The sequence below is a fragment of the Erpetoichthys calabaricus genome, chromosome 2, assembly GCF_900747795.2.
Source record: "Erpetoichthys calabaricus chromosome 2, fErpCal1.3, whole genome shotgun sequence".
In the NCBI taxonomy this organism is placed as follows: domain Eukaryota; kingdom Metazoa; phylum Chordata; class Cladistia; order Polypteriformes; family Polypteridae; genus Erpetoichthys; species Erpetoichthys calabaricus.
The window spans coordinates 40,762,681-40,906,859 of NC_041395.2; the positions used below are offsets into that span (position 1 = coordinate 40,762,681).

The 144,179-nt window shown below is 39.0% G+C and overlaps 3 protein-coding genes across 9 annotated transcripts in view; 2 read left to right on the top strand and 1 right to left on the bottom strand.

The window, feature by feature from the left end:
• Positions 1 to 17,538: 17,538 nt before the first annotated feature.
• dad1 (defender against cell death 1) lies at positions 17,539 to 29,841 on the bottom strand. Its single transcript, XM_028793661.2, has 2 exons — positions 29,541 to 29,841; positions 17,539 to 17,696 (listed from the first exon to the last, which is right to left on the bottom strand). Exons 1-2 carry the CDS (start codon positions 29,749 to 29,751, stop codon positions 17,566 to 17,568), a joined length of 342 nt encoding a protein of 113 aa, XP_028649494.1. The 5' UTR covers positions 29,752 to 29,841; the 3' UTR covers positions 17,539 to 17,565.
• A 276-nt stretch (positions 29,842 to 30,117) lies between these two features.
• On the top strand, positions 30,118 to 102,810 carry abhd4 (abhydrolase domain containing 4, N-acyl phospholipase B). 3 transcript variants are annotated; one of them, XM_028793659.2, is made up of 7 exons: positions 30,118 to 30,196; positions 76,666 to 76,754; positions 86,079 to 86,481; positions 93,880 to 94,058; positions 94,237 to 94,348; positions 94,597 to 94,783; positions 96,792 to 102,810. In XM_028793659.2, exons 2-7 carry the CDS (start codon positions 76,715 to 76,717, stop codon positions 96,900 to 96,902), a joined length of 1,032 nt encoding a protein of 343 aa, XP_028649492.2. In that variant the 5' UTR covers positions 30,118 to 30,196; positions 76,666 to 76,714; the 3' UTR covers positions 96,903 to 102,810. The 3 variants fall into 3 exon arrangements, with proteins under 3 accessions (XP_028649492.2, XP_028649493.2, XP_051778291.1); XM_028793660.2 differs by lacking the exon at positions 30,118 to 30,196 and adding an exon at positions 45,520 to 45,662; XM_051922331.1 differs by lacking the exon at positions 30,118 to 30,196 and adding an exon at positions 73,885 to 74,038.
• Positions 102,811 to 128,528: 25,718 nt separating this feature from the next.
• The window catches only part of LOC114643144 (butyrophilin subfamily 1 member A1-like), a 186,586-nt gene continuing 170,935 nt past the window's right edge, over positions 128,529 to 144,179 (top strand). For 2 of the 5 annotated variants that reach the window (XM_051922315.1, XM_051922316.1), the window contains exons 1-6: positions 128,719 to 128,992; positions 136,911 to 136,985; positions 138,172 to 138,504; positions 138,891 to 139,166; positions 139,785 to 139,904; positions 143,172 to 143,207. In XM_051922315.1, coding sequence (XP_051778275.1) covers positions 136,913 to 136,985; positions 138,172 to 138,504; positions 138,891 to 139,166; positions 139,785 to 139,904; positions 143,172 to 143,207 — 838 coding nt within the window. In that variant the 5' untranslated portion in view covers positions 128,719 to 128,992; positions 136,911 to 136,912. Of the gene's footprint in view, positions 128,696 to 128,718; positions 128,997 to 136,910; positions 136,986 to 138,171; positions 138,505 to 138,890; positions 139,167 to 139,784; positions 139,905 to 143,171; positions 143,208 to 144,179 lie in introns of those variants that run through there. The other 3 variants (XM_051922314.1, XM_051922311.1, XM_051922309.1) reach the window with 3 other exon arrangements.

Genomic DNA, 144,179 nt, shown 5'->3' on the forward strand with positions numbered 1-144,179 from the left:
TTATTTATATACACTATTTTTGCTTTTTGTTTTCACTATATTGTTATCAGTCTGTGAGAAGGGATTTCATGGCTCTACAGAAAAAAAGTTGTGCTTTTTTTTGTTTCTGGAGATTTCTAGCAAAAACAGGCAAAGCTCTCAGTTGGATGCTGATTCGTATATCGTATATCATTTTAAAAGTTCTAAAATGTTTTACCACACCCTGGTAGTAAGAAAATCCAAAACAGCTGAACCTTACACATGCTGGACAACCATAACCTGCTCAACACCTGGGTCTTGTGAATTGTGGCCTTTCCACCTTCCCAGCATTTCCATACTGCTGCAGCGTCTGGAGATGATAGCACAGCAGGCACCTTGGGTAGAGGAGACACTGAGAGCCCTAACACCGCAGCTGCATTCATTCTGCCAAAGTCCAGTGGGGTGTTCCTGGCAGAGCCTTATGTGGATTGTATGCTGAATGATTCTTTTTCAGAGGCTACAAGAAGTAGAAAAGGTGTATTTGGGCCATGAATGACGTGTCGTGGTGTTGTGGTTATTCGGACACCGCTGTGGCTTTGAGGTGGCGCTGTACACAGAACAACCTCTCCATTGTACATTTCCTATTATTGACACTGTTCTGTTCGTAGAGCTATTGCTGCCTGCTGGACACAATATTTTCGTTTCATTTTGAATTTAATTTCAAATAAACTGGGGGGCTCCGCCACCTGCTCGCTTCGCTCGCCCACCCCCGTGTTTGGTTTACCGGATATACAATTTAAAGAGATTGTTATTTTCATGGGAATTGTTACATATGCATTATTTTCACTTTTACTTTAAAAACGCTTGTAAAAACAATACTTGTCCTTTATTTCCAGCCCCGTGCGCGGTTACATCTCTTTCTCGCCAGACGGATAATGCTGTTCGCGTTGTGGGGGGGGGGGGGGGGGGTGATGGGGGGGGGTGGCTGAACACACGCTAAGGATATGCCGTCGGATCATCTGCTGTCTTTTTGCTGCTTGCAAGCTGCCTGTTCTGCTTGTCGCATGTCGTTGTTTTAAGAGCTGGGAACACATGATGCGTGTCTGGCAAAAGCAATCCAACAACTGCTTGGTTAGATGTTTGTGGACTTGTTTTATATGATGGCTCACTGCCTCGTAGTAATTGCCCGTTATTTCCGGCCCCAAGTGTGGTTAAATCTCTTTCTTACAGGACGTATAACGCTGCTCGCGTTGTGAAGGCGGGGCAGCTGCTGTCGTGCTGCCCTTCAATCATTTTAAAGCCTGTACAGCCGCTGTCCTTTTTGCCACTTTGTGTCTCTGCTGCTCGCGTTGTGATTGCATCTCCATGATCATAAATATACACCTGACTGAATTGTGTTTTCTTTGAAATTAAACTAGTCATTGCTTTAGCTGTTGCGGGACCACAGATTCTCATAGCATATGGTCCATTATTGTGTAAATCTACGTTTTGTGCATTGAATGATGCGAAGGTGAAAAGACTTTGTTTTCTGCTCTTTGCCTTTTATTTCTGACCTCGCTTTGTCCTGCTATTTTTTCCAATTCCACCTGGTCCTGATGATTAATTTCATTTTGTTTGCGCTAATGTGATCTTTTAGTTGTTGACAGTTCATTTATAACGTATTGTCCTTTATATGCACTGAGACCCCTGGATCTGTGTGTGCTGCGTGCCTTTACACTACTGATTTTTTTTTGCTGGCTGTGCTTCTTTTATTTGTCTTCTGTGATCTTAACCACAGGATTTTTTTTATAATAGAGAGATGTATTAATACAACTATAATCGGTTTCCCAATTTCAAGAAAAGGACTGAATCAATTTTCCTGAAACTTTACATGTGCATTTCCATTGGTCCAACTTTAAACACAAGACTATACTGTGTATTGTGAAGAGAGGTTGTAATTTTGGGGTCGCATCTATGGATTTATGATAGTCGCAAACAATCCCTCAAAATGAGGAAGGTGGTCGGTCTGTTTCAACTCACAAGAATAGCAGCCTATCAGTATTGATGGATGTATGAGAAGAGCATCATAGTTCATTAACATTCATAGAGGTGATGAGCTGCTTCAGGTTGACAAGAATCACACTTAATCAGTTTCAACAAAGTTAGTTGTGTGCATCAGATGTTCAAAAATTGTACCCTGATCAATGTCAATAGGGATGGCAAACTGATTTCATCTTGCCTAAAGAAGGGGCCCGAATTGCCTTGAAAACTTGCATATCTTAATCTTTTTAGTTAGCCAACAAAAGGTGTCATTCACAAGAACAACAACAGATCAGTAGAGATAGCTGGTTTACATTTACGACCCGTGATCCATTGGTATCAGTACACCAAATTTTCATCAGTAAAGATAACAATCACACATCAGATTTGCCAGAACTGCAAATGATCAGTAAATTTAGTGTTGTGTTTATTTAGCGTTGTATTGACAGATTGCTAGCTGATTCACATTTACATAAAGTCAGACCAAGGCAGTAGTGACAGAGAGGTAGGATGTCTGCCTCATGCTCGATCGTATCCTTGAATTTAGCTGCTTCAGACTTACCAGACATTCCAAGTTCAATACAAACTGAGGGGATTAGTTGGTTCAGGTTTACAGGAGTTGCTCTTTTTCAGTATCAAATTTATGAGAGAGTCACATTAGCACCAATGGATATTGTCAACTACTTCAGATTTAACAGAGCTGTGACTGATCAGTATTGACGAAGATAGTCCAGACTTATAAAAGTCATATCCAACTCAGTATGAAAAGAGACAACGGTCTGTGTCACATTTATGAGAGCCACACCAAATCAGTACCAATAGAAGTAGCCAGCTGTTTCAGATTGACAAGGATTACATTCAGCCAGAACTAATGTACACATCGATCTGCTTTGGACTTAGCAGACTCGTATCCAGGTGTGTATAATAGTAAACAGCTAGATTCTTCACATGTACAAGACTGTACCAAACACAGCCTGCTCTCCATAAAAGATCTGTGCCTTCATTTGCCCTTTTAAGTTCGACTGACAGAAGAAGCTTTCAGCAACTCTAGTTTTTAGTTTACACCTCCTAATGTTGAAAAGACTAATTTTACATTTTAATAAACTTCTTTCCTACATATGCCCCCAGGATTAAAGACATGCCTGTATGTACCATCTTATTCTGCAGATTCTCAATTTTAACAGCCTTGAACAATATAAAAATAATTGAATTTGTACTTCATTGTTGCCCTATCCTGGTAGCACTGAGTGCAACTCAAGTACCTGAACTGCTTATCAGTAAACTGCTGGGCACATTCGTGAAAACTCCAGACAATCAACCCAAAGGTATGTGTTGTGGAGAGACGCCAAACCACTTAGAGAAACCTACACTGACAAAAGGAGAACAAGCAAACACCAGACACTGGCTGGGACAGCCTTGAATTTTATAAGGATGCTATCCACTGCCGCTCATGCTAACAAATTTGAATACCAATAAAATATTTTAGTTGCTTTTGAAAAAGATTAAAATCCTAAATGTTGCTGTGTTAAATTATACAGCCTCATCTGTCTAAAATAGCTGCCTGTTTTTATTGTACATAAAGTACAAGATAATGTTTTACAATGATGTCTGAAGCAAGTAATATCATATTGCGATTCTGTGTTCTTTGTAAAGCACACTGTATTGGTGATCTTAGCTAAAAGCATTACACAAAAGAAACACCGTGATTCACCTTTGCTGAGATAAGAATCATATGAATAAATAAAACCAAACAGATTCAATATGCAAACAAAAATAATAACACATGAAGTATTTCTGCCAATGCATTAACTAAAAACGCATGATGCAGAACAACTAAGGCTTTCTTTTTAAGCAAAAGCATATAAACAGACATAACACAGAACAACTAATGCTTTGTTCTTAGGCAATTATTTATTATCAAAAAACAAAAAAAAAGAACCAAACATTACAAATTCAGCCGAACAGGAATAGGATGGCAGCTCTCTGTTTCCCTGTTAAAGTGTTGTAAATGTCCAAAGCAGGATTCTAAAAATATTTTTTTCTGAAAGAAAAGAAAGAGAAAAAAGAGATAATAGTTGATACATGTTTTATATAAAATGAAAATCATTTTAAATTCTACTGCTATAAATATACCAATCTTATAAAGGCATGGCTCTCGTCTCTTAAGCTACTGCTTTAGATCCTTCACCCTCACACCTTATGGCAGCTTAAGAAGGTTATTCAAAGTACCAAGCCAATGTTTAGAAGATGGCAATCAGCTCAACATTCTACACAAGGGGCAAAGGAAAACATCTCTAAATAAATTACACACCTTTCATCGTTTCACAAAGGCTGCACATATTTGTGGTCACACAAAACTAATTCCACTTCTTATCAGTTTGCTTGTGTCAATTTTTAAACATTACCAGTTCAATTCTTCAATATTAAATTAATCTGCATATTTGATGACAAAACATTTAAATGCCAAACCATAAGTGGGAACAAATGGAAAAGCAAAAAACACCTGTGAATAAAAAAAGCAAATAAATGGTACGGAATATGAAAGAATGAATGAGCTGCACAGAAAGGTAAAAAGTTTACAAGTATGCAGAATATGGAGTCTGTGGGATGAATTCACAAGAGTTTTATTAAACGAGAAGCATATTTGAGTTTGCTCATTTGATTTTACCCCTTAAAATGTGGGGAGATATAAAATGATTGATGTGTTTGAAATAGATTAGAAAAAAAGGTTTATTATTGTGCTGACAGAAGTAATGCTGGTTGTGCGTCTTAGTTATATTACTAACGGATACTGTGATCAATGTCCATTCTGAATACAGAAAAGAATAATGGCATTTATTTCTATAACACATTGTCATACAAAGTGTTCAGCTAAAAAGTGCTTAAAAACAATTGCAATCACAAAAGTAACAATAAAAACACATTAAAAATTGCCCAGAGTAACAGATATACAGAAAGCCATGGTCAGATGGCCTCTAGGGGTTCTAAGGCCAAATGAGCGCCCAGCTCTACTTGGGGATTCTACAGTCATCAATGTCTTCATCTACTTTTAAAGCTTTTCCCACTTTCATTTCAGGACCAGCCTCCTCCACACTTGTTTGTTTTATACTGCTTTGCCCAACATTCCTTTTTACCTTTTATCCCCCTTTATTCAGTCCACCCACTTTCTCTTTGGTTGTCCTCTTCTCTGTCCTGACACCTCCATATACATGTTTCTTCTCCGCATATTGTTAGCCTCTCTTCATAGACATGCACATTTCACTTTAACTTTCGTTCCTGTATTTTCATACAGAATTAGCTAACTTACCTCTGACACTCTCATTCCTGATCTTCTTAAGCTGTGTTACTCCACATATCCATCTCAACATCCTCATTTCTGTAGCATCCAGTTTCCTTTCATGGACCTTTTTTTAACTGCCCAGGTTTGATCACTGTGTTATACATTTTACCATTCACTCTTGCAGAGATTCTTCAGTCACATAACACTCACAACACCTTTTTCCATCCTGGTTGCATTCTATGGTTTATTTGTAAATCTAGCTTTCCAACCTCTGTTATTATTGATCCAAGATACTGGAACTTTTTCACCCTTTTAAGCCTTCTGCACTCTTTAGGTTAACTTCTACACCTTGTTCTTGCCCCTAACCCAAATCTTAAATGTTCTGTCTTCATCCTACAGTCATTAATGTCTACACATGATTATACAGTTTTGCAGATCTCATCATAGGAAGATCTTGATCCCTTAGGAAAGCTTAGCTATTAGCTAAACAAAAAAACCTGAAGGGCTGAGAGGTCTCTTGTCGTTTGTCAAATTATGGTCTTTCAGAGTCAGAGTATTTAAGCCTTTCTGGATCTGGTATAGAGTGTTAGCATATGGTACTGAAAAGATGAACCAACGACAAAGAAGTTGCTCATTCATTTTAATGTGTGCCGACTAAAGTAATGTCATACAAAAATATTATCAATTACCATGTGAAATCTACATCGACATAGGCTGTGCAATATGGACAAAAAATAAACTAATAAACCGTTTCAGGTTAAAAGCAGGTCTTTTGCCAAACTTCAGGAAGACTTAGAGCAACAAACAGGTGGCCATTGTACTCTAATTCAATTAATCAATCATGCATACTCAGACTTGCAAGACTGTTAAGAACAACTGACAATTCACTACCAGAATTTAGTTAACTCTACAGTGGCCTTGAGATTTTAATCTCTTAATAGTTTACAGGATTTGAAGCAAAAGTAAAACTGGTTCAACAATGTATTTGGTGGTCCACTAATTATGCCTGATGGCTCAGTTCCTGTAACTATACAGCCTGCTTCATGCCAAACCCCACACCAATTAAAATACGTCAGAATTTTGAAAGAAAAATCTGCCAGACTGCAGTTATGAATTAAGTCAGTTTTATAAACCATGAAAACCTTTCATTGTCATTGGACAGATTTGTACTTGCATGGTAATTACAACACCAGAAATCCTTAAGCAGAAGAGATTTCCTGAGATTACTTCTCATGACTTACAGTGTATCTGAACCAAAAATTACATTTTTATTTTCTAACAGTAGCCTCTCAAGTTCAGGATTATTAACTGTAAAGACTGGCTTTTCACTCAGAAACCTGAAAGACGTTTTTTACCTGAAGGTCCCAGATGTACTGGAATTCACTGAACAACTGACAGAAATTTCAACCAGTAAACATCATGCTGCTTAGCAAATAAAATCATATGAATAAGGCAGCGAGAGAGGAAGACAAACAAAGATAGCTCAGAAAGTATAAAACAAGAATTTTCTTTATACTATGCAAGATGAACAAAACCAGAGCAGTTCTTCTTTACATTATAGTCTAAATTAATTCAAACAAATGTAATCCATGTAGACACTGTGGCATAGTGGAGATGGAATTGGATGATAAAAACACATCACTAACCAAGGACGCCACGTAGACCCTAAGCATGAATGTTAGCCTGGATCCAATTACAAAAATAAGTTGTATAACTTTTTGATGTAATCATTTATATAACCTTAAAAAGTAATGCTGGAGGCACTCAAATCACAAGGTAGTTCAGTTTTAAAAAACAATGTATTGGAAAGTCAATTTTTTTAATGATTAACTAGTTTCAGTTTTGGAAAATGAGACTAAACCTCCTATGCCTTCTTTATTACACAAAGTCGACAGAATTACATAAATTGGACAGAACCTTATATTTAAATCAAAAGACCAGCAAGACAAATCAAAGCATAAAACACTGATTTGACTTTTGCTATGAACTTTCTGTATTTATTGATTGAGCAAATGTTTTGAGTTTCACTCATATTTACAAATTTGCCATCCTTTCTCCTTGTCTTTTTGTTGCATGCTGCATCATAGGCGATTTACCAAGGCCATCTGTATGCAAGTCCTTCACTCGCTCTAAAGAACAGCTCTGAGTGAGAGGTACTGCATGTCATAAAAAGAACACATTGACAAGAAGGCTATTAGCTATACAACCAGGATGGGAATGATTAGAAGGACTTACATCATTGTGGGACACAAGCAAACATACCGATGTTTGTAAAACAATAGCCAACAATACATTGGCTATCTGTTTGCTAGGTAACAAGATTTCAGAGATTAATTTGCAGTAAAATATCCAAACATTTAGATCCATGGTTTGAAACTGGTGTCAGTGCTCCAAGTTTCAATCAAGAAAGATGATGGGAATGGTGCAGTGAACTGATGTCTCTCACTGTAGAAATCCAACTGTAGATTGACTCTGTAAAGCACAGTTTTGCTTTATTATGTCTGAGGACTGTGCGGTCACCTGCTATTCAGAATACCCATGCAGTGGTAAAAAGATATATTAGTAGTATAATTAAATATGGCAACATTAAGTCTATTGCAAGGCCACAAAGGTCTGTTTATAAAGATACAAAAAAACATGTGTGGGGTTTTCAGGCTAAAATTGTGACCTTTTAATTAAAAGTTATACACTATACTAGTCCAGAAGCCTCAGTTCATATTAACATTATTTCAGACTACTTCAAACTAGAATGCAGTACTCGACAAGGATGTCCAATATCACCATTAAGCCATTGGTGGTTTACTTTCGAAATGCATCAGTGATAAAGGGGATTTTCAGAGAAGAACTTGAACAGAAAATATCACTGTATGCAGATGATATGGTACTGTATATCAGACCCAAAACATTCAGTGCCAGCATTCCTAAAAGCACTAGCAGAATTTCAAAAGATATCTGAACTCAAAATTCTTCTTCTTCTTTTGGCTGCTCCCGTTAGGGCTTGCCACAACAGATCATCTTTTTCCAACTCTTCCAGTCTTCTGAATCCTGCTCTGTTACACCCATTACCTGCATGTCCTCTCTCATCACATCCATAAACCTTTCTTAGGCCTTCCTCTTTTCCTCTTGCCTGGCAGCTCTCTCTTTAACATCCTTTTCCCAATATACTCAGCATTTCTCCTCTGCACATATCCAAACCAACGCAATCTCGCCTCTCTGATTTTGTCTCTAAATTGTCCAACTTGAGCTGACCCTGTGATGTACTCATTTCTAATCCTGTCCATCCTCGTCACAACCAATGCAAATCTTAACATTTATAACTCTGCCACCTCCAGCTCTGTCTCCTGTTTTCTGGTCAGTGCCATCGTCTCCAACCCATATAACATTGCTGGTCTCACTACCATCCTGTAGACCTTCCCCTTCACTCTTGCCGGTACCAATCTATCATAAATTACTCCTGACACTCTTCTCCACCCAGTCCACCCTGCCTGCACTCTTTTTCACCTCTCTTCCACAATCCCCATTACTCTGTACTGTTGATCCCAAGTATTTAAACTCATCCACCTTCACCAATTCTACTCCTTACATCCTCACCATTCCACTGACCTCCCTCTCATTTACACACATGTATTCTGTCTTGTTCCTACTGACCTTCACTCCTCTCCTCTCTAGAGCAGATCTCCACCTCTCCAGGGTCTCCTCAACCTGCTCCCTACTATCGCTACAGATCACAATATCATCAGCAAACATTATAGTCCATGGGGACTCCTGTCCAATCTGGCCTCAAAATATATTTGAATAAAAGTGCTTTTTTTTCCCCCCAGTGAACTCTCTAGCACACAATAATAGATTCGACACCTTCCCATTTATCTTAGCAGATCAAGTAAATATAAAGCTCTTTTTCAACAAAATTTTGCTGTCAGCAAGGAAAAAATGAAACAAGATGTAAATAGATGATTCTCCTTACTAAAGTGAGATGAACGGTGGACCAACACAGTTAAGATGAACAGCCTTCTCAAGATTCTTTTCTTTCAAAGCATCTCCATATACATTAACAAATCTTTTTTTTTTTTTTTTTTTAAGAAATTTGATTCAAACCAAAGCCTCAATTATTTGGAATTCAAAACATCCACACATCCAAAGGGCGACTCTACAAATACCTAAAGCAGAAGGGGGCATGGCACTACCTAACAGCAAATATACCTGGGCAGCAAATATACCCTGATGAACATACAGAAACCTGGTCTACAGCAGAATTACAATTTTGCAGTACTTCTTTATATTTCCTGCTCTGCACTCCAGTAAATACAAGCAATCATCAATACATTGATAATCCTACTGCGCTTCATTCACTCAGAATATGGAACCAATGTAGAAAGCACTTTAAGACAGAGAGTCTCTTATCTGTTGTACCTCTACATTACAACCACATTTTCAACCCTCTCAAACATACACAGTATTTAATGTTTGGTAAATGTTTGGGATTAAAACATTTAGATACTTGTACATGGATAATTGTTTGCATCCTATGAACAATTAACTTCAAATTTAACTTCTCATCAACACAATGTTTCCACTACTTTCCAGCTAAAATGTTTGCTAAATGGCACCTATCTAATTTTCCTTGCCTTCCACCTATTTCTATTCCAGAAGAAATAACAACCAGTCTTGAAGACTCAGATAGCATCTATATAACTTACAAAAACATTTTAAAGTCCCTTCTTTCCAAAGATCCCAGGGTACAATGGGGAACAGATCTTTCACTTAATATTTCAAAAATGGAGTGGAAGGCTGCCATGCACAGAATACTCTCTAGCTCCATATGTGCAAAGCCCTCAGTTATTCAACTTAAAAACTTTTATGGATTGCATTTACCTCAATTAAAACTATCTAAAATATTTCCAGGGCATAATACAATCTGTAAGTGTTGCACTTTAGCTCCAGCCTCACTAGGCCACATTTTGGGCATGCACCAAATTAACATAATTTGGGACAGAAATCTTTGAATGCCTATCAGATAGCCTTGGAGTCACAATCCCTCCCAATCCATTAATAGCCATGTTTGGTGTACTCCCAGATGTGCTTAAAGTGGAGAAGAACAAACAAATAATTGCCTTTACCTCCCTACCAGCAAGTAGATTTATCTTGCTCAACTGGAAGAATCCCACTGCAACCACTTTTAAGTCAGTGGGTAACTGCTAACATATGCTATTTGAAATTTGAAAAAAAAAATGAAATTCTCACTCAGAGGATATGTTCAAAACTTTTTAAAAATATGACAGGATCTAATCAATAACATTGTAGAATAAGCTTCTATATTGGGGAAAAGGATACTCTTCCTTCCTTTCTGCTTTTAAAGACTGGCTTTGTTGGCTGGGTCTCCTCTCTTTCTTTGGGGTAGGGGTTGAATTTTGGTTTTGTTAAGTTTGATTTGATTCTATGGAATGTTATTTGCTTTTAATTAAAATCAATACCATATGTATTGGTCTATAATGGGTCTGATTAGCAGTCAATTGTGCATAAATATTAAAATTCATTCTTGATTTCTGAAAATATCAACACAGACAAGTACTGCTATACAGCAGAATCTCAACTTACACAAATTCAGTTGTACAGTATATGAAATGGCTAAAGAACATACAAAAAAGCAGCAAAAGAATGCAAAAATTAAAATCACCACAGCTCCCAGTGATGCACATATTTCTTATATGGTGTAAGTAGGACCTCTCAGATTCTCACTGTCAAACTCAAAGCTGTGCACAATGGAATGGGAAAAAGGGAGATGCTCATCTTTAATGCTCTCAATTTCTCACACTCACCACTGTACAGAGTGGCATGGGGAAGTGTAAGATATATACCTCCCAAATCCTGTCCCTGTCTAACCCACAGTGGCATGAGAAGTCATAAGCTTGACCTCCTGTACTCTCGTTATATGCCATTTAATTTGGTGTATGGTGGCCCAAGAAAAAGGAAGAGGCATGCCTCCAAAACTATTACTCATTAGCAGTTACTGTTTTAAAAATTGATGCCAGAAAGAGTGACACATGCTCATCTCAGATGCTCACTTTGTCTCATTCACTACAGAAAGAGAAGGCATGCTCTGTTCTAACTTTGGCTATATTAAACCTACACAAAATGCTAGATATGCCTTTACTGTATCTTCAAGCCTGAAGCTGGCAAAATAATACTATTGTATGTGTGGACAATGCATCTGAAGCAATTGATAGAGTATAAATACTGTACATATTAATGGGTGCAGGCAAAATCAATTCACTGTAGGTTAGGGACAATTTAAGGGGTGGTCTAGGGACATTTGACTGTATGCAATTTTCCACTATATCCTATACCTAGAAATAGAACAGATGAACTTAATTTACACAATTGATCTATTATTAGACAGTACAGTAGCAGAAGTATTTCAACCACAGGTTTGAAAGTTCAATCCTGTCCTCCAGCTCACTTTAAGATTCTTGAAAGTTACAGAGCCTACGCTCTGCAAAGTGTTCCAAGTTACTTAAAAAATATAATACACAAAATAATTACACTAGTATTTAACCCCTTTAACATGACATACCCAAATCATCAACTGCACATCCAAATGGCTTTAGACATTCTTTAAATTGGTTCAAAGGAAATCATTGATCTGGGGTTTCAGTTGACTGCAGCATAAATGCACCTTATCTGGAAGGTTGAAAAAAGTTAATGTCCTGAAGTAGCCAAGTCAGAGTCAAGATTTAAAACCAACAAACAGAGAATTTGGGGTTGGACTTGAAAAAGGTTGTTCACTCACAATCCCCACGCAGTGTGACAGAGCTTAAGCAGAGTGACCTGTGCATACAGACTGAAAGATGGCAAAGGGGCAGCTATGTAATAATGACTTGGAGGGTAAATACTTACATAATCAGTTCTTGTGTTTTGTATTTGTAATTACAGTTTTTTTCCCCCAATTGCTAAGGTGGGTTCTACAATACTGAAGCTTTCAAAATTCTACACACAGCTTTTATAACTTTAGTGTATGTGGGCTAAACTGAATTGTTTAGCATTGCTTTCATACAAAATGCATTCAATGACTAAATGCCTCAAAATTCATGGATACTTTCCTCACACAAAACCCAGCACCATTAAAACTTTTTCATTTTTAGAGGGTATTTTGCCCATGCTTACATACTGTTGTCAAAACTATTAAACATACATTCAAAACTACATGATTATAATTTGTAATGTTGCTATCAAGACCCCTGTAAAATAGATTGTAAAAATTATATTATCTCTTATATATATTTCTCTTCTGGTTCGTCCTGCTTCCACTTCAAAACCGGCCCCGCCCACACGCAGCCGACACGGCATTTCTCGATTCCTATTCATCGTCTTCCATGTCACGCACTATACTGGCCTGCTGAGCGTAATACATCCAACAAGTACTCGAGGTGCTGCCACAACGGTAAAAATAGCTTTACCACCCTTGCGGGAGCCACCTGTATCTTTACAACAGCTTCTTACACAGCAAACATCAGAAGCTAAAAATTATCGTGAACACATATTCAAGAAAACAACTCTTCTCTAGTGTTTGCTTCCAAGGGTGCACAGATAACAACCTCCTGGCCACGGACCATACTGTTTTAAAATACACGGGCAAATTTATCACCAAATCTCTCCACTATACGCTAACACTTCTACCTCTCCAGGATATGGACAGTTGTATGTTTTTGACACAGCGCAAGCTACTAAAGTACGCTTACAAAATAAAGCAAATTCTGCATGCAGCGAAAATGTACTTCTCCAGCTAGATTCCATGCATGAAATCACTCAGTCCAATCCAACAGCATCGGTACGAATGGTTTTCAAGGAAACCCCTAGGCAGGATTTATGACGATACAATGCCCCGACATGTCACACCCATGTTGCAGCGAATTTCGTCGGAGAAGATGGCAAAACGCCTGCCAAAAGGGACATTTGCATCTATCCCATAGGCAACTCCTGTAAACAGATTTCCACGCTCAATATGAATTGCGATCCTATGTTTTACCCACTTTTATTCCTTTATGGAGACATTGGCAGGCACAAAGATATACAATATGTTCCCGATAAAAGAACCGGCAAGCGAATAAGGCTTACTCAATGCCAATTTAGCAATGAGGAATACATTTAGTATTTTACACTCCAGCGGCAAGCTATTCCAACATTACGCCGTAGATGTGTATGTTAAAACAGGGCGCGTGTCTCAACTATCTCAGATTACATCAACAAGACCTGCGTGTTGAACTGCAAGCAAATGCTGAAAATAACGTTCAGGTAGGCAAAATGATCATATTACCGTCCTCATTTCCAAGAAGTCCAAGATACATGCAACAAAACCATAAGGATGCCATGGCCATAGTACGTAAATTCGGAAAGCCTGATTTACTTATCACTTTCACATGTAATCCTGCTTGGCCGGAAATTCTACATGCACACTGCGTCTTTCAAGAAGTATTTATTTCTTCTTGATTTCTAATTTCCTTTCTCACTTATTTCCGTTCCTATTCTTACACCGCTGTATGCTACGGCGGGCGTCAGCCTGTATAAAATAAACACATACCTGAGATCAAAACACCTGGTTAGGTAATCAACTAAAATGGATACCTGATTTGTTTGGTCTTTATAATACAGATGAGACCAAACACATCCGGCATCCACTTCAGATGTTTTGCTGTCAGCAGATCTCATTATCATCCATAGATAACAAGATCATCTTTGGAATAACTTCCTTTGTAAAAGTGGACCAAGCAAAACTGTAAGAACAAAGAGGAAAATATGTCGCAAGAAGAAGGAAGGGAAAATGAAGGAGAAGACGACAAAGGGAAGTGGTCACAGATGAAATAAGGGCTACAGTTGTTGACCATAGGAAGGGAAAATGAAGGAGAAGACGACAAAGGGAAGTGGTCACAGATGAAATAAGGGCTACAGTTGTTGACCATGTTATCAAGCATAGACTCTCTGTGAGAGAAGCAGGGTTACAAGTGCAACCAAATCTGCCGGGCACAATGGTTACATCAATCATAAGAACATTCTGCCAAACCAACAGGTAAGATGCACATTCTTCAGCGGTGTCAGACAGAACTGCATATTACTGTACAGTATTTACTATATATGGAACAGTGACATCCATGGAGTAGTGTTTTTGTTCTTTAGGATCCAAATATTACCTCACACAGAGGGCAGAGTCAGAATTTTTACCACTGAGCAGAAAACTGTCATTGTTGATTTGGACACCACTAACAATGCCATAACGCTCAGGAACTCCGAGACAGAGTTATGGCAGACAGTACAGTATTTGACAATGTGGCAAGTGTTGTGTAGCAGGACAACAGTTGACAGGATCCTGAGAGGAATAAAGTAAACTTGAAGTGCTTATACACTGTCCCATCTGAGAGGAATAGCTTACGTGTGAAATATCTCCGATACCAATACTACAACTACTTGTTCTTTAGTGGTTCATCATACAAAGTTATGCATACAATATGGTACTGTAATGTAATCTTTACAACATGGTACCTTGTATTTTTCCTGTTAGAGAGTCATGGATTTGCAGGTTATTCAAACAGCCCATGTGTTCATCTTTATGGATGAAGCTGGGTTTAACCTGGTGAAACAATGGCTAAGCGGACAGAATATTGTGGGGCAAAGAGTGACAGTGAAAGTTCCAGGACAGAGAGGGGTCAAAATCACAATGTGTGCAGCAATAAACAAAATACATTATTTACTGTTATGTTAATAGTTAATTGAACCCTTTTTTTCTCTCTCCATTTACTCAATGCAATAGACCTGAACTGTAAAAATAGGCATGTACTAAATAACCAATAATATGCATTTTACCTTAGGACTAGCCACAGTATCTGTTGTAGACAAGTAATAGAATAATTAAAAAATATTTGTCATCTCTACATGTACTTTCTGTGCCTTTCCTCTGTATTTATGTCTGTGAACAGCTCTTAACTGGTACCCTCTCTCTCGTGTGTGTGTTCCTGTAAAGCACTCTTCTATTATTTGTGAGGCAACTTTCACCCCTCCTGTCTGGTTTTATACTTGCTGTCTTTGAAGGCGACTCTGGCTGTGTGGCTCATACATCTTTACTCCTCTTCATGCATCTCACATTCGCACTTCATCTTTCATTGTGTCACTAAAGCCAAACTGATCAATCAGATTGCTCAGAGAGACTGGACACATAGGCTTCAGCATTTTATTATAAAAAGGTGAACATCTATTGTTAGTAACTGTAATAGTTAGACTTACTAGGTTATCAGATTGTCAGTAATGCAGCTTGTATGTGCATTTCTATTGTAAAACAATTAAAAGCAACAATCTGAATCATCCAGAGTGCACTAGGACCAATCTTAAAAGAGAACTTCATCTAATAGAGCAACAAATCTCACAAATCAGGGGTTTATGATATTACCAAATGCACAAAGATTAGCCAGTCCATTAGGAGTAAAGCCTCATCCCTATAAATATTCTGCTGTTCTGAAATTAAAAGGAGTTTCTGTGTACTTACAGACTGTTGCACATGGAATCACTGTGTTAGATAAGTGTACTATAAATACAAATTTTAAAAAGTGTACGTCCACTAGGCTAGCTAACACCTTGCATCTCTGAGGTTTGGCTAACTGGCCCTCTATAGACTACATAGTGAAGTGACCTCAGTAGTAAATAAAATGGGGAATAAATATTTGCTTGTTCCCATATATAAGGAAAACAATATGAATATAGATGTTTTAGTATTTCTTAATAAAACTCATCTTTTTGTCATATTTATGGGTATTCTTTATTAGGTTTAAGAAAGACGCATGGTGACATAGCTAGCGGCTTGTCCCAAACGAAAAACTCAAAAGAAAAGTCTGACAAGAAGACTCCAGAATCACTGGGGCACCGCTTTTTTCTGAAAAATTTAAACTGCTTTTCACGAGTTTTTTTATCTTGTAATTTTGTATGCAGAAGATCTGGAGACCAGATGTGCAACCTTACTTCCATAATTCACTAAACTGCAGTAAGTACTGAACATGAAAGCTCTGTAAGGAAGGTCACTGAATTATTGTTTTTTCTGTTAGTTAAGGAAACCACTGGTAGACTGCCAGAAAAGATAAATACTTGTAACCATTTTGAAAGAAATTGCACTATAGTCACCATATCAGGAAAATCTTTGCCTTAGGCAGAGAGAATGTAGATTTTGGAAGTGCAGCGAAAAATGTGTCAATGGTAAATACTTTCATTTAAAAAAATTTTTTATTGATGGAACCACTTGGAAGATCACATAATACAACATAAACAACTGAAATAACCCCCTTGTTGACGAATTTGCGGTTTTAGATAATAAAAGCACACTGTTGTCTTAAATGGTTAAGTGTTTAGGGAGGCATTCTGCCCAAGCTCCTAAAATAAACTTTTAAATGGAAGATTTGTGAACAATTAAGCACTTTAATGGTTTCCTAGCAAGTGTTGCTAAGCAGGATTTTAATGAGTGAAGCTGAACTTGTAGAGTTTCCTTCAGGACATCAAAAAAGATGGCAGTGTAGAAACTAAGCACTTTAACTGGCATCAAAAACTTCCACTGCCATCTTGTGGTCCATCATGATTTTGCTTACTGAATTGGCTCTTTTATGGTAGAAATTATTCAGACAAATAACAGTTTTAATGGTCATTTTATTAGACAGATGAAAGATGTATCTGTTGGAGAAACATGACATTGCACACATTCCATGCTTAAATAACTGTCCACTTGTTAGTTTGCATATATATAAGTAAAAATATGAGGAATTTTATTTCCTTCCACACTGTGTGTTGAATAAAATACATTACCGACTTTGAATGATGGTGGTTATTTATTGTTGTGTATAAGATATCCCATGTATTTCTACAGAAATTATAAGCTGAAGTTCAAAGTTCAAATAAAAGTCCTGTAATTTGAACAAATACAACTATTAAAATACATGAAGTAAAATGCTTCAAATAATGGATCTGATCTGAACAGCATGACCAAAAAGAAATACAGATTTGACAAAACTACATTGTACCAAACAGCAGTATACTAAAATTTAATTTATATTTCTTCAGTTGGAGGACTTGAATGACACTTAAACTGTTCATTGATACAGTGTCTGTGCTAGCAGGGATGAAACACCCAACCTTTGGGTTTATGGTCAACCTTTAACCTCCCGGTGGCCCAAATGGAAAAAAGATAAAACCAACCATTAAACTCTCAAGGACCTGAGGAAGTTTTATAAACATTACTATGAGGCTCATAAACATACCTGGGGTTTGTGTAGGAAATGCACTTTTCAGCCAATGAAGTTGATGACGACAAGGTGCAGTACTGTATGAGCAAACAGAAAGTCTGCAAAAGCTCTTTCCGGGGAGATTCCCAAAAACTCTGACTTATTTTGAGGGTTGATCTGAATACGCAGACACACTGTTAAAAGAAAAAAATAAATAAAAGAGAGCACACAGCTCAAGATACTTTTGCAAGATCACCAGCAGGTTCACACAGAAGAAAATGAGTGAAGATAAATGGTTAAATATCTATCAATAATACAGAGCATGTCAACACGGCTTATCATGAAAAAAATGCACATTTTATTCAACTCAACAGGCTAAATCATGAAATAACTCCTTTTTTATGCTCATTTTTCATTACTAACAATTAATGACTCTGATAAAAGAAGACACAGATACAGTTGTGCTTAAAAGTTTGTGAACCCTTTAGAATTTTCTATATTTCTGCATAAATATGACCTAAAACATCATCAGATTTTCACTCAAGTCCTAAAAGTAGATAAAGAGAAACCAGTTAAATAAATGAGACAAAATATTATACTTGGTCATTTATTTATTGAGGAAAATGATCAAATATTACATATTTGTGAGTGGCAAAAGTATATGAACCTTTGCTTTCAGTATCTGGTGTGACCCCCCTTTGCAGCAATAACTGCAACTAAACGTTTCCGGTAACTGTTTATCAGTCCTGCACATCGGCTTGGAAGAATTTTAGCCCATTCCTTTGTACAGAACAGCTTCAACTCTAGGATGTTGGTGGGTTTCCTCACATTAACTGCTCGCTTCAGGTCCTTCCACAACATTTTGATTGGATTAAGGTCAGGACTTTGACTTGGCCATTTCAAAACATTAACTTTATTCTTCTTTAACCATTCTTTGGTAGAACGACTTGTGTGCTTAGGGTCGTTGTCTTGCTGCATGACCCACCTTCTCTTGAGATTCAGTTCATGGACAGATGTCCTGACATTTTCGTTTAGAATTCTCTGATATAATTCAGAGTTCATTGTTCCATCAATGAAGGCAGGTTGTCCTGGCCCAGATGCAGCAAAACAGGCCCAAACCACGATACTACCACCACGTTTCACAGATGGGATAAGGTTCTTATGCTGGAATGCAGTGTTTTCCTTTCTCCAAACATAACGCTTTTCATTTAAACCAAAAAGTTCTACTTTGGTCTCATCCATCCACAAAACATTCTTCCAATAGCCTTCTGGTTTGTCCACGTGATCTTTAGCAGACGAGCAGCAATGTTTTATTTTTGGAGAGCAGTGGCTTTCTCTTTGCAACACTGCCATGCACACCATTGTTGTTCAGTGTTCTCCTGATGGTGGACTCATGAACATGAACATTAGCCAATGTGAGAGAGGCCTTCAGTTGCTTAGAAGTTACCCTGGGGTCCTTTGTGACCTTGCCGACTATTACCTGCCTTGCTCTTGGAGTGATCTTTGTTGGTTGACCACTCCTGGGGAAGGTAACAATGGTCCTGAATTTCCGCCATTTGTACACAATCTGTCTTACTGTGGATTGGTGGAGTCCAAACTCTTTAGAGATGGTTTTGTAACCTTTTCAAGCCTGATGAGCATCAATTAGGCTTTTTCTGAGGCCCACAGAAATCTCCTTTGATCGTGACATGATACACTTCCACAAACATGTGTTGTGAAGAGCAGACTTTGATAGATCCCTGTTCTTTAAATAACACAGGGTGCCCACTCACACCTGATTGTCATCCCATTGATTGAAAACACCTGACTCGAATTTCACCTTCAAACTAACTGCCTCCTCCTAGAGGTTCAGATACTTTTGCCACTCACAAATATGTAATATTCGATCATTTTCCTCAATAAATAAATGACCAAGTATAATATTTTTGTCTCATTTATTTAACTGATTTCTCTTTATCTACTTTTAGGACTTGAGTGAAAATCTGATGATGTTTTAGGTCATATTTACGCAGAAATACAACTGTAGGTCTTGCTGAAACAAAAAGATGTATTCATGAAAACAAGAACTTCACTTTAATTTAATGTTTTCTTATCATAGCATAATTATCTTTGTAAAATTCTATACATTATTCTATTAGTTTGGAAATAATAAATAAGAAATAGAAGAGTTCATAATTAACATTATTTATAAAACTTTATTCATATGTTTTTCACTGCTGTTCAATTCTAACATATAATACAAGAATATAAATGTGTATGAGACAAGTTTGGATTCTTCAAGTTTCTGCTCACTTTATAAAAAGTTTGGCTTGATGATTTATGCCCATTGCATTGGGGACACTGAAGGATGATCACAGATTTAAAGAAAACGTTTTGTCCATAGGCTTTTGCAGCTATCACAGTCAACCTAATAAAAAAAAAAAAAAAAAAAAAAAAAAAAAAAATAGGGGGTGGTCTCCCCTAGACTTTCTTGTATACTCAGATACGGGGACAGATATTTGAGGAGTAAACTGCAAGACAACGATTTTTATATTATGTACATTAAAGAACCATCAACAACAAATCAAATTAATAATACAGTGAGCAATTATTATAAAATTAAAGTTGAATAAATCGGACTCTGCGGCTGCATGAATACAAAAGTACCACTTCCGGTTAGTGGAAATAGCTCAAAAGTTGACAGAAATCTACGTTTTGTACCTAATACTTGTATGCAAAATTTCATTGACCTAAGTGAAAGCGCACTCAAGATAGTGTTTACATACACAGACAGACACACAGACATAATTCCAAAAATGGTATTTTGGGCCCAAGGAGGTCTAAAATGTTGATTCATCAAAATCTCGAGTTCGAATTTTTGGATGATTACAATAATTTCCCTATACTGTACTTTGTATACGAGAAAGTAAAAAACTATGGAGACTTCTAATGAATTTTGAGATAACGCAAATTTAAATTTCAATCAGACATAACACATGTACTAGCTTTTAACACTAGAATCCCTGAAGCCCATGAAAAAACCCATAATCCCGGCCCACCTTAAATTCTTTCGCATCTCTCCATCAGCATCTTTTGTTCTGCAAATGTGTCAAATCAGCACAAGCAGCCTGCTATCCCATCCCCCTCACCGTCGGAGCACATTTCGGGCAAAAAGTTCCCCCAGCTCAAGTCGTTTATCTGGGAGTGAGGTGCCCTGGAATTGATATATTATTTACCCTATACGTTACTTGGAACACATGTATTTTATGTGTGTTCCATGTCTACAATGATCTGGGTAAGTGTAGGATGACAGGAAATGAGAGAAATGCAAGAAATGTTGAAGAAATACCTAAAATATAAACTTTATCATGTTATATTACTAATGAAAAAATTTTGACATGGAGTGTATAATGTGTGAAGACTGATGTCAAAAACTTATATAGAAACGTCTACGCCTGGAAGTGTATGTGTCTGTCCGGCCCAGAAGTGAGAGGTGAAGTCGGGGTAAGGCTCCACAACTGAGGAAACAGAAAACTTGCTTAGCCACTAATAACACAAGCAGGGCCAGCACGTCAGCAAAATGAAACCTCACAAGAAAGACAAAGTTGCTTAGCCGCTAACTTCGACAAAACAGTATCCCTTTTACTTTTCCTCCTGCCACTAATACACAAGCGAAGCGAGCATGTCTGCAAAATGAATCCTCCTAGGAGAGAGATGCCCAGAGTAGTTCCTTTCAATTATCTGACGTCTCTACATTTCAGTTTTTTTTCCTGAAGATTTCAATAGTTTCTCGGACCCCGGGCTTTTTACAGCACGGGCTTACACAGCTAGTATCAAATAAATACTTTCACAAAACGCACATGGATAACAAAACAAGTGTGCTTTTATTCAAGAAAATAACCGAACAAAAAGAAATCAGGTTGGTGTATGCCATTGACACGACGACTGCTTTGGCGGTACAGCGGTAAGAACTGCTAATTCATAATCAACAGGTTGCGGGTTTCATCTTGCCCGCTTTCCAGAATTAATGTTTTGAGTAGTGAGCTCCTCTTATTGTTATACAATAAAAACATATATTTGATTTGAATCTGTAACAGCCGGTGTAAATGTATGGTATTTGTAAAGGTTAGCTTTTTTTTTTTTTTTTTTTAAATTTAGTTTTATTCTCTTAATCACATTCACACTCCCAAAAGATGGCACTGTTTGGATGCAGCAACAGGTAGGGTGTCATCCTGCCAGTCACTCTGCCCCACACCTCTCCTTCAAAGAAAAAACAGGGCTTACAGAGCTCGCCAAGGTATCGTGCAAAGTCCTGTTTGTGGTTAGGTTTTGTGATGGTCTTTATATAAAAAACATTTACATGTTACTTATATAAAAGCCAGATCGAATCTTATTTACCTTGATTTATTTACTTACTTATGCTCATAAAGCGTAAAGTAAGAAGTAGACTGCAGAGCTTCCTCTCTTTGATCGACATGGGAATGTTCACAAAGTACATCAACTGTAGAACCCTCATCCTCAACTGAGTTCACCTCTTTTATAGCAAGTCTTTATTTGAAAACAGCAGTGTCGGATCGGGGCGAACGTGAAGAAAAAAAAAAAAAAACACTAACCTTTACATGTACATTTATACCGGCTGTTACAGGCTTCAATCTAATGTATATTTTTATTGTATAATAGTAACAATAAGAGCAGCTCACTTCTCAAAACATTAATTTTGATATTTGGACTTCAGTTTTCACACATTATACACTTCATGTCAAAATGTTGTCGTTACTACTAAAACATGAAAAAAGTTTGTGTTTTAGGTATGTGTTCAACATTTTTTGCATTTCCTGTTATCCTACACTTACACAGATCTTTGTACACACAGAACACACATGAAATGCATGTGTTCCAAATAACGATATATTATTTACCCTATATAACTCCAGGTACCTCACTCCCAGATAAACAAGGCTTGAGCTGGGAAAACTTTTTCACTCGAGTTGAGCTCTGTCAAGGCGGGGGATGTGACAGCAGGCTGCTTACAAGTTTTTTCATACGCTTCTGGGATTCTAGTGTTAATTTAAATATATACTGTGGCCACCTTTATAATTCAAAAGCTCAAAACTCTTTAAAAAGAGTGAATGTTCTTTTCATCCTATATAGCTATATCAAAAAACATTTTCTTGACAACCCAAGAATTTTTCCTAGGTAATTTTAGATTGCTACTGAATCTATAATGGTGATTTTCTCCTTCTTTATACAATATATTTAAGTCAAATAAATAAATAAATAACATGCAAGTGATTTTTCAGTAAATAAGATGAGACAATTATGAAAGTACATAAAATAAGACGAAAATATATTCTTAAATGGTGGTGGACTATTTTCTTTAATGATAACAGAAAAACTGCTTTTACATTAAGATTGACAAATGAGCCAGCAAAGTAATTCAAAAGACAAACAAACCAAACCCATAAGGTTTCAAGGACTTATTTTCTTTATTATTTTAGAAATACCAGGCGTTGTCAGATATGCTTAAAAGCTTAATACTTCTTTTTCTCATATAGATGTGTATAAAGGGGACAGTCATCGACTTACTGTTAAGTACATATATTACCATTCCTGCTAACAGCTAAAGATCTATAAAGACCACATCATATTACATGGCTTTTCCAGTAATATGCAGTAACATACTTCATTTATGTAATCTTAAGGAGACAGGAACAGTCACGGCACACTCCTGTAACTTTCAGTCATGTAGTCTGACATCCCCACTGACTCAGTCCAATCAGCCTGCAACTTGCTTCTTAAGTCTTAGGTCATTGGAGTGGACTCTCTATAGGAGAACTAAAGTTGTCACAGAGTCATCTAATTACCAATACCCTACAATTTCTAAGTGTGTAATCAGACAAAATCACCAACTACATTTAACATTTGGCATCCTTTCCGACTAGAAGTTGGCTAATGTGACCCCACTTTAAGTGGACAAAGCCATGACACATTTAAAAAATGTTTCTTTTTTTAAAAAAAGACACTTGTTTTTACAAGCTGGCTTGAAAACCTGTGCATTAAGAAAATAAACTGCCTCAACAACATTGTCAACATTAGTAAAATTATTGTTTAAAGCAGTCCTCTCTCACTTCTTTGTAAAAAACAAACACGTTAGAAAGAAGGCCAACTTGATTCTGTCAGACAGCAGCCATACTGGGTTTCCTAAATTTCCTTTGCTGCTAACAGGCTTGAGACTTTAATCTGTATTAGTTCCGGGGATCATGCCGAATTACTGTGTTCTTTTATGGATGTGTAATCATTTAATCATAAGGACGTGTGTACTGATTCGAATAATGATCATCATATAGGACTGTGTAAACTTCATAAGCTCTTGTAAATGAATGATGTAAAGCGGGGATGTTTTTAAAAATAATGCTATGAACAGTTTTTATTATTCTATAAACTCCTTAAAAAGTGCAGTAAATAGAAAAAACATGCATCAAAAAAATGTTTGCTGTGACCACTCTTTGCCCTAAAAATAGCAGAAACTATCTTACAGAAATTGTGTGAAAGTGTAACTAGGTACTTTTATGGTCAGTTGATCAAAGCTTCTTGGAGAACTTACTACAGTTCCATTGTAGACTTTAGCTGTCTGAACTTCCTTTCATCACTGCAAGGCTTCTGCGGGGGCCTTACCATCTGTTACAGTATTCTCTGTTCCTCTTTTTCACTGCTGCGAGTTTATGATTTTGGCAAGGTGTTTGTTATTGTTAAGTTGCAGAAATTAGCCATGTACTGTTCTCCAGTCCTTTGGTAGTCTTCTCAGTCTACAGCACTTAGATTGCATTTTGCAGGTGTTTTGGGTTAATTAGCTGAGTGTAGTGGGACACCAGGAGTCTACAATATTGATCTTTTTCATAATATTCAAATTTTTAATTTTTTTCTGAGATACTGAATTTCGGGTTTTCATTAGCTGTAGGTCATAATCAGCAAAATGAAAAAATAAATGCTTGAAATATATCACTCTGTGTGTAATGAATCTATATAATATATGAGTTTCACTTTTTGAATTGAACTATTGAAATAAATTAACTTTTCGATGATATTGTAATTTATTGATATGCACCTGTAGATACAATACTGTGTCATCTGTAGAAAGTTTTTGATGACACAGACATCAGCGGTATGCAGGACAGTCATTAATTGACACTAGTGAAGGACTTTGTTGAATGGTGGAAATTGAACCACTTGCACTGCAAAAATCAGTAAATAAAGGAGATAACTGTAGACTTCAGAAGGGTCAAGCCCAGTCTGTCCCCAATTCTCACTGAAGGTGAAAATGCGGAGGTGGTGAGGACACACATTAGTGGTGGTTGAAGTGGCTTCTCACTCAATTTGAAAAGCACTTTTTGTAGTGAGAAAAGCCCTGCATAAATATAATAAATTATTATTATTACACAAAGTAGGGGGCTTTGCCCCCTGCTCGCTTTGCTTGTTAACCCCTCTGGCCTGCGCTATGCGCCAGCCACTTCACGTCTCTGCTGCTCGCGTATGCGGATTTCACTTTCACCAAAGAACAAATCTTTTATTTCTCGCGGATACACCTCTTCATTGGGAAGAAACACTACTTTTCCCTGACAGCAACACGAATTAGATGATCTAAAAGTCTCCAACTTAAACTTTAAATCCGAACAATATATTTGATCTCTTTTTGCTGTTCTGTTATTTCACTGCGTAATAATTTCTGTTTGTTTGCACTAATGCGATCTTTACTATTATTTGTTTGAGACTTTTGAATTTTAGTACTTTCATTATCTCTAACCTGCTCTGCATGTGCATCGCGCCAACATGTTTGAATTCTTTACGACATTCTACTTTGTTATCTACTCTTTCTCTTTTATTTCCGGCCCCAGGCGTGGTTAAATCTCTTGGCACAAAGTCTCGTCTCACGGGATGTGAAAGTATCTTTCTGAAAAAGTCACGTCTCATCCCAGGATTTTTTTATTATAACAGAGACATACTTTGGGTGCACATGAAAGACAAGCTTAAATGGAAAACTGACACAGAGGCTGCCACCTCTTATTTCCAGAGGAGGATAACGTTGTTTGGTGTATGCACACCACTCTTACATATTTTCTGCCAGTCTATAAATAAACTGATCAAAAAGGCTAGTTCAACCCTGGGAGTCAGGCTGGACTAACTGGAGGCACTGGTAGAACAGAGGTCACTCAGGAAGCTACTTACTATCCTGAACAATGTCTCTAATCCCCAATGAGGTTTTGGGTTAACAAAGGAGCATGGTTAGTAACAAACTGCACCAGTCATCATTAGGAAACCGCATGTAATGAAAATGGCAAAGCTGTATAAATTCTGACTCCTCAAACCTTGTCCCAACAATCAGTAGCCATGGATTCCTCTAAGCAGCTGCCTAGCACTCTGAAAACTAAAATAATTGACTCTCACAAAGCAGGAGAAGGCTACAAGAAGATAGCAAAGTGTTTTCAGGTAGCTGTTTCCTCAGTTTCAACTGTTAAGAAATTGCAGTTAACAGGAACAGTGGAGGTCAAGTTGAGGTCTGGAAGACCAAGAAAACTTTCTGAAAGAACTGCTCATTGGATTGATAGAAAGGCAAATAAAATCCCTCATTTTTCAGGAAGATTTAGCAGACTCTGGAGTGGTGGTGCACAGTTCTACTGTGCAGCCACACCTGAACAAATATGACTTTCATGGTAGAGTCAGTATAAGAAAACGTTTCCTTGACCTAGCCACAAAATTTAGAGCCTGAGGTTTGCAAATGAACGCCTAAAAAAGCTTGTTGCTTTTTGAAAACAAGTCCTGTGGACTGATGAATTCAAAATAGAACTTTTTGGCCACAATGTTAAAGGTATGTTTGGAGAAAGAAGGATGCCGAATTCCAGGAACAGAACATCTCTCCAACTATTAAGCATAGGGGTGGATTGATCAAGCTTTGGACTGGTGTTGCAGTCAGTGGCACAGGGAACATGTCATTGGTTGAGAGAAGAATGGATTCAAAAAATACCAGCAAATTCAAGAAATAAACATTACATCATCTGTAAAAAAGTTGAAGCTAAAAAGATGATGGGTCCTACAACAAGATAATGATCTCTAACACACCCCAGAATCTACACTGGAATACTTCAAGTGTTGCAAGCGGATGGTTTTGGCATGGCCCTACGGTCCACTGATCTAAATAAAGATCATTGAAAGTCTGTGGACAGATCTCAAAAGAGCAGTGCATGCAAGAATTCCCAAGAATCTTGCAGAATTAGAAGCCTTTTGCAAAGACGAATAGTAGGCATGTGCGATATACATCGTTTACAATTTTATCTTAATTGCTGTTTTAACGATGTGCGAGATTAAATTATCGAGTATGTAACTCGCTTTGCAAAAAAAAAAAAAAGAAACAGAGTTCATTCACTAATGCAACAGTATACACCACTGCGCGTGAGCACAGTGAGTTGCGTAGGCGTGTACGTCCAGTGCCAGATGATAAAACAGCCTCGCCATCTACGTCGTCAAACTTAATTGCCAGATGTGGTTCATTCTCACTCGCATAGCAGTGGTTTGGTTTTGAAAAGACTGATGTTGCTCAAAAGATGGCAAACTATGTGGTAAATCGGTTGCCGTTAAAGACAGCTCGACAACTAACTTGTTTCACTATTTGAGAACTAACCACCGCACAGAATACGAAAAGCTTAAGGAGTCAGCTGTCCAGCAGAAGTCTAAAGTAACCAAGGTATAAGCACAAAAACACACTCGGCAAACTTTAGCAGATTCATTCTGCAAAAAAGTGCCTTACGACAAGAAAAGCAACAGATGGCATGACATAACAAATGCCGTCACCAATTACACTGCAGAAGATATGGTGCCAATTCAAGTGGTTGAGAGAGATTGTTTTAAACAACTTTTGAATACTTTAGACCCAAGGTACACACTGCTTGGCCGAAAATATTTCAGTCAAACAGCTCTGCCTAGGTTGCATGATTCATGTCGCCAAACTCTGACGCATAAACTGCAAAAGGTTTCACATTTTGCCACCAGAATGGATTTATGGTCAAGCCGAACATCCGAGCCATACCTCTCCCTGACGGTGCATTTCATTGACGAAAACTGGCCGGCCATCTAAACTGAGCGATCGGGGGAGAAGGGCCTTAGTCAGGGAGGTGACCAAGAACCCGATGGTCACTCTGTCAAAGCTCCAGAGGTCCTCTGTGGAGAGAGGAGAAACTTCCAGAAGGACAATCATCTTTGCAGCAATCACCAATGTATGGTAGAGTGGCCAGATGGAAGCCACTCCTTAGTAAAAGGCACATGGCAGCCCGCCTGGAGTTTGCTAAAAGGCACCTGAAGGACTCTCAGACCATAAGAAAATTCTCTGGTCTGATGAGACAAAGATTGAACTCTTTGGTGTGAATGCCAGGAGTCACGTTTGGAGGAAACCAGGCACCGCTCATCACCAGGCCAATACCATCCCTACAGTGAAGCATGGTGGTGGCAGCATCATGCTGTGGGGATGTTTTTCAGTGGCAGGGACTGGGAGACTAGTCAGGATAAAGGGAAAGATGACAGCAGCAATGTACAGAGACATCCTGGATGAAAACCTGCTCCAGAGCGCTCTTGACCTCAGACTGGGGCGACGGTTCATCTTTCAGCAGGACAACGACCCTAAGCACACAGCCAAGATATCAAAGGAGTGGCTTCAGGACAACTCTGTGAATGTCCTTGAGTGGCCCAGCCAGAGCCCAGACTTGAATCCGATTGAACATCTCTGGAGAGATCTTAAAATGGCTGAGCACCGACGCTTCCCATCCAACCTGATGGAGCTTGAGAGGTGCTGCAAAGTGGAATGGGCGAAACTGGCCAAGGATAGGTGCGCCAAGCTTGTGGCATCATATTCAAAAAGAGCTGAGGCTGTAATTGCTGCCAAAGGTGCATTGACAAAGTATTGAGCAAAGGCTGTGAATACTTATGTACATGTGCTTTCTCAATTTTTTTTTTTTTTAATAAATTTGCAAAAACCTCAAGTAAACTTTTTTCACGTTGTCATTATGGGGTGTTGTGAGTAAAATTCTGAGGAAAAAAAGTGAATTTAATCCATTTTGGAATAAGGCTGTAACATAAATTGTGGAAAAAGTGATGCGCTGTGAATACTTTCCGGATGCATTGTAATTTCAAATATTACATTACCTTGGAATTATCGTTATATTCAAAGTCCCAGAAAATAGAGATATTTTTTTTCCCAATATCGCACACCCCTAACGAATAGGTGAAAATACCACAAGTAAGAACTGAAAGTCTCTTATCTGGCTACAGAAAGTGTTTACAAGTAGTGACGCTTGCCAAAGGGAGTGTTACAAAGTACTGACCATACGGGGTGCCCAAACTTGTGCTTCAGGCCCTCTTCTTTTTGGTATTTTGTACCTGTGAATTATGGAAATAAAATGTAATCTTGCTTAAAAAATATTATCTTTAACTTTATGCCTTTTCATGATCAGTTCTTCTTCTGCTCACTTAACTACTCACAATAACATACATTTTACACAATATTGTCCAAACCTTTGCATGCCACTGTATATACTGTTATCGACTGATATCCAGTACTGTGAAGCTTTAAACTTACAAGTATGTCCAATTTTAATCACTTTAAACTTCGTAAATACCTGCACTTTGTTAATTTAATTTATATATTTTACTTTAATTTTATATATTTTGTCTACTGCTGTATGCCTGCGGTTTCCATCTGGATTAAAGGTTTCTATATAAAACTGGAGTTCAAGTAAAGCACGAACAAGCATTAAGCGTTCAGCAGCATTAGGCTTGGGAATTAGCATCCACTGATTTACACGACTTAATGAAGTGCTAAGATGATCGCCAGGATGTCACACTACAAGGACTCTGCGGTGTCATGTCGATGATGACGGCACAAATGTATACGCACGGTTTACCTGCCATTGACTCTACAACAAACGGACAGCCTTTTCCAGGTTGTACATTGAACATACGCATCTCTACCCCAGAACCCATTCATTGTTATAATCACTACATGTCGGTCAGGTTACCTGCTAGGATGAAGGAGCCCACGCAGGAGATAAAGCCGGACAAGAAGGAGTTAAAGGGGAATGTACCGACCAACAAACAGTACAAAAACTGCATGACGCCGGTGAGCAGAATATACAGCAGGTACGCATCGCACATCTTCAGTTTGGTCGGCGTGGAGCTCAGGTACTCCTCCAAAAACCGGGAGATCACCGACAGCACCGAATTGGACATCTCTGTTAGCGAGTTGGTAGAATCGGCTTTAGATGTTAGACGTGTCCCAAATCACAGAGAACAGGAAGCTGTCGTCACTTACAAAACGGTTCTTCCGGTTGCCTCGTCCCCCTTTTTATATAATCTCAGGTGAAACATCGCTCCATGTACTTCTAGTTCCGACTCGGACTATTATAACCTTTAATCAGTATTAAAATATAACCGAATAAGTCACTAGGTTTTTATAATACAAAATAAAAACATCTTTGCTTTATTTATTATATATTTCCGCACACATGCATGTCCGTTTAGGAGACGACACAATTCGTTTTAGACCCAGAGTAGCATAGATGATTCTGCATCTAAATTGACGGCAAATGGCAGCTGTCACAATCCGATCTGTCGTCGTTGTGAGCGGTCCGGGCCCTAAGAGAGTACACGAACGGTCAGGACCCTCCTGTAACAGGTACTCGTGGATCTGTGTGTCTGCCCAATCTGCAATCCATTCATATTGAAAAGCGTACATTCCGTATTGTTCACGCATGCGTAAAACAGATAGGGCTATTTACGTCGCGTGTGTTGTGACAGCACCCCCACATTTTACAACGTCGTGCGTGACTTGAGAGTAAGAAATATATTTGTTAAAATCGTCGAAACCCATATGTTTTACACATCAACGGAGAACCCTAAACTTGTGATGTTATTATTCATAACTTAAACATCTCAACCTACTTTGAACAAATCCAAATTGTATTATGTGATATCATTCTACTGTTGAATTCTGCTCTGTACTTGTAATATTTCTATTACACTATTATATTGTATTGAGTATTACTTGTGTTCTCTTCTGTGTAGGCTATTGTATTGTATTTACTCCCTTTTTTAGACACCCACTGCACACCCAACCTACCTGGAAAGGGGTCTTCTCTTTGAACTGCTTTGCCCAAGGTTTCTTCCATTTTTTCCCTACAACGGTTCTTTTGGGAGTTGTTTCTTGTCTTCTTAGAGAGTCAAGGCTGAGGGGCTGTCAAAAGGCAGGGCCTGTTAAAGCCCATTGCTGCACTTCTTCTGTGATTTTGGGCTATACAAAAATAAATTGTATTGTATTGTACTTACAATGATAGTGTAGTGTATGACCTTCCATTGTCTGGTGGCCTTGAGTCGCTGATTGTTAAAAAGCAGAACCAGAAAATATAAAGATAGAAAAATCTTCTTGTAGCGAAAATTAAAATATGCAATCCCAAATCAGAAAAATGTTTTTAGATTATAGTATTTGCCCTTTGTGTATGTATCTTGTACTCCTGAATGGTTAAGTCAATGTTTTGTTATTATTTTTTTATTCTATGACTTTTAAAAATGTGTATATAGTATCTGCATATTAGCATTGAGATTTCCTGTGAAAACAATGGTTGAGAAAAATTGGGAAAAATTGGTTTGGGAGTGAAGTCACACCGTCGTCATCTTTAGAATGTCTGTAATATTAGGCCATCTGAGGAAGTTAACCATGGATCATTAAGAATGTGAGAACAATTATGATGAGAACTTTATGTTCTGCCCAATATCAGCCCCTGTTTGTCTCACTTTTGCAAATTATTATGAAGTTGAGCTTTGAAGTATCCATCATGCTACTTGGTGTCTTATTTTATGTATTAAATAAGCATCCAGGTTTGTTTACTCATTTGCAATGTACATGGCAGAAACCTATTTAAAGAAATAAAAGTTGATACTTCGTGTCTGATCACGCGTGCTTGGAGATCAAGGCCGTTTTACAATATTTGATATATTATTGCATTGACAAAGAGTGAGATAAATCTCTGTGTCTATAAAGCACAATCTCTGCTCATTTGTTCTTCATGCAGAGCTTTGTTTTTCAGGCCACAGACGTGAAATTTGTTACATCACAAGCAAGGTTTTTTCATATACCTTTTGGCCTTACGTCACCACCTCAATCCCCAGATAGAGCTCAGGGTAAGAGGGAATGGAATTAAACACTACAATGTGATCTGTTAATGGAGAAACTGCATGATGCAGGTTGTGATGGTGGCATAGTGATTAATATGCTTGCATTTCAAACTGTGGACGAAAAAGGCACACTGGAAAGCAGACAGATAATATTTTCTCAATTCACTTTATTTATTCATTCGGAGTCGCAGTAAGTAGAGATTCAAAAGAGTATAACTTATTGCTGCAAAGCTCAATTGAACCCTGATCAAAAGCCAGGAGGGGTTTTTTATACTTCAGCATCTCATGATTAATAAGACAGAAAGAACATCCTTATCAAAACAGTAAAGTTAAACAATATGTCTGTTGAGCTAAGCATTATCTGTGTTTTGGAAGCTAAGCACAGGAGAGACGCCTTTGCATAAACCAAATGTACTTTCTGCAGCCTTGTGACCTTGTCCCTGAAACATTCACTCTGAGAAAGGGAAAAACAAGAAACAGCTTACATTTTATTCATCTGGACACTATTTCTCCTGAACCCTGGAATAACATATTTTTGTTAGTTCATAAGCCAAAGCGTCTCTCACTGGCAAGTTACAAAATAGTTATTATAAAGATTCTAATTTACTAAACACACAAAATACATGGTGCTGAGGAGAACATTCTTCTTCTACATTCCCCCCTTTTTGAACCAACAAAAATATGGGTGACATAGGAGTAACAAGGGAGAGAGTAGGAGAAGGGGAAGGAGTGGAAGGAAAGGAGGAAGAAATGGGAAGCATGCATTCTTCGTGTAACATATAAGCCTTGGCCACGGAGGCAGTGAAATACTGGGACACAAGATATCTAATTAGGGGGACTACACAGCAGGCCACAAGCAACAGAATGATAAAAGCAACGGCTAGTGAAATAAAAACTGACCTGAGCCATCAGCCCCAGGGGCTAGAAATGCCAGAAGTGGTAGCTAATTTATTTGAAAGGGCAGTTAAACCTGGCAAAGCACAGGTGATTGATCCATCGGGAGCTGTATGATTAGGGATGTAAGTGCAGCACGCATCACCAAACAGAGCACATACACCCCCCTTTTCAGCAAGGAGCATATCTAATGCTAATCGATTTTGCCAAGTCATAAGGGATGTTCTATCAAGCTGTTCATGTATCCCTTCAACAGCCTCTTTAGTAAAATTCAGGAAACGCTGTTGGTTGTAATATAAGTAATTAATCCAATCTACATTTTTATTTATTGTAACTTGGGGGAAAATAGACTCAAATCCGGCAGCAACTTGATCTCGCGCTTGAAATTTATCAGGGACTCCACAAGGGACACCAATGGAATCAAAGTAAACGCCAGGGCCGTGAAGAGAGAATGTGGAGGGGTCAGCAGAGCGGGGTCGACGACGTCGGCCAGAGCTGGACGACACGCGAGGAGAATTCAAAGGGAGGAGGTGGAATGGCATAACAAGTTGGGTTAATGTGCATGTGCCAGTCCAAACAGGGGGAAGAATATCAAGTAATTTTAATCTACTGCACATCCACCAAATATCAGCACGCGGAGTGGACTGTGTCAACAGGAAAAGTGATAATGTAGAATTAAATGAGGTGGAGTTAACCTGGAAAGTCTGGGAACAGAAGGAAGAAGGGATATGACCAACATTAGTACCTCGGAAGGGGGAACTATAATTACTAGAGAAGCAGGTATAATTGCCTTCATGAGACTGGAACATCGGGAGAGTCATATGAGAAGTGGGGGGGAAAGAGGAGAGAAAGTGTAATGTAGTTAGAGTCTTTTGGTGTGGACGGAGAGGTAAAAAGGGCAAGGAGACAAGGAAGACCAACAGGGTAAATATTAGAAAGAGGGAAAGGGATGGTAGCCAAATGTGGCCTGGCCATAGCACAGGCGTAGCAATCAGATTGATTTACTTGCTTAGCCGAATATAATACCCACTGTAACCAACGATTCTGATCGCCATAGCCAGTTTCAATTGAAAAAGTGGATGAGAGGGTGGAAATATTCATAATCTTAACAGAAGAAAAGTCTGAACCAGAAGTTGGGGAGACAGGTGTGTGTGCAGGAGAATGAGGTGTTAGTAACAGGATTGTCAATCTTAATCAGAAATCTCCCTAAAGGGTCTGTTCCAGATACATATGCCCCTAATATATAGGTTCCAGAGTCATGTAAAGAGGAGTTCTTCAAAATGATGATCAAGGGGTTACAATGGTTGTCAACACATTTATGAGAAGCATGTCCTTTTATGATAGAAAATCGATTTTTCAAACCGTATTTTTGGGCCTCAAAAGGTTGAGAACCCCAGTTCTCAGTTCCAGTGTTAGCAAAAACCCATTGCCAGTTGTCGCAGTTACTTCCCTAATAATACTTCGTAACAGTCATACACACGTATTTGTCAGACCAGGTCCACTGGGCTTGTCGACCAGTCCCACAGTTGATAATAGAGCAGAAATCAACCTGCACTGATGTGGTGATTCCTAACAGGAAAGTCAAGGTGACCAGGGCAGTAGACAAGGGAAAAGAAAGCATAGTAGCACAGCAATCAAGGGTGCCATCTCTTGCAATGTGAGGCGTGAATCCAGGCGGGCAATCCTTCCATTTTCACTGCATGTGGTGTGGATAGAAGAACTTGGAACGGTCCTCTCCACCTCGGCTGATGCCAATGTTTCGTCCGAGTGTCATGGACGAGGATCCAAGTGCCTAAGGGAATCGGCGTGTCTTTAGATGGAAGATTAGTCCTCCAGGCCTGGTTAACCTGCTCGTGGACTTCTTTCAGAGAAGCTCAGAGACCTGTAAGACAAGAGAGAAGATCATTGTCCACAGTATGCAGGTTAACATTTGTCGTCCGGTCAGAATTTCAAACGGCGACAGTCCTAATAGCCGGTGTGTTCTACCCCTCAATCTCATTAAGGCCAGAGGCAAAGTGTCTGGCCAGGATAAATTTGTCTGCTCACAGATTTTTGCTAATTTAGATTTTAGGGTGCCATTATCAGTTTGTAATTTCTGTGGTATGCCCCACCTAGGAATAATTTCTTTGATTAAAGCTTTGGCTACAGTTTTAGCATCAGCGTGTTTAGCAGGAAAAGCTTCTACCCATCGGGAGAACACATCAACAATTACTAGACAATAACGGTAACCTTTAGACGGAGTTAGTTCAATGAAATCCATTTGGAGGTGTTCAAACGGACCCATTGGATTAGGTGTAACGGCGGGACTTACCTGGACTTACCTGGGTGCCCTTTCCTACATTAGACTTTTGACATAATGCACAGCATCTGCAGAACTGCTCTGCAGAGAAGCCTTTGGGAGGAAAGGTTTGTTAGTTTGCCTATGGGTCCAGACTCCATAAGAGAGGGACCATTCTTTGGACCATTTTCTTTTTCTCTGTCCGTGGCTGCACTCTGTAAAGAAACAAGTTGATTATCAGGGTCCTGGTTATTTCTCTGTTGGAATAAAGAAATTGGTGTGTTATTATATGCAGCCTGTTTAGCAAAGTGATCAGCTAATTCGTTTCCTTTGCTGACAGGATCTTGTTTTCCTATGTGAGCTTGACATTTAACAATCGCTAACTTTGATGGTTTAGTTATAGCTTCTAAGAGGGATTCAATCAGTTTTTGATGTTGGATCGGTTTGCCAGCGCTGGTCTTAAATCCTCTTAATTTCCATAAGGCTCCATGATCATGGCAGACTCCAAAAGCATATCTGGAATCCGTATAGATTGTTATAATTTTCCCTTCGGACAACTGACATGGTTGGGTGATAGCTATCAATTCAGCTGCCTGCGCGCTTAAATTTGATGAAATTCGGTTTGCTTCCAGCAGGTGGCCACCTTTCACTACTGCATAGCTGGTCAAGGGTGTTCCATTTTCCAATCGCAAAGAACATCCGTCCACAAAAATTAATTCTCCAATATCTAACGGTGTTTCGTGTAGGTCTGGTCTAGGCTTTACAACTTTAGCTATTTCATCATGACAGTCATGTGGCTCTCCGTCTTCTTCAGTTGGAAGAAGAGTGGCTGGATTTAAGGTAGAGCATCTTTCAACAGTGACATTGGACAAAGTATAGAGTACATTTTGATAGTGTATTGCTCTTGTAGTTGTGAGATGTGAGGTTTTAGCCTGTACTAAAATAAAATGAACGGCGTGAGGTACCTTTACTGTTAGGGGGCTCATGAGCACTTTGTTTGTCTGTATGTGGTTGCGTTAAAACTGCATTCATTAATCCCCCCTTTTTCGTCCACGAACACAGTGAATGGACGAGAATATGGTCAGTGAGAGTAATGCATTTTTATTATTATTTATTTATTGATTTATTTATTTTTTTTAATCACATAGAGCCTTGTCAGCCTGCTATACCACTGCATGCAGCCAGATGGCAGTGTTAGGTAGATTTTGTAAAGGCTGTGCTCCTCCTGAAAAACTTACAATCAAACAACTTCTCAGGCCGCAAGCTGGTACTACTTTTAAATTAGGAATTCATCTCACCGTGGTGCCATACATGCTAGCCTCCAGATCATGGAAAAGTCCAAGGCGGGACCGGGTCAGCGACAACAAGGAAACACTAATTTCCGTGGCGACCCAAGTGCCAACTGTAAACAAAGATAATCCATCTCGGGAAACACACAGCACAACTCTACAACAAGAAAACATTCCCACCAAAAGCTATGCAGCCACAGAGAAATATACTGACTTAACCTGTTGTTTTGTGACCGGTCTTGGAAGGTTTTGAATGATGGTTAAACGGCCGCTAGAGAGAGCTCTTGTATCGCAAGAAATGTCATGACCTAAATATTTAACGATAGCTTGAAGTAACTGCAGTTTTTTTTTTTTCTTTCTTCGACACTTTTTTATGGCCATTTTCACCTAAAAAGAATAGCAATTTTCTGAGTATCATGTGCACTTGTTGTTTATTTATTTTATTTTTCTTTTCTTTTTTCTTATCTATATACTGTATCAATTTATTATCTTTTTCTGGCCAAAACCATAAACACAAGGGGCTTCAGTATATCCCTGAGGCATGACGGTCCAGGTCCATCGGCGGTTTTGAAAGGTAAAAGCAACCCAGAATTGAGAATCAGGGTGCACGGGAAATGGAAAAGAAAGCGTTAGCAAGGTCAAGAACAGAGAAGTACCGGGCGGATGGGGGCATCGTGGAAAGAATAGTGGAAGGATTAGGAACAATAGGTGTTCTAGGAAAAAAACTGCAGAGTTAACTTGTCATAGGACCCGTCAGCCTTTTTTACAGGAAAAAATGGGGGAGTTGACTGGAGAGTATATAATTGGAATAATTGCTCCTCGCCTCACGACATCAGAATGTACGGCGGCGATGCCAGCCTCTGCCTCTAGAGACAGAGGATCCTGGACACGGTACGGGCGGAAGGAAGATTTTGAGAAAATCACCAGTGGCTCAGTGTGCTATCCTTCCATAATCATTTTTCCCTTGGGACCACAGTGCTAAGGAAACATGGGGAACCAAATCTCCTAAATAGAAAACGCTTTGTGAATATGTGAGGTGCACTGAAGCAACTGCTTTAGTAGACAACAAAAATACATGGAATGTGCAAAGTTTCAGGGCATGTGCTGGAGGAAAGAAAAGATTCTAACCAAGGTGTGTCCACTTCAGTAGGGAAATACTGGGCAGTATAAGGCAGGGTGTCCGGGACTTGTAAGTGAGGAAAATAGGCATGAGGGGAAAGAATGAAGGGCTTTCAAGAGGAAGGTGTGCAGGGAGATGTTCAGGGTCCAGACTGTAAAAGAGGGCTTGGGGTGTGAAGTTTTGGCACAGGAGCTTAGGAATGGAGCAGCAAAAATTCTTTGTCAGGTAAACAAAATTGAGACTGACAATTAAGTCATAAGATCCCATCCCAGCAGTTTCACAGGGCACAAATGATTTAACAGAAAGCAATGAGTCAATAATGAAACTGTTAATGCTGAGCTGTAATTGCACAGGAACCTCCTTCAGCGCGTGGCTCCTGTGTCCATTTCAAAGGCAGTTTCTTTGCCATTAAAGTCAATAAAAGATCAGTTTCAGCATAATGAGTAAGCAAAGGAAACTGGAAAAAGTGGCTGGGGTCCCTGATATTTCTTAGGACCAAGGAATGTCATTAGGCTCAGGGAGAGGGGGTGACGGAGGCGCTTGTGTGGGCAGTTGCGTCTAAAATGTCCAAGTTCACCGCAGCCGTAACAGGCATATGACGCTGGCGTCTGCTCCGAAGGGTTAGGCATCTGAGCAAAACGATTTTTAGGGTTTGATAAATGGAACCCGCGTCCTCTTCCGTGCCCTCGCCCTCGACCTCCAAAGAATTTTCCGCGTCCTCTCCCCCTAGCCAGGTCAGTTCTTCCAGTATAGTAATTTATTTGTGCAGCCAAAAGTTTGGTCTGTGTGTCTGACTCTTTTAATTTAGTCTGACTGTCAGCATGCTCTGCATGACGCTTGTCTTCCTCGAACGTTGCGGTCTTCCAGCCTTTTTGCAGGACATGCAGACTTTGCTTTGAATGTCACTTCTCAGTCTCGAGATGAAAGGAGGCACTGCAGCACGAGTTCTATCGTTTGTATTGTCTAGCCCAGAGTGATTAGCCATCAGATCTTGCAATCGGTGAGCCGGCTGAAATTAGTGACCAGTTTGTGCCTTTTTTTTTTATATTTTTCTGCCAGGGCTCCTTTCAAAGGCTCTCACTGGGCGAGGAAAGGACCTTCATTCCAACACCAAGGGACACCGTTATGATCACCGTGATTTACAGTTGCCCATGTGGTGCTCAGCTGTCGACGGAGCACCTGTGTCCACTCTGCAGCATTTGTTTTATACATGTTATCCAGCTGCTGTAACAGCTCCACAAATTGCAGTCCACCGACTGCTCGTGCGCTGGGAGACAGATGACTCTTTTAATTTCTGCCATTACAATCCAGTAGCATCTTGTGAATGATCTGAATTATCTTCTTTAGGGTCAATATGTGAGGATGGGTCATAATGATATTGTTCATTGTAAAAACCTGCTCCAGACGGTTCGTCTGTTAACAGGGGTGTTGTTGGAGAAGAGGGTGCAGGAGGTGGAAGCAGGGGAGTTTTGGTAAGGAGGGGGTGGACAGATTACGGGGTATAGGGGGTCTTTCTTTTCGGTCTGCTTTCTTTTACTTTCAGGCTTGGGCGCTGTCTCTATCTTCATTTTCTGCAACGCTAGCAATAATTCTTCCTTGTCTTTTTTGTATTTTGACTTCAGCAGCCAGCAGGTTATTACGCCTCTGCTTATTCTACTTCTTACATGCCTTTTTAAATCCAACCCAGTCTGCTTCTCTATTAACTGTTTAGGGGACCCGCTTTCAATCCCGACGGTGTACTAGGAGCCTGGTGATTCTCTGAAAATAATCCTTCTAACATTAGGTTTTGAGGACCCTGGGGGACCTGTTTGACTGGCGTGCCATTACAATTTCCCATAGTAAGCGGCAGGCCTTCAACAGAGAGCAACTCAATCCCCGATTATTTCTCGTCCCACTTGTCGTCCCCGGAAATCAACCAGTCGACAAGTGGAAATCAACCTCCCCTCTTCCAAATTTCACACGTACTCTAACTGCCCCTTTCACCCCTATTCCTCTTAATATAGGAACGTGCCACTCGGTCCTTTCTACTCGAATTCTTAAGGGATGACTTACTAGCATTCACACTGTGCCGTCACTCTCTATGAATCCCTAAAACCCTTCTAGGTCGATACGGTATGATTCTCTATTCTTTCAGCATGCTTTTATTTTTTATTCTCTTTTATTATTATTTTCTTTTTTCTTTTCCCCGTATACTTCTATTTCTTCCAGCACACCAGTCAAACCAACGGGAATCCCCCGAATCTACTCACCGCGACTCCTTCTGCCTGCCTGGAAAAATCCCATCCAGTTGCTTTTCGTTTCGGTCAGGAGGAGGTCAGCGACTCCCCAAGCAGGAAAACGCCCGAGGTTGGCCAGTCCTAACTTTTACCGGAGCTGGTCCTCGATCCGCGGAAATCGGTCCACTTGGACGAACCCGCCCAGGGAGTCGTCTGCCCGTCTCCTGCCCCACGTTCGGGCGCCAAAAACTGTGGACGAAAAAGGCACACTGGAAAGCAGACAGATAATATTTTCTCAATTCACTTTATTTATTCATTCGGAGTCGCAGTAAGTAGAGATTCAAAAGAGTATAACTTATTGCCGCAAAGCTCAATTGAACCCTGATCAAAAGCCAGGAGGGGTTTTTTATACTTCAGCATCTCATGATTAATAAGACAGAAAGAACATCCTTATCAAAACAGTAAAGTTAAACAATATGTCTGTTGAGCTAAGCATTATCTGTGTTTTGGAAGCTAAGCACAGGAGAGACGCCTTTGCATAAACCACATGTACTTTCTGCAGCCTTGTGACCTTGTCCCTGAAACATTCACTCTGAGAAAGGGAAAAACAAGAAACAGCTTACATTTTATTCATCTGGACACTATTTCTCCTGAACCCTGGAATAACATATTTTTGTTAGTTCATAAGCCAAAGCGTCTCTCACTGGCAAGTTACAAAATAGTTATTATAAAGATTCTAATTTACTAAACACACAAAATACATGGTGCTGAGGAGAACATTCTTCTTCTACAAAACCATTAATCTAGGATTGATTCTTACATCTCATTACATTTAACTTTTTCTTTAGTGAAGCATTTACCTCACTAGTTTTGTCATGACCATATACCACCTCAGGTGGAACTACAGTATGTTGTCTACAGATGCAATGCAATGGGGTAGCAATAATAATCTTTACAATCTTCAGTCATTATTACGCTACCAGCACAACCTCCCCAGCACTGTTTTTTTTGTCAGATTTGAAGCTTGTAACCACTAGGGGGCATCTCAATCCGCAAACCTCAGACACAACCTTGTGGGCAACTAGCATTCTTTTTTTATACACAATACCTTTCACGGGTTCTTTTTCTGTAACACAGTCACAATTCTTATTCTTTTTATCCTTCATCACTTTCCTCAAGGCAGGTTTTGCCCTTCTCCTGACTCTGACTCCCATGAATGATGTGAGGTGGTTCCATTTATGCAGGACCCAGATGTACTTCTGATGTCAGGATTCTGCATGGAAGAAACATTTGCGGGTCAGATGGAAGCCCCACAAAGTAGGGACAGCCATTCCTTGCAGCTCCCCCAGACCCAGCAGAGCTTCTCCACAGGAATACAGTTCTCAGCTTGCCCTGCAGGTGTGTGTGTGTATAGGTACACTGGCCCAGGATGCTGTTTATACAATCTTTGATGACTGTCTCACCATGTCCTACCACAATGGCCTCCCGGCTAGGCAAAGGTCCTCTGTCCAAACAGATGCCAATCCATCCATTTGTCCTTCCATGTTGGCATGACATATGTGCCTCCTGGCTGAGACAGGGAACTCCTTGCCTGTGACCACCTATTGTGCTGGAAAGGGAATAAGGTCCAGCATTGTCAGGACGCCATTCCATCCCACCTGTCTGTCACAAGATGTGCCCTGCTAACCACAGCTGAGTCAGGACTGCCAATACTGATGCTCTGTGTAAGAAAGAACAGAGCCAGTTATACTTCCTTAGAAGGCTGGCGTCCTTCAACATCTGCAATAAGATGCTGCAGATGTTCTATCAGACGGTTGTGGTGAGTGCCCTCTTCTACGCGGTGGTGTGCTGGAGAGGCAGCATTAAGAAGAAGGACGCCTCATGCCTGGACAAACTGGTGAGGAAGGCAGGCTCTATTGTTGGCATGGAGCTGGACAGTTTGACATCTGTGGCAGAGCAACGGGTGCTCAGCAGGCTCCTATCAATTATGGAGACTCCACTGCATCCACTAAACAGTGTCATCTCCAGACAGAGGAGCAGCTTCAGCGACAGACTGCTGTCTCTGTCCTGCTCCACTGACAGACTGAGGAGATTGTTCCTCCCCCAAACTATGCGACTCTTCAATTCCACCCGAGGGGGTAAATGTTAACATTATACAAAGTTATTGTCTGTTTTTACCTGCATTGTTATCAATCTTTAATTTAATATTGTTTTTTGTATCAGTATGCTGCTGCTGGAGTATGTGAATTTCCCTTTGGGATTAATAAAGTATCTATCTATCTATCTATCTATCTATCTATCTATCTATCTATCTATCTATCTATCTATCTATCTATCTATCTATCTATCTATCTATCTATCTATCTATCTATCTATCTATCTATCTATCTATCTATCTATCTATCTATCTAATGCATTAGGATCACTGATCATATTTTGTCAAAACTCAGTTATTTTTCCCAGTTAAGTATGCAGCAGACATGAAATAATAGCCAGGCAAAAACCAAGAAACATAATATATCTAAACTAATAGTGATGGGGGCGGCACAGTGGTGCAGTGGGTAGCGCTGCTGCCTCACAGTTAGGAGACCCGGGTTCACTTCCCTGGTCCTCCCTGCGTGGAGTTTGCATGTTCTCCCCGTGTCTGCATGGGTTTCCTGTAGATGTTCCAGTTTCCTCCCACAGTCCAAAGACATGCAGGTTAGGTGCACTGGTGATCCTAAATTGTCCCTAGTGTGTGCTAGGTGGGTGTGTGTGCCCTGTGGTGGGCTGGCGCCCTGCCCAGGGTTTTGTTTCCTGCCTTGCGACCTGTGTTGGCTGGGATTGGCTCCAGCAGACCCCCGTGACCCTGTAGTTATGATATAGTGGGTTGGATAATGGATGGATGGATGGATAATAGTGATGGCTTGATGTCTGTTTACATTTGTGTATGTTTGTTCCTGCATCACTTTACAGGCTGCATGGTGTCCTGATGCAGTGGTGAGGAGGGCTTGGTGACTTTGATATAATTGGGTTTCTGTTCTTGAGCATTTAGTCATTCTATTACGATGTAAAGGACATCTTTAATGCTGACTGGCTAAGGGTGAATGGCCACTACTGAATTCCAAATTAACAAGCTGGATGACATGTTGAGTAATTGAATCACTGATATGACATGTAAGCAGGACAAAACAACGTTTCCCTCTATTGAGCCCCTATTCATAATGAAACTTTTAATACTTCACAAACTCTCTGTGATAAGCTGGGTTAACCATAATATACATTTCAAAATGTCATGAACATCCACTCAACTGGTGTTATACATGGTTTCTGTAGAGTTGTAGAATAATGTAAGTACAAAATAAAATTAGACATTTGATGATATGTGATTTTTATGTTAGTCACCCATCACACCACATCTGCTCCCTGCCGCTGTTTCCATTGAATCAATTCAGTGGACTACAGCCTTCACTGTATTATATAACAAATTCATTACCATCAGATGAATGTTTTTGGGGTGATAATGTGGTTTTGGCTTTGCACCTCTTCCTATTCCAACCCCATTTATCTGTCTTAAAGTCTCAAATTTAAGTTGTATCAACAATCATAAGCATATAAAATATCATGAACTTCTACTTAGCTGTTGTGGAGTGTTTTTTTTTTGCTCTACATATCAATCCCTCCAAATTTTTGAAACACCCTTTGGGTTGGACCAACAGCAACCTACATACAAAATATTGTGTAAATCAGCTGAGCTGTTTTTGTGTTTTTGGTGAACAGACAGACAAAATGGGATCTGAGGGTTAAAATGAGGGCCCAAGTGTGCAAATTAAATAAATAACATCAAAAACGCACAGGAGGGTATTATAATTTATATTTATATAGATGTACATAAATACTGTAAACAGTATTTATACTGTTTACAGTATATGTTATGTATTGTGTATATGTATACATATATAATGTACAGTATATATACACACATGTATATGTACAGTATGTGTATAGTATATAAATATACTGTATCCAGCAAAAATAATTGGGAATTTTGTCTTATTTGGTGTTGTTTACCAAGAAAAGCAACATTTTTTGGCCATAATGTACATTATGTGATGCATAGCACATTCTAAATTCTTAAATATCGGTATCATTTATGCAGATCAGTATTATTTATGCAGAATTTAAGGCTTATTTGTGAGAATTGCAGTAGGTTATTTTAAAAGATTGTATTTTTGTACCTGTACTGCAGCTTAATCCCACCAATCCAAACTTTCTACTAGTTCTTTTTCATTGGAGATCACAGCCAATTCACTCAGTCTCTCTCATGGCATAGTTGTTGTTAAAAATGAATAAATAAAAACAGGTGTTTCCTTTTTGTTGAAGACTCATGAAAATAAAAGTGGTCCAGTGCAAATGAACAATTTAAACATTGCAGTTCCTCCTGTCCAGTATAACAGATGTGAGAGTGTGACAGATAGGCCAATGAATCTGACAAGCGTTTACATATCTGGGCAGGCAAATGTCAAATAGAATAAAAATTTCAAATTGTATCTTTCGAGTTATTGATCACAATAATGACACATATTAGTGTGTACCTTTTAAAATAGTGGATTTTCAGATAACCACAGACATATATGAATAAGCAGCTGTGAATAGATAGATAACTTCATTCTTGTTTATAATCAGGCTAGCAAAACAAAACAAATAACATCCATCCATCCATCCATCCATTTTCCAACCCGTAAATAACAGAACAGCAAAAATATCAGTTAACAGCATCTCTCTTAAGGCGTTCGTTAATTGGAATTTCTGGCAAAATTAACCCACTTCATCTATGTTTTTCAAGATCTCAAACTGCTTGTTCTGCCAGCATGGCACACAAGGCTGGTATGCTGCTTTAAACTCACACAGCTGGAGGCCAAAGACCTGAACAGAGGTCTACCCGCATAAATACAGGAAACAGACATACACAGGGACAGCCATGCTAACAAGAAAACCTACAAGATAAAGCACTGGTGATGGAGGCTTTAAAATACTCTTTTACCCAGGGTTGTAGTAAGGGAACAGCTACAGTGTATTGCTTGGGCAATCGCTAAAGGTTAAATTCAAACTTGAATTTGAATGATGTTCAGAAAAAAGGGGGTAAGGTGCAAGGCCCTCAAGAATCATCTCTAACCCCTAAGCAGGACTCAGGACAACCGAACCAATTGACCACTGAAAGGGACAGCCCTGAACAAGAGGCTGAGTTTGTGAAACCAGCGATCACCTGTGTGAATGCACATGTATTAGAGAAAAAGAAAAAAATCCTTGAGTGACAGAACAACAGGGATGATGCAGACAACTGCTCTGTCCTGCAAATAATATAAGTGAGATTGACATGCTTCTGGATCTGCAGGTTTCAGTCTGTTACACCAAAATTAGAATATGTCAGCACCTGTGAAGAATTATATTGTATTTACATATCTAAAAAATAGCAGCAAAATCAGGATCAGTGATAAAACATCCACTATCAATATTTGGAAGCCTGGCGAACTAGAGTCAAACAGACTTAGAAGGTTCAACTACAAACATGATTCGAATATTGGATCTTTCGAGAAGAAACAAGGGTCAGCGATCGGCAGACAAGATGGAAAAATAGGAAAATTTAGTAAGGAAAACCCGTTCACAGCAACGAGCACAGTAACAATCCATAGTTTATAGCGACCTGTGATTAAAAGAAAAATTGGGGAAGATAAACAGGTACTGTACTTGTTTCCCGTCTCCATTAACCAAAAGTGAGAATTCAGAGAATGGGTTGATTGATAAGTCGAGAAGAATAAAGATCAGACGACTACAAATAAAAATGCGGTTGTCTTTGTAACATAAGGCAATAAAGTGACTACATTCGGCGAGTACACACACACACACTCATGCTCGTACTCTCTCTCTCTCCCTCTCCCATCCTTTATGAATATTCAGTTAGTTCCTTTGAAAATAGCCAATCAAAATCTGTTCACATTTGGGGGACCCGCCTTTATGAATAATAATTGGTCCATCCTCTAGGGGCGGAGACTCATAGCGTCAGGGTGAGTAAGCGGGTTTGGATCGGAGCAGCCGGAAGACCGGCGGCAACTCTGACAGGTGACCGGTCCTCAGAAAATGGTGGGCGATGAGCGGAGTTCTGGATTGGCAATGGCAGACGAGTTGGAGACGAGGTAAGTTTAATCGCTGCGTATAATGACAGCCGTCACACGGGATGTCATAATGTCGAGGAGTCTTGTACATTTGTAGTACAGTAGTGGTGTTTTTTCCAGTTAGCCTCAACTTCCCCAATTGTTCATGAACAGGTGACTCTTAACAGACGCGAGGAGTCGCCTGTGTGTCTACTCTTCTTGACAAATGAGTGCGCCATGAATTTTGTTCCATGCCGTATTGAGTCGTTTTATGTAATACCAGGCAGAGGAGGAAACCCCTTCTGCCTGTATAACGGTGGGTGTCTGCTCGAATAAACTGCAGAAGAGGAGCTCGGAGTGTCAAGGTGGACTGAAGTCTCTGTGACTCTTGCCTGGACATCTTACTGTTGTGCTCTGTGGTTCAGATCCTGGGTGTACGCAGGTATAGTGCCGCCAAGAATGAAGTGACAGACTTTCACAAATCTGCTGCTTTTTTATGTGGTCACAGCTCTGACTTAAACAAACACCAGGTACTTAAAACAGTCCTAGAACTTAAGTACTTCAGTCTGTTTTTAAATCACAGTAAGATTAATAAAAATAAATATCACATATACAGTACTTGTGTGTGTGTGTGTGTGTGTGTATATATATATATATATATATATATATATATATATATACACACACAAATAAAATTTAGAATTGGGTTAATACTGCATATACTGATGACCCGACCAGATATGGATTCTGCCTTGCACCCAGTGTTGCCTACCTTGGGTTTGGGAAAATGAATGTATCTGATATATGACATGCTCTATTTAAAATGACTTACTTGAAAGCTTAAATTCTGTCATTGCTAAATTAAAAACTTAAGCAACAAAATTGTTATTATGTACAGAAGTGCCACTGCACACAGCTTTACATAAAATGAGTTAAAATATTTAGTTTTTATCTAGCTGAACACATAGTTCTCAATTCATGCCAAAGGTCTTATTCACTCAGATTTAAACAGTGACAGACACAAGACAGGTGTATCATTATACTGTATAACCTGTGGCATTCTAAAAATAGTAAGAAATGAGTCCAGCTTTATTTTCAGAACATATTAAAAATTGGTCTGGGAGAATTAAATACATAACTAGTGATAATTATATACATACATAAATAGTGTTCATTTAAGACTTAAACAAATACATAAATAAACAGTGGGCCAGTTACTTCTCTTGGGCAATAGCTGTGTGTTCTTGGCAGCCTGGTGAGCACTATTCCCAATGGTATGGCACAGTCTTTGTTTATTTTCAGGTGAAACTAGGGCAGGGATCTCAGATCAGTATGTGTTTGGTGCTGACCAAATAAAATGCCACACTGTCCTGAGTGCTACAGTGGACATCTGCCTCTGGCAATTTGAGTCCATCAGTGTCAGTCCACCAACTCAGTCAGCACCTTCAGGCCATGCCTGTTAATTTAGTATTTACTGTATGCGTTTCCTCTTTACAGTGCTGAGTCACTCTAATGATCTGATCAGGTTTACCCCTTCGTCCAGACTCACACTGTCATGTTTGAACTTCATGTTTGAACCCTGATGTTGGGTTATAGTGGGGTTGACTGACCATTATCCAGTTCTTCAGTAGTTCAGTTTGTCAAGTTGGTCAGTATGGGAGCTGTACTCAGTGCTTTTCATGGGAGGGACTGTAGGATGTGCAGCTGTAAATGTTCTCTAGTTACCAAAAAAAAAAAAAACAAACCAATTGTGTGTATTGTTTGGATGACAAGTCAAAGGTTAGATACAAATGAGTTTATTCATCCCGTTTCCTGCCTAGACATATCATTTGCTCTGTATTACCCTGGTGGTGCTTTCCTTCATGCTGTATTAGGAATGATGTGGTGGTGTGTTCAAATCGCCATCAGACTGTACCTGTAGTCTAGACATAAACTGTTTTTCATGAAGTAAATTATCTAAGAGTATGATTGAACAGTGGGTGGCTGTGTATAGTCTATATATTTTTTCTTTTTAATGTGAGGTCCCTATCGCAGTGCTTTGACAAGAAGAAGTCAGGCAATCTACAGGATGTGAGGTGCACTATTTCTGACAACTGCTGTCTTATCCAAGACCTTCACGTAGTCAAGTTACTGTTGAAAGAGGGTCTTGGCAGTTATACATGGCCTAAGTTATACTGTATGTTACTCTTTACTTATTATGAGTGTTAGTAGCCTAGATTATATACCAATCAGCCACAAAATTAAAACCATGTGCCTAACATTCTGTAGGCCCCATCTCCTGACACCAAAATAGCTCTGACCCTTGACGGCATGGACTCGAAGACCTCTGAAGTTGTCCTGTGGTATCTGGCACCAATATGTTACACCGCAGATTATTTAAGTTCTCTAAGTTGCAAGGTGAGGCCTCAATGGATCAGACTTATCTTTCCTGCACATCCCACAGATGCTCAGTTGGATTGACATCTGAGGAATTTGCAGGAGAAGTGAACACCTTGAACTCTTTGTTATGTCCCTCAAACCATTTCTAAACAGTTTTTGCAGTGTGGTAAGTGGCATACATGCACCTGGCCCACCCACACAGTCTACAAGAAAATGTGATTCCTTAGAACAGACCACCTTCTTCCAGTGCTCCATTGTCCAGTTCTTACACTCAGATGCCCATTGTAGGTGCTTTAAGTTTTTTCAGGAATTTGTGCTACAGTAGCTCTTCCGTGGGATCGGACCAGACAGGCTAGCCTTTTCTCCCCATGCACATTAGCTAGCCTAAGGAACCCATGATCATGTTGCCGGTTCACCTGTTTGTGCTTCTTTGGAACACATTTGGTAGGTATTAACTACTTCATACAGTAACACCCCACAAGACCTGCCGTTATGGAGATGCTGTGGACCAGTTGTCTAGCTATTACAATTTGTCCCTTGTCAAAGTCATTTGGATCCTTATGATTGTGTAGTTTTCCTGTTTACAGCACGATCACCTTCAAGAACTGAGTGTTCACTTGCTGCCTAATTTACTGTTATTCTGACAGGTGACATTGTAACATGATAATCAATATTTCAGTGGTTTTAATGTTATATATGATCTATATACAGTGGTGTGAAAAACTATTTGCCCCCCTTCCTGATTTCTTATTCTTTTGCATGTTTGTCACACAAAATGTTTCTGATCATCAAACACATTTAACCATTAGTCAAAATATAACACAAGTAAACACAAAATGCAGTTTGTAAATGGTGGTTTTTATTATTTAGGGAGAAAAAAAAATCCAAACCTACATGGCCCTGTGTGAAAAAGTAATTGCCCCCTGAAACCTAATAACTGGTTGGGGCCACCCTTAGCAGCAATAACTGCAATCAAGCGTTTGCGATAACTTGCAATGAGTCTTTTTACAGCGCTCTGGAGGAATTTTGGCTCACCTCATCTTTGCAAAATTGTTGTAATTCAGCTTTATTCTGAGGGTTTTCTAGCATGAACCGCCTTTTTAAGGTCATGCCATAGCATCTCAATTGGATTCAGGTCAGGACTTTGACTAGGCACTCCAAAGTCTTCCATTTTGTTTTTCTTCAGCCATTCAGAGGTGGATTTGCTGGTGTGTTTTGGGTCATTGTCCTGTTGCAGCACCCAAGATCGCTTCAGCTTGAGTTGACGAACAGATGGCGGACAATTCTCCTTCAGGATTTTTTGGTAGAGCAGTATAATTCATGGTTCCATCTATCCCAGCAAGCCTTCCAGGTCATGAAGCAGCAAAAACTCCCCCAGACCATCACACTACCACCACCAATTTTACTGTGGTATGATGTTCTTTTTCTGAAATGCTGTGTTCCCTTTTACGGCAGATGTAACGGGACATTTGCCTTCCAAAAAGTTCAACTTTTGTCTCATCAGTCCACAAGGTATTTTCCAAAAGTCTTGGCAATCATTGAGATGTTCTTAGCAAAATTGAGACGAGCCCTAATGTTCTTTTTGCTTAACAGTGGTTTGTGTCTTGGACATCTGCCATGCAGGCTGTTTTTGCCCAGTCTCTTTCTTATGGTGGAGTCGTGAACACCTGACCTTAATTGAGGCAAGTGAGGCCTGCAATTTCTTTAGACGTTGTCCTGGGGGTCTTTTGTGACCTCTCGGATGAGTCGTCTCTGCGCCTCTTGGGGTAATTTTGGTCGGCGGCCACTCCTGGGAAGGTTCACCACTGTTCCATGTTTTTTGCCATTTGTGGATAATGGCTCTCACTGTGGTTCGCTGGAGTCCCCAAAGCTTTAGAAATGGCTTTATAACCTTTACCAGACTGATAGATCTCAATTACTTCTGTTCTCATTTGTTCCTGAATTTCTTTGGATCTTGGCATGATGTCTAGCTTTTGAGGTGCTTTTGGTCTACTTCTCTGTGTCAGGCAGCTCCTATTTAAGTGATTTCTTGATTGAAACAGGTGTAGCAGTAATCAGGCCTGGGGGTGGCTACGGAAATTGAACTCAGGTGTGATACACCACAGTTAGGTTATTTTTTAACAAGGGGGCAATTACTTTTTCACACAGGGCCATGAAGGTTTGGATTTTTTTTTCTCCCTAAATAATAAAAACCATCAATTAAAAACTGCATTTTGTGTTTACTTGTGTTATATTTGACTAATGGTTAAAATGTGTTTGATGATCAGAAACATTTTGTGTGACAAAACATGCATAAGAATAAGAAATCAGGAAGGGAGGCAAATAGTTTTTCACACCACTGTATATTAATAAATGTGCTCTCCAAAAGGTAAAATACACAGTTGGATTCAGAGGTTAGGGGCTGCTGTCACACAATACTTGGTTCACAATGCTGGTCTGGTCATTTTCTTGGTGAAATTTCTATGTTCTCTTTTTGCATGTGTGGGGTTTTCGTTTTGTAAATCAGTTTTCCTCCCACTTCCCAGAAATGTGTGGATTTGTTTAAATGGTGACTCTAAATTGGCCTGATGTGAGTGTGGGCAGGTTTGTGTTTGAGGATTTTCTGACATGGACTGCTTTGCAACTGAAGTTGCTGGGAAAGGTACCAGCTCTTTATAATTGGATAATAAGCAGGTTGTGCAATGAAAGAATGGATGAAGCATGAATAAACAAATGATTTCCAGAGATGCATCACCTCTTTTTATAAATAGGTCTATGTGTTTTGACTCAAATACTTTACATTCCTCCAGCCAGTTCCCAAACCCATGTATGCATTTCATAGACTCATGGAACCAGATCTTGATTCCCAAAGCAAGCATTTTAATTGGATGTTTTATTCATTAAATAAAAAATAATGTGAACAACACCAATAATAATAGTTTAAATTCTTCTTCTTAGTAATTGCTTAAATATTCTAATTAAAGCTAATGACAATGAGACTCACTACAGTATGTTATGCAGAATGAAGCACAGCTGATTGGTTTATCAGAGAAATATAGACTTCCATTGAAAATGTATATTTTCTGTAGATCAACAAGAGGTTGTGATATGCCCATAAAGTGCCATATTCAGATTTTTCCTTTTTTTGTCCTGAATGAATAGGAACTGTTGGCCAGTGCTTTGTTACACACTGATCATCCCTTACAACGGAGGGCTGGTCATGAGAGAGATAATTGTAGTCAAATGACTTTAGCACTCAAGGAATTTTAATTTGTGCTTGTCATTTACTATTGGACAGTTTTGGCGTTCACAGGGGCATAAAGACATTTTCATGAGAACAGGCCATTCAGCCAGGCATGGCTTGCCAACTTCAATTCACATTGGATTTGTAAAACAATACTGAGAGGAGAAATAAAGGCCATTCAGAAAGCTCTTTTAAGTATAGTGAGAGAGAACAGGTTTCTTACATTCACAATCTTTTATTCTGCATTTCAGCAAAATCTGCACCTGACCAATTTCCAGTTTTCCCCTGGTGTCCTCATTGTACAGTTAGTTAGAAATGAATAGCTGGTGTCAGGTTTTCTTACTTCTTTTTCCTTTTGAATGTATTTATCATGTCTGCTTACCCTGAAAAGATTAAACTCATCATCTCCTTGCAGGCTTATTGCCAGTGCTGTGGGGTCATTGATATGGAGAGCAAAACTTCATACAGTTTTCCAGTTGTGACCTCACAAATGCTTAATACAGCTGAAGTATAATTTCTCGTGTCCTTTGGCATTGCATAGTCCAATATCTTATTAGCTTTCTAAATTGCTCTCTTTGTACAGAGATACTTTAAGTCCATTCAAGTATTAAAGATATTCTAGGTTTAAGGTAGTTTTTACAGTGTTATAGTGCACTAGACATGCTTAGCATGACACCTAAATGTGAGTGTGGATGTCAGGGTCTAGTGATGGACTGGTGCCACCCAGGCATGTTGTCTGCCTTGTGCCCAGTGCTGTCAGGTTAAACTCTGGCCCCTGCCACCCTAAATTTGATAAAGATTGTTTTAGAATGTTATGTTAGGTAATATCACTTAGCTATATTAGACAGTGACCAATTCCAGATGTAACTCCTACGGCAGTCGTTGCCAAGGTCTTCTCAACACATCCACTGTGGTTCAACAGATATCTGGCACAATTAGGACTGGCCATTGTGCTCTCCTAAGTTGCAGTCTGAAAGGAGTGTGTTGTAGCAGGCAGTCTTGTCTTTTTACTTCAGTTTATTTTTGTATAGAGCTCTTCGTTGAGTGCAGGCACTTTGTGCTTTGCAAGTTCTTAGGTAAAATGCAATTACAAGTTTTACAAATTAATAATTACTTAATGATTGCATGAAGACACGGTTTTGTTTAAACAGGCAGGTAAACAAAGTAGTTTGAAATGGTTAAACATAAATGGAGCACAGCAATATTTGTCCATTAGTTTATTGTTGAACTATGGCCAGTTGATATGGAGGAGAGGAAAACAAAAACTCCAATCAGCAGCATCCTTGGAGAAAATAAACCTTTGCAGGGTCCATGGCCAGTTGTAACCGAGAAATTCAGACACAGTCACAGACCTGGAGACCTCTGCCAACTGGCCCCACACCCCCTGCTGGGCATTCTGAAGTAGGGTCTGTGCTGCATTGTCTAATCTGATGACAGAACCTTTCCATGTGATGATTCCAAGGGTCCCAGTATCTAAGTTGACATTTCCATGGGCAAGAGAACAGCTTGGCAGCAAAGCAGTGGCCACCCAAGTGTCACAGCAGTATACTGAGAAGAGAACCGAATAGAGCAGTGTCAGTTACAGTTCATAATGGTGGTCATGCTTATTGTAATACTTCATTATTAATGTTATTATAATATTTATCTGGCACATGTCTTTTAACACTTTACTCTCTGCCAATTACATTTAGTATCATTCCAATTAAAGCTCATTTATGACCTAATCTTATCTTTCAGGCAGGGGGTCGCAACTGGGGTGTCACAGATGGGAGGCAGCTGCGTAGTTCAGTGCCATGGAGATGCTGGTGTGCCACCCCTCAGAATGGTGTCTCTGAGGCTAGAGATCTGTGCCAGCAATCCCATAAACGCCAGAAGTGACTTTACTCCCATTGGGCCCATGAGCAAGGCCCTTAACCTGCATTTGCTTCATCCTGGGTATGATGTTAACCTGCATCCAGCTCTGCAAGCAGGTCCTCCAACTTGCAGGGAAAATTCAGGGGTTGGTGGCAGGATTGGCACTCCAGTCACTGTAAAAAAACCTCACATAGTTCCAGTATGGTGCTGAGGTGTCATCTGCTACACTCGGGTCCCAATCCAGGTGGTTTGTCGTGTGGTGGGTGTGGCAACGCGGCCATTCAGCGCATGCACTGACCTCTCCTCTTTCTCTCTTATCTTTTACTAAAGGTGCACCCTGGGTATCTGCCATGCTTCTAAATAAGTACCCTTGTTGTTTCTTGTGTGGCTAAAATAATTTTGACAAGTACACCAAAGCCTGATGGGAGTAGCTAATTCTAATCATCAGTGGTGTCCAATGTCAGCCAATGTACACATGGTCCAGTGCTTTTACTAGGTCTTTCCTTGCTTATTCTTTTTATGTTCAAAAAACAAGTTGAAACAAATTATATTATTTGGGTGGCATAGTGACTTGGCTGTAAGGTCATGGGTAAAGTTCCTGTCAATCTGGCGTGTTATAGTTTCTTCCTCATGGATTCACTTGGGTTGCTTTGATTAAACATGATTTTTCTCCTTGTGCCAGGTCCTGCAGTGTACACCAGGATAGGCTATAGTTTTCCTACAAATGGATGATGTGGGCCATAGTGGTACTTTTTAAAAAAGCATCACTGCATGATGACTCCATAATTTGGTCTAGATTGCCACAAGAGTTTGTGTAAAGAGTGTTTCCTTCTGAAATTCACTTCCACTTAATTTTCACCAGTGTGCTAAGTATGTGATTCCTTTATTTAAATTGATCCTGTTCACTTGATATTGATATTTTTAATTAGTGTTAGATAGCTGAATGTGTTGTGTGATTCAAAGAGGAAGTTCATCTGCCTTGACATTGGTGTCATTTACAATCAAGATACCCTACTCCCTTTTTATATACTGTGCTTGTGCACACAGATAGACTTTAAAAAGTTTAACCTCACATCTTCTCCTTGAAGACGCAGATTCAACCATTAAATTGCATATTACATATCAATAGATCACACTGCCTCCTTAGTGCAGTTGTTGTGAAGCCTAAAATTGGGGAACGTTTTCTTCACATGAATTCAGTAGTTATTTTTCTTTTTTCTGTTGTTTACATTTTTAAATGTATAAACGTAGGCTATTTCAGTATCGCTTCTTCTGACAGTGACTGACCTATCAGGGCCATTTGTTATTTCCTCTCTGATGACCCAATTCACATTGGCTGCATTATCCTGCCATCTGTAAGTATGCAACAAGACTGTTGAAGAAGTTAGCTGGCAAAAGTAAGTCCTTTGTATTTCTAATATTGAAAGTGAAAATGCTCGGAAATATTAAAGCTAGGTTTAACTGGGCACAGAATATGAGTGGCACAGTCGGTCAGTGCTGTAGACACCCAGCTTGAGGAAACTGAGCTCAAATCAGGTCCTGTATACAGTTCATGTTTTGCTCCAAGACTGCACTGATTTCTCTTCGTTATTTTTTTTTTCTCTTACACCCCAGAGACCACATGTTCAGTTAATTGGTGACAGTAAAATGGACATGTATGGCACTTTGGTCTGCACCTTATGGTCTATGTAGCCAGGAGAAGCTCTGTCCCCTAAGCTGGATAAAATGGATTTTAGATTAGATTGCCTGTACTACCTAGCAGTATTAATAATACAATAACCGCAGTTTAATTTTAACCAATTTTAGGGTGACAGGATAGATCATTTTTAAAGAAAATAAAATTATTAAAAATGTAAGAAACATTCAGTGCAATTTTATTTTTATATAGTGCTCTTTGTTAGTGAACTTCCACATACAAATGTTGCTGAGTGACATGAAAGCTTGTAATTTTTTAAATGAGCCCATATGTCCCAAATGGTAAACTTTTCAGTATCTACATATGGGCTAATGGATCAACCAACATGAACGTTTCTACATGTATGTTGATCATACACAGCTCTATATAAAGATGTTTCTTGGTTGTACAGTATATCAGAAAAACACAAATCTGTGCCTTCCTGCTTCTAAAGTCACTTCAGTACACGTGTACTTTGTCAGCATGCCCGTGTCGATCAAACACAGGCAGCTCTGCAGTTTACTTGTGACTTTACACTGTAGGAAGATACAGCGATACAGAGAAGAGCGACTAGACTGATTCCAGGGCTACAGGGGTTGAAATATGAGGAAAGATTAAAAGAGCTGAGCCTATACAGTTGAACCAAAAGAAGATTAAGAGGAGACATGATTGAAGTGTTTAAAATTATGAAGGGAATTAGTCCAGTGGATCGAGACTGTGATTTTAAAATGAGTTCATCAAGAACATGGGGACACAGTTGGAAACTTGTTTAGGGTAAATTTCGCACAAACATTAGGAAGTTTTTCTTACACAAAGAACGATAGACACTTGGAATAAGCTACCAAGTAGTGTGGTAGACAGTAAGACGTTGGGGGACTTTCAAGACTTGACTTGATGTTTTTTTTTGGAAGAAATAAGTGGATAGTACTGGCGAGCTTTGTTGGGCTGAATGGCCTGTTCTCGTGTAGAGTGTTCTAATGTTCTAATTTGGAATTGGACATTTTAACACATTATATTACAATACGTAAATAAATCAAGGTAAATAACATTCGATCTGACTTTATATAAGTAACATATAAATGTTTTTATATAAAGACCATCACAAAACATAATCACAAACTGGACTTTGCATGATACGTTGACTAGCTCTGTAAGCCGTGCTGCTACGTTTAAAGGACAGGTGTGGGGCAGACTGACTGGCAGGATGATGCTGGACCTCTTGCTGCATCCAGACGGTGCCATCTTTCACCTTTACGCCTGGTTCAGCTGTGTTGTTCTTATATGTGAGTGGATGTTTCTTGCAGGGAGGGCTTCTGACTGAGAGAATAAAACTGAATAAAAAAAAAAATAAAATAAATAAAGCTAACCTTTACAAGTACCATACATTTACACCTGCTGTTACAGACTCAAATCAAATGTATGTTTTTATTGTATAATAATAACAATTAAGAGCAGCTCACTACTTAAAATGTTTATTTTGGGACGTGGGAAGACTCGAACCCACGACCTCTTGAATATCACTCAGCAATTCTTACCGCTGCACTACCAAAGAATCGTGATAACGAAGTACACTAACCCGATTTCTTTTTCTTCTATTATAGTCTTGAATAAAAGAACACTTGTCCTGATATATTTGTACCTTTTGTGAAAGTGGCTTATTTGATTTTTGGGGTTCCCCCAGCTGTAGTCTTGTTTATCTGGAAGTGAGGTGCCCTGGAATTGATATATTATTTACCCTATACGTTACTTGGAACACATGCATTTTATGTGTGTTCCATTTCTACAATGATCTGGGTAAGTGTAGGATGACAGAAAATGAGAGAAATGCAAGAAATGTTGAAGAAATACCTAAAATATAAACTTTATCATGTTATATTACTAATGACAAAATTTTGACATGGAGTGTATAATGTGTGAAGACTGATGTCAAACTATATAGAAACGTCTACGCGTGGAAGTGTATGTGTCTGTCTAGTTCAGAAGTGAGAGGTGAAGTTGGGGTAAGGCTCCACCACTGAGGAAACAGAAAACTCGCTTAGCCACTAATAACACAAGCAGGGCCAGCACGTCAGCAAAATGAAACCTCACAAGAAAGACAAAGTTGCTTAGCCGCTAACTTTGGCAAACAGTATCCCTTTTACTTTTCCTCCTGCCACTAATACACAAGCGAAGCGAGCATGTCTGCAAAATGAATCCTCCTAGGAGAGAGATGCCCAGAGTAGTTCCTTTCAATTACCTGACATCTCTACATTTCAGTTTTTTTTCTGAAGATTTGAATAGTTTCTTGGACCACGGCTAGTATCAAATAAATACTTTCACAAAATGCACACGGATAACAAAACAAGTGTGCTTTTATTCAAGAAAATAACCGAACAAAAAGAAATCAGGTTTGGTGTATGCCATTGACACGATGACTGCTTTGGCGGTACAGCGGTAAGAACCTGCTAATTCATAATCAACAGGTTGCGGGTTTGATCTTGCCCGCTTTCCAGAATTAACGTTTTGAGTAGTGAGCTCCTCTTATTGTTATTGTTATACAATAAAAACATATATTTGATTTGAATCTGTAACAGCCGGTGTAAATGTATGGTATTTGTAAAGGTTAGCTTTTTTTTTTTTTTTTAATTTAGTTTATTCTCTTAATCACATTCACGCTCCCCCCCGATCTGACATTACGGTTTTCAAATAAAGATGTGCTATAACAGAGGTGAACTCAGATGAGGATGAGGGTTGTACATCGGAGAAAGAGAACAGAAGCCCTCCCCATAAGAAACGTCCACTTACATATAAGAACAACGCAGCTCCAGCAGGTGTAAAGGCAAAAGATGGCAACTGTTTGGATGCAGCAACAGGTAGGGTGTCATCCTGCCAGTCACTCTGCCCCACACCCTGTCCTTCAAAGAAAAAACAGGGCTTATAGAGCTCGCCAAGGTATTGTGCAAATTCCTGTTTGTGATTAGGTTTTGTGATGGTCTTTATATAAAAAACATTTACATGTTACTTATATAAAAGCCAGATCGCATGCTATTTACCTTGATTTTTTTTACATACTTATGCTCATAAAGCGTAAAGTAACAAGTAGACTGCAGAGCTTCCTCTCTTTGATCGACACAGGAATGCTCACAAAGTACATCAACTGTAGAACCCTCATCCTCAACTGAGTTCACCTCTGTTATAGCAAGTCTTTATTTGAAAACAGCAGTGTCGGATCGGGGGGAGCGTGAAAAAAAACCACTAACCTTTACAAGTACATTTACACCGGCTGTTACAGGCTTCAATCTAATGTATATTTTTATTGTATAATAGTAACAATAAGAGCAGCTCACTTCTCAAAACATTAATTCTGATATTTGGACTTCAGTTTTCATACATTATACACTTCACTTCAACATTTTGTCGTTAGTGCTATCTTTTACGTATGTGTTCAACATTTCTTGCATTTCCTGTCATCCTACAATTACATAGATCTTTGTAGACACGGAAAACACATGAAATGCATGTGTTCCAAATAAAAATATATTATTTACCCTGTATAGCTCTAGGTGCCTCACTCCCAGAGAAACAAGGCTTGAGCTGAGAAAGCTTTTTGCTCTTCCTACAGCGGTGGGGGGATGTGATAGTAGGCTGCTTATGCTTATTAATATATTTACAAAACAAAAGATGCTGATGGAGAGGTGTGAACAGATTTAAGGTGGGCTAGGATTACAAATGTTTTGGGAATTGGTAATTCTAGTGTTAAATCAGCCAGATGACTGAGATCAGGGCTTCTCACTACACCAGAGATCTGTTTTGTAACTCTTAATGTATGTTTTGCAAATGTGAATTTCTATCAGTGTGCTTTTAGATACATAAACCATTAGAACAGCTTTGACTAGAATAGGCCATTCAACCCGACAAAGCTTACAAATCCTAGCCACCTAATTTCATCAAAATAAGGTTGAGTTTTAAAGGTTCATGAAGACCTATACTCTGCCATGCTGCTTGGCAACTTACTCCATGTTCTGTTGTAGTTGGTCCTAGGGTGACCCTATTCTCCCCTTCATACTCTTATTATGTAGTCCTTAACAAAATGTCTTAAATCCCATACTCTTTCCACACTTATTCCATGTATCTATGTCTGTGTGAAGAAACACTTTCTTAAGGTTTCCCTCCATGCCTTGTGTTCACATTTTAAAGTAACACTGGATCCACTGTATTAATTCTATTCATAATTTAAAACACAGTCATTCTCTATTTGCTTAAACTGAAAAGGTTCAATTCTTTGAATCTCCCCTCATGCATCATAGTCCTGGAATCAGCCTGTTCTCTTGAGTTTCAAAAGACCTGCTATGTCTTTTTTTGTAATATGGAGGAAAAAAAACTGAACACAGTACTATAGCTGAGGATTCACAATGACATTTCTGTACATTTTAAATTTACTATTTAATATATTTTACTGATTTAATTTGAAGCAAATAACACTCCATACAATCAAGTCAAACTTAACAAACCAAAATTCAGAAAGAAAACCCAAGAGAAAGAGAGAAGAGCCAACAACCAGAGAAAAAACATTAAAAGCAGCAAAGAAGGAAGAGTATCCTTTTCCCCGATACATAAGCTTATTCTAAAATATAATTAATTAGATCCTGCCATATTTTAAAATGTTCTGAACAGATTTTATTCCAATTTCAAGTAGTATAGAGCATCAGTTACCCACTGGCTTATAACAGGTTGGCTGTGATTGTTCTAGTTGATGGAGTGAAATCTACATGCTACTAGTGAGGTAAAGGCAATTACAGTTTGTTTCTCCTTCTCTGCTTTATGCCCATCTGGGTGACCACCAAACACAGCTATTAATGGGTTAGGAGTTGATTGTGATACCAAGGCTATCTAATAGGCATTCAAAAATTTGAGTCCAAAATGATATAATTCTGTGCACACCCAAAACATGTGACCCAGTGAGGCTGGAGCTAGATTACAACGTTCACGGGGTTGAATCTTGGCCTGGATAGAATTTTGGACAATTTTAAATAAGATAAATGTGCATGGCTGATTTCCACTTCTTTTCTGAGATATTAATTGAAAGGTATTTTCCCCACCGTACCCTGGGATCTTTGAAAGGAAGGGACTTTAAAATGCTTTTATATATTGCAGAGATACTAACTGAGTGTTCAAGACTGATTTCTTCTGGAATAGAAATAGGTGGGTTGTGAGGAAAATTGGACAGGTTCCATTTAGGAAAGTTTCTAATTTGAAAGTAGTGGAAAAATTGTGTTGATGAGAAGTTAAATTTGAAATTTATTGTAAATAGGATACAAAGACATTGTCTATGTACAAATCTTTAAGCGTTTTAATCCCAGACAATTTACAAGCATTAAATGCTGTGTATGTTTGAGAGGGTAGAAAAAGTTGGTTGTAATGTAGAGGCACAACAGATAAAAGCTTCTCCTGTCCTTAAAGTGCTTCCTACATTGGTTCCATGTTCTGAGTGAATGAAGGGCAATAGGATGATTAGTGTTAATGTATTGACGCTAATTAGTATTTACTGGGGCACAAAGCAAAGAATATAAAGAGTACTGCAAAGATCTTAATTCTATTGCAGACCAAGCTTGTGTATGTTCATCTATTTGGTTGAAGTCCAGGGGCCTCATGTATAACGCCGTGCGTAGAACTCACACTATAACATGGCGTAAGCACAAAAGCGGGGATTGTGCGTACGCACAGAAAAATCCAGATGCAGGAATCTGTGCGCACGCATACTTTCACGTTCTTCCACTACATAAATCCCGATCAGCGTGAAAAGTAACGCACGTGCACGCGCCTTCTGTCCCGCCCCAACTCCTCCCAGAATTACACCTCTTTGAATATGCAAACAAATATAAATAGCCTTCTGTGAAAAGACAATGGGAAAAGCACAGGGGGAAAATATAAGAATTTCAGAGAATACCAAGTGGAGGCAAAGGAAAAACGTACTATTTGTTGATCTAAACATTGATATAAAGCAACAAAAGAAAGTTGATCGAGTGACAGAGTGTCAGAAAAACTCGAAAGATCAAATTCACAAAGTCGCACAGTACCTGAAATAAAAAAGAAATCACATATCAAAGTCACCGTGAAAAGGCAAGTCATAGCCGACCGTCTGAGTGTCATATGAAAGCATATTAGGGTACAAACAAAAAACATAGGCACACAGTGTGAAAAAAGCACGAAATGTCAACTTTAAATCTCGAAATTTCCACTTTAAATCACGTAGTTTATTTTTGCCATTAAAGTAGAACATCATAAACTTCATCTTAAAATCGGTTTATTTACTAGTTTCTCAAGTAGCATGTTAAATGCTTTGTTCTGTGTTTGATCTTCTATGTGCTCTATGTGTGTGAATCACTACGTGCTTCCGTTCTTTCTCTTTCTCCGACAGGACACAGAATGCATTAACATTCGAGATATTACAGCTCTCAGAATAATTAAAATACTGAGATGTATACGTGATATCATTTTCATGATGATAGGAATGAAAGCATGTTATTAAACATGGGAACACGGGTGGCGCAGTGATTGTTCATATCTCACACAAGCAGGCATGCTGCGCCATGTGCGACCTTCGATGAAAAAATTTATTACAGAAGTACTGTCTCTATCAAACTGTACCTAACCTCCAATTCCTGTCCATAATTTTCTTTCTCCAATCGCCACAACAATCAGCTCTGTAATAGACGTTAAGCCATCTGTAAGCTTAGAAACGCCGATTCTTCAAAACTTTTAAGGAACATTGAAATATCTTCGTAGTACATGTTTAATTATTCTATCCGTCTATCCTTCCAGTGTCGCGTCAGCACCAGCAAGAATACAGCGCAAGGCAGGAGCTATCCGTGAACCAGCTATATGCTGCGGCACCTTGTCCTCACATGTTTAATTATTAACAATGCAGATTATTTAAATGAAGTTAAAGTTTTATCTGTATACTATAAGCAACATATTTTGCTGCATTTCATCTTAAAAATGATATTGTCATCATACGCGCTTTATAAAGTAGCGCAGGTTGTGCAATATTATAACTGTAGGGTAAGTTTACAGTGAGGTGAATTGTACTTATAAGTACAAACAGTTCTACAAGGAGCACTTGATGGACTGATTGAGTGTGTTTTATAGTTCTTGGGATGAAACTGTTTCTGAAACGCGAGGTCCGTACAGGAAAGGCTTTGACGGTTTTTTCCGTGGTTGAGGTAGTGTGTACTTGAAACTGTGTACTGATAATTCTCTTTCCGATCATCTGCTGCTGTGATTCACACTCAGATACAGTGATATAAATACTCCGAGTGGTGCAGTGAGAGTAATATGGAAAAAGATGATCCGCAGTGGCAACCCTTAACGGGAGCAGCAAAAAGAAGAACAAGATGCAGTGAGCGTAACAACGCTAGAGCAGTTATGGTATTTGGAATACTATGGCTATTCCCTGGCCCATTATATTGCTACAGGTTAATTACGATCAGATCCATTACACTAATAAACAATATGCAGTTAATTTCAGTGTATTTATAAAGCTGCGTCAGGAATGTGGAGCTAAGAAAGAAAGGATGAGCACACAGGAACAGTAGTTTGACCATTCTGTGGACCATATATTGTTACAGGTTAATTACAATCAGATGCATTAAATTTATGAACGATATGCGGTTAATTTCAGTGTATTTGATAAAGCCGCCGCCGTGGATGTGGATCTAAGAAAGGGTGATCACACAGGAACAGTAGCACTGCTTTGACGCTGGGTGCCGCCAGTCTGCAAAACCGAGCGGAGAAATTGCGTACGCCAAGGTATGAGCTACCGTGGAAATGTGCGTGGCTTTACGCCAAGTTTAGGTTTTATACATCGCGATTTGAGTGTGGAAACATTCGTACGGAACATTTCTGTGCGTACGCACCGTTTATACATGAGGCCCCAGGTCTTTATGGCCTGTATATTTGCCATAGTAATTTACATTTATGCACATAGCAGTCATTTCTATCTAAGCGATTTACAAAAAAAGGTACATATTTTGTGTCCAGTTAAGCAATCTTTATTTATAACATAATTGAGTAAACATCAGCCTGAGGTCTGGTTTGAAACGAGTTACAGAACATGGTATGCACTGTGTACTGTATATAGCTTAATCATAACCTCACTTGATTTATACTGTACATATAAAACAGCCTGATAACCTAACATTCTATAAGCTTTCTTAATCACTTCCTGTTCACTGACTGGATGTAGACTGTGACATGTCCACTTCGAATGCTAGGTCCAGGTTCAAATCTCACCTGAAACACACCTCTTCTCACTTGTATTTTAATCTGTTTTTCCTGGTAATGTACTCTCTAATTTGAGTCTTGTGTTAGAGCCATGCTGATCCATTATATTCTCATTTCATTTACTTCAATGTGTTATTCACTTTATCTTTTCTTGTGTACGCTTGAGCTTATTAAAACATTTTTGTATTTTAACATTGTAAAACACCTAATAAAATGATGTGCTAAATTGAGGGTCCCATATATAATAAAGAAACTCATTGATTCAACTTCCCTTTTAAGGTTAAATTAGCACTTTGAAGGGCGCAGTGAGTGGCATAGTGGCTACCTTGTGGATCCATCACCCTGAGTTTGACTCGTGTGGTAGGTTGCTGTCTGTGTGAATTTTGAATGTTCTCTTGGTGTCTGCATGATTTTTTGTTTGGCTCAAATTAGCAATTAGCAGCTTTTGCTGTGTGGGTTGGGCTTTTTTTAAATAGGACGATCCAAAAGAGTAGTAGGGCCCTATGGATTCTGTTTTAATTTTTTGCATTTTCTGATTTTTGTTGTTTATTTTACTGTGATTTGGATTTTGATGTTAACAGTATAATAGATTCAAGCAAAAAAAACAACTGCTACAATATCCTTCTGGGTTATTTTTAAAGCTGCTTCACTTAATTTGCTTTAAAAAAAAAAAAATCTAATACAAGTGGAAAATAGAGCTGAAACTTTCAGCCTTAATTATCCAAAATTTTTGTATAAACCTAATGTCTTAAATTAACATAATTTACTTCATAAAGTAAAAAGTGTTAGTTAAAGTGTACTTGCAAGAAATACTAAACAAATGTTAACATTTTGAGCTTAAGCAAAAGTCCTTATCTGAAGTAAAACTGCATAAACTTAAAACTGCTTAGTCTGCATATCTTTGCCATCTTGGTGACACATTTCCTTTGACATACTGTACATGATAGTCAAAGTCATTTATTTTTTCCTGTAAGAGAGTCTGTTTTCAGCAAGCAGTGTTTTATACTTTGTGCACTTGTGAATGTGTTTGACGAGCTGTGGAATTTGCCCGACTCTGCTTCCTGAGATATGCCTGAGACTTAAGGCGGTCATAGCACGTATCCTTGGGGGTTTAGTTATTGATGTGTTGGCAGGCCATCTGATTTACAGTTCTTGCTGGGGTACTGCTTGGACTAACCTTGGCTGTCAGTGTCAAATTACTCTTATTTTTTTTTACTCTGTGTCTGGTGCTCGGCATGCTACTTCTTTTCTGAAGGAATTCAAACAAAACCACAGTCTGTTTTGCACATGATTGACTCACAAAGTGTGATGTGATACATTTAACTATAAAAACTACGGTGCTTTCTTGTGTGGCACGATTCAATGCACTTTAACCACATCAGTAAATCAGTTGTCCTTTTTTTATAAATGTGTGATAAATGGCTGGTGATTTTAACATGGCGAAACAGGAGAAAACTTGCAATTCCATGCTATTCTGGTTTTATATGGAATTTCCATTTTTAAGTGTGAATTCTGTAATTTCCTCAGTGATTCTGTGAAAATGGAATCCATAGGGCCCTAGTAGTCAGGCAGGTAAATGGAGTTTCAGTAGCGAGCTAACTAACAAAGATAAAAAGGCCAAATAAAACATAAGTTGTCATCCAGGCAGAGAGTAAAAAATACAGTAAACCATCAAATATTTGTTTTGAATAAAACATTTTGTGATTTAATAAGTGATTTAATACTGAGTCTTTACTTTGAAAAACAACAAAGAATAAATGCCAAACGAATCGCGAGCTGATGTTAAGAAACATGGCCTGCATTTTCATTTGACAAGACAATGGCTTAACAAAATAACAAGATTGCTTAATTCATGGTAGTTTTCTTGTAGGCACTCCAGTTTTTCTCACATATCCTGAAGACGTTCATGTTTTAGGTTGATTGCCAGTTCTAAATTGGCTCCGGGTGAGTGCAGGTGAGCACTATTATGGATTGCTGTCCAATTCAAGGTTAGTTTCTGTTTGGTGTCCAGTGCTGAACTGGATTAATTAGGTTTGAAAATTTTGTAAGTTAAGTTAGCTCTTGCATTAAAAGACCCTGAATTGCAAATAACTTGGTAAATTTCATTTTGAAATATTTTTGCTCAAAAATCAAATAAGACGCACCTGGGGCTTTCCTAGAGCAACCCACCTTCCCAGACTGTGGGGATTGCTTGTGTAGAATCCACAGACCTTTGCTGAACACTTGCTCCTTCAAAGACACCCTTTGAATGTCAAGTACCAAACCTTTATCTGTTTCCTCATTCTCTTCAGCACATGTGGGACACTGGTCTGTGGTCGCCATGGTTACTGCAGCACTCAAACACGAAAACAGCTTTTCCGGCTCAGTTTACAGCCTCCTTGTGAGGCCCCGGTTGCTTTTTTAAATTGCGTTTACACTGAAAGAATGTCATCTGCTACTAGAATGTAAACCTGCTGTTGCAGAAAAAAGTAATGTACAAAGTTACTTAAAGAAGTTTTATGCAGCAACTCCCAAAGCAATCTCCATTACCAGTAAAAGTTTGGCTCCTCTGTTCATCTGGCTACACAAACACAAAAACATCTTCAGTCATTTGTTGTAGACAATATCCACTTCAAGTCTGGCCAGGGGAAAAGAAAGTAATGCTACTGACTGATTCCAAGTGTGTCTTTGGAAGAAATACCTATAATTTGAATGTAAAATATCCTTTCATTTGTTGAAGCCCTAACTTGCCAGCCTTTGCAGAGTGACTTGGCAGAGAATGGTGCCCAGTAAAGGTTGTCAGCCAGTGTTAATTTTGTCACAGAAAGTTGCAGAGAACTGTCACCAAGTCGTTTGTGGTTTCATACTGACATAACTGACAGGAACAGGAGTGTGCTTTGACTGTCTATCTGTCACTGTGATTTTCCTAAAGTTGTGAAAATAAAGCCTATGACTGAAAATTGTTAGTGAAATTGTGCAGTGTGATACCAGCTGAAGTTTCCAGCTCCTGTTAATGTCCCTCTTGGGCATCCAGTGCTGTAAGAGGCTTTACTGTCTCCTTGTGGTGCATGATGACCGGTTTTGTCCCTGTCAGGTCCCACTACCCTCTTTTTCTCCTTAAGTTTTGCCCTGTGTCTGGTTGTTGTCCCCTACTGCCACTCATCATAATAGATACAGAAGGAAACACTTCTTTACACAAACTCTTGTGGGAACCTAGACCAAAGGTGAAGCATTTTAAAAGGTACCCCTATGGCCCACATCATCCATTTGTAGGAAACTGCAGCCTATCTGAACAAATCCAAACTGTATTATGTGATATCATCTACTGTTGAATTCTGCTCTGTACTTGTAATATTTCTATTGTACTATTATATTGTATAGAGGGTTACTTCTGTTCTGTTCTGTGTTGTATTGTATTTACCCCCATTTTTTTGACATCCACTGTACGCCCAGCCTACCTGGAAAGGGGTCTCTCTTTGAACTGCCTTTCCCAAGGTTTCTTCCATTTTTTTCCCTACAAGGGTTTTTTTTTTGGGAGTTTTTCCTTGTCTTCTTAGAGAGTCAAGGCTGGGGGGCTGTCAAAAGGCAGGGCCTGTTAAAGCCCATTGCTGTGCTTCTTGTGTGACTTTGGGCTATATACAATAAATTGTTTTGTATTGTATCCTGGTGTACATTGCAGAACTAGTCAAACCTAATTGAAGTACCACAACTGAATCCATGAGGACATAAGAAGAAAGTAAACACTCCAGGAATTGTACACATGACCCAACAGCTGAGCCACTATGTCACCCAAGTAACATAATTTATTCCAATTTGTGTTTTGAATATAAAAGTATAAGTGAGGAAAGACCTAGTAGTGAGGAAAGAACTGGATCTGTGTACATGGCTAACACTGATATTACTGATGATTTAGAAATAGCTACTGCCATCAGGATTTGGTGTACCTGTCATTATTTTAACCGCACAAGAAACAACAACATAAAGAAATTACAGGCAATACGTATTTAGAAGAAGTTTGCAGTTCCATTCAATAGTTTGAACACCCTTGATGTTTTTGACATTTAAAGAAGGAATAGTAAAACAATTACATTTTTATGAACATATTAATACATAAAAGGAACTTAAAAAAATAAAAAATAAGAGTAGATATGACATTTGCAAAATATTGGACAGCCTACTAACTCAGGTACTTAGTAACATCTCCTATTGCAAAAATCACAGCTTGCAAACATTTTGTAGCCAGCTATAAGACTTTGAATTCTTGATTTGGAATTTTGTCATCCTTCCACTATACCCGAGTCCCAATCCAGTATGAGATGTTCTTGGGCTGTCTTACTTGCACAGCATGTCTTAAGATCTACCCATAGATTTTCAAAGATGTTCAAGCCTAGGGACTGCAAGAACCATTCTAAACCTTCACTTTATGTTTCCTGAAGTACTTCATAGTAGATTTCAAAGTGTGTTTTTAGATTGTTGTCTTGTTGTGGGAGCCATCCTTTTTTCGTCTTCTGTTTCTTGACTTCTTCTTGACTGACGGTTTGAAATTCTTGTGGATGATTTGTTGGGATATTTAGTGGAATCCATTCTTCCTTCTACTCTCGCAATGATTCATGTTCCACAAGCTGCCACAGTAGTTGGATGATACATTTCCATTCTTAGCAGTTGGTAACAGTTTTTTGTTCTTCAAATGCTGCTCCCTTTGTCATTATATAAACTTTTTGTGGTTATGCCTAACACTTTCCAAAATGCCCCTTTTTTACTCAGATGATGTTTTGTCCGTAAAGACTTTTTTGTGATGAGATCACAGATAAGGTTTCCTTCTGATTGCTTTTCCATGAAGGCCATGTCCATGTACATAATGCAGCACAGTAGAGCAGTGCACCACTACTCCTTTCTCATCTGAACCTTCCTTCAGGTCCGTTGCAGCCAATGGGTGTTTTGCTTTGCCTTCCTGCTGTTCTATCTGTCAGCTTTATTGGCCTTCTAGACGTCCACAGTTCCCCTTCCCTGCCATTTCTTAATGACCTTTTGGTTTATGGATATTGCTAGCTGGAAATACTTTAATATATTTTTATAGCCTTCCCCTGCTTTGTAGGCATCAGTTATTTTAATTTTCAGATCTCAGACCTTGGCTGTTGATTGTTGCACAATGTTTGAAGAGTAAAAAGATTTATTAGGCTCTGAAACAGTCATCAGCTGACAGGTCCTAATGACACCTCTTGACCAGACTAAATACCAAGCGAGTTCTGAGACTTTACAACTGAAAGGGTGCCCAAACATTTGTGTGGTGCTGTAGTAGCATACAAATGGCAAAAAAAACACACAACATACAAGTCAGAATTCTAACTGACCTGCTCCAGGAAATGGGAGGCTTGAGGCCTGACCACACATCAAAATGGAGATAAGGCTTTAAAGAAAAAAAAATAGAGAACAGTAAATAGACTCTAAAAATGCAAGGTATGTTCCTCCAGGAGGAGAAACCTTGAAAACTCTGATAGCGTTAATTCCACAAGAATCTTTATATAATGGAAGATTTATTAACGAAAAAGGTAAATAAAAAACATAAGCACAAAAAAGCAGAAAGAGGCAAAAACTGAGTTGCCTAAAAGGAATCCTTGGCAAACAAAATCCCCAAAACACAGTCCAGTAACCAGAATCCTTAAACAAAGCAAAAAACAACAATTACAACAATTCACGATACTCCCCAGAAAGGCTAAAACCACCTTCGACAGAGCCCATACAATAAACTGCAGAGAGACTGCATATCACTTTAGCTTTTAATGGCCCTCCATGGAGACTGACAGGAAGCCCCACCTCTTGGGGAACCCCCCACAAAACACAGGGAACATAAAGACATTTAAAGGAACAGCACATAAATACTGCTAAACATAACAAAAACAATAGTATATTAAGCATATCTCTCTATTATAAAAAGAAATCCTGTCCTGGAAAGCAATTGCAAGGCTGCGATACGTGATCATCTCAGAAGACATTTTAAAGACCTGCGAGACCAAGGAGACTTGCCACGGTGCATCTCGCGGGGACTGTACACATGAGACTTGGTGCCAAGAGATTGTCCCAGGGCCGTAGCAAAAAGGACAGCGGCTGTACAGGCTTTAAAAAGATGGAAGGGCAGCGCAACAGCAGCTACCCCCGAACGCGAGCAGCGTTATACATCCTGCAAGAAAGAATTCAACCACGCCCGGGGCCAGAAATAAAAGACAGGTATTACTTTTACAACGTCACGCGAGACCAGGCAGTGAGCCATCATTTAAAACAAGTCAACAGACCTCTAAGCTAGCAGTTGTTGGATTGCTTTTGGCAGGCAAGCATCATGTGTTCCCAGCTCTTAACACTAGAATTACCAGAGCCTACGAAAAAACTTGTAGATCCGGCCCACCTTAAATCGCTTCTTAAAACCGTTCTCACCTCTCCGCCAGCGTCTTTTGTCATCTAAATGTACTGATAAAGAAATGCTGCATGCAGCCGGCTATTCCATCCCCCCACTGACTTAGAACGTACAGGAACTTCTCCCCCTGATGTCTTGATTGATTATCTGGGAGTGAAGTGGAGTTTTAGAGTGTAAATAATAAATCGTTATTTGGAACACAAGCATTTCATGTGTGTTGCGTTTCTACAGTAATCTGTGTAAACACATTTTTAAAACAGAAACGTTTTTTATATTCTAGTAACAAATGACAAAATGTAGGCATAAACTATGTATGAAGCCTGAAGTCCAAATATCAAAGAAACACTTTCACAAAAGGTACAAAAAAAAAGCCGCTGCCAAAAAAAGCCGCCTTAGTATGCGACATTGACACTCATGTACTACGACTGCCGCCGTGGCGCAACAGTATCAGTTGCTGACTGGCAATCAGGAGGTCACGAGTTTGATCCTGTATGACTCCCTTTTGAGAAGTGAAGTGTTCTTATTTTTACTGTTTTATAATAAAAAGATACATTTGATTTCAGTCTTTAACAGCCGGTGTAACTTATGATATTTGCAAAGGTTAGCTTTGTTTTTTTTTTTTTTTTTTTAATTCGCTTTTCATTCTCTGTTGCGTTCAGGATCCTTCCCTACCACCCCCTTCCCCCCACCTGACACTGCTGTTTTCACATAAAGACGCACTATAGCTCTGTAATGTATCACGATACACGTGTTTTTTTTTTCCCCACAATCTTGCCAGTCTCCACATGTTGCTGTATGCTGTTTCTTTTGTTCTCCAGGACATGCAGAGGAAAGCATAGTAAAGAGTAGTAACTTTAGCGCTATATGCAATCATCAGACACTCCCCATCTGGCACTGCTGTTTTCACATAAAGACGCGCTATAGTTCTGCAGTGTACTTGTGACTGCATTGTCGTACCAATGCTTGCGAACTGAAGTGTCTGCATGCACTTTTCGTGGCATTACATGTGTATTTTTTGAGCATGCCCATGTAGCTCAAACACAGGAACATATGTTGATGTAAAAATATAACAAAACAAGTGCACTTTTATTCAAGACTATAACCGAAGAAAAAAGAAAGCAAGTTGCAGTAGGCGGTTGATAAGACAGCTTGCGTGGTACAATGCTAAGAACTGCTGATTTCCATTCCGTGCTATATAACTGTTAACATTTGAATCTGATGATTGCATATACCGCTGTCTTATTCAGTGTGCGCAAGAACATGCAGGTGGCCAGTTGCTGCATGCTACAACGCACATTTTAAAAAAAGAAAGAGACAAATATATGTGACGTTTTCAAGAAATCATTTTATGACGCGAATAGTACCAGTCAGAAAACATTGTCGAAGTAATGCAATATTATTTGAAAACGAACAGCGTCAGGTTGGGTGTGAAGTTATATTGGCACTGTTTGAGTCAGTTCAGAAGCTGAATGAGCTGAACAAGCTCCTGTTCTGACTCTAAGTAAAAAGCATGAATTAACCAACAGAAATAACCGCGATCGACATTTTAAACTTAACGATTTACAGTGCATACCAATTTATTAATTTTATGTCCGTTTGAGGAAAAAAAAAACACTTTCTCCAAAGCTGGGAATCGAACTCGCATCTCTGTAGTACGGCAGGGTTGCTGTGCTTCAAGTCAGCAAATTTTAGCGTTAAGCCACGGAAAGTATTGTAACATCCTTGAACCTTTTGTGAAAGTGTATATTTGATGTTTGGACTTCAGGCTTCACACATTCTATAGTTTATGCCTACATTTTGTAACATTTATTACTAAAATATGAAAAAGTTTCTGTTTTAGCAATGTGTTTACACAGATTACTGTAGAAACGGAACACACATGAAATGCATGAATTTAAAATGACGATCTATTATTTCCATTCTAAAACTCCAGCAGTTCAGTCACTCCCAGATAATCAAACAAGGCATGAGCTGGGAAAACTTAGTGAACGTTCTGCGACAGTGGGGGATGGAATAGCCGGCTGCTCGCTGCTCCTCTTAATCGGCACATTTAGAAGACAAAACAGAGGTGAGACCGGTTTTAAGGTGGGCCGGATCTACGAGTATTTTTGTAGACTCTGGTAATTCTAGTGTTAAAACAACGACATGCGACAGGCAGAAGAGGCAGCTACCAAAAAGCAAAAAGACAGCAAATGATCCAAAGGCTTATCCTTAGCGTACGTTCAGCCGCAACACCCTTCACAACACGAGCAGCATTATATGTCTGGCAAGAAAGAGATGTAACCACGCGCGGAGGAAATAAAGAAACAAGTATTGTTTTTACAAAAGTTTTTAAAGTAAAAGTGAAAATAATGCATATGTAACAATTCCCAAGAAAATAACAATCTATTTAAATTGTAGATTGCCTTCCTAAGGTAAAGTCATCCCTGATGAATGGGGATGTGGGAATGAGGGGTCCTTTCATCGGCTTAACGCTATTTCAGATGTGAAATGGCAAAATGGGGGAGGCAGCTTGATGAATGAGGTCTCCAGGACTTAAAACAAATCCAAATCATAGTATGTGATATCATCTAATGTGAAATTCTACTCCGTACTTCTAGAATTTTTATTTTTATACTGTATTGAGGATTTATTCTCTTCTATGTATTGTACTGTATTGTATTGACCCCCTTCTTTTTGACACCCACTGCATGTCCAACCTACCTGGAAAGGGGTCTCTCTTTGAACTGCCTTTCCCAATGTTTCTTTCATTTTTTCCCTACAAGGGTTTTTTTTTTGGGAGTTTTTTTCTGGTCTTCTTAGAAGGTCAAGGCTGGGGATCTGTCAAGAGGCAGGGCCTGTTAAAGCCCATTGCGGCACTTTTTGTGTGATTTTGGGCTATACAAAAATAAATTGTATTGTATTGTATATCTGGTAAACCAAACACAGAGGTTGGGGAGCGAAGCGAGCAGGGGGCAGAGCCCCCTAGTTGACTAAATAATTCAATTGAAAATGGACATAAGTAACATGAAATATAAGCTAGGCAAAGAACCTTGGCCAAAACATAACAATTTGCAAATGGCACATTTATTCTTTTATTCGATTACATTTTTTCAGTTCATCAGATAAATTGTAACTGTACATTAACTTTTTCATAAAAATGCCATTGTTTTAGTTGTTTGCTGTTGTATTTACTATTTTTAAATTCAAATGTTCACACTGTGTAATGTGGTCAGGTGTGTTCATGTCTTTGGACTGTGAGACAAGACACTGAAAGAACATGCAGACTACACACAGCAGGCACCAATGGCAGCAGTTCAACCAGGGTTCAAGTGACACGAGGAGGTAACTTAATAGAAAGATGGGAATGTCAGATTTTATCAGGTAAATTCAAGGGTGCTAACATCCTTCTCAGTGTAAAGGACAAACTTTATTCCTAAATTTCTAAGAAAAATAAGTTTCAAATATTTTATATGATTGAAGTGAGGTACTCTGTGTATTTGGCATTTCCTAAGTCATTAGAACAGTTGTGATGAGAAGAGGCCATTCAGCCCAACGGTCTTGTCCATTCAAATTCTGTTCATGAACTGCAGGAACAGTGTTCTTACATATACAGAGCAGAATATGCCAACCGTAAAATAGACAACCACACAAAATTTAAATACTCTATAGGGCCAAATGTATAGGGAAACTTCTCCAGATTATCGAGTTTCAGGTGTCTCAGCTGCTCCCAGTATTAACAGGTACATATAATCAAGTGCAGAGGTATGCAAAGGGTCATACTGAAGAGCTCAGGGACTTTAAATGTGGCACTGTCATAGGATGCCACCTTTACTACCAGTCAACATGTGACATTTCTGCTCTGCTAGATCTGCCCCAGTCAACTGTAAGTGTTATTATTGTGAAGTAGGAGCATGCAGGAGGAACAGAAGCTCAGCCACAAAGTGGTAGACCACGGAAATTCACACCAGTAGATTCAGTGACAGTTTTAATTTTCATGTCATAATGGTATTTGGCAGCCGCTCAAAGTAAAGCTGCATGCAGTGTACCTGATATGTGCTTCATATGTGCATTAACTGATATTATATTTAGTATCTGTTTTTGTATTTTTTGTTTGATGTTTTTATTACTAAAGTCACTAGTCTAAGGATCTCATTGTGCTGTGTAAACTTGAAAATAATTTTTTCTTGAACGTAGACTAAAGTAAATCTGTAAATCTTTGAATGCCAAGACTGACATCATATCACTTACACTAGCATAAGATTCAACTTGTACAGCACACAGAATGGTTGAAATAAATCAAAAATGAACTTTGATTTGGACATTTGAAAATTATTTGGAATTAAATTCATTGATTGCATGGCATCAAAGGCTAAGAATGTCAACGTTAGTTGACAAGGAAGCTTGAAAACGAGGGTCTGTTCATTAAACTGTATAGTTCAGATTGTGAGGTACACAGCTACCACTAGATGTCACTGTTGCATTAACCGTAAGGGGTGCCTTACCAGTTTAGAGATTTTCAGATGGATTTTTTGCCTGTGTGATAATCATTTTTCTCCCTCTTTTTCTCTCTTCATTAACCCAACGCTGCCGAGATGAATGTCCGCTCACCTGAACACCTTATATGGATTAAGTGGTTTTGAAAATGCTACGTTAATGTATGTTATGCTGTTTTTCTCATTGAAATATTACCTAATATATAGTGCGAAACATGCAGTGTCATTTAGGGGAGCTCAGCATAAGTTAGAGTGGGGGCAGATGTCTAAAACCACACCGTCTGCATTTACAATTAGATAAGCATCTCGACAGTGATGTCGATTTGTCATTGTTTTTCATTTATTTTTTATTCAAACCTTTTTCAAATTTTGTTCACAATGTGGTCTGTGATTTTAGTACAGTGTTCATAAAACTGACCAATTGTGTCTGTTTTTGTCCCATTCATTTTCTCCAGGGTTATTACTTTTATTATTTAACTTTAACTTGTCCACAGTAGTCACATTTGAAAAAAGCTGCCATTTCTTGATATTAATAGTAATTTACTTGACTTTGCTGAAAGCATCCCCTTTCAGCTTGCCACTGTGTTTGCAACACCCCTTTAATGTGATATGCTTTTGTGGTGCTTATAGATGACTTCTGCACCATGATATTTATGTCGTTATTTACCTTTTCAAAGGCTAGAAGGCTCTTTGCAGCTCTGCATTTTACGAACCACAAGTTTTTATTTTTTGATGGCTTATGCAGGCGTGTAGTTCAGTACAAGCCGGGGCCAAAGTTTGGCTAATCAGTTAGTGGGGTCAAAGTTTGGCTAATCAGTTAGTGGGGTCAAAGTTTGGCTAATCAGTTAGTGAAATTTTCAAATTGAAGTGTGCAATAGGTCTAACACGGCCCGCACCCTGATAGCCAGCACACTTGTACATCATGTAAATGTGGCATATCCAGAAAATGTTTAACAAGAATATGTTTTTTCTTTTTACATTTAGTTTTATCGGCTCTGTGGTTTTTGCACATTCTCTATGTGCCTGCGTGCGTTTTGTTTGGACATCCCCAAAGACATGCTGGTCAAGTTAATTAGTAATTCCTAAGTGACCCCACGACAGTGTGAGTTTGTGAGCCTGACCCTGTGATGGACAGGCACCCTTTCCAGGATTGTTTCTTATTTTGTGCACAAGTGCGCCAGCATAAGCTCTGGCCCACCACAACCCTGAATCATGAAAGTGATGTTGTCATTTTGCATTATTAATTATTATACATCTCTCTATTATAATAAAAAAAAATCCTGGGACGAGACTTTTTAGCCTGGGACGTTTTCAGAGAGATACTTTCATCTCCCGTGAGACAAGACTTTGTGCCAAGAGATTTAACCACGCCTGGGGCCGGAAATAAAAGACAAAAAGTAGATGACTAAGTAGAACATCGTAACGAATTCAAAAATGTTGGCGCAATACACATGCAGAGCAGGTTAGAGATAATGAAAGTACTAAAATTCGAAAGTCTGTAAAAAATGATGGTAAAGATCGCATTACTGAGAAAAGTGCTATATAAATGTAATGAATTATTATTATTATTAGCGCAAACAAATGGAAATTATTACTCGGTGAAATAACGGAACAGAGAAAAGAGATCGAATATATTGTTCGGATTTAAACTTTACGTCGGAGACTTGTAGATCGTCTAATTCGTGTTGCCATCAGGGAAAAGTAGTGTTTCTTCCCAATGAAGAGGCATATCCACGAGAATTAAAAGATTTGTTGTTTGGTGAAAGTGAAATCCACATACGTGAGTGACAGAGATGCAAAAGTGGCTGGCACATAGCACAGGCTGGGGTGGTTTGGCGAGTGAAGCGAGCAAGGGGCGACGCCTCCTAGTTTTAATATTTTCATGACCCAACATAACTTTGTGCCAATAGGGGCTATTATTGTCAACTAATGATTAATTATTTACATTGCCTATGGATATTACTTTACAAATGGTTTGAACTACATGATTGAACAGGGTGTATATACCCCATTTACACGGGCACTTGTTTTCTGATTGTACACAGATAAGCTGTACATGCATTACATTTGCACTATAAACATGAAATGCTTTTTTAGCAGAAATATACAAATCTGATTACATTTTCAATTGGAAATTAGCAATCTGACAGCCTCCTCTGTTTTGGGGTTGAATGTGGTGGTAGGTGTGCCATTTTGTATGCATTACATTTTTATTGATAATGAATGGCAGTGGAGAAGCAGTCTGCATTATATTATTAACACAAGAGAGGCCGAGGATGTACAATAACACTGCAATTGTGCCAGCTCAAGCCAAAGCCGTGTCTTTACTGCAGTCAGTGCAGATGTGTGAATCAAGGCTGCGGAGAAAAAATCCGTTTGGATTGTTCAATGACCTCTACTGCCGCCCAATCTCCACATGCGTCACCTCACATTTTTTTATATTTGCAAAAGACTGCAGCTCTTTGGCTCCTCAGAGTTAAAGACATTAGATTTTGAAAATACATGTGCTTCAAAATATGTGTCGCACCAAGCCATTTAGGGGGCTGAGCTTCTTCAGCACTTCCGCATTTCACACCTATTAACCTGCTGCTATCTAACCTGCCTCCTCTTCAACTGTCGTGTGAAGTGCTTTGGACTAGTAGTCAATATTAAAGGCTCTATGACAGTATAAAGTGACTAGTAGCCTTGGCTTTTAGGGCCGTGTTCACTGTTTATGTGTGCTGTTTTTCATAAAATTGTCATGCTTGCTCTTTTGAACCAATCACTTTGTTTTCTTTTCTGGGTCCCAGTTCTGCTGGCTGGCTAACAAGTTGGATCCCTTCGTGGCGCCCTACTTCCATGTCACTGCTGAAGAACGCAGAAGCCAAAATCCTTTCCTGTGAGTTTCCGCAATTATGTATTTTATTGTCTTTTACTTTAACTGGAATAGGGATGTGGCAACAGGTGAAAGAGATGGAAAATGTTTTTTTCAAGAAATTGTTGTATTTGTATAGTGGCTTGCACAGTGTCAGGTTAATGGTGTGTTGAAATCGTGTTGTCTTGAGTTGGTTGTGTCTTGTATCCAATGTTTTGCACCTAACCAAAGTCAATTCTGTTATGTTTAACATGCTTGGAATAAAGTGATTCTGATTCTGAAATATTCATTCAGGAAATTAAGTGCATAAGGGATGAAAGAAAACAATTCATATTTGAGGTCAAAATCAATGACCAAATGAGTGTATTATATACAGTGATGTGAAAAAGTAAGTACACCTATGGTTTTAACTAACAATCATCTCACCTTAACAAAGTGCTCAAATTCAATAAATCAGACCTTGGGTAGCTTTTAGTCTGACATTATTTATTCAACAAAAAATTAATCATTCAAAAGCTGAGTGTAAAACAATAAATACACCCCATAACTGAGTAGTTTGTAAAGCCACCTTTAGCTGCAAGAATTGAAGTGATAATTTTGTATATGAGTTGGTCCAGTCGTCCACATTGCTATAGTGAATTGAGATTTGAATTCTCTTAAATGTCCTGCCACAGAATCTCAGCTCAGGGTCTGGATTTTGACCTGGCTATTCCAAAATCTTGATTCTTTTTTTTAATGTGTTTTGGTAGATTGGATGGTATGTTTAAGGTGAATATTTTTTTGCATGATCCAACTAGCCATGCTTTAGCTGTTGGACAAACAGGCACACGTTTATTTCCAGAATGCATGGAGGAGTCAATGACCTGTGGCTGCAAAACAACCTTCAATCTCACCCTCTACTCCATGTTGCTTAATGATTAGCATAAATTTCTTGTCTCCATGGGATATTGTTCCAAGAGCTTGGTGTGTTCTTCATATGCAACTTTGTTAACCTAAGCCATTTCATTATTCTTTAGAGAAAGATAGGGCTCTGTCCTGCCTGCCCTTCTGATAGGGGGTTATAAACCGCATCTGTTTCGACTAGAAACAGAACATAAATCCTTGTTAAGTTTAAACATGGATGATCAAACTTTCCTTTAGCCAAAAGAAAATATTGTCACACAGTGCTCTGTGCTTCCTCTGTCTGGCCACCAGAATGAAATCCAATATTAACAGCAGAGGATAATATTACAATTCTTATCTTATCTGTTGTTTAACAAACTCTTCTATTCTGGAAAGCAGATCTAATAAATACTGTGTATAGTGAAAAAGCTACCTCATCATGTGACCCTTTTCTTATAAAATGTGTGATTTCCTGGAATCTTATGTCATAAAAATGACTTTGAAATTAGGCTAAGTTGAAAATACAGCAATAATATTGAAAATAATAAAAGTACTTGGTGGCAGGGCAGTACAATATTTTTTTTTCCATTTTAATTAAAAAGACAGAACATTCTCTGCTTCTAGATCTCCATGATGAAAAGAAAAATGTTTACAAATCAGGGATCAGGCAGGAGTGGGGAATCAATAATAATGATAATTCTTTGCATTTATATAGCGCTTTCCTCACTACTCAAAGCGCTCAGCAAGTGCAGGTTAAGAGCCTTGCTCAAGGGCCCAACAGAGCAGAGTCCCTACTGGCATTTACGGGATTTGAACCGGCAACCTTCTGATTGCCATTGCAGATCCCTAGCCTCAGAGCCATCACTCCGTCCAGTGAACTACAAAAAGATTAAACTCATTCAAGGCAAACTCAATAAAAGTAAATGCAAATCAATACAAAAAGTAATCAGTTGCATCTATGAACAATTCATACAGTAAAAGAAAGCGAAAGAAATGCAAAAGTGCAAGGTTAAATGCAAATTTTAACGAAAATGTTATCTGGAAGGAGTGGCAGCAATATGCACGCAGCAGAGTTCCCTCCACCGTTAGGAATTCAACAAGTCCAGTGTCCTGTTTTCCCTTGTTGTACAGTCTGCAAATGGGTGTAATTTGATAAGGGTGGAGGAAAGTAAAACATGGTTAAAGTCTCCACAAATGGTGTTGAAAGCGCTGGGATGGTAGGTGGTGAGTTTGCACAGAATATGCTGTATCTGTTTCAGTTTCCTCATCTGCTGTGTTTGATAATGTAAACTATCAGCACAATGGCATATGTAAACTCTCTCTCTATATAATTTGTCCATAAGCCCTCTGCTAGTAGCTCAACATTTGGGTTGTATACCTGTACTTTAATTGTAATGTGTCTGGGGTTTCACTGTTTCTCGTTCAGTAATCACACCTCCTTCCTTTCTACCGCTTTCAATCATGGAGTCTGGAGTTTCAGCTCTAAGCCACATCTTCATGAAGCACATGCGATTGTTGAGTCTGTATTTCCATTGGCTCCTGATCAGCTTTGAGAGCTTATCCATTTTTTTTCGCCATCAATCTTACATTGCTCATGATAATAGAAGGCAGGCAGGGTGTGTACCTTCTCTACTTATTGCAAAGTTGGGCTCCTGGACTTTTTCTGTGGCAATTTTGCATTAGCATTGCTGGCAAAGACGCTCAGTGAAATACACCCAAACTCTCACAGTGGCATCAGATAGTAATTGTTACACAACATCCAGTACATTCACTATGCCTGATGTGATTCTTTATAAAAATCAAAAAATGTTAAAAATAAGTGGGCTGAATATTCTTATAATAATAAAAAATAATAATAATAAAACATATAAATAAAATCGATGCAACTCCCACATGCTCCAGAAGGCTACATTTGTAGGCCATATGGCCAGCAGTGGTGGTGGTGCTAGACTCTGAGGGACTAATTGTCTTGGAAGTGGTAGCCTAGCTGGAGACTGATGGCAATTTTTATAAGGTGGTTGGACTGATGATATTTTGGGAAGTTTGTACAACCCTTTCTTTAACTACAGTCATGTACCAATTTATGGTTGACCAATTTGAGGCCATTCGTACCTACGGCCAGTGTTCCCTCTTTTTTAATATATGAGTGGCTACTTTCCATTTACAACTGATTTCTTCAATCCCACTACACTATGCAAGTTTTCACCCGTGAAGTTCCAATGGAATGCTGCAAAGCACCAACAAATGGATGTCTAGTTTCCCTGTGATGTAACTTACATTGCAAAGCACCAACATAAGCACAACAAGTGGCGGGTGGGGTTTGGGGGAATAGGGCCCTCATAAAGTATTGCATGATCTCCCATGTAGCACCAACACGTGAACGACTACAGTGGTCCTCCGTGGAGTTTCAGGAGCACAATTGCATGGCACTTCTAAACTGTTACTTTGGAAGGGGAGTGAATGGCATGATAATAGCTGAGCGGCAGTTCAAAAATCTTGTGTGACACCCTGAAATAAAGTCGCTGAGACTCAAATATCAGTTTGTGATATGCCATTCCAGCAGTTAAAGTTTTTGTACCAGTGACCCACAGAGAATCAATTGCAGGGACCTGTTCACTTTGTGACCAACATATGGCCAATTTGACTTATGGCCAATCTTAAATGGAGCACTAAGTCTGCTCATGACTATATTATTTGAGGCACTCTGTGACTGTTTTCCAGCATTTACTACGGATGGCATTTTGCTTGGGATCACTTTTTGAAGCCTCTCATAATTAGCCCATTTCTCTTGACAAAACAAATAAGGCAAGTAACAGAACAGGAAGGATACAGAACAAAAAAAGCCCATTTTGTACTGAGGTACCCTTATTATTTTATGTCGGACAACTGTCAATGCTACCTCCATAACTACTGATGTCACAGTGTGTTGGGGCCCAACACACATGACAACCCTTATTGTTCTTGCAGACCTCATGTCCATAACACTTCTTTTGGACATTTCAGTCATAATGAAGAATGGAGGCACTTAGAACACTGGTAAATCATCCACTCCTTTCTGTCCTTACATTTTGTCCCCTCATTCGCCATGCCTGGATTTGGGACATCGAAACCCAAATTCAAGTCCACTGCTGAGCATGTTATGCTTTCAAAAAGATTTTCATCAGAGCTGGTTGGATGCCAAACAAGGTACTGATGCTATCTGTCTACATTTTCACACTGCAACTTTCAACTTTCTGCTTTAACATTTCTGTAGCCAATTGCTTGAAAACCACAGTTTCCAATAATTTCACCCTTCACAACTGAATCTTTAAGTAAATCCCTGGGGCAACATTTGCTTTTGAACAAAAAGGTTTTTGGCATTGCTCTTTATAGTGCTGGCAAACCTCATTGTAACTGTAGACATTGTCACTTTTACATTGGTGTCCATTTTATACATATGTATTGGGCTGGCAAAGCTGATTGATGCCATTATAGTACTCTGATAGATCACACTTCTTGCTCTTCCCTCTGCATGCTGCTCCACAAGGCAAGAACTGGCAGTTTTTGCAGCAAACACTATAGGCACACTGAACTCCTTTGTTCAGCTTCTGTGTTCCTCACAACAAGGATCTTTCTCGCACTCCTTCAGAGTTCCAGAGTCACACTCCACCATGACCTCAACTAATTCACTGCCACAATATGGCAGTGCAATCAATGAAATGTTGATTATTTAATAAGCAGTTTCCTTTATTATTCAAAATCTAAATTTCAAAATTATTTTCACTGCACTTACTAAAATCTTTACAGCCTGTTGCTCCAGAGTTAATTATACAGGCCTTGAACTACACATGGAGAACTTCCATCATCATGGTTTATCCCAAGGTTATGTTCTAATTCATGGGCAACTACGGATATGAAGGGCTCCAGGTTATTATTAGTAAACACATTAATTTCTCCACTGCGAATCCTTGAACAGTCTGTTCCAACACAGGCCATTCCAGCAATTCCATCACAACTTCTTTTAAGATAGGTTGAGCACTGTCATGCTTAAACTGTTTCAGAAGTTCTTTTTCCCACCAATGAACAAATCATCCCAAGACTTCTCCAGCACTAGCATTAACACTCATTTGTTTCTGATTTGTCCAGACCTCAAGACCCACCAGGACAATTTGAATGCTCACAGAAATGTATATTTTATGAAGAATCCTGTAGTTTCAAAGATGAATCATTTTCTCTCTCAACCCTGTCTTTAGTCTTACCTGTCTGTGTCACTAACATGAAATGTCTCAATATAGTATGTTTGTGGCAGTGTCTTCTCAACTTGTCAGTCATGTCTCTGCTTTTTGGCCAAGATGATGTTCCACATGTAAAAGCCCCACACGCCACATTTTCAAGGCGATAAATAAGGTATTCAAAGGCTCGATCCCAAAAGTGTTTTTCATAATGCTCAGAATTTCTCCTTTACCATAACAAATACTGAAAGCTGCTGCAGATCCAAGAACATCTTTAACAGATCCTTGATAAAAGCAATAGCTCTGCATATCTGGTTGATGAGATATCATTGTTACATCTTTTGCACTGGTGAACACAGGAACATCTCTTGAAAGCAAGTCCTTCAGTTGTTTGCAGATGATCTGCGTATTCTCTGCCTTCTGCTTCAATAATACAAGACGCCTGTAATGAAAGAGAATATTCCAAGATGCTGTGTCTTCTAATTAACTTTGGAGTTATTTTTTCATAAAAAGATTGTCAAGATAGGCTTCTCTAGGATGGAGACAGTATTTTAGAAAATAAATGGATAGATGGGCCCAAGTAAACCTAAATTAGAACAAACCACACTGTTCTACTAGGAGGCACCTTATATAGATGCACAGTTTCCAAAGTGGGTTCCATCTGCCCTTTCAAATACAGTGTAACGCTTCTGAAGTCATGCCCGCTAAATTTATCATGAGGTTTCATTATGTCTGGAAAACATTTACTGAGAAATTATTTGTGGTTACATGAGTGTCATTTCTTTGGAGCAAGTAAAGTAAAAATACATAAATTAAATGTTTCTGTTTCTCTTGAGGTTGTGCAACTTCCTTATTTGTTACTGTTAGTGACAAGTATAACTTTAGCAGAATTGCTGCATGAATGTACAACTTTGAGATTGAGGGTCTTGCGCTGTACTCACTGAGCTACCCAGACTCGGTGTAAGGAACTGGACTGCCTGGTTTTAGATAAATAGATAGACAGAACTTTATTTGTCCTTGAGGGGGAAATTTGGCTTTTTACAAAAGCTCTTTAAATAAATAAATACATAATTAGGTAGATAAGTAAGTAAGTTAAATAAATAAATATACATACACACTTTGGTCTGAACATACACCAGAATGACTATAAAGCAAGAAAATTCTAAAGTCCCAGTAAGGCATTGTGCAGGTGTATTGCTATAAGTATAAAGGATCCCCTGTAGTATTTCTTAACACATTTCTGCTGAATAATGTGATGGCTGTAAGTCCTCAGTGTTAATGTGTCAGAGAGATGGTACTAAGTTTTGTTTAAATTCACTCCTTTGCTATGATACGACCTTCAGAGGGTTGAGAGTGTGTCCTTTAACTGAGCTTGCCCTTTTAATTTGCTTGTTGATTCAGTAGGCCCCTCTTGCAGTGATGTTTCCAGTCCAGCACACCAGAGAGTAAATAATTGCACAGCCATCACAGAGTTATAGAAGATATGAAGGATGTTACTTTCCACATTAAATGAACACAGTATCCTAAGGAAAAAAGATTGGGCAGAGCAGGCTCTTATTTATTTCGTCTGTGTTCCAAGACCAGTCTAACCTGTCATTAATGTCGACTCACAAGTACTTGTAGGAGTGGACCACCTCAACATCGACTCCTTGAATAATGACTGGACAGAGGCTATTTGGTGCGGCAAAAGTCAATATCCAGTTCCTTGGTTTCAATGATATTTAGTTGCAGGCAATTATCTTTGCAACGCCAAACAAACTTCTCCACCTGACTCTTTTTTTTCTGTCTCATTACCTTCATCAATACAACCCATAAGTAAAGAATCATCTGAGAATGTCTGCAAGTGAGATGACCTGGATGAGTGAGGAGAAAAGGAGACAGGACTATTTCTTGTGGTGCTCCAGTGTTGCTCACATCTGTATAAGAGACACAGTCCTTGAGTCTCACAAACTGTGGTCTGCTCGACAGAGAGTCCATTATGCAGGACACCATAGGCTCATCCACCTGTGTATCCCTGAATTTACTCCTTAACAGGAATAGCTGGATGGTATTGAATGTACTAGAGCAGCGGTTCTCAAACTGTGGGGAGGGCGCAAAGTAACAAAAAAGGGGGTGCGAATGTTGCCATATGTGGCATAATTTTGCTATTTGTAGGGAAATTTTGAACTTGTAATGGTGTATTGGCTGCAAAAAATATAGGAATAAATTTTATTAGGGTTTCAAAAAAACATTAGGCGGGCGCGATTAAAACTGTTATGAAAACTCGGGTCGCAAATACAGTTAGGTCCATAAATATTTGGACAGAGACAACTTTTTTCTAATTTTGGTTCTGTACATTACCAGAATGAATTTTAAATGAAACAACTCAGATGCAGTTGAAGTGCAGACTTTCAGCTTTAATTCAGTGGGTTGAACAAAACGATTGCATAAAAATGTGAGGCAACTAAAGCATTTTTTTAACACAATCCTTTCATTTCAGGGGTTCAAAAGTAATTGGACAAATTAAATAACTGGAAATAAAATGTTAATTTCTAATACTTGGTTGAAAACCCTTTGCTGGCAATGACAATCTGAAGTCTTGAACTCATGAATATCACCAGATGCAGGGTTTCCCCCTTTTTGATGCTCTGCCAGGCCTTTACTGCAGCGGCTTTCAGTTGCTGTTTGTTTGTGGGCCTTTCTGTCTGAAGTTTAGTCTTCAACAAGTGAAATGCATGCTCAATTGGGTTAAGATCAGGTGACTGACTTGGCCATTCAAGAATTTTCTACTTCTTTGCTTTAATAAACTCCTGGGTTGCTTTGGCTGTATGTTTTGGGTCATTGTCCATCTGTATCATGAAACGCCGCCCAATCAATTTGACAGCATTTAGCTGGATTTGAGCAGACAGTATGTCTCTGAACACCTCAGAATTCATTCGGCTGCTTCAGTCCTGTGTCACATCATCAATAAACACTAGTGTCCCAGTGCCACTGGAAACCATGCACGCCCAAGACATCACACTGCCTCCACCGCGTTTTACAGATGATGTGGTATGCTTTCGATAATGAGCTGTTCCACGCCTTCTCCATACTTTTTTCTTGCCATCATTCTGGTAGAGGTTGATCTTGGTTTCATCTGTCCAAAGAATGTTTTTCCAGAACTGTGCTGGCTTTTTTAGATGTTCTTTAGCATGAGGCTTATGAGTTGCTTGCACCTTGCAGTGCACCCTCTGTATTTACTTTCATGCAGTCTTCTCTTTATGGTAGACTTGGATATCGATATGCTTACCCCCTGGAGAGTGTTGTTCACTTGGTTGGCTGTTGTGAAGGGGTTTCTCTTCACCATGAAAATGATTCTGCGATCATCCACCACTGTTGTCTTCCGTGGACGTCCAGGTCTTTTTGCGTTGCTGAGTTCACTAGTGCTTGCTTTCTTTCTCAGGATGTACCAAACTGTAGATTTTGCCACTTGTAATATTGTAGCAATTTCTTGGATGGGTTTTTTCTGTTATCTCAGTTTAAGGATGGCTTCTTTCACCTGCATGGAGAGCTCCTTTGACTGCATGTTGTCTGTTCACAGCAAAATCTTCCACATGCAAGCACCACACCTCAAATCAACTCCAGGGCTTTTATCTGCTTAATTGATAATGACATAACGACGGACTTGCCCACACCTGCCCATGAAATAGCCTTTGAGTCAATTGTCCAATTACTTTTGAGCCCCTGAAATGAAGGGATTGTGTTAAAAAAATGCTTTAGTCGCCTCACATTTTTATGCAATTGTTTTGTTCACCCCACTGAATTAAAACTGAAAGTCTGCACTTCAACTGCATCTGAGTTGTTTCATTTAAAATTCATTGTGGTAATGTACAGAACCAAAATTAGAAAAAAGTTGTCTCTGTCCAAATATTTATGGACCTAACTGTACTTAAAGGTTGAGAAACGCTGTACTAGAGAAATCAAAAAACATAATTCTCACAGTGCTTCCAGCTTTTTCCAGGTGAGAAGAAGCCATGTGGAGCAGATGGATAATTGTATCCTCTACTCCAGTCTTTGTCAGATAGGCAAACTACAGTCGGTCTAATTGGTCTACCACAAGAGGAATTGTATAGTCCAGGATGATGAGTGCACAGTCACATATTCTACTTCTGTCACTCTTTGTGATTTGTTGTTGAACCCCTTAGACAGATTTGTTGCGTTTTGGTGTTGCGGGATGGACTACATTTGGTCTTACAGGCATTAAGTTTTATTTTTTTTCTTTCCTGATCTCTTGCAGGCATCCGCAGTGAGCTTGTGACTCGCTTCATATCTCTTCCAACCCAGGACAAAATCTGGACTTTAATGGTGTGTAACAAAAGAAAAAATCTAGATGCCACAGAACGGAGTACTGCCAATCACTCACCCCTTGTCCTTATGCATGGATTTGGAGGTGGCATAGGCCTCTGGGTGCAAAACCTTGATGCCCTGTGTCGACGGCGTACTGTGTATGCATTTGATCTACTTGGATTTGGGAGGAGCTCGAGGCCGACTTTCAGCACAGACCCCAGTGAGGCAGAGGATCAGTCAGTAAATGCGATTGAGGAATGGAGAAAAGCTGTTGGATTGGACAGTATGATCCTTCTGGGGCACAGTCTGGGAGGATATCTGGCTGCTTCCTATGCCATACGACACCCTCACAGGTAATGGACTGCCCAATTGCACAGTTGGGAGCCAGCGTGACTGAGTGTAATATGTGAATTTGAATTCAGCGTAGTGAGAGCAGGCAGGGTCAGACTACTGATCAGGCTGTTTTATGTAGAATTAAGTAGTTGACAGTATAATCAAAATCAGTGTTATATAAAGAAAAAATGAAGTGGTGCAGTAAAGCAAATGAGGAAAGGGAAACTTGGAGGAAAATATGTGGAGTTCAATTTATCCACCAATCCACTTACTGAACCCGTTATGGGCACAGGCAACTATGCCTATCCTGACAGCATGGCATGTAAGTTAAGAACCAACTTTGATGAGGCACCATACAGCCACAGCACAAGAATAATCACGCACATGCTAATTTTCACTCATTCCTGGCCAATTTAGAGTCACCATTTAACCTAACACACACACATATATAATTTTAGAGTGTGTCACGTAGGAAAGAAAAAGTATAGTTTTATTGAATTTAGTGTGTTTAATTGCTTAAAGATGCTGATGCATGCAGGGCCGGATTTTCCTATAGGCTAACTAGGCTTCAGCCTAGTGCCTCAAGATGAAGAGGGGCCTACATTCAAATTGTTAGCAAAATTTTATTATCTCTCATGTAATTTACAAACTTAAAAATGGAAGGTGAAAGGGCCTCATAAGTGGAATAGCCTAGGGCCTCTTTTCATATAAATCCGGCCCTGGATGCATGGTATTAGTTCAACAGAGCTAAAAATATTTTGCTGCTGATTTTCATTTCCCATTGGCTTCTGATGCTTCTTGTTTCAGTGCTCAATAAGAGTTGGGCAGCATTGATTGATTCCAGAGTCCCCAATACTGCTTTTGCATCATTGGACCAATTCTCTTTTAAAACCTTTCATCATGTTCATCACTGATGGCACCAAGACATTAGGGTTTGAAGTTCAAAGCCTTAACCACTAAACCACATAGACTGCAGGTGAAATTCTACAGCTTACTTGTTTCATCACTTGTAGAAAATTTTTCATCATTCAAATTTTATAAATGACTAGCAAAATACCCGCGCTTCGCTGCGGCGAAGTACTGCTTTAAAATTTTTATTAAGAAGAAAAGTAAACCTTTTTAAAGTGAGGGAAAATATACCAATAATTATTTGTTAAGGATCTCTTTGTATACCACGTTGTCAGTTCAGCCCTCCGGTTGTAATATGACCAAGCTGTGCACTGAGCTTACTCTTGAGCATGCAACATATAGTTGGCAATGTGAAAAGCAATCTTGCCTCAAATCAATGCCAACCTTTTGTAGGGTCTGTCCCTGAGACTTATTAATTGTCATTGCGAAGCAGAGCCTTACTGGAAATTGGAGGCATTTGAATTGAAATGGGAGATCAGAGGGTATAACGGGAATGCGAGGAATAAAAACTCTCTCTGACGTCTGACACGCCTCCTTTTTACTGTTTTCTCACAGCTTGGATTGCTGCTGTCATAATCGGTTGGAGTTCATGGTTTGTTTCAATTACGTTAGTATTTGCAGGACTTGTTGTGTTGAAGTGACATTTGGCATCCATCAAGCATTGTAAGCATACAACCGGTTTCATCGATAACTTCGCATCCAGCTTTTGAGAGTTTAAACATTCATAAACATCAAAGTGTCAACTACTCAAATCGTCACCTGTGAATCTAAGAAGTCTAAGAGGCATTGGCGGTTGTCCAAAGGTGTAAAATATTTGGCGATTTCAGTACACTTGAAAGCGACAACCGAACAATTCAGCGGCAGCCATCAACTCACATGCAGAACCATAGGTGAAGGGCTTAAGCATTTCATCTCTTATAGTGCTCCTGTGTAGTATAATTATCTCCTGTACTGTCATCAGTCCACACCTTGAACCTGTCCCAGTGATTCAATACATAAGACACAATGTTCCTCTGAATATCAAGAGTGAGCCTGACATGGCCGTGCAATATGTAACACAGAGAATGGAAAAGGTGGGGGTATGGTTGGAACGATAAAGGAAATGGGTACCTGAACAATGTAAACTAAGTCTAAAATACCTACACAATAACTATAATCATAATAAACGAACAATAAAACAGCGGAGAAGCCGTGGATTAAATAAAAAGGCTGCAGTTATCAGCAGGGAGACGTGAATACCGTGGCGAAGCAAGGAAGGGAATGAAGAGACCGGAGAGACGGACAGCCTAATATAGGCAGGCAGCCAACTACGTGGGAGGCGTGGGGATGGGGGACCCAACGCCGCCTCACACGGCGACCGAGCTGCAGGCTATGGACGTATATATGTACGTAAGTAGGATTCAGTTAGCGTTTGGGACCCGCGTACCAAGTCTCTTGAAAATGGGCCCATAAGTAACAAAGACCGTTGGAAAGTTCAATATGGCGGCCGACAGTGACGTCATACCACTGAAATAAGTACGTACATCGGTTTCGGTTAGCGCAGGGAAGCCGTCTACCAAATTTTGTGAACATGGGGCCATAAATAAGAAAGTTTAACATGGCGGACGTTGTCAACCGTTATGACCATTACACGTAGAATTTCGAAATGGAACAATGTAAACTAAGTCTAAAATACCTACACAATAACTATAATCATAATAAACGAACAATAAAAGTCTAAAATACCTACACAATAACTATAATCATAATAAACGAACAATAAAACAGCGGAGAAGCCGTGGATTAAATAAAAAGGCTGCAGTTATCAGCAGGGAGACGTGAATACCATGGCGAAGCAAGGAAAGGAATGAAGAGACCGGAGCGACGAACAGCCTTATATAGGCAGGCAGCCAAGTACGTGGGAGGCGTGGGGATGGGGGAACCCAACGCCGCCTCACATAGTGACCGAGCTGTAGGCTATGGACGTATATACTGTATGTACGTAAGTAGGATTCAGTTAGCGTTGGGAACCCGCGTACCAAATTTCTTGAAGATGGGCCCATAAGTAACAAAGACCTTTGGAAAGTTCAATATGGCGGCTGACAATAGTGTCATACCACCGAAATAAGTATGTACATCGGTTTCGGTTAGCGCAGGGAAGCCGCCTACCAAATTTCGTGAAGATGGGGCCATAAATAAGAAAGTTTAACATGGCGGACGTTGTCGACCGTTATGACCGTTACGCGTAGAATTTCAAAATGAAACCTGCTTAACTTTTGTAAGTAAGCTGTAAGGAATGAGCCTGCCAAATTTCAGCCTTCTACCTACACAGGAAGTTGGAGAATTAGTGATGAGTGAGTCAGTGAGGGCTTCGCCTTTTATTAGTATAGAAGAGGAGGCAAAGTATCTTTGTTCTGTCAATGAGTGTTTTATGTGCCACATTTTTCTTCACTGGAAATGAGCGCTTACGCAGTGGCCAGCTTTTTGTAATGTGGTGAGACTCTTTAGCATGGCTGTCTCATTTGTAAATGAAACAACAGTATTTTGGATGTCTGTTGCTACATTCGTAGTAGCAGTGGCACTACTGTTAGAACACCACAGATGTTGTAGTTGTTGTACTGTATATGTTTCAACAGCAGCTCCATGGTTTCATGGTTTTCTTTCATTTGTACCACATAGCTAATGGGTATTAAAAGGTGGACATTGCCATTGTATAACAAGACAGCCTTTAAACTTAACAGTGACTAATCAATAAAAAGACCATAACCATTGCTATTGGACATGATCACACCCCAAAGCTGCGTCTGGACTAAACAAAATGGCTTACTTTGTGGGCAGCATATTAAGCAGACCTAAAATATACGAAGACATCACAAAATTAGGAAATTGCAATATAATGGTATGCGATTGGAAAAATGTAAAGGTGATTTTGGTCATCAGCAGGCTAAAATCCGTAAGATACACCTAGAAGTGTTCAGGAAGCAAACTCTTTGTTGTACAGCAGATGTAAAGGACTGGACACCTAGTGACTTCCATGAGCTAAATACAGAATAGATTAAATAACAACAACAACAACAACATTTATTTATATAGCATGTTTTCATACAAGTGATGTAGCTCAAAGTGCTTTACAAGATGAAGAAAGAAAAAAGAAAAAATATAAAAATAAAATTAGGCAACACTAATTAACAAAGAATAAAGTAAGGTCCGATGGCCCGGGAGGACAAAAAAAACAAAAGAAAAACTCCAGACGGCTGGAGAAAAAAAACAAAATCTGCAGGGGTTCCGAGGCCACGAGACCACCCAGCCCCCACTAGGCAGACTACAATATATGATAGTCACAAATCTCTCTATATATTTTGCTGTATTTTCCAGTCAATTGTTATTACCATCAATGAGCTCACAACAGTATTGTCACTCTAGATGTAGTCCCACAGTATGACACACTTTAAGGCAGGAATGCTTTTATCAGCTGCCCCCGCACGCTTTCTACATTATGTTAAAGGCATAGACATTGAATTAGTAAATTCACAGACGACACCAAGGATGAAGGATAACAATTCAATAGGATGGTGATCATCTTCAATACTGGGTGAACACTCAATTTACAGTAATGCTGACCTACAAGAAGCAACTTCTGAAAATTATCTAGGGGTTTATATTAGGTGGTTTCCGACCGCATGAACTTGTTTCAGGAACCAGGGATTTTTTAGAAACTCAGCAGCTTTTGCAGCATTCTCATCACAGGAACTTGAGCCATCTGTAGTTCCTGGTGGGTAGTTCCTTGTACTTTTATTAGCTCCTGCTCCAGGGTGTGTAGTATTTTTTCCAACTAGGATCTGCTCTAGATGGTTGCTCAAGCGCTGGTGCAATCAGACAGATCTGTCAGCAGTTCGAACTAGTGCTGCACTTTGTACCACCTCAGTATTCACTGCTGCCTCTCTAGTATGCTGCACCATGCACCACATGGAAGCAATGATCTCCCCAATGAAGTTGTGATTTGTTCTAAGAAATAAGTTGTCGGGGTCCCCCATGAACTCCCAACTTCCAGATCATGCCGAACATCACTCTTCATAGCCTTCTGTCATGTGCGCTGCACCATGGACTGCATCAAAGCAATAATCTCCTCCATGAAGTCATAAACGGTTTGAAGCAATAAGGTCTGGGTGTCCCCTGTGAAGTCCCAAATGTGCCTCACTTAGCACCACATTATATTTTGCATAAAGGTTATGGTTCCTGTTGTGTGGTGGGAATGCAACACACAAAAGTGGCTAGGGACCACCAGTGGCCCATGGCGTACGTCGTACAGGAACTAATTGTTTCTAGAAAACGAAGTTCATGCTATGGGAACACGCCTATTGATGTAAAAACAACCGAGTATAAATCAAGGCAAGTTATGCAGAGTCGTCTATATAATAGACTACTGAGACCATATTTGAGGTACTGGGTACACTTCTGGTCACCATATTACAAAAAAGACATAGCAGCACAAGAACCTGTGCAGGGAAGACCTATGGACATTTGAGAATTAAGTTCAATGACAAGCTAATTGAATTAAACCTCTCTAGTTTAGTTTAGAGCTTTTTCACACTGAAGGTCATAGGAACCTGAAGCAAACCCTGGAGTCATGTAGTGAAAGTGAAAACCTTGACCACTTTTGGACGTTATCTGGGTGAGATATTAGCTAGTAATAGTACTGTTGTGTACAGAACACAGTGAAATTTTTGCTTGCATATCCAACCAACATGCAGTGTGTTGCCACACTCCAGCACCATGAAAAATGTATTAGTAAGCTTAATGTTTTATTGTAATGTAATGTATTCATGTGCTTAATGGTCTTCTCTTGTTGTCACACGTGAAGTGTAGGACTGATTACAATGCAGATGGCTCAGTTTACATTTAATTAGCCCAGGGTTATGTGTCACAGTGACTGTGGATGCATTTGCACAATGCATGTGGGAGGTGTAAGATGCTTTGGATGTAAATGTGAGTTATAAATTAGACATACAGGTGTGGCAGAATATTGAGATCCTTTCAGTTTTCATGCTGAACACCATTTCTAATTTCTGCATGTACAATTTAACAGAAACATGTCTGCATACGTTGCGGTAGACTGGTGCTGCATCCTGGGCTGGTTTGTGCCTTTTGACCCATGCTGCTGGGACCCTGAAATTAATTAGTAATAATAATAATAATAAGTTTTATTTATGTAGCGCTTTTCATACACTCAAGGACGCTTTATAATTCAATCAACACATTAACAAGACAATATAAATTACATACAAGAAAATAATACTTATTGAAGAGATGTGTTTTAACAGGAGTTTGAAATGAATAATAGATTTTTCCTTGTGAAGGCTGAAAGGAAGAGCATTCCAAATTTTAGTGGCCATCACACTGAAAGCTCTGCCACCCATAGTTACTAACCTGTATTTAGTTACAGTGAGTAGGTTAGCGTCTGTTGATCTTAATGCACGAGCACGAGTGTAGGGAAGCAGCAGCTCAGACAGATAATGAGGGGCTAAACCATGAAGGCCTTTAAAGGTGAGAAAAATAATTTTATATTTGATTCTTGAAAAGACTGGTAATCAATGCAAATCATAGAGGACAGGAATGTTGTGAGCAGATTTTTTAGTGTGTGTAAGTAGACGAGCAGAAGAATTCTGCACAAATTGTAATCTATTGATATATTTAGTCGGTAGGCCATAAAACAATGCCTTGCAATAGTCCAGACAGGTAGTGATGAAAACATGAATGAGTGTTTCTGTATCCTTCACACAGAAGAAATAATGCAGATGAGCAATGTTATAAAGATGAAAAAAAGCTGTCTGTACTATTGAGCTAATGTGTGGTTGAAAAGTAAGAAGCTGATCAAAGATGACACCCAAATTACATACTGATGCTGAGGGTTCAACCAGGATCCTATCAACGTCAATTTTTTGCCCACGAAGGGTAGCGAGGACAGATTTGGTACCAACTAATAAGATTTCTGTTTTAGCAGGATTGAGTTGTAAAAAATTATCTGTCATCCAATGATTGATTTCCCGAATGCGGTCAGTCAGTGCAACAGGTGAAGATGTTGCAGTTCCATCAACACTTATATAAATTTGTGTGTCATCGGCATAGCAGTGGAAGCTTAGACCATACCGACAAATAATCTCACCTAATGGGAGCATGTAGATGTTAAAGAGAACTGGACCAAGAACTGACCCTTGAGGGATACCGTGTGTGAATGAAGGAGTGGCAGATTTGTGTTCCCTAATGAAGACGTAATACTAGCGATCACTGAGGTATGATGTGAACCAAGAAAGAGCAGCACCAAAGATACCAATAGCTGAAACTCGAGATAGTAAAATGTCAAGGTTAAGTAAGGATTAGTATGTCATATCTTCATTAAATACAGACTATCCAAGTGCCCTGCCTCATTTCAGGCATTGAACCATATTTGAAATGGCACAATTTTTTTTATTTAAACTCCATAAATCACATTGTCTGATGCTCATTTACAAACTACTTTTTTTTTGTCTCAGGGTACGCCACTTAATCCTGGTTGACCCTTGGGGATTCCCAGAACGTTCACAGTCCCAAGAAAGTCAAGACAATGGGAATTCTGTCAAACGGAATGGGCCACCGCGCTGGGTCAAGGCAGTGGCTACTGTTTTGTCTTATTTCAATCCTCTAGCAGTGCTACGAGTTGCAGGCCCCTGGGGTAAGTGTATTTGTGTTTATGGTGTCCAGTATTTGAGCACTGTTACTAGCCAAAGTACCCGACATTGCCTGAGTATAAACACTTTGGCTGTTGTAAGTAAGGTGGCCAAGGTGATCGAATTTATCAGGGATGTATCGCAAGAAAAAAACTGAGTCACCATCTCTTTGTGTTAACTCAGGCCCTGGTCTGGTGCAGCGGTTTCGACCGGATTTCAAGCGAAAGTTTGAGGATCTGTTTGATGATGATACCATGACGGAATACATCTACCACTGCAATGCACAGACCCCCAGGTAAGCCTTCTAGGATGCTGGATCAGTGCTTTAGTTTGTGTTATATGTTTACTAAACACTATTTCTGACAGTGGAACTATAAGGCACTCCACTTTTAGGAGCCATTTTTGACAAGTAACAGCATCACTGCCTCTGCTAAGGATTCACATTTAGATCCATGTTTATGCTTTTTGGCCTGCATGTTTTTTTCCCCATTTGATGCTAAAAAAGGTCACTTTTGAGTTATTTTGTTTTTTTTTGTTTCACAGTGGTGAAACTGCGTTTAGAGCCATGTCAGAGTCCTTGGGCTGGGCCAAGCGCCCCATGCTGGCCCGAATTCACTTGATAGCACGTGAGGTTCCAATCACTCTGATTTATGGGGCCCAGTCTTGGGTCGATGGCAGCACAGGTGACCGTGTGAGGGACCTACGACCGGGAAGTCATGTCAACAGCGTGGTGAGTGAGCTGGTGCGATTTATTTGCAGCTCTCTTTTCTCTTTCTCTTCTGCTCTTTCTAGAATAAATGTTCCTCCATCAGGGTTCTCATCCAAATGGAGTGAGTATTAGATAGGTAGATAGACAGATACATACATACATACTTTATTCATGACCATAAAGTTACATCTTCACCTCCTGAGAAGTTCTTTTGAAGTATTCGTTCATACATTCCCAGCAAGGTGTAGGAGGGCACATTTGAGAATGAATAATGTCACAGTATTACAAAACCCTAATCCACAAATTGGCACTCATGATGATTATTTGTAGATTTCTGATACTATCGCTAAGGCCTCACCGCCAAGATAATAATAATAATAGTAGTAATAATAATATTTAAAGTAGTAGAAGAAGATGACGAAGACTAAAGAAACAAAATTTGGTAGGATATTGCACTAAGCCACATATAATTGCTGCCACTTCACAACAACATCAAGAATAATACTGTAACAAACATTGAGATGGAAAGACCAAAACACACACAGAATGAGAGTTAAGACCAATGATAGCTACACTTATTCCACAGCCTTAATTTCAGAAGAATCGCTTCAGAAGAAGCTCCTTGAAAAGTAACATTTCTTGAAACGATTGCCACGGTTATTCTTGGGCTGTTTCTGAAATTGCAGAATCATTTTTCTGAGTTGCGTGCCATGTCTCTCTCTGTGATTCACTGCCCAACCTTCTTGGCTTGTAAAGTGTGACGCGAATGCTGCAAGGGTTCATGAAATGCAGAGCTCAGAGTACCTGTGTAATATTTCCCTGACAGTCATCCAGCCAGCCCCTTCTATCTCCAGTGTAATATGCTGGCTGCTACAGCACAGTTTGCATCCATGACCATGTTCTAATGTGTTGATACTATGATATCGCTTGTGATTCATATATGAGATGATGCAAGCAGAAATAGCCAGAATAGGCAGCTTGTCGCAAACCATTTTACATTTACTTCACATCCATTGGGCTGCCGCTTAAAACATCAGATAATTACTTAACTTCTACTTGTTAAGACATAAACAAATATAAAGCAACAGCAAACACTTTTTGAAAACTGGGTATAGAGAACAAGATTAATAAAAGACTATAGCTCACCTAAAAAGCAAACAGAAACCACCAGAATCAGCAGTGAGTCACAAATTGTTATGCATTAACAGCACAACTACTTCTAGCACGAAGAGAGTGAGAGCGATTAAGCGCTATGCTCCATAATAGAAAACATTTAGAACTCCATCGCTTAATGCTTAAACTTTTAGATTAACTAGTTACACGACACAAATGGCAAACGAATAAGAAACGAGACGAACAAATATGATCAAACAATGAGTGCCGGGAGCCTTCAGTAGGCTATGCTCATCACTTCATTTGCGTGGATTCATTGTAGGGCTTAAAACTTGGCAAATTCAAATTTTGCTTTTGAAACTTTCTAGAATTTTTTTTTTTTGTTAATTTTCGATCCACGTTTAATTGAATCCACAGATATGGAAGGCCAACTGTACATGATTGTTTATAGTTGTAGTTTAAAAGTATTCAGTATTAAATTTCATACATTAACTGTATTCTTGAATACATCTTTAGAAACATACTGCAAGCTGAATCCTGAATACTCATTTTTGTATTCTGAATACGTAACACTGGTACTTATATTCTGATAGAGCCCAACCCTGCATGCAAGTTAAGATATTTGGCCTTGTATAATCGTGTTCTGCAGTGGGGATATTCCTGCCTGGCACCCAGCACTGCCACAATAGGCATAAGCCTGTGCAACAAACAGCTGGATCTAAAAAATAGATGGACAGATGTTATATTATCTTCTGCAACTACTAGCTAGCCTGTTCTCATATTTGCTTTGTAAATTGTCTTTTGAAGATCTTTCTGTGGAAGACAATGTATGAAACATTTTGAATTCATTTCTGCTCACACAAGCTGACAGTTTGCCTCTGCTGTTGATAATTTTTTTCTTTTTTTATTATAACAGACTATAAAAAATGCTTCGCACCATGTTTATGCAGATGCACCAGAAGAATTTAACCAGATTGTTGAAGAGATCTGTGATTCTGTGGACCATACAGCAGGCCAAACCTCGTGATTCATGGAGCAAAAGGTTTAGAAGCACAGTGAATGCCCACATTCAGCCCAGCTGTCAAACTGAAGTGGAGAACATGGGGCTCTACATGAGTTTGTGACTATCGGCTGGGCATCATTCATCAGGACAGGGGTCGGGGATAGAAAATATGGCTATCCGTACCAAGATGATTGTTGGTGTTCCCTTCTTAAAGATGACCCAAGGTTTTGAGCTAGAAGATTGCTTTAGCTATGAGTTATTGCAGCTTCTCGAGTTAGACCATTACCCCACAAATCTCCGTCCTTGAGCTCCACTGCAAGGGGGACACCGCCATTCCTTATCATTTCCCATTCATGAATCATGTTTTGGGAAGAACAGTGTTTCTAACAAAATACCGTGAGTCTGACTTATTTACCTAGGTGTACCTCGGTGGACAATTTTCCTTAAGTCTGAAAAAAGTAATTTGCATTTTTTTTGCTTAGCAATGTGAAAGCATTCATTTCTGAAACGATGCAGTCATGATATTAATGTAATATTTACTTTAAAGGATAAGTTAAGTATTTTTCAAGTCAAAATTATTTCTTCACAATTTTGGTATATATTTATTTGCCACATAAAATTGTGCTGTAAAGTGAAGCGTTTTCTTATACATTTTAAAAATGTGTTTGTTCTTGCAGCTTACAGTGATGTTAATGGATACACAGGTCCATAAGGGAACGAAAAAGCCTTACACCTTACCAAATGTGTGCATTTTTTCAAGCAAAAAATATTGTATAACATTGGTCAGTGTCTTGACTAATGATGAGCAAACCCCATGGATTTCTATTCGCTGCGCGTTGAGTGAAATCAAAGAAATGTTTGTGAACTTCACCAAACTCTGCAAAATGTGTTGAAGTCAATGGGGAAGGAGGGACTGAACTAGTTTTAGTGGATTATAATGGTGCAATGGTCTTTTAAGTGTCCCTGTGGGCTACAGAAAAGTCTGCAAACTATGGTGAGCCAACTATGGTGGCCAGATATGTGATATGAGCTGTAAGGCAGCAGTACTAATCACTGTATCCCTGTGTCTCAAACAGTAAAAGACGCAGATGGAATGAATATCACAAACTAAATGCAACAACCAACCACAGGCACAAATTAGCAATAAGTAAATAAAATGTACTAATAAAATGCCACAAAGCGTTGGTGTTGGTCTTGCTCATTCCATTGTTTGACATAGTTCTGGGTGGAGCTGGAATGTCAGTTTTATTTCCAGTTTATCTGGGCAAATACTTTAATTAAGAAGAAAGAAACTACTTGCAAACAGTAATAAAATCTATTGTAGTGTCATGTGTTTGGTGATGAGAGAAGCAGGAGCTCACCTGTAAGGCTTGTTTTAGGATGTAGCCAGCATGCAAAATTAGCCATGTGGTGCTACGCTGCCAGCAGGGATCAGTGCTCGTAATATTCTCATTATGGTCACAAATGTATCCTTCAAATGAAAATGCTGCAAGTTATTTTTATCTATTTTTATTTTTCTATTTTTTTTAATGCATGCAGGATGTAAATTCAGTAGTGTTTCTCAGCCTTTATGGCTTCGGGACCCAATTTTACCTTTTTAAGTTCACTGAAGACCCACATACTGCAATTGAAGACATGGGTTTAGAGTTGAAACAACCGCAAATTGAAGAGGGAAGTTTTCCCCTTGGTGAAACAAATGTGGTTGGATATGGGACAAAATATCACTCAGTACTGTTTTTGTTTTCCCTTGTGTGCTTGCAAGCCAGTGATGGCCATGTCTGTAATAATCTTACAGTAAGTTCTGCGCATGGTTGTCACAGTTCTGTGATATCAGTCTGGCCTCACAAAGCATTGTGTAGCACTTGGAAAAAATTAATTTCTGGGAAAATGTGCAGGGAAAAAGGTCACTAGCAGGCACTGGATATTCACTGTGAAAAATGCTTATGTGAATTTTGCTGATCTACGCTACTCTTGAGACTGCATATATATTGCGAAACAGCATAGCAGTATTGTTTTAAGAAGGAAAAACACACAAAATAAAACATTGTTTTGACATTCAGTCATTTTACTCTGAAGTTCTTCTTCCACTGCACCGTTCAGTGCCAGGGGTTTGAAATCACCTCAGAAAGTCAACACAAAGCGCTGCTATTGACATTATTAAATGCTAATGCTCAGATTTGAATTGCTGTCTGTGTTTTGTAGACAACTAGGTAATAATAACTGAAAAAAATCATACTTTACAGTTGCTTATATTTTTACTATATGGAAATCATTTATGTTTCATTATTTCAGTGTCTGCTTCCACCATGTAGCGACACAAGCCCCTGCCTCACTCTGCTCACCCAGGGTTAGAGACAACCCATATGCACCCGTATGCCACCATTTCCCCTAGCTGCTCATCGTCGGCTACACATCACTGGCACAATCTCAGTCTGCATTTTTCTACCAAACATGCATACTGTACTAGTAATCTGTCATTCAAGGTAAGGTATGACAGGCAAAGAAGGTGATAGTTTATAGGCTCAGCTAGTGCCGTGTCTGTGGTTTACACCTTTGCCTCCCAGTCCTTGCCTCTGCTTTTGGAGCGCCTTTTATTCTGGATTCACAGGTAATGCAGAGCTGTCATTCCTGCCTCACAACACCAGGGTCTGCTTGAGTTTTAGATGTACTCCCTATGTATTTACGGATTGATTTTTATTTATAGAAAGTACAATGAATCTCTTATGTACTCTTTATCTACACTACCACTTGGCATTAATCTCACTCTGTAGGTGATGTAAAATAACAGCACAGAATGTATTGGGTGAAAAATAAGCACCATTTAGGTAAAACAGTCATATAATTGTGAGTGTATAGCTGTCTATTATTACAAGCCATGACAGAACATAATTTGAAAAAACAGAATTGCAGGGACTAGAGTGGGATTATAAGCAGAATACAGACCTTAGCGCTGAGGTCTTCTTGGGTTGTTATAACTTGACCTACGGTGGGCTGTGAGCAGACAAGTGAACAGGAAATGCATTTTTACCTCAAGAAAAATAGTTCCAAGAATTGTGATAAGAAAATACTTTTTCTTGTTTCCTTTCATTATTACAAAGATGCCTCATAAATGTGGAAGGCATATTTTCTTAAATTGAAAACTTTGCTGCTTCAAAGTGGACATACTGTATTTGGTAAGTTTTAAGGCTTTTTCATTCACCTGGACTGTGTATCCATTGGTCCCATTATACACTGTACAAATAAATTTTCAAAATTTATAAAAAGTGGTTCACTTCAGAACACAATTTTATGTGGCAAATTATTATATACCATGATTGTGAAGAAATAACTTTTAACTTGAAAAATATGTAACTTACCTGTTAAGCTCGAATATTTAGCAGAAAACAGAGCTAACCATGGAGAAGCTGTAACAGATGGAAAGAAAAATCATAGTCAGACCTACTCCATTTTTTCTGAGTGTCAAAATTATATCCTATGCAGCAGTCCATTGAAAAGCTGTACTCGCTGTGGTGTCAGCAGTAGGGTCCTGTTCATCTATTCCATAAACCCAAACTAGCTAGCCTTTGGAGTAGGGATACCATCTAGGGCTCTCTCAGCTCTTGTAATAGAGGCCTTGTCTGGAATAAGTAGGATTTGGACCTTACTCTAATCTCCTAGTAAAACTGGTACAGGTTATAAGATGATCCATATTCCCCATAGGGCTTGCCTGATGAGACACCAAGATAACTAAGAGGAAAGTCACATATGACTGTCCTGAAATTATTGTAACAGCCAGTGTTAGACTGTTACATTATAGATTAAACAAACAACCCCAAAATCCTTGATCTCTGCTGTCTTAAGAGCCTGCCTTCCTTTTTTAGTAGCCATACATGGAATTGTGAATTTTGAGAAGATTAGCATTTCTACAAAGAGTACCTGAGATGAGAAGGCTTTAAAGAAATGCCAACTAGATCATGGATCTTCTGCCTCGATCCTAATGGGCTGTGTTTTAATTTTTTTTTCTTTTTTTTCAATTAATAGTCATTCTCTTAATCAGCTACTAATATCAGACTTTTCACAGAACTGATCACTTTCATCTGAGCCTGGGCATTACAAAAATCAATGTATGAAAAATAGCAATACATTAGGAAGCAAGTAAGAGAGTATACACTCATTAAGGAAAATCTTCCTTTTGCTGTCAGAGCAGTCTCAGTTCTTCATGGCATGGATTCCGCAAGATGTTGGAAACATTTCTTTGAGATTCTGCTCCATGTTGACATGAATGTATCATCCAACTTCTGCAGATTTGTCAGCTGCACATTCATGCTGCCAATCTCTCATTCTACCCCACCCCAATGGTGTAGATCTGGTGACTTGGAATCCCACTGAAGTACATTGAACGTGTTGTTATGTTCATGAAACCAGTGTGAGATGACTTTTGTTTTGTGACATGGTGCATTTTAATGCTGAAAGTAGCCATTAGAAGGTAGGTGAACTGTAGCCATGAGGGGATGCATGAGGTTAACAATAATACTCAAATAGGCTTTGGCAATAAAGTAATTAATGATTGGTATTAACTGGCCCAAAGTGTGCCAAGAAAACATTCCCTTCACCATTACACCAGCTCCACCAGACTGGACTGTTGCCATAAGGTAGGTTGGTTTCATGGATTTATGCTGTTGGCACCAATATCTGACCCAACTATCTGTATGCCTCAGCAGAAATCGAGATTCTTCAGACCTGGCTAAGTTTTTTCTAGTCTTCAGCTGTTCAGTTTTGATGAGTCTGTGCCCACTGGAGCAGCAGCTTTCTGTTCTTGGCTGACAGGAGTGGAACCCAACGTGGTCTTTAGCTCTTGTAGCCCATCTGCTTCAATGTTCGCCGTGTGGTGCATTCTCAGATGCTTTTCTGCTCACTACAGTTGTACAGAGTGGTTACCTTAGTTACTGTAGCCTTTCTGTCCGCTCAAACCAGTCTGGCTGTCCTACTTTTACTTTTTTCATCAACAAGGTGTTTCTGGTTGCTGAGCTGCCACTCATTGGTTAACACCAGTCTGAGTAAACTCTGTAGAGACTGTTGTGTATGAAATCCCCAGGAGGTGAACAGTCATAGAAATAGTCAAACCAGCCTGTGTGGCACCAACAGTCATGCCATGGTCAAAATCACTGAGCTCACATATTTTTCCCATTCTGGTGTAACTGAAGCTGCTGACTTGTATCTGCATGATTTTATGCATTGTACTGCTGCCACATGATTGGCTGATTTTATAATTGCCTGGAAAAGCAGCTGTACAGCACTTCCTAATAATTTACACAGTAAATTTATGTTGGTCAGTGTCATAGCTTCTAAATTTCAGGGTTATCTGAGTGGACACAGCAAGAAATCTGCTCCAGCTAACAAGTAGACTGCATATCACAGCAAAAACTGGGAGCATCCATGCTTCTCCACTTAGGAACCACTCTTTGGGCTTCATGAAGGCCTCCTAATGCAGGCACCTCCAGTAAGGTGTAACAAGACAGGAGTTTCCACAAGGAACTTTTCTAGGTGAAGCAGAAACATTCAGACACAGTTTGATAGAGTGTACAGGCCAGACTCTGTACAAATGGGACATCTCATTTTCCAGAAGTCCATTGTCCCTGGAATTGCTTTTGGCATGTGTCACAAAATCGTGTTCCATGTCATGAAGCCCAATGCACAAATGTTGTTCAGTGGTCAGAAAGGTTAATCCAATGCTAATGTAGACTCCCGGTGTATTGAGCCTAACCCAGGAAATGCCCCTGACCAAAAGCTGGCAGATCAGAGGTTAGTTTATTAAAATCACTTCATTCTGTAAAACTAGACATTTACTAATAAGTACAACTTTTGCTAACTTAGAAGACACACTTATATTTTTAATACTTTTGTTATATGTACTTTATACACTTTATTAAATAAAGATGCTATATTTTTTCCTGTTATGAATTTTTTTCTTGCTGATTCTTCTCTACTATGGTGGTATTGCATGGGAGCTGGAGAGGTCCTAAAATTACATTCAATTAAAAGATAGGGGGGTACTGGAGTTCAAGCCATAAGTATACGGCACACAAGAGGCATTGGGGTGTAGCCGCTAGGGAGTGGGATCTCAAAGCACAGGGGTGTCAGTCCAGTCCAGGCCTCTAGCTGGCCTCTTCAACTACCAATTCTATAATTGTAAAAAATGTTCATAAATGATTGTGGTGTGACCTCATTGTACAAGTCACCTTGAGTAAAAGTGACAGCCAAATGAACAATACTAAACGGGGAAGCTTGCAAGGACCTGGGCACTGGTTCATTTAAAAACACAAAGGCACACAAGTTTCACAGATTCATCTTGGGATGTAGGAGGGCTTTGGAGTACATCATGGGCAGAGGGAGAACACAGACAGCGACCAAAGTGGACTTTGACTTCTGGACCTATGAAGCAGCAGCTTCAACCCCTGTGTGTTGCCCTGTGATACAAATCAAGTTAATAAATATATTCTGTAAGCCCTCTTCTTAGACAATGGAAACGTGTAGAAAAACCTGGAATGCTAGGTAAGCTCGATGGAACATGGTGATCTCAAGTAAAGTGTCTGGTCCTATCAACCAGTAGTTTGAATGATCAGTCAAAACAAGTGTGCAGTGGTGCAGCAAAAAGATATGTAAGTTACAAGCAGGTGTTTTGGTGTAAACTATTGTGACGGGGGCTGTCGTCCCCTTGAACCCTCAGACAATGCGTCAGACACCAGGTAAAAGTCCAAATATTATTTATTTTAATAATAAAGTGCACAAAGCACCCTCTACTCCACAATACTCCAATAATCACAATACACAATCCTCCACTCCCAGCAGCTCAGTCACCCTCACAACTTGGCTCACTGCTGGGATCTCCCAGAGTCCTTTTATAGTCCCTGACCCGGAAGTGCTTCTGATCCCCCCCAGTCCATGTGATTCTTATCACTTCCGGGTCAGATTAAAACTCTTCTTCAGCCCGGAAGTGTATCATTTCTTCCGTTCCCGTGACTTGGAAATACTTCCGGGCTATACGGAAGGTACAAGTCCCTGGACCTCCCTGCAGCGGTCCCCACGGTACCCAGCAGGGCTGTGATGAAAGACTCCCAAGTTCCATTATGCCCTGCTGGAATTCGGGGCCCCCTTCATGTTGCAGGGATGGCTCCATCTGGCGGCTTGGGGGTATTGGCCGAGATAAACTGTCGGCCATCCCTCACACTATACTTGATATTAAAAGAAAAAACAAACAAAAAAATGTCCATATGGGTGTCCTACCAGAGTCCAAAAATGTGCAGGTTAGGTGGACTGGCAATGCTAAACTGACCATTGTGTGAGTGTGTGTGTTTTCACCCCACAATGGATTGCTGCCCTGTCCAGTGGTTGTTCTTGCCTTGTGCCCAGTATTTGGTAGGGCATAGCCTCCCCATGACCCTGCTCTGGATAAGCAGGTTTAGATAATGAATGGATGGGTATTTGAACAAGCCATAAATACAGCAGTCAAGACAAATGTGCAGTCCGTATCAACACCACCCCATAATTGATGAAATTTGGTGCAAATGTGCTAACCCAGAAACACTCAGTCAGTCATTGTCCAACCCGCTATATCCTAACACAGGGTCACGGGGGTCTGCTAGAGTCAATCCCAGCCAACACAGGGCACAAGGCAGGAACAAACCCTGGGCAGGGCACCAGCCCACCGCAGGGCACACACACCAAGGACAATTTAGGATCGCCAATGCACCTAACCTGCATGCCTTTGGGAGGAAACCCACGCAAACATGTGGAGAACATGCAAACTCCACACATGGAGGACCCGGGAAGCGAACCCAGGTCTCCTTACTGCAAGGCAGCAGCGTTACCACTGTGCCACCCACACTCAATTACATATCACCTTTTTACCACAGAGTGGCGTTATCTTTTTTAACAAAATGTACAATGTGTGTTAACTGCATTATGAGAAGAGCGTTGATTTCTGACAGACGTGATGTTGCCCTCACTGAAATACACAATTGACCAAAAAAGGCCAGTGAAGTTGACCTGCTATGAAGTTTGGGGTTTTGTTTCTTTTTTGTTTATTGATATACAGTATGTAATGTTCATAATATGTGAAAATATGCATGTGCCTAGTGGGGCAGTGAGGTGAGGGTGGCTTTTGAGCTTTGACACCCAGGGGCCCATGGTGGTCTCACTCCAGCATTGAAAAAGGATAAAAGTAAATAACAGGAACATCACATGGATTAGCAAATCATACACCTTTAATTATACACATGTCTGTAAAATGAAACTAATGAAAATAGCTTTAATTGTTAATAGTTAAAGTATTTTTATTTGCATTCACAAACACAATAAAAATATAATTTGAATGTTTCCGTCATGTCACATTTAAGTACAAAATTGAAAAGACATTTAATTATAATTTAACAGATTAACACAATTTATTTTAAATCAATTTAATATGAAAATATTTCATCAGCTAATAAATTTAAAGAAAGCAACAATCCATATTCATCACCTTCATTACCATATAACTCTTCTAGTTTTTGTCACTTCTAAGGTTTTTTTGATTCAGACTTTTTGGTGGCCTGTCATTTTTACATTTTTTCTGGTGCAAATCCAAAAAGTAAACATTTGAGTTCAACCCAGTTGCAACCCAGTTCCCGAATACATTTTTCATAATTTCTTTATAATTTGGATGTTTGTTGTTATATAAAAATTTATAAAATACTTATTTAAATAATTCCCAAGCCTCTCATTCATACTCATTCACTGCACTATCAAATTCTGCATCAGAAATAGTTTTCTAATATCATCTCCAGCTAAAAAGTCCTCTTTCAATTTAGCATCAGACAAACCCAGAAACTTTCAACATAAATGTGTCAAAGAGGCTCCATCAAATTAAACCAAACTTAATATGAAGTGGTGGTAGCAGAACTTCAAGGTGGATCCACCAATCTTGGTCTGATGAGTTTTCAGCACCAAGCTGCATTTTGTTTTCTAGCTGGCCATTCATTCCCTTCTGAACTCAATGCCAATTCTTGGCTCTGCTGTCCCACTCACACAGAAGACGTGGCAGTTTTTTGTGTCCTGTCTGCTAACCTGTGAGATATGCCAAACATTCAGATCCTCACATCTGAACCAACAGGCCTCATTATAGTTAATAACTGTTAAAAAATAAGGGTTTTGTTGTAAGATGGATTTTAATATTAGAAATGTTAAATTCAAATCAATTGTCATTAAAATAAAAAATTGACATTTAATTAATTCTAGTGTGAAAAACAATAAAAAAAACTATAATTGACAGTTAAAAAATTTCTTTGAGAAAAAATGTTAAGTGATGGAAAAAACATTCTTTATTTTTGAATTCCACGTCCAAAAATATATAAAAATCGCATAAAATAATCAACATTTTTTTCAACATGTACCTGTGAATTATTAAAAGGCCATTCAGATGTGTTGAATATTTAACCTCACTGAGATGTACATCTTTAAGCCAAGCAGTGCTGGTGTTGCATATTATCATTATGTGAAGTTACCATCCAGACTTGGAGATGCTGTGTTTTTACAATGGGAGAAAGCCTTTCAGGAACAAATGTTAAAGAGGTCACAACTGCGAAAACACCTAAACATGCCAGACAAAGCAATTCAAACAATTCCCCCAAAAGTACTGATGGTGTGCCTTGCAGATTGTGCTGCCCTTACCCCTCTACCAGCACCTTTCACATGCTGGCCCACCTCAGCAAAGAAAGTGCACAGTCTAGTTTCTACTACTAGTTTTCTCAGAGTGGGACATACACACCCATAACTGTGATGTATGTCACGTAATGCAAGCTTCACACTATTCTCAGATTTCAAAATTCTTAACTACTGATAAAAGAACAGGAAATTGCACACAAGGCCTTTTTGATCTTTAGCAGAACTTGAGTTTTTATTGTAGTGACTTTTAGTTTTGCTAGGGAGTTTTGTTTGTGTGTGTCTTTCTGTGTGTAATTCAAATGCAGTACACAGTTTCAAGTCAACTACATTCACACAGGTTTTTGCCAGATACTCCAGATTCACTCTACCTTCTAGACACACGTTGTCACCAGTCAAACTCACATACACACACATGACCTGCTGCCATCCTGGAACAGAAGTAGCAGACAATGAGTGCCCTCTGGTGTGCTGACTGAGGCTGCTACAAAACTATACAAAATGACAAGTCTACAGAGCAAGTCAGATGAAATGAGTCTTCATCCTTAGGGTTTATTGTTTAGTTAGCCATACTGAAATGCCTAAGCAATTGAGCGGGTGAAGCTAAAATGGAACATCATAGAAGAAACTGAAAGAATGCCACAGATCAAAACCACCAAGCAACCATATTGGAAGACAAGCAGATAGAATAAATTCTGTCCCAGGGACTGGGATGGAGATCTTATTTAATAAAGTCTGCTGACTTACTTGTTGCCAATTAACATTGTGAAATTGTGACCTTTGCAGGTGGAATATATTTTGTTAAACATACTGTATGTTCTGTACATTATTATTATTATTATTATTATATTACTTTTCCAAAATATGAATACCACCCAAAAATATATTCTTATATAATACGCTACCGTGGCTATCTGTTTGTCTGTCCAGGATTTTAATTCCCCTGTAGCTCACAAACCGTTTGAACTATTGACCTGAAATTTAGTACACATATAATATGTGACGTTTACTATCCACTTTCGGGGTGATGATTGACCTCCAAGGTTATTCCTCTTTTTATTTTTATTTTATTTTATTTTATTGTAGAATCAACTCTCAGCAGTGGCCAGCAGGGCAGCCATGCGGCGCATGTGTATGGGTGCCGTTCTTATCCCTACCACCTTCGCCGTCACTTCCCCTACCTCTTCATATCTTAAATCATTCTTGAGGCAGATTGAAGACTTAAGTGCCAGCTTAAGTGGATAATTATGGAAAATGTACTAAGTAATTGCAACACAAACTGACTTAATCAGTTTTAACGTGAAAAGATGCTGACGAAAGAAGAGAAGAAGTGGGCCGCTAGGGTGGAGAAAAGAAGAGCTGCTTGGGAAGTAGCAAGCGCATCAACCTCTGAGGAAATGAATGCTAAACGTACAGAAAAGGAGTCTGAAATCTATGAATGCTCAAGTCAATTCACTGCATGTTATCGTGCAATCTGCCGTTACTGGTATTAAATTTTAAATGATGAGTCAAATGTTTATATGTTCTATGATTACCCCTAAGCAGCATAATGACCCATCAAAGGATGACATTAAACACTACCACATATTCTTTGAGTGTAAGTAGAATCTCAAAGCTTTAAAAATCTCTGTATCAGATTGTTATTGTCTCACCTGTATAATACTATTTTTCAACTAACTTTGAAAAAAATTGGGAGTTAGTCTTGTCTGATGCAAGAGATGGACGCCTGAGACAGTGCTCCACTGACACAATTTTATTTATTTATTTATTTTTTCAAGATATCCTGTATTTATTTAACCCGATAGTATATTAAAAACATGAACAGGAAACCAAGGGATCAGAAAGAGAAGGAAAATGAAGCTAAAGTAATCAAAGTCTAAGCTGGTCTCAAGTTCACGATATGGCCTGCCACAGACTGAACTGGAAGAGACACTACAAGGAATGAATCAGCCAGGACTTCATGCTGCAGCATCTGCTCCGGCCAGCAGTGAATGTGGGAATGAAACGGGGAGTGAGATGAGCAATTAATATTCAAAGCTTTCAAGTGGCATATCTGAACTGAGCAGGGCCTCTTTTTCCCCACTGTAAACGACTATCAACGCCCCCTGTGAGTCAACAGCATCAACTCCAACAAAATACGTAACTCCACTTTTGGTGAATGGAGAATATTGAAATGAAGTCAAGGTGTCTGAGTTGAATGTATTGATTATTGATGTAAAGAATGATATAAAGGATATAAAGAAGGATACTGTGGGAACACACAGCAGAACAGATAAGCCGAACCAGGATATAAAAGATCAGGACTTACGTTTAAATAATAACTTCGTAAATATTAAAGAAAATCTAGCAAAAATGTATTCAAAAATACAGAAAAAATGAGCAACTTTGAGGATAAAATAAAGAAGAAGTTAAGCAAATGTTTACAATGTCAAAGAAGCAGAACAATTTACATCTGCTGCTGACAAAAAGGGAACTGTTGTAGAATCTGAATGCAAAGTGCTTTGTGATGAATTAGCAGCATTTGAAGATGGATATATGAGGACTGATTGAAAAGTAATGAGACTGTCCCTGTTTATCTTTAATGTAGGTAGACATTGGAATGGTGTGCAGGTGTCTGTGAACACCATACATCAACATGTGTGAACCCACAGCTGGACTGCCGTATTCTTCAGCGTTCTGTCACAGCAAGTGGAAGCACCTTGTATTTCTCATCATGGCGATTGAAGAAGATGTTCCTGTGAGAGTATGGCAGAGAAGTGTGAGTGAATTTTGCGTTAAGGTTAGGGAAGAGTGGTAATGAAACTCTTGAAATGTTACGGCAAGTATACAGTGATGAAACTATTAGCCATGCTGTTGTATTTCGGTGGTAGAAGCACTTTAAGGTAAGCAATAAACAAGTGAATGACAAACCGCATTTGGGTAGGCCATCTAATGACTAATGAACTGTTGCATGAAGACAGAAGGCTCAGTTTACACAAATATTCGGCCTCACCTAGTATCTTGTTCGAACAGACTCAACATACTGTGTCAGGGAAACTGAAAGTGTGTTGTGTGTTTACCAAGAGTTAGATAAGACCAGATTTGCTCAAGTAACTGTGGTTTTTCCTCTAAGACAATGCCTGGCCGCATGTTCCTATTGTTGCTTTGGCAGCACTGACTGAAATTGGTGGGACTGCACTGGAACACCTTCCATATAACCTGGATTTAGCACCATGTGATTTCTGGGCATTCCCAACACTGAAAAAACAAGTACATGCAAAGAAATTCTCCTCAGATGATGAAGAGAAAAATGCCACAGCCAAATTACTAAAAGGTCTGCCAGCCGTCTTTGAATCACTTTTGAAAAATGTATTCAATACAAAGGATGCTACTCCAAAAAAGAAAAATGATCAGAGCCCATGATGTCACCTGATTCTGAACAACAAAGCCTCATTACTTTTCAGTCATCCCTTGTAGAAGAAACAACATCAGAATCAAAGTTCTTCCTGAAAACTGTGAAACCCAGGGAAATTCGTAGTTTAATTATTTTCTAAAATAATAGGAGAAGACTTTTAATTGGACACTGAGATCTCACTGGCTTATCATATATGTGGATTGAAGCCTGATTGTCAACATGTTACTACACTGTTGCCAGGGGTTTGTTTTGTAATGGACATGCCTGGTCTCCTTGCATACAAGAGGACTGGGACTCTGTGAAATGCGCCCTAACCTCACTTGGGGAGGCAAAATAGGGGTGGACTTCAGGGAAGAAGGGAAAGAGAGCAAGTTATTCCTTATCTATTCTTTTCACCCTCACAATTGTAAGTGCCAATATAATAATAAGATCCTTAACCTTAACACTTGAAATCAAGGTTAAAGCTAATTTATTAAACAACACACTACTTTGCTTCGTATTACAAAATGTCTTCAAACTTTCAGAAGCAGCATCTCTCTGACAAATCACCTAACTTTATAAGCTGGAATGTCAAAGTTCTCAATTATTATCTAAAGAGAAAAAAGTATTCTCCTACCTAATAGGCCTAAATGATAAGATAGTACTTTTATAGAAGACTCAGAATCCAATTATCCACCAATCACTTGGAATGTAGAACCAATGCAGGAACCACTTCAAGACAAAGAAGCTTTTATCTGTTTTTCCTTTACATGATAATCACCTTTTTTCAAACTTACATGGTATTTAATCTTTGGAAAATGTGTGGGATTAAAACACTTAAAAGAATTGTATACAGATGAAGTTTTTGCATCTTATGAACGATTGAGCTTCAGATTTAACCTGTTTTTCCACTACTTTCAAATTAGAAATTTTGCTAAAAGCAACTTACCCAATTTTTCACACCTCCCACCCATGTCTATTCCAGAATTGTCACGGATCAGGCTTGAAGACTCAGAGAGCTTCTCATCTATATATAAAAACATTGCAAAGAATCTTCCCTTCAAAGAACCTAGTGTATGCTAATAAAAGGATCTTTCAATTAATATTTCAGAAAAGAAGTGGAAGGCAGCCTTGCATAGAATACACTCTAGCCCCATATGCACAAAGCATTCAATAACTCAACTTTAAATATATGATTAATCAGATTTATCTTGTTTAAAATTTTCCAAAATGTATTCTGGACAACATCCAACCAGGGGTTGCAGTCTAGTTCCAGCCTCACTGGGCCACATGTTTTGGGAGTGTACCAAGTTAACATTATTTTGGACAAAAATTTTTGCATGCCTATCAGACAGCCTTGGTGTCACAATCCATTAACAGCTGTGTTTGGTGTACTCCAGGATGGCCTTAAAGTGGAGAAGGACAAACTGATTGTAATCCTCTGTACCACACTACTAGGATCTAGACTCATCATGCTTAACTGGAAGAATCCCAGCCCACCTTTTATAAGTCACTGAGTAAATGATGTTCTATATTATCTGAAAATGGAAAAATCTTGTTTAGAGGATCTGTTCAAAACTTTTTTTTAAAATATGTCAAAATTTAAATAATAATATTTTAGAATAAGCATTCTTATTGGGGCAAAAGAGCATTTTTCTGTTTTTTTTTTCTTTTTTTTAACAATTTTTGACTATGCTTTTGGCTCGCTTCTCTTTCTCTCGGGTGGGGGCTTAATTCTGTTTTGTTAGGTTTTCACTCCTTTTTTGTTGCAGCTGTCTTTTTTAACTTTCTGCTGTTTTTTTCTAGTTTGACTATGAAGTCATTTGTTGTGTAAATTTGACTTTTTTCTTCAAACAAAAAAAACTTACAATGAAAAAAAAAATTTAGATTTATTTTGTAATATATGACTTTGTTACTCCAAATACTACATACATGTGGGGGAAAATTATTTTATAGGCCAGTGCCTAAGGTTTAGTTGTCTGTTAATGTAATTTTGATAACTCAACAAGAATCAGGCAACATCAGAATTGTGTTTCAGTAAACACACTCAAGTCCACCCACCTTCTCAAATAAAAGTTTAGGCATGACATTCCTCAAAAAAATTGTTTTTTGGAAGTGTTTTATCTGATTACCTTTGTCACACACGTGCACATAGGAGGCAGCTAAAGGGCTTGAATGAGGGTAATTCCAAGCCAGACAAGGATGGGGCAGAGTGCACTGACTCTTTTCCTCTCTTTTCTGCAAATTCCGCCTGGTCATAATGACGGCAATTCTGGTTCCGTCCCCCTTTGATGTCACTTCCGGGTCTGAGCCTATGGATGAAGACCCTTCTGGTTCCGGCCCCTCTGATGTCATTTCCCATACTGGCCTTTACAAGCCGTCACCTTTCCCCTATCCCCTCAGTTCTGTTTTGGACTCCGAGTTGGGCACATCAGTGCTATCACTTTATTCAATTTTGCAACCAGGAAACAATATATGGGTGGCTGCCCCAAATCTTGCTATTAGAATTAGAATTAGAATTAGAATGCCTTTTATTGTCACTATACACATGTACAATGAGATTAAAAGCAGCTCCTTCAGTGCCGACATATGTGTATAACACAACAAGTAAATAAACAAATAAACAAATGGTGTGAAAAGTCGCAAAGAAGTTGTGACACCTTTAAAAACAGTTTTAAAGTATCAGGCCACCTTAGTAAAAATAGTTTTTTTTTTCAAATAGTCATATTTATTTTTTCAGATTAAATTTTAAAGAGGTTTATCAAGGTTATTTTTTACAGACTGGGGTTCCTCTAGTGACAGTGCAGCAAATACTGGCCGAGATATGCCTTCTACTTTTGAAAGAAGCACACAATCCACAACAGGTCTCTCATAACCTCATTTTATTTATTTTGCATAATGTCAGCTAAATTTAACTTTCTTCCTCCTGCCTGTGGTCTGCTGACTTAATTCACATATGAATCATGGAATCAGAGTCATGGGGTCAACTGTGGCTTGTCAGAGTCAAAGTTTTAAAATTCTTATGCAATTCTGACTCTGGTCTTAAGTGGGAAAAGAACTCAGTTGTGACATTTGTCTGTTTTTAGTGACTGACATATTTATAATAACATGACAGACCAAATGCAAATGCAATTTGGTTTAAATGTGATTCCTTTACAAGAACGTTGACATCAAGCTAAGTGGAAGTGGCTACAACGGTTACTTGGGGAATGCAAAGTGATTTCAGTTAAGCGGATCAGATAAGACATTTAAATAAGGTGACAGAGCTGCCAGTGCAGCTCCAGTTTGTACATGTGTTATATCCTTGGTTAGATCTACCATCAGGGTAACTTGGAACAAAAAAAGCCTAATATCAGGTGTGAGACCCGGGTCCGAACACCACCAGACAGACGCCGCTTCTTTATAAAAAGCACACGTTTATTATTGAAATACAGTCCCGCACAGCACACAGTGCTCCCAGCACCAATCACTCTCAACACGGGCCTTTCTCTCCTTGTCCATGGGCCGCCTTTCCTATTTTCAGGGGAGTTTCGTCCTGCCCCCACTCCCGACTCCAGCTCCTTGACTGTAGGAAGGCAGCCCCTTTTATTCCCACCCGGATGTGCTCCAGGTGCCTGATGACGCTCTTCTGGCAGCACTTCCTGGTGTGGTGGAAGTGCTACCCTTGCACTCGGAAGCACGCCGGGCGTCCCTGGAAGGATCTTCCTCCATCTTTCCAGGTGTGGAGGAAGTGAATGTTTCCCGGGCTCCATGAGGCTTGGACCGCCCCCTAGTGGTGGCCACGGGCCCCAATGGGCTTGAGCCTCCTTGCTCTTTTTCCGTGGTCCCCTCAACATCCAGGGAGGTTGCCCCCTCGTGGCCCGGGGGACGTATACGCCACCTCCCAGTCCTTCCAGGCATCCTGGCTGGGTCTGTCCCCCAGCCTCCGGTGACACAGGAAAGTCTAAGTTTTATGTTACAATACAAGCATTTACAGCAATCCTCTATCCAGCTTCAACACCCTGGGGATCTTTGGGGTCTTAATCCACCCATAATTTTATGCACAATAGAGCATTGTACTGGACTGTTTTTAAACCCATTCCCACATACTCTGACCACTCCGTCCACTGCATTATCTCCTAATAAACTCAGTCCAGTCCCCCCTGAGAGTGGACGTCTGTTACAGCCACATTAGAGCAGTTCACGGGGCAGTTTTTAATCCCATTCACTTCAAACAGATACTGTGCTGTGTCCGCTCAATCCATTGCACTGCTTTCTAATTAACTCGATCCAGTCCCAAAATAAATAAATAATAAACATAATTTAAAATCGGTTAACAGAGCATTTTTACTGAAAACAAATCTGCCGTATGCTATGTCAACAAAGTATTGAGCAGGCTGCTCAAAGCATTCACCAGCTACAAATTCTGAGGGACAAACATCTTCACACATAATTTTGAACACAATTTGATGTTTGTCCTTGCCCAGTGCCAGCTGGGCACACATTTTGCATCTCTCTGAGGTGCGATTTGGTTTGGCTGGGGAGCATGAAGCACAGCTCAGACAGTTCAGCTCCTTTCAGTCTGAATTGGCTCCAAATGCCTGACTTCCTCATTTATTTACAGTGCTCTACTGGCCAATTTTTATTGTCCTTTGCTCATCTCTCAATTCCATTTTCTCAGTAGTCTTTGAATTGTACAGGACCCTGATTTATTTTTATTTATTTATATTATGTAAAATATATAACTTAATGGTTTTTGTTCATATTAAAATCAATGACAGTTATAACTGGTCCTTTATTGCACATTGTAGGCAAACTGTTATCTTGCATTGCTCAGTGCTAGTTATCAATTCTTACCCACACAAGAGTGAAAAGTCTCACAGGATTCCCATCCCGACCAGTGGTGGATTTATAGTTTGCAGAGTGCTATGTGCAGACCCTGTTGGCTTCCTAAAAATATATTTTAACATACTTGACAAGGACTTAACATTCTTGTGGCTCTTGGTTTCTTCTGTGGCTGGACCCCATACCTTCTTCATTAGCTGTTCCTCTATGCTGCACAGGTCTTCTGTGGATCCGTGCAATCTTGGCTAAATTTTCTTTGTACCTGCGCATACCACTTCTACTTTTGCCTCTCCCTGCTCTGGTCTAGCCAAACCATCTGCCACATTTTCCCTTTGCTCAGAGTTAGTGTGCGAGAGGTTCATCAGACTTAGAGGGGGCTGGTGGCTGAGTAGTTTGTTGCTGGTAAGGAGGAGTTTGAACCGACAAAGGCCCCTGACATTTTTTTACGAGGAGTTTTATTTATGGTACGGCTGGAGTAGAGTCCAGTTTGTGGTGTTGCTATTTTTTGTTTTTAAAGGCTGCTTTATGAAGTGAATAAATATCCGGGTAAGAGCCTTTGTTTTTTTTTTCACATTGTCTTTATTTTATTTTATTGTTTGTTGTTTTTGCAATACTCTCACAAGAATTATTTTGACTCCGGACTTAATTCTTTGTATAGTACACTTTTCACTGTAAATATTTTTTACCGATTTTTTTTTACAATAAGTTATTGTGGAATTAAAATGTATTTATATTATGTAAAATATATAACTTAATGGTTTTGTGGAATTAAATGTACCTTTTTTTGTACATGTGCCTCTCTTGTGCCCAGTCAGTCCCAAACATCTAGCAGGCCATTTGCTCGGATGGGCGGTTTGTGAATATCACTGGAACCCATCATCTCAGCTTTGATGAGTGAAAGTCATAGGTTTCATTTAAGGGCTTATTTCATGCAGCATGTAGAGTCATTGAAATAAATAAGTGAAGAAATAACTAAATAAATACATAAAGAAATAAGCAACCAAAATATATGCTTTGTTACACATTTAATTATTACTACTCACATTCCATTTATTTATTAATTTATTGTCACATTTCATGGTACTTTTATTTATTTGTGTATGTATTTGTTCATTTATCTGTGTATTTATTTGTTTATTTATTTGTTTATTAATTTAATTTTGTCCAAAACAGTCCTTGGCCACCGGAGGAATATGACATTGCAGTACAGTAAAACATTTTAACAGTTCTATCCTTTTTAACACTAGATTGAACTTCTGCAAGTAAAGACCATATTTGGTTAAGTTGCTTACATTACCTTTGCAGTATTTAAATTTAACTAAAATAAAATGCTGAAAAATAATTTATAACATTGCCATTTTATTTATAGGATGATTCATTAATTCATTCATTTTTTAAATTAATCCAAGATTTCAGAGAAATTGGATAATGTAATTTTTTATATTATATATAATATTTTTTCAGTGTTTAATATGGGATCATTGTGAGTCTATATAGAAATATAACCATTAACCATTGACTATTCTGCATTTAAAGACAGAGAATTTTCTATTATATCTGGCAAAGTTAAACCAGTCTACTGTAAACATTTTTACCTATTTTTATAAATAATGGGTTGTTGGCGAACAGGAGCAAACGCTGGCAGCGGCATCTGTCACAAGTCAGGAACAAACCCTGTAGGTAATGCCAGTACATTGTAGGGTACAGACTTATATTCGCTGGTACGGGGTTAAGGCAGAGTTGCAACATATAGTAAGTTAATGTTCATATCTTTGAGATTCGGGAGGTAACTGGAATACCAGGAGAAAAACCATGCAGACATACCAAGAACATGCCAACTTGAATTGGATTCTCCTTGACACTTTAAGGCTGCCCTAACACCCACTGTGCTACTGTGCTGCAGCTATTCTAAATATAATAATAGAGGATTGAGATCAAAATATGAAATGCTTTGAAGAGATTTACTTCAAATAATATACAACAACCTCTAAAGGGTCACTAAACTTTATGAATTCTAAGGCTTTCTTCAGTTATGGTAAAAACAGAACTTTTTTTTATAATTTTCAACAATTTTCTATGAATAATAGATATACTTGAAGTAACAGAAACTGTAGGTAGCACTTTGCCTTTGATTGTCAATTTCAAAAAGGAATATTAATTAAAAAATACACACCACCACTTATACTCACTTGTACAGGGTCAATTTAGGGGTGCTGATTAACTGAATTTTGTATTGTATTTTGCTGTATTCAATTTCTTCTGAGATTTCCTTGGGCTTTACATAAAATGTATATATTTACACTAAAGTTTTGAAACCTAATTAATTCATATTGAATATTTAAATTTCCTTCTAAGTTATTTTAACAAAGTTAAAAATTAATTATGTTCTCCCATAGACGCCATTATTTTTTTTGAAGGGTACTCGGAAACATCAATACAAGGAAGGCAGCAGGTCCTGATAATGTGCAAGGACGTGTGCTCCAGGCCTGCGCTGACCAATTAGTGGAGGTATTTACACACATATTCAACCTCTCTCTCTCCTCCGGTGTAGTCCCCTTGTGCCTGAAATCCACAACCATTGTACCCATTCCCAAAAAACAGAGGATAACCTGTTTTAATGACTATTGACCAGTCACTCTCACCCCTGTCATCGCAAAGTGCTTTGAATGACTGGTAATTACCCACATCAAAGCCTCCATCCCAGTTGATCTAGACCAACACGAGTTCAACACCAGATCAACTGAGGATGCCATCTGTGTGGCTCTACATGCTGCACTCTCTTACCTGGAAAAGCCCAACACCTATGTTAGGATGCTCTTCATTGACTACAGCTCTGCATTTAATACCACCATACATAACCAGCTGATCAAAAAACTCTATGCACTAGGACTTGCTCTGTCCTATGCAACTGGTTACTGGATTTTCTCACCAACCGCCCCCAGTCTGTCAGGATGGGCAAACACACATCCTCCACCCTTACCCTGAGCACTGGTGTGCCGCAAGGATGTGTACTAAGTCCCCTTCTCTATGCACTCTTCACCCATGACTGTCAACCCATCCACCAATCAAACATTATTGTTAAATTTGCAGATGATATGACTGTCATTGGGCTTATAACAGACAACAATGAAGCTGGGAAGAGGTTCAGAATCTGTCAGCATGGTGCAACACAAACAACCCGGTCTTAAATACCAAAAAGACCAAAGAAGTTATTCTGGACTTTAGGACCACTAAAAAGACCAATCACAGATCGATAACAATCAATGCAGATGCTGTGGAGAGAGTTTCCAGCTTTAAGTTTCTAGGAGTCACCATCTCAGAGGACCTGCCCTGGGCTGACAACCACTTGGCTATAATAGGCAAAGCACAACAACGCTTCTACTTTCTCAGGAAGCTAAGGAGAGCGGACCTCCCCCAGAAGCTGCTGGTTAATTTCTATAGATGCACTATAGAGAACATCTTAACTAACTGCATGATGGCCTGCAGGTACAACAGCTGCACCAAGGCTGCTAAAGAAGCCCTGCAGCGGGTTGTAAAAACAGCAGAGGCCATTACTGGGACTGAACTGCCATCATTCGAACTCTTGTATAAGACTCGCTGTGTCAGAAGGGCCAACAACATTCTCAAGGACAAAACTCATCCTGGAAATTCTTTGTTTGAGCTCCTCCCGTTAGGAAGACACTTTAGGTCAATCTGTGTGCGCACAAACAGACTACAAAATAGCTTTTTCCCATCTGCCATAAACTTTCTGAACTCTGAATCTCCTCAGTCTGAGATCATTTTTAATTGAACATGTGTAATAAGCTATATTGCTTATGTGCAATATACTAATGTAATACAATATAGAATATGTAATGTACTATTCATTAACAGGTGCAATAACAATTTATGCTGCTGTGCTTTGAGCAATAAGTTGCTCTGGTTACTTGATCACTTAACACTGTATACGACATATATGGAATTATTTGACTTTTCTTTAAATGCACCTTGGGGCTGTCACAAAAAGTAATTTCGTTGTGTTACACAATGACAATAAAGTGCTTGAACTTGAACTTGAACTAAGAGGAAGAGGAAAGAGCTGGAAGATGCTGTAGTAAAAGAATGAGGATAATATTAGGAAAAACTGGCAAGAAACATGGAAAAGAGTATGAGAAAAAAATGACACAAGGACGTTTTTTGCCGACATGAGAAAGATATATGGAATGGAGAATGGGAAGACAATTTACTTGGAGCCTATAAAGAGTGATGATGGAAAGGAAAGACTGACATAGAAGGAAGAGATCATGAACCGATGAAAGGAACATTTTGAAATGTTGCTAAATAAGCAGATTGGTTATAGAGACTTTGAGCAAATTAGATTAGAAAGCCTGGTGGAGGTGGAAAATGAAATTGTGGCAGATGTAAGGATTACAGAAGTAGAAATGGCGATTGAACAACTTAAGAATCATAAAGCATGTAGTATAGATATGATATACTGTATGCACAATATCTTAAGTGTGGAGGAAAGAAGGAAGCTGAATGGATGCACAGAGTGGTGAGGTCACTGTTAAGGAATGAAGAGCTACTGGAAGATTGGAGAAAAAATTATTATTATGCCACTACAAAAGAAAGGAAGTCACGAAAAATGTAATGATGCAAGAGGTACAAGTCTGCTAAGTGTTCCGGGAAAAGTGTTCATTATAGTCATTCTGAATTAAATATATGTAAAGATTAATCAAGTCATGTGTGAAAACCAATATGGATTCAGAATGGGACATGAATATCAAGAGTATGTCAAGTTGAGTCAAATTATAGAGAGGTTGGTGAAGCTTTATGTGTGCTTAGTAGATTGTAGATTAAACAGGAGTTTGATTCGATATGGAAAGTGGGACTCTGGGTAATAATGAGAAGATGTGGTATACCAGAGAATATCGTTAAGATGGTAATCAAACTGTATGAGAACACATAAGCGTATGTGAAAGCTAAAAAAGAGAGGTCTCAGTAGTTTGGAGTTACAACAGGAGTAAGACAAGGATGTATTCTGTCATCATGTTTGTTCTGCTAGGTGCTGGACGATGTACTGAGGGAGGATGATGAAATGTTTAATAGTAGCAAACTTGATATTGATGGAGCACCAGTAAGAAATCTTGAATGTGTGGATGATACAGTGATTTTGGCAGTAATTATGACGGCATCAGTAGAGCTGTTGAGAGTATTTGGATTGGAATCAGAGAAGCTAGGGTTAAATATAAGCATAGATAAAACAAAATGGAAGAAGATTGGTGAACAATAAGAAACGAACAGATTTAAAGGTCAAGAGCTGGAAAAAGGGCGGCACGGTGGCGCAGTGGGTAGTGCTGCTGCCTTGCAGTTAGGAGACCCAGGTTTGCTTCCCGGGTCCTCCCTGCGTGGAGTTTGCATGTTCTCCCCATGTCTGTGTGGGGGGACTCCAGTTTCCTCCCACAGTCCAAAGACATGCAGGTTAGGTGCATTGGCGATTCTAAATTGTCCCTAGTGTGTGCTTGGTGTGTGGGGGTGTGTGTGTGCCCTGTGGTGGGCTGGCGCTCTGCCCAGGGTTTGTTTCCTGCCTTGTCCCCTGTGTTGGCTGGGATTGGCTCCAGCAAACCTCCGTGATCCTGTAGTTAGGATATAGCGGGATGGATGGAGCTGGAAAAAGAGCCATCTATATATATTTTCAGGCAACATCACTCACATTTCAGGTTTTGTAGTTGGTGGTTCTGTGGCTCCAGCATCCCCCTGCTGAATTCTTCTCACAATTGCTGCAAGATTTAAGGTCAAACTTTTACCTCTGGAGTTTTTCTGTGTTCCAATTTGGATTCAGTGATATTTTGATGATAAATGAATTGTAAACGGAGACGTCCAAGACATTGAAAAATACCAGTGGAAGGTTTCTTCTTTTGCAGCTGTAGCCACTCACAACTTATTCAAGTTATCTACTCCTCCTTTGCATCATTGTATTACACAAAGATTTCAGGTATTTGATGCTCCCTGCCTCAAATTTTCTGGTCCCTATGCAACATGCTCATGAGTGCCACAGTTTTTCTTTTTTTGGGATGTAACACACCAGGGATGTTTGACTGTGAAGAGAAACCCATTTAAATTGACATACCTGCTCTGGCTTTTTTTTTTCTTATTGTTCCTACCATTGTCATTTTTTTCTTCAGGAGTTTCTGTCCCAAATTGTGTGAAGTAAGAAATTGTCACATGAGTTACTGTAACCATGGAGCCCCTGTGTCATGTCCAGGACATCTCGCAAACCCTTGTTTTTTTAGGAGCTCTTCCATCAGGCTTCCTATAGTATATACCTGCTTGCTCCATGCATATGATGAAGCAGCATCACTGGCAGCTCCACATACTTTGATTCAATATTTTGCAGGTTTAAATGGTACGTATTGCCTGAAGTGTTCCATTTTCTGAGTGATTGGTGGACATTTGGATTATTGGTATAGTGACATAATTAGTATTTACTTGGCACAAAGCAGGGCATATAAAGGTGTACAGCAAGATTTTATTGCTGACCAGGATGGTGTAAATTCATTACTTTGTACCAATCTCCAGGTCTTTATAGTGTATATATTAGCTACCCAGTAATAAAACTGAAGTTAGGTAGCGCCATGCCACCTTCTGCTTTAGGTCTTTGTAGAGTTGCATGTTGAATGCTTGGACGTCTCGAATTCCAGAAAAATGAGGTTACAATTGAGTCTAGTTTCTTAAAGACCGATTTGATGATGTATGCAAGGATGCTCTGAAATAGAAATAGAAGCCTTGGAAGGATGTTCATCTTGACAGTATTAATTCTCCCTGTTATGCTGAGATGAAGGGCGGACCATCTGTTCACATTTTGTTTGATTTTTTCCATGTTGATAACAAAATTGTGTTGAAAAAGATCTTTATATTTACTCTTGATGTTTATCCTTATATATTTTAACTGTTCTGAATAAAATGAACAGATAGATTATAGAGTTAGATTACTACTAAAAGTCCTTGTCCAAGTAAAATGCATTTTATAAGTGCAAGATACATTTTGAGCACATTTTACAAGTGTGAGTTACATTTTGAGAACGTGAAGGTTTGTTCTTTATATATTATGAATGACAAGTATGATATAAAAATCATATCAACTGATTTCTTACTGCTTAGTGCTACATTAAATTATGGGGGGGGGGCAAATTTTATGACGCACCCATCAGTTTTACCTCCCCCTTTATCTTCAGTTCCAAAAAAGAACTAAAGTGATTGCTTGTTCCTTTTATATTATGAGACACAAGAAAGTTTTAGAACATGTATGAACAGATTTCTTGTTCCTTATTGATACATTCAAGTACACTGATGGCATGTCACGAACTTACGTGCACACTCGCAACTCATCAGATCTGAATTCGAGACATCACAGGTTAATCGTCCTTATCCCCTCCACTAGCGATCGTCTGTTTTTGGAAGGTTGCGTGCTATACTCCTGGGAACAAAGCCACTCAGACAAAAATGTTTTAGAAAGGTGTAAAATTATATACATTGTACGTATAGAGGCAGATCTGCGTGATTCTTCGTTCATATTCTCATTTCTACACCTTAAAAAAAATAAAGTACCGCGCGCCCAATTGTCATCTGAATGAGCAACAGAAAGGAGCGCTGTCGTGGGTTGCTTGCGGCAGGCTATGGAGTAAGATCGCTCCATAGGAGCAGGAGGAGCGTTTATAAAGGCGAGTAACTTTTTTTTTTAAGACTGTAGAATTTGGACTTTGCGATAATGATCGAGTGTAGAGAAGGGTGTGTTCTAGTACTGATTTCTGTGCAAGCCCTGATCGGGAAACTTAACTAATTTTGAGGTTTGATTTACATAATTGCCAGGGGGGATAAGGAGGACTGAATTGGATACAACACCTGCAGCAAACCGTCAGAAAAAAAAAAAATAGTAAGATCTGAGTCATGGAGTAAACTATCCACATTCCCACTTGGAGGTGGGGAAGAAGGTGTGCCTTGTGATTGGCTGTTTAGCATTGACTATTTCTATTGGCTAAGAAGAACGAAATCCCGCCCTTGTTTCTCTGCTTTCGCTCTCAAAATAGCAGAGATACCTTGCAAGTTGGAAAAATCACGTGACCGCAAGACACTTGCCACGTACATCAGTCACACTCAAAATGTAACTCGCGTTTGTAAAATGCTCTCAAAATGTAACTTGCACTTTCAAAATGAGTGGTACTCCGACACTGACTTGTTCAGTCTAGTTTGGTGCTAGAGAGTTCACTGGAAAAAAAATACTTTTTTGAGTCCAGATATCTTTTAAAATTCTGCTAGTGCATTAAGGACTTTTTTTTATCTAAGAAACATAGCAAAAGTTAGACCTCTTATATCATCGAAAGATGCAGAGAAATTAGTTCATGCGTTTGTTTTCAGTCGGCTAGATTACTGTAACGCACTCCTCTCAGGACTACCCAAAAAAGACATCAATCGTTTGCAACTAGTGCAGAATGCAGCTGCTAGAATCCTTACCAGGAAAAGAAAATCCGAACACATTTCTCCAGTTTTGATGTCACTACACTGGTTACCTATGTCATTCAGAATTGACTTTAAAATTCTGCTTATGGTTTATAAAGCTTTAAATAATCTCGCCCCGGCTTATATATCGGAATGTCTGACACTTTATATTCCAAATCGTAACCTCAGATCCTCAACTGAGTGTCTCCTTAGAATTCCAAGAGCAAAACTTAAAAGAAGTGGTGAGGCGGCCTTCTGCTGTTATGCACCTAAAATCTGGAATAGCCTGCCAGTAGGAATTCGCCAGGCTAATACAGTGGAGCACTTTAAAAAACTACTGAAAACACATTACTTTAACATGGCCTTCTCATAACTTCACTGTAATTTAATCCTGATACTCTGTATATCTAATTCATTATAATAACTATTCATTCAAAATCCGTACTAACCCCTACTCTCTCTTCTGTTTCCTTTTCCGGTGTCCTGTTGGTGGTGGCGTGCGCCACCACCATCTACCCAAAGCACCATGATGATCCAACAATGATGGATGGATTAAAAGCCAGAAGTCTGTATGACCATCAGCATCAAGTGACTCCGTGAAAAACCCGAACTACCAAGAGGACTATTTCATTTATGTTAGGTAGAATGCCCAGGGGGGACTGGGTGGTCTCGTGGCCTGGAACCCCTACAGATTTTATTTTTTTCTCCAGCCTTCTGGAGTTTTTTTTTGTTTTTTCTGTCCACCCTGGCCATCGGACCTTACTCCTTTCTATGTTAATTAATGTTGTCTTATTTTAATTTCTTATTTTGTCTTTTATTTTTCTTCTCTTCATTATGTAAAGCACTTTGAGCTACTTTTTGTATGAAAATGTGCTATATAAATAAATGTTGTTGTTGTTGTTGTTGTAATGGTAAAGATGTTTGTGGGTTTGATATATACAATACCATATCATCTGTGTATAGTAATATTTTCTGTTCAAGTCCTTCTTTAATAATCCACTTTATTTCTAATGTATTATGAAAAAGAATGGCTAATGGTGATAAACGACACCTTTGTTGAGTACCACATTCTAGACTGAAGTAGTTTCAGTTCATGACATTAATACAGACAGGCTTCTGGACTGGTCTAAAGTAATTTTATCCATACACATATGTTTGGGCCAAACCCAAATTTGTGCAATGTGGTAAATATCTGTAGGTAGTTCCATTCGACTCTGTCAAGCGCTTTTTCAGTGCCCAGAGATAATAAGGTCACTGCTGTGTTAGATTTTATGTGTAAATATATTACATTAAACAGAACCCAAAGGTTTGATGCAAAGTGTCTGCCTCTAATAAATCTGATTTGGTTTTGTGATATTACAGACGGAAACACTTTCACAATTCTTCTAGCCAAAACTTTGGAGAGTATTATTCAGAAGTAAAATGGCTGTGTATGACACACATTACAGTAAGTTCTTATTTTTCTTTGTAAAAATGGTAATTAAGGCTTGAAGAAAAATTTGATATAGAATTTTGTTGTCTCTAGCTTCTATAAATGTTGCTAATAATAGTGGAATTAAGTCAGTTGAAATTTCTTTTGTAAATTCCACTGGTAGCCATCAGGGCCTGCTGGTTTCCCACTTTAGAGTGAATTTAAAGTATTCTCCAAGAGTATCAGAGGTTTCTCCAGTAACCCTGCACTAAGAGTATCCAGCTGTGGTATTTATTTTATATAGAAAACTTCTTACATTGTGTCTTTTCTCCTAGTATTCCTGCAGAAACCTCTGAGGATCTGTTAGTCTGAAAAATAATACACTTTTTTGGCAATGATAGATAGATAGATAGATAGATAGATAGATAGATAGATAGATAGATAGATAGATAGATAGATAGATAGATAGATAGATAGATAGGCACTATACAATTGCCTTTCCATCTGTTAACGACAGTGGATTAAAATGCCATTTTGAAAAGAAATTAGAGTGATTGCTCTGTTGGGATTAGGTGATGTGTGAAAGGGAGTGGTATTGTTGGAGGTTGGATGGGTATGGAGGAGCTAATGGTGATGTAAAAAATTGATCTGATAGAATTTGGGTATTTGGAAACAATGTCTACAAAGTGGTGTTATTGATGTTTTATAGGCAATTTCCATACCTGCATTTCCCGCGGGTCTAGCGGACCTATACATCTCCAATGTAAAAAACAATTTGTCCCTTAACATGACTTTCAAAGAAAATGAACCAAATACATTGAATTTCGGGTGAAAAAATATTTTTTTTTTAGTAAACATTAAAATTGTGTCTCATAGACCCGAACACCACATAAGGGTTAATACTATCTAGGAATACACCAAAAATCTCTGTTAAGGGATTAAGAGTGTTTGTAAGATCCTCACAGGTGGCGCAGTGGTAGTGCTGCTGCTTTGCAGTAAGGAGATTGTGGGTTCGCTTCCCAGGTCCTCCCTGTGTGGAGAGCGCTTTGAGTAGTGAGAAAAGCGCTATATAAATGTAAAGAATTATTATTAAGACCGAGGCTGCATGTCTGAGAAGTGTGTAAAGAGTTTTTCGTCTAAAATGATACCAATTTAATGCATTCTCAGAACATAAGGCCTAGTGGTTCTGGAACTTGATGGCAGTGCTTGCAGACTGCATCTTGCACTGGACACATTTTGGACAAATTTAAACAAGATACATGTAATTAATGAAATACCTTTTCTTGAATTATGGAATACTTGCCACATATAGAACTAAAAAGTCTATTCTATGGATGGCTGAGTTGCACTCATTTTCTCAGATGCCAGTTGAAAGGTCCGCTCTCCAGCATTCCCTGTAGGATATTTGAAAGGTAAATACTTTGAAATATTTTATATAATGTTGAAGTGCTCTCTTCATCAAGACTAACCAGTATGCCCTTTGGGATTAACATGGGTGTCAGATGTGGAAAGTAGGGTTAGGTTTCTTTTAAGAAAGTTTCTAGGAAAAAAAAAGTGTATAACCAAAAAGTTAAATTTGGAGCGTAATTGTTCATAATATGCAAACACATTGCCTATATTAATATCTCTTAAGTGTTTTAATTGCGTGTTCATATTAGTTAAATGCTAAGTAGGTTTGGGAAGGTGGAAAAAGAAGGTGGTGGCATGGTGGCACATCAGTAGTGCTGCTGCCTCGCAGTTTTTTTCTTTATTGTAAAGGAGTGGTGGTTGGTTGACAGCTACTTTTCTCTTGGGTTTTAATTATTTTCTCCTTTTTAAATTATGGTGTACTCTGTGCAGGACAGTTGAAAATAAAATGCAGAGACTGAACTAAACTTGAATCATTGCTTTTAGGCCGTGGATATGTGCGATTTGTAGGAATTGTTGTCAAGAATTTACTCTTACTGCACAATACAATCGCCGGTCATATACAGTATGTGCTGAAACTGTAGTAGCATGTTTGGTCCGATTCACATGCCACAATGTGGGTGCTCAAGCTATAGGTGCAGATGGCCCAGACGGACAGTTTTACCCAGTTGACAACTTACAGTAAAGCTTTACCCAATTAACAAAAAGCTACATGACCACAGACTTGTCAAAAATCAACAAAGAAAAAAGCCATGTTGCTGACTGTAACTGCACTGTGCTCTGAATCTACAAAGTACAGAAAAAGGCGTAACTGGGCACACAGAAGATTGGGGAGGTGCAAACAGTCTGTCAATTTTAGAGAGAGAATTGGAGATACGTAGTCCATATAATTTACCTTTGTGTGTGTTTATTTCTGGTTCTTCCTGTAAACGTTTTCTAAGACACTTCTGTCATTCATTATTTAGTTTTATGTGTGTTACTATATTGCATTTTTAAATCAAAATGGTGAGCTGGACAATGGAATTACCCAATGGTCAATGTCCAACCACTACATCACAACATAAGTTAAATGCAATACCAATCATTTCTCAACTGCTGTTATCATTAATCACTTTGAAGACACATTCAGTGTCATCTGGCCGACCTGTTGATGTAATTGATGTAATATACTACTCAAAAAAATTAAGGGAACGCATTTTAATCAGAGTATAGCATCAAGTCAATGAAACTTCTGGGCTATTGATCTGGTCAGTTAACTAGCAGAGGGGGTTGTTAATCAGTTTTAGCTGCTTTGGTTTTAATGAAATTAACAACAGGTGCACTAGAGGGGTAACAATGAGACAACCCTCAAAACAGGAATGGTTTAACAGGTGGAGGCCACTGACATTTTTCCCTCCTCATCTGTTTTCTCACTCGTTTTGCATTTGGCTACGGTCAGTGTCACTACTGGTAGCATGAGGCGATACCATGACCCTACAGAGGTGGCACAGGTAGTCCAACTTCTCCAGGATGGCACATCAATATGTGCCATTGCCAGAAGGTTTGCTGTGTCTCCCAGCACAGTCTCAGGGGCATGAAGGAGATTCCAGGAGACAGGCAGTTACTCTAGGAGAGCTGGACTGGGCTGTAAAAGGTCTTTAACCCATCAGCAGGACCGGTATCTGCTCCTTTGGGCAAGAAGGAACAGGATGAGCACTGCCAGAGCCTACAAAATGACCTCCAGCAGGCCACTGGTGTGAATGTCTCTGACCAAACAATCAGAAAGACTTCATGAGGGTGGCCTGAGGGACCGACGTCCTCTAGTGGGCCCTAAGCTCACTGCCCAGAACTGTGGAGCTCGATTGGCATTTGCCATAGAATACCAGAATTGGCAGGTCCACCACTGGCGCCCTGTGCTTTTCACAGTTGAGAGCAGGTTCACCCTGAGCACATGTGACAAACGTGAAAGGGTCTGGAGAGGCTGTGGAGAATCTTATGCTGCCTGTAACATCGTTCAGCATGACCGTTTGGTGGTGGGTAAATCTACTTCTGAGCATATGTTTAAACAATGTACATTTTGTAGGAAAGAAAATATATTTCAGTAGAACGGTGTAGTGGTCTGCAGTTACACTCTGATGGGGATATGGGAGGAAAACGAAGGGGTGTGTGTGAGAAACGACAATGAGAGAGAGAGAGAGAGAGAGAGGGAGAGAGAGAGAGACAGACAGACAGACATGGTGGGGTGCAGGGGGCGGAAGTTCAGAACTTGAGAGGCGCTGGCATTCTGGTGGGATGTCAGACAGCTCCGACTTACAATTTACAACTGCACTGCTAACTTTCCTTACCTCACCGGAGATTACGACTTTGCTATAAATGACACGGGCTGAACGGTGGCTGCAGGAAGGAGACCAGGGTTCGTGTCCTGAATTCTCACAGCGTGCACTTTACATGCCCTCCCCGCGCGTGCCAAATTACCAACAGGTGCTGTTTTCCTTCCTCAGTCCAAAACCACTTAAGTTTAGTGGACGGGCGACATTAAAGTGGCCATGATGTGTGTGTGGTGTGCTCTGCTTCCGGCGTCCTGTCCCGTGACCGTCCCTGCCTTGCCCCCTATACATGATGAGCTAGGCTTTAGTCACACTGCTCAGGATTAGCGGAATTTAGAAAATGGTATGATATGGTATAAGTAACTCCGATTAGGCAATTCAGCTTCTTTTCGCTTCATCTTTTCCCCAGCTTGTGCTCTTGCGTGGAATCATTTACAATAACGAAAGTGAAAGAAAAAAGAAGCTGGGGTGAGCCGGGCTGGCGCAGGGAGTGTCGCGCCTTTTGTTTCTGACAGCACTGGGATCCTTGAACTGGAATAATTAAAAATACTCACGTAGAGGCGGCGATTCTAATGGACCGAGGCCAGCGTTAAATCTGATGTAGGATTTCCATGTGGAGAGGAGCGACCGTTGCGAAAAGGTATGTCCCGATCGAATAAATGCAGCCCTTTTACCATCGTACATTACGTAAACGTTTGTGCATATGCTTGTAATTTATTCGTGTTTACTGAGAATTACCATATTGTTACGCGTGTGTATGTATAGTCAATTCATGTTATGTCGTTCACGGCCTCCAGATTCTAGTGAAAGAAATGGGCGGTGGCGCCTGTCACGTTCCCAACCATTTTCTTAAGCTCCTGCGCTTCGGAGATGGCCTGTGTGCTTTCTGTCGATTTGCGTCAGTCACGGCAGACACAGCGATTAAGAAAGGTCATGATCACTAGAGGAGTAAAAGCCGAGCATTTCCACAGAAGGGCGCGTAGGGATTTGTTGTAGTTCATTTCTCTTGCAGCCTTTATGTTCAGGGATCACGTACAGCTGGGAGTAACGTAGCTCTAGGCGCCATGCTTGCAGCAGCCGCCCACAATCACCCACTCACGGGGATTAGTGTAGAGGGGCCAGATAAACTAACACATGAAGTATGTCTTTGTAATGTTGGAAAAAAAAACAAGGAACACGTAGAAAAGGGCTGGTCGGGAGCATACACGGTCCACGCAGATGGTCTGATTTGAACCCCTGGAACTTCGAGGAAGCGTATTAGTTACCATTGAGTCCACTGCATGACACGCAGACCGGCATCGCCTATAATGGAGAATTTTCGAGGTGCTGTTTAACCAAATGTGAATTCCCTTACCAACTAGGCTTCATTTTAAATTGTCAAAGACGCCCATTACTGAGGGCCCAGATACCGGTATCACCGAAACTGAAATAACTGGGTTTAGTAAACAGATGGGGAATCTGCTGCAGAAATTTGTAAGAGTATGAGAAAGTGGGCATCTTCAAACAGAAAACCTGATAGATGTAACGATGCTTAAAGTTAAGTTTATGAAAGCAACACTTTGGCACTTCACACTTAATCAAATACTCTTTTGATTAATTGAGGATTAAAAAGACACATTTACTTTAAAAAGTTAACAGGTGTTGTACCTTATTTTGTACTGGGCTCTCTTTCAAGGAACAAAAATGTAGCCATTCTGGTTAATCACAAAATATTTGAGTACTGTATTTTCTTGTGTTTATATTGCGTTATCAATTTGTTATTCATGCGGTGGGCTGGCGCCCTCTGTTGGCTGGGAATGGCTCCAGCAGACCCCCATCACCCTGTAGATAGGATATAGCGTGTTGGATAATGGATGGATAGAATTTGTTATTCACTGAATGCAGTTGTGCTATTAAGGCTGATTCACTGTTTCTTTTTACCTGTTATTTCTTTGTAAACCAACCACTGACCACATTGTGGCTCATGTTTTACTTCAGTTCATTTTATATACTGTACTCCGTGTGTGTGTGTGTGTGTGTGTGTGTGTGTATATATATATATATATAATATATATATATGTGTTTGCTAAATACTTTTTATGATGTGCAAAATAACTTCTTTTCCATCATTCTGAAAAACTAAAGCTGTTGTAGTAATCTGCTTGCAGTGGTGCGTAAATAAGCAAAAATACATAAAGTTAGTAGTGTGAGTCTAAACAGCAGCCAAATACTGAAATATGGAGGTAGGAGGGTACATTAAAAAATTATTTGTTTGAAGAGCATAATTCAGTTACATTTACACAAAAAAGTATTTACCCCCTTGGAATTTGTCACATTTTTATTTTTAGATGTTAATTCACAATGGATTTATTTTAACATTTTTGAAATTGATCAACAGAAAGAGACGCTCCTGCGGTGGGTTGGCACCCTGCCCGGGATTGGTTCCCTGCCTTGTGCCCTGTGTTGGCTGGGTTTGGCTCCAGCAGACCCCCGTGACCCTGTGTTCGGATTCAGCGGGTTGGAAAATGGATGGATGGATGGAAAGAGAAGCTTTAGTGTCAAAGTTAGAACAGATCTCTGCAAAGTTGTCTAAATTAATTACACATATATAACAGTTAATGAAGAAAACTAAATTTAGTCATCTGTAATGCAATATTGTATAATAATAAAATGTGAACACTTCCAAGGGGTAAATACTTTTTATGTAAGCATTGTATATTTAACAATTCCAGAGAAAAGAATTGAGAAAATCAAAATTAATTTATTATTATCCTAACAATAGACAATCCGTTTACTCCACCCACAGTGGAAGGAATTACAATGACAACTTTTTTTGAGTTACTCTGACTTATTTTAATTGTTAAGTGTAAAAATTATTTTGTTAAACAAAATTACTGAATGTTAATTGAATAAAGTTTAAATATGTAGATTGCATACTCTCACATTACGTGAACATTTCTTATCAATGAATTAAACACAAAACACAAACCTTTGTTTTTTAATTTTGCATTTTAATAAAACTGGCAAGGCATCTGATCATTTGGGGCCTCACGTACAAATGGTGTGTAAGCACAAAAATGTTGCGTACACCTGTTTCCTCGCACACTTCGAGATGCATAAAAACTAAACTTGGCATAAAGCCACACACTTTCACGATAGCCCCCAAAACACCTTGCATTTGCAGTTTTCTGCTTGGTTTTACAAACTGTTGGCACCCAACATCAAAGCAGTGTTACTGTTTCTGTGGTCGTTTCCCTTTCTTTGGCATATTTGCATCTATGACGATGGCGTTATCAAATACACCAAAATTAATAGCATATCATTTACAAATTTAAATCACTTGGTTGTAATCATTCTGTAACAATATAATGGTGCATGGAATGGCCAAACTATTCCAACTACTATAGCTGCTTTAGTGTTGTTAGAAGACATCGCAAATGGAAGAATTAGAATAGAACGCATTTTCATAGATGATATGAAGTTGATTTCAATTTCCAAGAGCTATCCTGTTGGAGCAGTGTGCTAATCTGGTGCCAGCTTTACAAAGGCAGACTTTGAGGAATTTTGCACTACCTGCTCCTTTGCAAGTTCTTTCCACCCTCAGGTTTTTAGCCACAGGAGCTTTTCAATGTGAACTTGCGGACTCGCCAGGTATTTCACAAACATCACCGAGTTGTGCCATGCCAGCTGTATAGGATGGTATTATTCGCTTGTCACCCAGATAGCTAAGATTTCTTTACATTGTGGTTGAACTGGCAAATATGAAAGCACAATTTGCAGCAATGTCCGGTTATCCAAATGTAAACGATATGCAATTAATTTCAGTGTATTTGATAAAACCTATGTTATGGATGCAAATCTAAAAAAGAAAGGAACATCACACAGAAACATCACTGCTTTGACGCTGGGTGCTGCCTGTTTGCAAAATCGAGCAGAAACTTGCATACACATGGTGTAAGCCTGCCGTTAAAATTGTGCATGGCTTTACTCAAAGTTTTTATACATTTCGAAGTGAGCATGGAAACATTTTTGTGTGTATGCACCATTTATGCATGAGGCCCAGGAATGTTCTCAAATCATTTATCCAAACTAGTGATGTCACTTCAGTACACACAAACACAACAAGCAGCAGTGACATTAGCAGTCGTCCTGCATTAATTTCCTTCTTCAGATTAAAAAGAACAGAGACTCCTTCACCAAACAGGTTCATTCTTGAGAAAAGACAAAAGAAAATTGAGCACAAGGCCGGGGGCCTCATGTATAATACTGTGTGTAGAATACACAGTAAAAAGTGGCATATAGACAAAAACAGATGTGTGTACACACAAAAAAATTAATATGCATAAAAATTATGCATAAGCAAAATACCACACACTTCCTCTTTATAAATCCCAATCAACATAAATTATAACATACATGCACTTGCCTACAGCCCCACCCTGACTCTTCACAGAATTTTGCATATTTGAATATACAAATCAATATAAATAGCTATGTTGAATAACTAAGGGAGCAGTGAAGGCAGAAGGTACCTGACATAAATCTGTTTTTTTTTTTTTTACCAAAAATAACTTTTAATACTAATGAATATTAACACTAGAATTCCTGAAGCCTATGAAAAGACTCGTAATCCCGGCCCACCTTAAATCCCTTTGCACCTCTCCATTCAGCGTCTTTTGTTTTGTAATTGTGTCCATTAGCACAAGCAGCAAGCAACCTGCTATCCCATCCCCCCCACCAACGCAGGAAGGGCAAAAAACTCTCGCAGCTCAAGCAACAATAAGAGCTCAAAATGTTTATTTTGAGACGCGGGGAGGCTTGAACCAGTGACCCTTTGAATAGGAGTCAGCAGTTCTTACCGCTGTACCACCAAAGCAGTCATGACACTGAAGTGCACTAACCCGACTTCTTTTTCTTTGGTTATATTCTTGAATAAAAGCACACTTGTTTTGTTATACTTGTACCTTGTGTGAAAGTGCTTATTTGATATTTGGACTTCAGTCTTCACTCATTATACACTCCATGTCAAAATTTTGTTGTTAGTACTACAACATGAAAAAAGTTTGTCGTTTAGGTATGTGTTCAACATTTCTTGCATTTCCTGTCATCCTACACTTACATAGATCTTTGTAGACATGGAAAACACATTAAATGCATGTGTTCCAAATAACAATATATTATTTACTCTATACAGCTCCAGGTACCTCACTCCCAGATAAACAAGGCTTGAGCTGGAAGAGCCGGTGGGGAGATGGGATAGCACGCTGCTTGCTGCTTGTGCTAATCAACACATTTACAAAACAAAAGACGCTGGAGAGGTGTGAAGGGATTTAAGGTGGGCCGGGATTACAAGTTTTATGTAGGCTTCAGGAATTCTAGTGTTAAGTAACACTAATATTTTTATATTACATGATTTTATGTGATAGAAATTGTTTATATATTTTTGGCTTATGCGTCGTCTGCGAGTTCCTACAATCTTTCTGCAAACTCCAAAAATATTTCTATTTAATTGTTCATGGCCAACTTGTGAATAATAGAAACCATGAATGTTAAATTCATGAATCTTAAGGGGCAACTATATATTATATAAATGTCTACCATCCAGAAACAGTAAAAGCTACTAACATTGCCCTCAGCCATTCTCTTTCTACCAGGGACACAGCGTGCGCCACTAAATCGCATTTTTATCCTGGTTTATTTCAGCATTGAGCAATGATATGATATGATTAGTAATGATATACAGTGCATCCGGAAAGTATTCACAGCGCATCACTTTTTCCACATTTTGTTATGTTACAGCCTTATTCCAAAATGGATTAAATTCATTTTTTTCCTCAGAATTCTACACACAACACCCCATAATGACAACGTGAAAAAAGTTTACTTGAGGTTTTTATAAATTTATTAAAAATAAAAAAACTGAGAAATCACATGTACATAAGTATTCACAGCCTTTGCTCAATACTTTGTCGATGCACCTTTGGCAACAATTACAGCCTCAAGTCTTTGAATTTGATGCCACAAGCTTGGCACACCTATCCTTGGCCAGTTTCGCCCATTCCTCTTTGCAGCACCTCTCAAGCTCCATCAGGTTGGGTGGGAAGTGTCGGTGCACAGCCATTTTAAGATCTCTCCAGAGATGTTCAATCGGATTCAAGTCTGGGCTCTGGTTGGGCCACTCAAGGACATTCACAGAGTTGTCCTGAAGCCACTCCTTTGATATCTTGGCTGTGTGCTTAGGGTCGTTGTCCTGCTGAAAGATGAACCGTCGCCCCAGTCTGAGGTCAAGAGCGCTCTGGAGCAGGTTTTCATCCAGGATGTCTCTGTACATTGCTGCAGTCATCTTTCCCTTTATCCTGAATAGTCTCCCAGTTCCTGCTGCTGAAAAACATCCCCACAACATGATACTGCCACCACCATGCTTCACTGTAGGGATGGTATTGGCCTGGTGATGAGCGGTGCCTGGTTTTCTCCAAACGTGACGCCTGGCATTCACACCAAAGAGATCAATCTTTGTCTCATCAGACCAGAGAATTTTCTTTCTCATGGTCTGAGAGTCCTTCAGGTGCATTTTGGCAAACTCCAGGCGGGCTGCCATGTGCCTTTTACTAAGGAGTGTCTTCCGTCTGGCCACTCTACCATACAGGCCTGATTGGTGGATTGCTGCAGAGATGGTTGTCCTTCTGGAAGGTTCTCCTCTCTCCACAGTGGACATCTGGAGCTCTGACAGAGTGACCATCGGGTTCTTGGTCACCTCCCTGACTAAGGCCCTTCTCCCCCGATCGCTCAGTTTAGGTGGCCGGACAGCTCTAGGAAGAGTCCTGGTGGTTTCGAACTTCTTCCACTTTATGGATGATGGAGGCCACTGTGCTCATTGGGACCTTCAAAGCAGCAGAAATTTTTCTGTAACCTTCCCCAGATTTGTGCCTCGAGACAATCCTGTCTCGGAGGTCCACAGACAATTCCTTTGACTTCATGCTTGGTTTGTGCTCTGACATGAACCGTCAAATGTGGGACCTTATATAGACAGGTGTGTGCCTTTCCAAATCATGTCCAGTCAACTGAATTTACCACAGGTGAATTCCAATTAAGCTGCAGAAACATCTCGAGGATGATCAGGGGAAACAGGATGCAAATGAGCTCAATTTTGAGCTCCATTGCAAAGGCTGTGAATACTTATGTACATGTGCTTTCTCAGTATTTTTATTTTTAATAAATTTGGAAAAATCTCAAGTAAACTTTTTTCACGTCGTCATTATGGGGTGTTGTGTGTAGAATTCTGAGGAAAAAATTAATTTAATCCATTTTGGAATAAGGCTCTAACATAACAACAAAATGTGGAAACAGTGATGCGCTGTGAATACTTTCTTTTCGTACATGTGTACGATAGCGTTGAGTTTTTTTAAAAATGTAAGGTTTGGCTTTGATAAAAAATGCACTGTCGTTAGTTTGTTTAAGCTCTAATGTCGTATTCAAACTGCAATAAAATTTGTACCTGCATGTTTAACCAACATGGAGCAGGCTGCCACTGTCCTTGTGTAGCCGTCTGAATCCCACTCCATTAGTTGTGTACTATTTCCATCCATTCATTTTCTAAACCCACTTATAATATAAAATCACAGAATAATAGATAATAGAGCAAAACAGTTGAGTTTCCTTAGAGGTTTACAAAATTGATGCTAAACTTTGTTTCAAATACGATTCCATAACCGCAAAACTCACTAAAAAGGCTGTGTTAGAGTTTCAAAAGTTTTTTGGGAGGTGTAAAGGGTCTAAGTGAAAAAAAAAGATAGAAAAACTTGGAAATTCAACATAACTAAGCCCACAATGAGATAAAAAGACATACTCTTAGTCAAAATCTGTACCTGCAGTTCCACTTTGGCAGATACAAAACCTTGTGCACCCTGATCACCGTGTCCTCCATTCAACTCCAGGCTGCTCCTGCTGCCTGTTGGGAACTGTATGCCTGCACTGGTTTTTGCATTATTCCTGTTCATTATAACATCTCTCCTTGATATGGCATATAGCTTACGTTTTAAGTTGGTCCACCGATAACACACATACAAAAGTTCTTGAAAATTGGTTCAGCTATTTTGGCTGAAACATACATGCAATCAGCTTAGTTTTTTTATAGTTATGGAAACTTGTGTTACATATTGTTATGGTATGGTGATATGGAGTTTAAAGAAGGGAGAGAGGTGGGGAGGTAGTTAAGGAGGGTTCAATATGTGTTAAAAATTATGTTATTAGATGTAGTCAAAGAAGAAAAGAATTTAGTCAAAATCTTTACAAATTGTTACTAAACCAGGATTTGCCCACAAAGTAATTGGACACTTAATAATAATAATAATTCTTTGCATTTATATAGCGCTTTTCTCACTACTCACTTAGGGTAGCTATCATAGGAAGTGTGAAAGTTAGATGATAGTTGACTTCATAATATTGTGCTTCAGAATCCAGGGTTCTTATAATTATTTTTCTTCATATTGTTCTTCATAGTTATTTGCTTTATTTCACTTCTCAAGTGGAAATTAAAAAAAAAAATAGCTGACTTTCTTGTTCTTTTTGTCATTTTATAGACATGATGCAGTGGCTGAAGTGTGAAGCACTGGTTCTCTTGACATTCCTGTATTTCTCGCCTTGTCAGTTACAAGGTGAGGATGATCCCACTGGTGTTTTTCTTCAATGAAGTTCTGCTGGGGTATAAATCAGTGCAGTTCCCACATGCCTTCATTTTTCATTTTGCAGGCTACAGCACACATGCTGTGGATAAGATCCTGGCATATAACGTTCCTTACCTTAATATTTTTGTTCATTCTTGAAAATGCTGCTTACTATGTCAGAAACCAGACTCTTCTCATGTGGAAATCTATTTTTACTCGTATTGGGCCAGTTTACATTTGCCAACCAAGTTATCCTGAACATATTTGGGATATGGGTAAAAAAATTAAGTTCATTAAGAAAACATACACTGACAGCCAGCAAACTGCACACAGAATGTAACTTTTCATATATTATCTATAAGTTGGACATGTGCACATGCTGAGGATAAGATTGTGGCATATTTAGTTTTTATTTGTTAATTGTTAAGAAACCATATACAGACAGAAGGGACAGCTGGCAAACTCTACACAGAACGTACCTGACTTTGGTCCTGAGCCCAGTGTTACACTGGAGCTGTGAGGGGGCATCACTAGCCAGGGCACCACCATAACGCTTAGCACATAACCTTCGAGGATTAAACTACTCAGCCATCTGAGGCCTTACAAACCCGTGGTCTGATGTTTTTATTTCAAGTGACCACTAATGAACCTATGGCTAAAAATGTCTGAATTCTGTTTGAGTTATCTATAGAAGAGACAAGAAGCTGCATTCATATGTGTATACTGAAGGATTGTTATGCTTAATTGTGTGATTTAAAGTTATATTCAAGATATTTTGTTATTTGCATAAAAACTATCTATACAGTTGAGTTATTTCAACAGAAAATGTAATTGTTAATGATGTTAGTATTAAGTAGTAAAGTATGGGATTGTAGTAAGAATTTTATAATAAGTTGCTTGTTTCCATTGTCCTGTTGCAGAGCGTTAGACATACTTATGAAGTCTTTACTTTTGGGGTCCCTGTTAGATTTTAGTAAATTTCAGCTTTAAAAACACTGACTGCATGTGTTTCTGATTCAGGTGTTAACATTTCTGAAATCTAATCTTTTAATTACTTGTAATTTTATTGTATTTTTCAGTTGTCATCCTAAACATTTAGGTTCAGTAGTCTTCATTTCTTAAATCATGTTTTCCTGACACTCGCCTAATGACTAAAACTTGTTTTCCTTTTTTTCAGGTTCATTTGAAATCAGTGTACCTGATGAGCCTGTTGTTGGTGTTGTTAAGGGTTCTGTTGTTTTGCCATGCCAGGTTATTCCAGTCGTGAATACAAAAGACTTAGAGATCGCATGGTTAAGAGACAGAGAAAATATATACAATGTAAAAAATGATCAAGTAACGATAGATGAGAAATTCAAAGGTCGTGTGGAAATTTTCAAGGAGGAGGTGAATAAAGGAAACGTGTCTTTGAAGATACAGGACGTAGTGGTCTCTGACTGGGGCGTGTATACCTGTAACGTGTTGACGTCAGACTATTTCAGAGAGGGATTGATTACCTTAAATGTTATAGGTAAGTTAAACAAGTAGAATTTTAAGAGATGAAGCCCTATCCTGATCGGTCCACCTGTCTATTTTTCTGCTAGAGGGAGGAATAGTCAGCAAGAAAGAGCCTAAAATAACTGCGCCAGACCAAATGTTTCAGTGCATGGGATTGCAGTTAAATGTCTAAGGTGGCTGAGAAACATTTCTGTTTTCATCCTTCCACCAGTTTCTTTAGCTGGCCTGTGATTTCATTTTACCTACTGAAATCAGTAATGTACAGTTTGTTATGGGCTTTGAAAATCAGTCAGTCCCAGCTTTCTCTGATTTTACCTTAATGCCATTTTTATCTTTTAAAGTGCCTATGTTTTGCAGAACAATTGTTTTTGCACAGCCTGTTTCTGTTCTTTTCTTTAGGTGTCGGAGGTGAGCCCAGTCTGTCTATAGAGAGCCCACCAGGACCTGAGATTGTTGTGAAATGTGAATCACAAGGATGGTTCCCCAAGCCAGCAGTAGTGTGGAAAAATGGGATAAACAAGGAACTAACAACACGTGCTACCAGTAATGTGACGGAGAGCTCAGAGTCCTTATTTGATGTGAACAGTGTCATCTCGGTGACTAAGAAGGACAGAGGCATTATCTGTGTGATTGAGCATGGGCAGAAGACCTTAGAGTCGCACATTCAAATTGGTGGTTAGTAATCTGGCATGGTTTAGCTATTAAATGTCACTTCTATGTTCCTTTTTAATTTTATTTCAGTGTAACTTGCATCTGCTGTTATTAAACGAAGTGACATTTCTGACACTAAAGTCTGTACCTGATAAAGAAACACTCATAGACTTTAATAGCCATCCTTTTGTTGTCTTAAGACCTACTTTTCAGCATTTTTTTTCTTTATTTCACCTTATACAATTTCTTGTATTAGGAATTTGTTAGTTTTCACTTACCCCTTGGGGGTAGAGCACAGGGTCAGCCATAGTACAGCACCCCTGGAACAATTGAAGGTCAAGGGCCTTGCTTAAGGGCCCAGCAGAGTAGGATCTCTTTTGGCAGTGATGGGGATCGAACCAGCAACCGTCTGGATACCAGCACAGATTCTCAGCCTCAGAGCCACTACACCGTCCTAGTTCATGTGCACTATCTTCATTTTAGGCACATTTCAAAGTGTGAATCAGTCAAATTTGTCTTGTTATCTGTTTACATTTTTTACTACCTAACATAAGTGTTGTGTTCTGAAGTAGAAAACATCTCTGCTTAGCTGCTTGTATAAAAGTGAATCTCTTACAACACTGTTCTCTCCATTTTCTGCAGAAGAATTTTTCACTTTAGTTTCTCCAGGATGGAAGCATTTTGGAGGTTTTCTCATCTTTTTGTTATTGCTTGCACTGTTCTCAGTTCCTCTAGCTGTGTATTTGTACAAGAAGCAAAAAGGTATGCAGCTCTATTCTATCTCAAAATGTTTTTTTTACCTTGCTGTTCATATATTAGTTTTCACAATAACAACCAGGAAGCACTCTTGTGATCTTAGAAGTGGTTCTGAAGTTGAATTTAGTTTGAATGAATGTCCTTTCATTTTGTTTATTTTTCTTTTGAATAGTGTACACTATAGAACTGTATGTTGTTGCAAAATTAAGCTATTTTTCTCTTATGTTCTCTCACATATTTTGTGGTATTTATTTGAAGTTTATTGTTGATTTTTACATTTTTTTGTAATTTATGACTCAAGGGTATAAAGCCACCAGAAGGCAGGCAGTAGGGCATAAGTACAAAGTTTGATTGGCTGAAGAACCAAAAGTTTCAGGCTCCACCACTGGCTGATTGTGACATTAAGTTGCTTAATCTGACTGTGCCTCAGTTTTTGAAATATGCCAACAAGTCTACTATACATTTGAGATTTGCAAATGTGTTTAAATAAAGGTACCAGCTAAAATAGACAGAATATAGATAAAAAGAATAAAGAGAATATTAGAGTTTGTATGTTTTCCCCATTTATTAGTGAAAGAAAACCTTCACCAGTAGTTGGTGTAGACAGCACAGTGCTAGAAGGGCCTGTTTGGTGTCCTGGCAATAATTTTGTAAAGGATACTAAATAAAGGGACGCGTCTGAAGGGACTGGCTGCTTTGCACTACTTGGTTTCGTCTATTGGTTGATTTACCCTCTGTTTTAATGTCAGGTTTAGTGGATTGGTTTCCATGTAGTTGTGATATTTCATGACATCTAGTAATCCCTTGTACTTTTCTAGTCTCCCAATACAGGAGTGGCAGCTGCACTATGCTCCAGTTCCACTTTCCTTTTCTCACAGTTACCCATTGTTTACAATGTCAAGCTGTTTGCTGTCTTTCCTCCACCATCTTTTACACTTCTTTCTTAAGACTAGCACATGTTTGTGTCCTGTCCATTATGCAAAAAATCAGCTACTTAGTTTTTTTACTTTAATTAAATAGTAGTCTTCTGAGTCGGTACATTTCAGTCACCTCTTACTGAACACTGGCTTGCGTTGTATTTTTCCTTGTGTTGCTATATTAAACAGCAGTAGCAGGAGGATGGATAATCTTTACTGGGTCTGGAGCTTTTAATACAGAAAAGTAAGGACTTCTTTGAAAAGTAGAAACATTTAGAGATGTTTGAAATTTTTTTAGCCCTTTACATATCTCTGGGATGCTCAAAACAAAATGTTATTTAATATAAAACTTGTACAGATAAACTAAGCTCATAAATGTTTCTGGTGTACAAAGAACAGGATCTATGTAACTGGGAAATGCTGATTTTTAAATGATGCTTGAATTACTGATTGTGCAATAAGAGGTAGACTCTGGTAGGCCACCACACATAGAACAAAGGGCGCTTTTGTTACAAAAAACACTGCAGGTGTGGTGATACTCAGAAGGAAGAACTCAAAAAGTGCAAGTACAAATTTAGAAAAACAAATTTGCTGCACTGCTGGGTGTAACAAGTTGTGAACCCCTGTCTGCCAGGTGAAGTGGCTTACACAATGCAGTACTTCATGACAGTGCTCCCTACCGCCCCACCTTTGTTTTTCTCTTTCTAGACCATGGCATCTCTTTCTCCTGCAAGTCAAATGCTTGCCAGGTTTTTCTTAACTCCACACTTTCCACTCACCATTAAGGTGGCTTTATAACTAGTCCTGGAAATATTTATGGGCCAATTTAATGGTAGCATTCCATTTCTTACAAGGACACCATACTGAAATTCCCTACAGTATCATGGAGGAGGAGAGCAGGTTTTCTGTAGACCCGAGCTTTCAGTTTCTCTGAAAAAGCTTAGGTCTTCAAGCCAGCCCCCCTCCACCCAGTGGCTTCCACTAACTGAGGCACAGCATGGTTCCATATACAGTAATCCCTCCTCCATCGCGGGGGTTGCGTTCCAGAACCCCCCGCGAAAGGTGAAAATCCGCGAAGTAGAAACCATATGTTTATATGGTTATTTTTATATTGTCATGCTTGGGTCACAGATTTGCGCAGAAACACAGGAGGTTGTAGAGAGACAGGAACGTTATTCAAACACTGCAAACAAACATTTGTCTCTTTTTCAAAAGTTTAAACTGTGCTCCATGACAAGACAGAGATGACAGTTCTGTCTCACAATTAAAAGAATGCAAACATATCTTCCTCTTCAAAGGAGCAAATAAATCAATAGGGCTGTTTGGCTTTTAAGTATGCGAAGCACCGCGGCACAAAGCTGTTGAAGGCGGCAGTTCACACCCCCTCCGTCAGGAGCAGAGAGAGAGAGACAGATAAAAAAATCAATACGTGCCCTTTGAGCTTTTAAGTATGCGAAGCACCGTGCAGCATACTTAAAAGCTGCACACAGAAGGTAGCAAAGTGAAGATAATCTTTCAGCATTTTTAGACGAGCGTCCGTATCGTCTAGGTGTGCGAACAGCCCCCCTGCTCACACCCCCTACGTCAGGATCAGAGATAGTCAGCGCAAGAGACAGAGAAAAGTAAGCTGGGTAGCTTCTCAGCCATCTGCCAATAGCGTCCCTTGTATGAAATCAACTGGGCAAACCAACTGAGGAAGCATGTACCAGAAATGAAAAGACCCATTGTCCGCAGAAATCCGCGAACCAGCAAAAAATCTGCGATATATATTTAAATATGCTTACATATAAAATCCGCGATGGAGTGAAGCCGCGAAGGGCGAAGCGCGATATAGCGAGGGATTACTGTAATGCCTTTCAGGGGCATATACCCTTGTTTAGGGAGGATGTGTTACCAGTTCTGTTATTTCCTTCCTGGTCTTAGTCTCCTGTTTTCATTACAGGCCATGTATTCCTGCCCTCTGATGGCATATTTAGTCAATTAAGCGATACCTCTTACATTTCTCTACAGGTATATTTAGCATGAAAAATTTGTAATACTAAATCAAAATAAACTTGTGACCATTTTAGTTTATAATTAATTATAACTAAACCTACTTGATGCTATTATAAAGACCATGAAGGATTCTCATGGTGACTCAAGTGAAAAATATGTGTTTTGGAGTTTTTAACTATGTTACTGTTTATCTTATTGTCCCTGACTTTTTTGAAGTGTAGTAGCAGAAAAAATAAAATGCAAAGTAAAGAATTAGAGGTGGCTAATGCTGCTGTTTTAATAAAACATCTGCTTTTCTGATCAAATGTATTATTGTTTTGATTAATTATTTTAAATGAAATATTGTCTTTGTCTTTTTTAGAAAAAATAGAATCAGAAAAACAACATCTTGAATCTGGTAAGATTAACTTTAAAACATTCAAAACAGCCGATTTAACTGGCCATAACAGAGTCATACTTTGCTTAATACTCAAGTTTTACCCATCAGAATAAATACAGATGTGTCTCTTTCAGAATTTTTACAGCTGGAGAATGTTATGCTATACACATTACAGAAGAATAAGTTGCAAAATTCAGTAACATTTTTACCAAAAATGCACTTTGTATGTTATTCTTGTTGCCATTAAGTGTTGGTATAAGCTTTCAGACATCATCAAAGGATCACTGAATGTGTCGTGTTATGCTGTTTTCAAGCAAACTGTTACTTTTATTATTTACATTGACTTTAACATTAAAAAAGTGAAAAACTGCAGCTTCTTCATCAATATCTCACAATCTGTAGGCAGTAGAAATGTTCACACTATCTTTATTTGAAGAGCCAGAACTTGGAGAATTCAGAGAGATAATTGCTTAATAAATGGCTGTCATTTTGATTTACAAACAAGTGATCCAATAGGTGACAAGTGAAGGAAGGCAGTCTAGTATTGTCATTTAGGTTGAACTATTCGGTAAGCAACACAAAATAGAAAGTGGAATGGAGTGTAGTTTTTAAAACAATTTGCCTCATGTGGCTCTGAAACATGGGCTGAGCTTAAAGACAACCTGAGAGTGCTTCTGATTCTGGATCTGTGTAAGCAAAATGTTAGATAAAATCTAACAGTTGACAAGTTTCCATTGCCAGCACCAGAAACATCTTTATACAGTATCTATCAGTCTTTGCATGGTTATTTCATTACAAGGTTGGTCAAACGCCAGTCCATTGTAGCACACAGTCAGACACACAGCCACATTTATTCAAAACATTGTAGTTATTAGTCAACCTACCCTGCCTATGTTTGGAATGTGGGTGGAAGCCTACAGTAACATATTTCTGCCATTCAAAACGTTTTTTGTTGCATTACTACATAAAAATTTTGTCTTATTTTGCAAT

Excerpts from the sequence above, each read along its gene's own strand:
- dad1 (XM_028793661.2), bottom strand. The coding sequence starts at position 29,751 with ATGTCCAATTCGGTGCTGTCGGTGATCTCCCGGTTTTTGGAGGAGTAC. Across the intron at positions 17,697-29,540 it reads GGGCTCCTTCATCCTAGCAG|TGTGTCTGCGTATTCAGATC; the intron begins GTAACCTGACCG and ends TTCTTTTAACAG.
- abhd4 (XM_051922331.1), top strand. The coding sequence starts at position 73,980 with ATGTCCGCTCACCTGAACACCTTATATGGATTAAGTGGTTTTGAAAAT. Across the intron at positions 74,039-76,665 it reads TTTGAAAATGCTACGTTAAT|TTCTGCTGGCTGGCTAACAA; the intron begins GTATGTTATGCT and ends TCTGGGTCCCAG. Across the intron at positions 86,482-93,879 it reads GCCATACGACACCCTCACAG|GGTACGCCACTTAATCCTGG; the intron begins GTAATGGACTGC and ends TTTTTGTCTCAG.